The sequence below is a fragment of the Hemicordylus capensis genome, chromosome 4, assembly GCF_027244095.1.
Source record: "Hemicordylus capensis ecotype Gifberg chromosome 4, rHemCap1.1.pri, whole genome shotgun sequence".
Classification (NCBI taxonomy): Eukaryota; Metazoa; Chordata; class Lepidosauria; order Squamata; family Cordylidae; genus Hemicordylus; species Hemicordylus capensis.
This window is the reverse complement of record NC_069660.1, coordinates 133,604,656-133,748,834: the sequence shown is the minus strand read 5'-3', so window position 1 is coordinate 133,748,834 and position 144,179 is coordinate 133,604,656. Positions and strand designations below refer to the sequence as shown.

The 144,179-nt window shown below is 42.7% G+C and overlaps 3 protein-coding genes and 1 long non-coding RNA gene across 15 annotated transcripts; 1 reads left to right on the top strand and 3 right to left on the bottom strand.

Annotated features, from left to right (window-relative positions):
• Positions 1 to 40,351: 40,351 nt before the first annotated feature.
• Positions 40,352 to 53,604, bottom strand: LOC128352942 (pancreatic alpha-amylase). Its single transcript, XM_053313531.1, has 10 exons — positions 53,404 to 53,604; positions 49,892 to 50,038; positions 47,896 to 48,093; positions 46,146 to 46,376; positions 44,496 to 44,629; positions 44,261 to 44,383; positions 44,055 to 44,154; positions 41,582 to 41,703; positions 41,282 to 41,407; positions 40,352 to 40,689 (listed from the first exon to the last, which is right to left on the bottom strand). The coding sequence occupies exons 1-10, from the start codon at positions 53,569 to 53,571 to the stop codon at positions 40,500 to 40,502; spliced, it is 1,539 nt and encodes a 512-aa protein (XP_053169506.1). The 5' UTR covers positions 53,572 to 53,604; the 3' UTR covers positions 40,352 to 40,499.
• Positions 53,605 to 60,833: 7,229 nt separating this feature from the next.
• LOC128323268 (pancreatic alpha-amylase-like) lies at positions 60,834 to 96,513 on the bottom strand. 9 transcript variants are annotated; one of them, XM_053246002.1, is made up of 13 exons: positions 96,199 to 96,510; positions 93,250 to 93,625; positions 89,073 to 89,216; positions 87,732 to 87,953; positions 84,903 to 85,049; positions 82,986 to 83,183; positions 78,479 to 78,709; positions 74,989 to 75,122; positions 74,562 to 74,684; positions 70,798 to 70,897; positions 66,620 to 66,741; positions 66,339 to 66,464; positions 60,834 to 61,151 (listed from the first exon to the last, which is right to left on the bottom strand). In XM_053246002.1, exons 4-13 carry the CDS (start codon positions 87,903 to 87,905, stop codon positions 60,962 to 60,964), a joined length of 1,545 nt encoding a protein of 514 aa, XP_053101977.1. In that variant the 5' UTR covers positions 87,906 to 87,953; positions 89,073 to 89,216; positions 93,250 to 93,625; positions 96,199 to 96,510; the 3' UTR covers positions 60,834 to 60,961. The 9 variants fall into 9 exon arrangements, with proteins under 9 accessions (XP_053101977.1, XP_053101978.1, XP_053101972.1 ...); XM_053246003.1 differs by having other exon boundaries at positions 96,358 to 96,510; XM_053245997.1 differs by lacking the exons at positions 89,073 to 89,216; positions 93,250 to 93,625 and adding an exon at positions 89,257 to 89,363 and having other exon boundaries at positions 96,199 to 96,513.
• On the top strand, positions 85,502 to 88,142 carry LOC128323271 (uncharacterized). Its single transcript, XR_008306186.1, has 2 exons — positions 85,502 to 85,638; positions 87,718 to 88,142. It is a non-coding gene; the product is annotated as an uncharacterized LOC128323271 (long non-coding RNA).
• A 2,974-nt stretch (positions 96,514 to 99,487) lies between the features above and the next one.
• On the bottom strand, positions 99,488 to 121,017 carry RNPC3 (RNA binding region (RNP1, RRM) containing 3). 4 transcript variants are annotated; one of them, XR_008306184.1, is made up of 16 exons: positions 120,814 to 121,017; positions 118,952 to 118,999; positions 118,184 to 118,302; positions 117,158 to 117,241; positions 116,030 to 116,141; positions 114,235 to 114,303; positions 111,929 to 112,077; positions 110,475 to 110,600; positions 109,626 to 109,762; positions 108,329 to 108,493; positions 108,049 to 108,143; positions 107,906 to 107,964; positions 106,038 to 106,170; positions 104,350 to 104,424; positions 101,863 to 101,915; positions 99,488 to 100,484 (listed from the first exon to the last, which is right to left on the bottom strand). XR_008306184.1 is itself a non-coding variant. In XM_053246006.1 (15 exons), the coding sequence occupies exons 1-14, from the start codon at positions 120,973 to 120,975 to the stop codon at positions 104,365 to 104,367; spliced, it is 1,518 nt and encodes a 505-aa protein (XP_053101981.1). In that variant the 5' UTR covers positions 120,976 to 121,017; the 3' UTR covers positions 99,488 to 100,484; positions 104,350 to 104,364. The 4 variants fall into 4 exon arrangements, 2 of the variants coding, with proteins under 2 accessions (XP_053101981.1, XP_053101982.1); XR_008306185.1 differs by having other exon boundaries at positions 99,488 to 99,713; XM_053246006.1 differs by lacking the exon at positions 101,863 to 101,915.
• Between the last annotated feature and the right edge of the window lie 23,162 nt (positions 121,018 to 144,179).

Sequence of the window (144,179 nt, the reverse complement as noted above, 5' to 3'; positions counted from 1 at the left end):
TCAAATTCTATCACATGGTAGTTTAGTGCATTGACTGCAAGTTCTTTACAGACCATAAGCCGGTCTATAAACTGGATGTTACAGCAAAAATGTATTACACAGCATGGACCAGTTACAGAGTACTAATCTAAGAGTCTAATAATCACTCAAGGCACAAAGGACCAGGCTCAAACTATCATACTTGGGACACATTCTCTCTCAGTTGATAACTATGAATATTCATATCATGCACTGACTTCATATAATCCTTTTAAAATTACATTTTACTTTAGGATGTCCCCACATTCTGTGGAAGTCCGTTCTTTCATGCAATGCATGGGGAGGGGGGGAGCCTTTTGTTTTAAACTAATTTAAATCAATGCTAATTTCATTGGCAGTTTGTCTGACAGTTTTAGAATTATGGGCACGATTCAGTTCATGTTACACAGTCAGTGGAAGACTTTCTTATCAATGGTCAGTCAGTGGTCAGTCTTTCTTATGTATCTTCCATTTTAATCAATGGGCCTTAAATTGCTTAAACTGAACTAGATTGCACCCTGCATAAATATAGTACTTTCCTTCTGCTCATCACCTTGGACTTTTACACACAGCAGCCTTTACCGTGAGTTTATTGGGAGGCTTTACTGCAAACTTGAAGTTGTCCCAAAAACTGACGCAAATAGTGGGGTTTTTTTTTACCCCAGATATAAATCAGGCTACACTCCAACATGCAGTGAAAAACCCGAGTTGTGTGTGAGCTGTTTCCTGATAACTCGCAGGGACTTTGGGGTAAAGCCGGCCGATATGTGAACACACACTCCTCCATTCCAGAGGAGATAAAAGCCCAGTGTGAAAAACGTCCTTGCAAGACTGTACCTCAAAGGGCTATTTAAAAAGCTGCCTATGGCATATAACTTTTCAGATATAAGTTCCTCCTTGAAACATAAGATTATCCATGGCTGATCAAATATTGATAAATATTGATTATCCATGGCTGATCAAAGTGTTGATTTACTTTATATATTTTGCCTGGCTCCTATGGCTTCTAGGTAGCAAAAATCAAACAGCTTTTGGAGTCCCATAGAAATAGAAGGTGCCATGAATATAGATTTAGAATCCTAACAGAAAGTTAGGACAGCTATAGACATGAGCCACAGCCCAGCACAGAGTTTGATGTACCTTATTGGGTTTAAGTATGCCTAAAGCTACACAGCCTTAGTCTATAGAAACACACATGCTTTCCTCAAGTCCTCCTCAATGACATTCTTTTTGTCACACACTCCATTTTTTTCACATCAAAAGCTGCAGACAGATCTGAGACTGCTTGGAGAACTGAGAAGTACACCTATGGGGCTGAGAAGGACTGTGAAAATAATACGACATTTTTTTAAAAAGAAGCAGAAGAAAGATGCATATATGACACATGTGCTGCAATCTATGGTCAGGAAAATAAATGAAATGATAAATTCAGAGCAAAGATACAGGAACTGTAAGAAAGGGAGCAGCCCTCTTTTCTAAAAAACACATTAACATGCACTGAGAGTTTCAAGCAAATCCATAATCTTTGGCACATTTTACATTTTACATTTACATTACATTTGGCACATTTCTACATTTTAAAATTCTGTGTTAAATGGGTTCCTTTGTTGAATTTTTTTATTTTGTGTTATATTATTCATTGAATTTGAATTTATTTATTGAATTTATATACCGCCTAGTACAAAAATATCTAGGCGGTGTACAAATATATGGCTTTCCACTTGTGCCCAATACTTTAGATTGTAGAGTTAACCAATAAGGATTAGGCTTATTTATGCATGGGTGTAGCAAGCATCTGCCAAATTATATCTGGTTATTTTAATTCTCTCCCCCCGCACACAACAAAGATGACCATCTGCTCTGTCATCAGTATGGCACTTGCTCTAAAAGCTAAATCAAAAGATCACCTGCCTAACACATTGTTCTCACTTAACGCAAACAAAACATTGATTTCATCCATCTGCTGCTATGAGTGCTGACCTAAAAAGAGAAATATTCAGAGGGTCACAGCAAACAGAGATAAAATGGGGTAGAGGTGTGTGTTTGCATTTTAAATGTTTTGCCTGCATTCCAAATTAGAAGGTAGAAAAATATTCTTCCTAAATCTTTCACTCCACTCAATGAACAATAATGCATTCATCTAAAATGGAAAGCTATGTTAATAAGAATACAGTAGATGAACATAAAAGAAGGGCTAAGACTGACATACACAAAAGAACAAGGTTCAAAGCACTGTGAACATGCTTTGGGTACATTTTCATGGACATGTGCCTATATAAAACCGCCCTGAGCCATTTCGGAAGGGCAGTATATAAATCAAATAAATAAATAAATATAGCATAGCAGCAGCAAATCAAAAGCAACTGTGCTACAAAACCATGACTGACTACTCCATTGCTGCTATCTATCGTTCAATTTTTATACCACCTTTCATAATGTATCTCAAGGCGGTTTACAAAAGTTAAAATACAATAAAATTCCATAAAAGTTACATTTTTAAAACTGTAACATCAACATTAAAAACCATAAACACACCAAGAATCAATTAAAAATATAAACAGAAGTAAGAAATCTGAGAAACCTAGCAGCCTCTAAGAGAGCATTCCAGAGACTGGGGGCAACAACAGAGAAGGCCCTGTCCTATGTGCATAACAATTTAGCCTCTCTCAGCATTGGCACATGGAGCAAAGTCCCCTCTGATGATCTTGTTGGGTGGGCAGAAACTCTTGGAAGCAAGCGGTCCCTCAGGTATCCAGGGCACAAACTGTTAAGGGCTTAAAGGTAATAACCAGCACCTTGAATTGGATCCAGAAACAAATTGGCAACCAGTGCAGCTCTTTCAGAATAGGTATAATATGCTCTGAGTGAGCAGTTCCAGAGAGAGCCCTGGCGGCTGAATTCATCACCAACTGAAGTTTCCAAATATTCTTCAAGGGCAGCCCCACATAGAGTGCATTGCAGTAATCCAGCCGTAACGTGACTAAGGCATGGGTAACCGTGATAGACATGTTCTTGGGGAATGGAGTACTCCACAGCTACTTTCCTGATATGGGAGGAAGTTGTTGCTACCATGTGTTTGCCCTGAATCTGGGCCACAGCCCAAATATTGCCCTTAGTCCTGAACAGAACAGAACAGAACAGAACAGAACAGAACAGAACAAGCCCTTTTCAAGGCAAATGGCCCAGAAGTTCACTTCACTGCTACATCAACCTAGTAAAATCAACAGGCTAGATGCTCAGGAAAGAATTTGACTCTTCTCAGATTGCTAGGGCTTGCCTGTAAATCCTGGGAAATTGAATTAAAACACCTGGCAGGTTCAGACAACCGCTGGCACGACAGTAAGAAGGTACTGTAACATCTTGGCAAAATGGGCCACGAGAACACATGTTCTCACCAGTTGTGATGTCTGAACCTGCCCAAGTCTGTACCTGAGATTCTCCACTTGACATTATCCTGAGTTTCTCTGCCCAACATCCAGATCTTGGAAGTCAGGAGAATATTAAATGTAGAATCTTGGGAACCAGACTTGAGTGGGTTCATTGAACTGCGATGGCTGGCTGTGAACAAGCACTCTCACATACCAAACTTTTACTGAGAGGTTTCCTGCTTACCACTGTGACAGCAGTTTTCTGCACCAGCCCAATGTATGGGTATATCCATAATACCCATAATATAGTGCATTCTATCATTTTTAACCTTCAGAGCTATTTCCTCAATAGCTAAAGATTTTTTTAAAAATTATGTCTTTATTTAAAATATTTATACCCCACCTATCCCGTACACTACTGTTTGGGGCAGCTCACAACATTTATAAAATAGTTACAATGTAAAATCAGACAAATAAAATTAATTAAATTAAATTAAACAAGTTAAAAATCCAAGCTAAAACCACAATCAGAATTACAGTTTAAGTTATTTAAATTAAACAATTAAAATAACAAATTAAATTAACAAATAACAAATAATGTAACGAAATTAAATTAACAAATAATAATTAAAAGTTATTTTAAAAGCTAAAAACTAAGAATTATTAAAACTAAAGAGCCCATCAGATTTAAGCAACAAAAGAAATGTTAAAAATATATATTTTTAGTTATTTTTTTAAAAAAACACTGAGGGAGGGAGCATGGCAAAGCTCTTCAGGGAGGGTGTTTCAGAGCCGTGGGGCCACAACCAAAAAGGCCCTGTCTCTAGTCCCCACCAACTGGATCTCTGTTAGTGGTGGAGCCATGAGCAGGGCCTGAGATGATGATCAGAGGGCCATGGTGGGTTCATGGGGGCAAATGCGGTGCAAATGCGGTGCAACAGGTACCCCGGCCCCAAGCCATGTAGAGCATTAAAGGTCAAGGCCAGCACTTTGAATCTAGCTTGGAAGCTAAAAATCCTGCAACAGCTTCTTAGAATGTAATCAATTAACGAAAAACATAAGCATCATCAGTGTAATAAAGCTCCTGAATATTAAGAATCAGAGTCAACACCTTCTACACAGGCCTTTGGGTGTCTTGTGTAGGTTGGTCACCATTCATTGGCAAACATCTTGCTTTTTTATTATCTTGATATGCTGTGGATTGTTAACCAGTTGTTAGTCCACCCCAGGTAATCTCTGTCTCAGTTTTGTCTGTCATTCCTGTTTTGGATCTTTTGTTGCAAGTGCAACCACTGTGCTGGAATTAATACACTGTTAATAAACTTTTAAATTTTATTTCTGAGTTTGTGCTTCATCTCCCATCCAGTGGACAATCAACTAGAACAGGATCCAACCCAACAACCAAGCCTTGGCTGAGCATGACTGAGAGGGGAAACTAATTTTATTAAATAAGTTAATTAACACACAATTCCTCCAATACAAAAATGAACACAGAGCAGCAAATGAGAAATGGGCAGGGACAACCCTCTGCCTAGCAATAGCAATCCTATTTCTAGATTAGACCTCTAGCAGAATTTCGCCATGGTAAAATTGCCTCTTAACTGCATGTAGGAATACAACCTACGTATAATTCAGTTTACAAGATCTCAGCAGAGCTGCTATCAAACTCTGAAAATACCTGTACTTTGAGTGTTTATTTATTAATGAATGCCAGCATAGGTATGATTAATAAGTGTTGTCGTCTATTAGAAACATTTGTACAAGTGAAGCATTCACAAGCTGACCCCATACTGCAGATACTTTTCACTTTAAAAAAAGAGAGAGGACACATTCCCCACTCTAAGAATTTATCAGAATCCTTTGTAATTGCTTCGTTTCAGCTAGAGGAGAATTGTATTTCTATGCTATAGCAATAATATTATTTGCAGGAGGATTATATAAGCCATAAGTCTTTGTCAAAAGCAATTACTAGCATTCCCCCCTCTAACCATCAAAACTTCCGAAGTAAATGGAGGTACTAGGTCCATGCTATTTAATATTACCCTGCTGGGCACAAGCCAAAATTCAGGCATTATGAGGACAATGGCACCACATATGGATGAATGTTCTGCTTCCCTGGCTGTTTTTCCAACAGCCCGAAGAAATAGAGTCATTAATCTTTGTATTTAATTTTACAGGTGTCACCTATATACAAGTTTCTGAGGATTATTTTCATTTGTATTCCTTCACAGGAAGAGGAGATTTATATGGGGAATATTAGACCACCAAGCCAATTATTATTCGAGGTATTGTGTTTCAAATCATTTTACCAAGAATGGAGTTTTCTTCACAAATTGCAATCATATAATTATATGCAATTGGTATATAAAATACATCTACAAGATAAAGTTGCAAAGAGAGAGACTTCTCCCCACCACACACTTATTTCTTCTTAACTGTGTGTGAGCTAGAAGCTTGGATGATGATGATGATGATGATGATGATGATGATACCAATAATATAGCACAAGAGAACTGACACGGAAGGGTAAGTAGTGTTTCATTTTAGTCGCTCCAACAACAAGATGATCTATCATTTTATTTCCTATGAATTTATGTCGGAAGGGAGTTTTGCTCTGGAGAGTTAATTATATTAGGGATTTTCCCTCTTAAGAGAAGTGGAAAATGCTAGCTGAGGATGGAAATAAGAATATACGTTTACAGCAATAATAGCTATATAGAATGCTAATACAGAATTTATGGTAGTGCGAGAAATCTAAATGAGGTTTATTGGGTCCACTTCCAGTTCTCTTTCTACTGCAATGTTGGCTGCAGGTTTTTGGAAGCCCTCAGGCAAGGCACCATCCCTTCAAGACCCCTTAAAATGTGGGCTTCCCACACAAACCACAACCACCCCTGTGCCCAGCAAGCATGCCCTTGCTGGCCTTCACTCACCTGCCATGCCATGGGAGCGGGTCAGGGGTGGCCCTTTCCTTAGGCAACATGAGATAGTCACCTCAGCAGCAAATGAGCCCCTGGTGGCGCAGTGGTAAAACTGCTGCCCTGTAACCAGAAGGTTACAAGTTCAATCCTGACCAGGGGCTCAAGGTTGACTCAGCCTTCCATCCTTCCGAGGTCGGTAAAATGAGTACCCAGAATGTTGGGGGCAATATGCTAAATCATTGTAAACCGCTTAGAGAGCTCCGGCTATAGAGCGGTATATAAATGTAAGTGCTATTGCTATTGCTATTGCTATTATTGGGCACCAGCTGGGCAGTAAGATCTCCCCTCCTGCTGCCAATCAGAGCAGCTCTTCAGGATCAATCTGACCTTAAGAGCTTTGCAAGAAATATACGAACATAGGAAGCTGCCTTATACTGAGTCAGAGCATTGGTCCATCCAGCTCAGGATTGTCTACACTGACTGGCAGCAACTTCTCCATGGCTCCAGGCAGAAGTCTTTCCCAGCCCTCCTGGACATGCTGCCAAGGACTGAACCTGGGACCTTCCACATGCAAAGCAAATGCCCTGTCCCATCTCCTTTCCATCCCCTGCATCACTTTCAAAGTTCTCAAAGCTCGGTTTTGAAAGGGAGCTGACCCCCACCCAGGCATTTTTCACACAGTAGGCTTTACCACAAGTTTACTGTGCGGCATTACTGCAAGTTTGAAGTTGCCTTCCCAAAATCTCAATGCAAAATGTGGATTTTTTTTTTAAACCCTGGATAGTATATGTGCTGCCAAAGTGAGCACCTGGATATAAATTGGGCTACACTTTAACGTGACATGAAAAACCCGAATCGTGTGTGAAGTACTCCCCGATAGGTTGCAGGGACTTGGGGTAAATCTAGCAGATATGTGAACACCCCCCCTCCATTCCCTGAGGAGATGTGAGCTAAAAGCCATGTGTCAAAAATGCCCAGGCAATTGTAAGGCAGAATTTGGCACCCTAGCTCAGGAGCTGCCATCCCTTGGGCCATCCTTGAAGAGGATGGGAGAGTGAGCCAGCATATGTGGATAGCAGCGGTTACTACTGTTCCTCCACCCTCACTGCTGATATTCATTCATTTATTTATTTTTATTGTTGTGTGATGTGTGAGCACTGCAAGATATTCCCCTCAGGGGATGAAGCCGCTCTGGGAAGAGCAGAAGGTTCCAAGTTCCCTCCCTGGCTTCTCCAAGATAGGGCTGAGAGAGATTCCTGCCTGCAACCTTGGAGAAGCCGCTGCCAGTCTGTGAAGACAATACTGAGCTAGATAGACCAATGGTCTGACTCAGAATATGGCAGTTTCCTATGTTCCTATGAGAGGTTGGGGATGCCTTAAAAAAAAAAAAAAAAAGCAGGCAGCTTCCAGACTTTTGGCACAGCACTGCATCATCAGTAGAAGCTCCTTCTGTGAGTGGAAGGAGTGTTTTGCTCAGGCAAGAATCGCTTGCATAAGTGCAATTCCTCTGTTCATGGATGAAGTTTTATTTGATAGCTGTCCAGTATTAGTATATCCATAACTGTACTAGGACCGGGAAGACCCAGGTTCAAATCCCCATTCAGCCATGAAGCTCACTGGGTGACTCTGGGCCAGCCACTTATCTCTCAGCCTAACCTACCTCACAGGGTTGTTGTAAAGATGAACATAACCATTTATACTGCTCTGGGCTCCTTGGAGGAAGAGTGGGAAATAAAAGTAAATAAATAAAAATAAAAATAAATAAAAGCTCAGATTTGAGTGCTCTCCCCTTTCTCCAGAAGTCTGATCTGGGGGGTGGGAGGGACTTGCATCTTTACTCTGATGCACATAAATGAAAATGCATGCACGTGGACATAAAATATTAGAGCATTTATTCCCTTTCAGCAGCCCAAGGGTGCTGATGTCCACTGATGTAGGGCATGCATCCTTTCATCTAATTGCTACCAAAGCCAAGTTCACACAAACACCAAAGCAAAAAGCCATTATTCCTGGGAAATAATAGCTAGTTTAATCCATCATTACATTCACTCTCCTGTCTCCTACAAGGCTGAGATAATTTTTTTTGTACAGTATACACATTTGTACAAATAATAGGTGATAAAGTGGCTGAAGATTAATGAAGTGTATATAGCAATTGCAAATTTAACTTGGATGCTATGGAGGTGGAAAAATCCTCATTTTTAAAGGTGTGTTTCCCACTAGACTATCAAAGGAAGGTTACAGAGGTACAATGTTTGCAGGGTGACAAAATAAGGCACTTAAGAGATTAGAAGAAATGATAAGCTTGTAATAACAGTACAACCTGGATAGCCCAAGCAGTCCCTTCCAGATAAAATAGCATGATAAACAAAATATAGGCACATGGAGTCCAGCTCCTAAAAGAAAAACAAAAGTGACAATGAGAGCTTGGCCATGAACATGAACAGAAAGTGGGTTGCGGCCAGTCACAAGTCATAAGGAACAGAACAGTTCATGTTGGGATTCTGTTCCAAAGAAGAATGTATCAAAAGCAAAAGTGTTCTTGTACCTAATGAGATATAAATACAAATCCCCTAAGAACAAGCATGATGTCAGCATAAAGCATAGGCGGTCGAGCTCAGGTACCTGCAGGATTAGGGCCAGTTTTGCCACTGAGCTTCTGTATCCTTTGAGCCAAGGCGCCAAAGAAGCTATCCAATGACCAGTTCCATGAGGTACTAGCTGGGGTCAAACCCAAGTAACTAGTTAAAGAGAGCATTGTGCAGAGCAGAAGTGGGCAGACTTAGAGCCACTGAGAGCTATTTATTTATTTTTTTAAAAAAAATAGTCAGAACCTTGGGAATTACCAGCACAAAATAGCCACTTGGGCAGGTGGAGCCAGTGACAAAATGGCAGCTTGGGAGTCAGTCACAAAATGGTAGTGTGTACACAAATTTACATCAACAGAACAAGGGACGGGACCCAAACCACTGAATTCCAGGATAATTTTGCCACAGGACAGGAGGGAGTATGGCAAAGTCCCATGAGTGGGGACTCAGCAAACCAACCATATTTGCAGCATTGGCTGGAAAGGAACAGTCCAAACTCCTGGAGAGCCAATTCAGATGAACCCAGGAGTTACCAGTAGCTCCTGAACTATCTAATGCCCACTCCTGGACGCTTTCCAGATTATACCCTGCAATGGGGTCACAGTGTATCTCTGAAGTGTGCTTCCACACTTCCTGTGTTGTGACATCGCAGTCCCTACACTGACAGCAGAGTGCCATTCATCTTTCCAGTGCCTTGTTTCGAATTTAATCGCTGCAATATAGTGCTATAACATTGTATATCCGGCGTTAAAAAGTTGCTGTTTTTTCCAGGTTGTAAGTTTTCGCAAGACTGCTCCCCCTGCTGGGCGTTTTGCTATTTATGTTTTGAATGCGATTTGCCTGAACGGAAGCATTTTGCCGCTGTTGAGAGGCTAATCTGGAAAGCACCCTGATGTCAGGAAACTGACACAAGGAAGGACCAATCAGGATGGAGACAGCATACAAGTAGTAGTGAGCCAGCCAGGCAAAGGCCTGAACTAGGCTGTTTGCAAGACACCTAGGCCTGCTCTGGAATCATTTATAGCCAGGGCAGGCAGAGTCAATGGGGATGAAGTCAGACTAGAACCTAAAGAAAACAGTACTGCTGTTTATTCCTTCCACGCTAAGCCTGGAGTGACTTATCACAAGGGGCATGAGTAGGTAGACCATCAGTGTCTACTTCAAGTCCTAGTTGTGCTGGGCATGCACAAGCCACTTAGCCATTCTCCTATGCATGAACAATGGAATGAATGCAGTAGTAGTTCCCATTCTTTTCAATGGGGCTTGCACAGGAGGGCTTCCCAGTAGTTTGTGCCCTAAAGCTATAGCAACCCATGCAGTCTACCCTTTTCTAAAGCAGCGCATGCCACAGGTGTGTTTGCACGGAATCAGAGGCACAGAGTGAGGGGAAATGGCAGTTTACAGGGCCAGACTTACTTGCCTTCAGAACAAAATTGTATCATGCCCTACATCATGTGCCAGAACATGCTCTCAGCCCATCTCTGGGATACATTATCCACTGTGTCTGGGAATAATCCCTCAAACGGGAGTACCATAGTACAAAAGGCAGCAGCACAAGTGCCAAAAATGAGATTAAAATAGGTCCAAAATCTCCCCCGTCTTTCCATCTCAACCTTAAGCAGCAGAGTGAAGCCAAAGCACATACAGAGCTTCCCACCATCTCTCTGAAAATGCTCTTTGAATCTGTTCTGGGCTAGATGGTGCAATATTTGTTCCAGACGGTTGAAATGACACAACAAGGGACTCTTGCGATAGTGACAACAGAGTGACAGACAGCATGACAAAGCAATTAGGTAGATGGTACCCGAGAATAAGTACGTACCATTATTGACAAATAGCCGACATGAGAAGGCCCAGTAAATGATACATGATAAGATAGAGCTTAAAGAACAGAAGAGAGAAGCAATTCCTTCTGGTTCACTTGACGGAAGGAGAAAGCTGCAGATCCCCAGGTAACAAATGCGAGCGGCAGCAATAAGAAAGAGAACTGACTGAAGGCTGCTGTGTGCAGCTCAGCAAAGCTAATGCAGTGTTTTATGAGGTCAGAGACAACAACGCTACAAATTTAGCTGGACTGTGCAAATTGAATCCAGATTCAGGACCTGTGAAATTTCACAGCATCCTTTAATGATTGTTCCGGGGAGCTATTGAGGAGGACTACATGATCTAGTTCAGGCCGGTGCAATTTGCCAGCCACCAAACTTAACAGAGCCCACAAGCTGTGTTTTGTGGCTCATGGGGGCTCTATACACTTCCAATTTTTGCTGCCTTTGGAACTGCAGAAACAAGGGTCAGCTGTTTCCTGGTAGGGAACAGGATCATTAGTTGTATAGGCCTGCCTTTATGTTTTCCTACCATTGCTAAAAGGACATGAAAGGCACTGTCCCAAATGGATACTCCAATGATATTTTACAGGTTTTTCTGCAGTGCAGCAGGGGCTTCCTAATGGCATACTGCACAATGTTATGTGCACCTTATAAGCAGTGTCACCTCTAGGGTGTGTGCATATACGTGTGCTCAGACTTTTTTTTTTAATGTCATAGGAATATAGGAACATAGGAAACTGCCATATACTGAGTCAGACCATTGGTCTATCTAGCTCAGCACTGTCTTCACAGACTGGCAGCAGCTTCTCCAAGGCTGCAGGCATGAATCTCTCTCAGCCCTATCTTGGAAACAAGGTGGCGCTTATACCATCCAGTACTACCACTTAATGCGGCTAAGCCATGGCTCCCAGAGGACCAGCAAGAGTGCCCTAAAATCACCTGCAAACAGAAAGCTAGTGAGCTAGGTAAAACATTCAGGGAAACCCACTCACATTTCTTAAAAGAGTGTGTGGTAGCCAAAAGAGTGTGGCAGGGAGTAAGCAAGTTGTTAGAGTGGCCTGATTTGGAAAAACAGACTTGGGAAGAACTAACCTCGGGTTTGAGCGATAGAACCTCCTTTTGAGGTCCCAGAAAGAAACCTTCAAGGAAACGGGACGGAACGGGTGCCCTCATACTAGGGAATTGGAATGTTCCCCTTCTCGTAATCAGGTTAGTAAACCTGTATGTCATTTATGCAATGCTCCTGCATAGGAATAGGGAGGGAAGAAACGACCAAGAGGTTCACGCAGATGAGACAGTAAATCTCTTCTGGAAAAGTTTGTATGGTTATGTGCAAAAAGACAAGAGTATCTCTTCTAAACAGCAATGGGACAAATTGTGGAAATGGACGTCGGATGTAACCCCCCCCCCATTAACTGATGTGCCTTGAAATCCCCCACCCCCGAGTTACAGTACTACCTGCATATACTTCATAACCTTGTGGGTTTCCAAATCCTTGTGTGTAAATCTTTGTAGATATATCATGTACAAACAACCACTTTGTATATAATTGTGCTTTGGCAACGTACTGTATGCTTTGGTAGTTTGTTGGTTCAATTAAAAAATCTTGTCCTATTAAAAAATAAATAAATCTTGTCCTATCTTGGAAAAGCCAGGGAGGGAACGTGAAACCTTCTGCTCTTCCCAGAGCGGCTCCATCCCCTGAGGGGAATATCTTGCAGTGCTCACACATCAAGTCTCCCATTCAGAAGCAACCAGGGCAGACCCTGCTTGCTACCACAAGACCAGCTCTCCTCTCCATAGAACAGCTCTCCTCTCCATGAATGTCCATTCAGTTAAGTTTAGATCTCGCTCAGGTTGAATCAAGAAGGCCCCACTCTGAATGCACATGCACTCACACTGCCTTGATACTCCTGCCCAGAACAAAACTCACTCCACACACAGATGCTTACAAGTAACATTCACACAGTTACACACAGGAGCGGTGTTTTATAGCTACTTCCTCCATACACACACAAAAATCTTATTTAGGTTTAACTGAAAGTTTATTCAGCAACAACTCCATGTTCTCCTTCCCTTTCCCCTCTCTCTTTCTCTCTGACTCCTCCCCCACACTCTCTACAGCAACCCCACTGGGACAAATGCACAAACAACAACATTTAAAAGATTACTGAAAGAATATAACAATCGGCTCATCCTAACAAATCAGGAAGGGCACTAAACGTGGCACAGCTGCCTCTCCTTCCCAGAACTCTGTTTGCTCCTATCTCTCCCATCCCATAGTACCCCAGAGTTAATGAGAACTGCACTGCCTGCAGACTGGACATTTGACAGGTGCAGCTGCGTGGGCTGGTCAATGCTTAATTCAGATCAGCCATGGATGATGATCTGTGTTGCTGCATCAGGGCATGAGAGCAATAAAGCCTAAGGTTTTAGATTGTGAGTCCTTTTGGTAGAGGAACCATATTATTATTATTATTTTGTTTACACAGTCAGACAGGTGTTATTGACTGGTTTGTTTTATCCAGATATCGAGTCCTTCCCAAGGACCTGGGATGCCAGAATTTTATCATCAATATTGTTGGTTATTATAGATATCGTCGCAAAATATAGGCTGTTCCCAGTAAAGCTGCTTTTTGTAATTGGCTGATGGTGATCTCTGTGGCCCCTATGGTGTTGAGGTGCTCTTCAAGGTCTTTTGGAACTGCACCCAGGGCGCCAATTACCACTGGGATTATTTTGGTCTTTTTCTGCCACAGCCTTTTAATTTCAACTTGTAGATCTTTGTATTTGGTGATTTTTTCTATTTCTTTTTCTTCTATTCTGCTATCCCCTGGTATTGCTATGTCGATTATTTTGACTTGTTTTTCTTTCTTCTCGACTACAGTTATATCTGGTGTATTGTGTGGCAGATGTTTGTCTGTTTGTAGTCGGAAGTCCCATAATATTTTTACATCTTCATTCTCTTCAACTTTTTCAATTTTATGGTCCCACCAATTTTTGGCTACAGGTAGCTTGTATTTTTTGCAGATGTTCCAGTGTATCATCCCTGCTACCTTGTCATGCCTTTGTTTGTAGTCAGTCTGTGTGATCTTTTTACAACAGCTGATTAGGTGGTCCACTGTTTCATCTGCTTCTTTACAAAGGCGGCACTTGCTGTTTGTGGTTGATTTTTTGACTTTTGCTCTTATTGCATTTGTTCTTAGTGCCTGTTCTTGTGCAGCCAGTATTAAACCCTCTGTTTCTTTCTTCAAGTTGCCATTCTTAAGCCATTGCCAGATCTTGGTGATGTCTGATTTTCCACTTATATTGTGCAAATATTGACCATGCAGTGGCTTATTTTTCCATTTTTCTGCTCGGTTCTTGACTTGTTCTTTCTTGTAGGCCTGCTTTGTTTCATTGGTGTTGAATAGTTTCTCATTATTGACCATTTGAAGTGCATCTTCTTCACTGTCCTTCAAGGCCTCTTCTCTCCTCCTCTACTGTTTGATGGACTTGCAGCATTCCTCTTCCACCTGAGCTGCGAGGGAGGTATAACCTATCGACATCACTGCGGGGCTGCAGAGCATGATTGATGGTCATGATTTTCCTGGTCTTACGATCTAGCATCTCCAGCTCTGCCTGAGTCCAGTCTATTATTCCTGCAGTGTATCTGATGATGATGATGATGATGATGATGATTACAGTCAGACAGCTGTTATTGACTGGTTTGTTTTATCCAGACATCGAGTCCTTCCCAAGGACCTGGAATGGCTGAATTTTATTATCAATATCATTGTTATTATTATAGATATCATCGCAGAATATAGGCTGTTCCCAGTAAAGCTGCTTTTTGTAATTGGCTGATGGTGATAATGATGATGATGATGATGATCTGCTCTGAGAACTTGGAAGCAGCTCTTGAGAAGACAAGGTTAAGACCAGGGATAGGGATGTGCTGTAGAGGCGTGCACAAAACCAGTTGGCCTGAACTGGACCTGAACTGGACTTGACCAGCTTGGTTTTGCACCCCCTCAAACCCCCCAGTTCAATTTGAGGGGTTCACAATTTGTTTTTGTTTTTAAATTTCATTAACTTACCCCCTCCGGGGGGCACTACCATAGCCACAGGTGTTCTCCAGATGCTCCCCCTCCCCTTGTCAGCCTCCATTACAGCTCCAAATTGCCCAGTTCAGGCAGTCTTTGGCCCATTCTGGGCCTGTCCTTTGTTGCGGTGGCCATTTTGGAGACCGCTGCGCATGCCCAATAGGCCTCTGAATGGCCAGGTCATGATGGGTCATGATGGGTCACGATGGCCTCTGTGTGACTGGGTCAGATGAAGCCCCGCTGGCAAGCACAGAGGTTTCTCTAAGGGCCTCTGTGCGAGCACCAAGGCAGGGAACAGGGATGAAGCTTGATACCCAAACTATCATCTGGGAGGGTGGCAGGGTGGTTGGAGGAGCCGCCATTGCCACCTCCCTAATCTCCACTGCCACACAGTCACTCCCACTGCCAGAGGAGCTTCTTTTTAAATATAAAAATTACGCATTTTGCCCGCTGGCGGGGCAGTTGGAGGAGCCCCTGCAGCTGCCTCCAAAGTGTCCGCTGTGCTGCATCAGCCTCCCAGCTGCCCCCACTGCTGATGGGGCTTCATTTAAAAGGTAAAGCTTAAGCGTTTGCCCACCACCACCACTTTAAAGTTAAAGAAGAAAAGCCTTTTGAGGCGAGGAGATCCTCAGTGCTTGTAAAGGGGAATCCTAGACGGATTCCCCTTTACAAGTATACCCCCCACCCCAGCTTTTGACAAAAGGCTCTTGAGTAAACCTAGCAGCCATGGGATAAGGGGACAGGTTTGTGTGTGGATTGGTAACTGGTTCAAGGACAGGAAATAGAGGGTAGGAATAAATGGACAGTTTTAAATTGAGGGAAGTAAGAAGTGGGGTCCCCCAGGAATCTGTTCTGGGGCCAGTGATTTTTATCTTATTATTATTTTATTATTATTTTATTATTTATTCGATTTCTATACCGCCCTTCCAAAAATGGCTCAGAGCAGTTTACACAGAGAAATGATAAATAAATAAGATGGAACCCTGTCCCCAAAGGGCTCACAAACTAAAAAGAAACATAAGATAAACACCAGCAACAGTCACTGGAGGTACTGTGCTGGGGATGGATAGGGCCAGTTACTCTCCCCCTGCTAAATAAAAAGAATCACCACATTAAAAGGTGCCTCTTTGCCAAGTTAGCAGGGGTTAATCTTGTTCATAAATGATCTAGAAGTTGAGGTGAGCAATGAAGTGGTCAAATTTGAAGATGACATTAAACTATTTATGGCAGTAAAATCCAAAACAGATTGCAAAGGGCTCCAAAAGGAGTTTTCCAAACTGAGTGAGTGGGCAACAACATGGCAAATGCAGTTTAATGTAAGGATAAAGTGATGCACATTGGGTCAAAAAAAACACCAGTTTTACATATACGCTGATGAGGTGTGAGCTGTCAGTAAGTGACCAGGAGAGAGATCTTGGGGTCATGGTGGACCGCTCACTGAAAGTGTCAACTCAGTGTGTGGCAACTGAGAAAACAGCAAATTCCATGCTAGGGATCATTAGGAATGGAATTGAAAATAAAAATGTTAATATTATAATGCCCTTATACAAATCTATGGTGCATCCACATTTGGAGTACTGTATAGAGTTCTGGTAACCGTATCTTAAGAAGGACATTGTAGAACTGGAAAAGGTACAAAGGAGGGCAACCAAGATGATCAGGGGGCTGGAACAACTTGCTTATGAGGCAAGCAGGGGTGTAGCTATAATTGAGTGAATGGGTTCTTTGAACCCGGGCCCCCAAGTTCCTGAGGGCCCCCCAGCTCTACCCCTCCCTATTTTCTTCATTATCTCCCTCACTTTGAGGGGCTGCCAGAGAGGGGGGTGAATGCGGGCCCTAGCTATACCCCTGGAGGCAAGGCTACAGCATCTGGGACTTTTTCGTTTGGAAAAAAGGTGACTACGGAGGGACTTGATAGCGCCGTATAAAATAACGTTTGAAGTAGAGCAAGTGGAGAGAGAAATTTTTCTCCCTCTCTCACAAAACTGGAACCAAGGATCATCCATGAAACTGAAGCACAGGCAAATTTAGGATCAACTACTTTTTCACACAGCACATAATTAATCTATGGAATTCTCTGCCATGGGATGTAGTGATGGACACTAGCTTGGATGGCTTTAAAGGGGGCTTGGACAAATTCATGGAGGATAGGTCTATCAATGACTACTAGTCTGGTGGCTATAGGCCACCTCCAGCCTCAGAGGCAAGATGCCTCTAAATACCAGTTGCAGGGGAGCAACAGCAAGAGAGAGAGCATGACCTCACCACTTGTCTGTGGGCTTCCCAGAGGTATATGATGGGCCATTGTGTGAAACAGGATGCTGGACTAGATAGGCCTTTGGCCTGATCCAGCAGGGCTGTTCTTATGTTCTTATATTAACTTTTGCTGAAAAGTGGTATATACAACAACCCTCAAATAAAGTAAAATTTCATAGCCAAAATATATATTGAATTTCCAGGAAGCCATATCAAATTTCCCTGGTATGTGGGGGGCAGGGGGGCAGCACTGAACTTCTTTAAGATGCTAGAAGCTCCACCTAAAATGAAATGTGATATTTCTGAAGCAAAACACCTGAGAAATGGAAAGTGAAGCCCAACAAATTTCAACATGACTAGTGAAATTTCTCAGAAAGTTGTCGAAGAATCCTTGTACTCTTCCTAAAGGAATAAAAGCTAATAAAGTTCCCCACAGTCTGGGAAGTGGGAACACGACACAATATTTTGTGGGTATGCAGGAGGTGCAAAGGTACCAAAGAGTGACGTGTCCACATCTGTTATATCAAAAGGCTGACCCCAAGGCAGGTAACCTGAGGCACTCCAACTGTTGTTGAACTACAACTCCCATCATCCCCAGCCATATTAAATTGTGGCCGGGGATGATGGGAATTATAATTCAGCAACAGCTGGAGTGCTTCAGTTTGCCTGCTCCCTAGGTTAATTTATTATTCTTAAACTCTTTAATAAATAAGAGGGTTTTTTTTTTAATTTCACAGTTTATAATAAATGAAGAAAAGCAAGATGTTTCTCGTATGAGGCTTTGAATTCCAGCTTGAGGGAAATAACCACACAATTACCTTGCTTTGCAACATTGTAGAGGCTTATTAATCTGGTCTGTTTAATGATTCTTCTGTCTTGCGTTGTTTGTAATGCATTATAGCTCCTGAAATTCAATGTATAAATTAGAGTACAATCTAAGCAGCTTGAAACCCCACCAATGAATTCACTGTAGGTAGCATTCTCTGAACAGTATTGTTCCTTAAGCTCAAGCAGCATTTATCCAAATGTCAAGCATCTCTTCATATTGAATTTAGCTTGCTAGTGTCAAGATTTTGTGCTAGTTTAAAATTGGAGAGTCCTGCCCCGAGCTACTCAAGGCTGTGATAACCTTTTCCTAAACACGATAAATGTAGGGAAATTAGCATGATTAATATGCTATGGAAAATTACCGTAGCTTGGAAATAGTTTCCAATGATATGGTCTGCTTATTTTAAATGAAATAAAACAAAGAGCCTCAACGGAAGTCACATGCTAAGGTAAATAACTATCCACTAAGTGTGCTTCTATACTGCCTGTGTTTTGACACTGCAGTCCCTGTGCTGTCAGCGAGATGTTGCTCACATCCCTGGATGGGGCTTTTAGCTCGCCTCTCCACCAGGATGGAGGATTTGTATTTGCGCACATCGGCCAGATTCACGCCGAAGTCTGTGCAAGATATTGTAGATTACTTCACACACGATTTGGGTTTTCTGTTGCACAGTAGAGCCTAGCCCAATTTATGGGCTGGGTCGTCCACTTTTTGTGCCAATTTTTTTTGGGGGGGGGGCGGCAAATTCAAACTCGCAGGAAAGCCTCACAGTAAACTTGCATAAAGCCTGCTGTCTAGGAAAGCTCCAGGTGTGAAAAAGTAGTTTTTACTGGGGCAGAGAAATCAAGATTTCACCCTAGCTAAAAACAACACAAAGCCAACACAGAATAAACAAAAACAAGAAAAGCATTGAGTAGTAGAATATCATGCCAACTCTACAAGATGACTAGCAGCTGAACTGTGTGAACTGACTTCACTGAAAAGTCTTTGCATTTAAAAGTGCTAGCTAAAGTGTTTGATCTGTGGTGGCTCATACCCCACCCCACACACAGAGCTGGTTCAGTCAATAGCCAGCCAACAAATGGTCAGGGATACACAAAGAGGATGTCTGCCCTGAAGTCACAGGAGGATGTCCCAACACGTTCTTGGGGCATCCCTGATCTTATCATGTATGCTGGCCAGCAACAGTCTGAACCGGTGTAACCAACGGAGGCTGCAGTCATTGATGGAAATGCATTGTGAACCAGCCTATAATTAGTTTTGGATATAAGGCAAATATGAGAAATTCTTCCGCTGACCTGCATCATTCTCTGATCTGCTAAGAAGGCCCTCTTCAAGGTGCTCTCTGTTCCCCTGCTTTCTGTCTTCAGAAGTGAGACAGCGGGGAACTGGAAGCAACTTTTTCCGTAGTGGTGCTCTGTCTATGGCAGGCCTGCTCAACCTAGGCCCTATCCAGCTGTTTTTGGACTACAAATCCCATAATCCCCAGCCACAGTAGTCAATAACTAGGGATTATGAGAGTTGTAGGCCAACATTTGCAGGGGGGCCGAAGTTGAGCAGCCCTGGTCTATGGAAGACTGTACCCAGCCAGGCCAATTCCTTAGGCACCACTTTTCAACAGCAGGTACTTTTTATTCTGCAAGGCTTTTAGTGGGTAATTGATGGTTCTGCTGCTTTTATCTAATTTTGGCCTTTTAAAAGAAAAGCTGTTTTACACCTTTGGTGGTTGCTGCTGCTGCTGTTTTATTGTAAGGCACGTCTGACATGTTTAATAGAAAAGCAGGATAAACTTATTTTAGTTAAATACAAGGCGAACCTCTCAGGAGAAAATCTTCCTCATGCTTTCAGTAATGACCATTGTACAAGTATTGAATCCTGAAGCTTTTTTTACTAAAATGTTAAAAATGACACTATAAAATCTGCATTGCCATCGATGTTGCCAGGATTTCATAAAAGCAACATCCAGCTACTGTACAACCAGCAGTTCCAGAAACAATAACATTTGCTAAGTGTGTTCTCTTTGTTTTGTTTATTTGTAGCCCTGTATTCTGTGCTTAAAGTGAATGTTCAGTCCTAGATTCCTATTCAGTCGGCAAAAGGCGACTCTATTTTCTACCTTGGCTCAATTAAAATACCGTATTACAGCATTTATTTGGGAAACAAAGCATGCAGTTTTATTTACAGCACAATTAAACACTGATACAATTACCAAAGTGGGGAAAGAGACCTTATCATTGATACTAAATTATTCCTAATAGACTTTGTTAGTCAGTAAATTGTTGCTAAGTGGGTCTAACACTTCATTCCAATTGCTATGATGTGTGGATGTTCTCAATCCACACATCATAGCAATTGCACATCCCCCCCACCGCCCCACCGCCAAGAAAACAACCTTTGGAAGAGAAAATGACTGAATTCTAACTGAGCAACTTCCAAAAATACTCCCAATCAGAACACTTCCATTAAAAACTACCTCTTTAGTACTAGGCCTGGAAAGATCAGGATTTTGTGGGTGACATTCAGAACAACAGAGTGAGGACACAATGGGGGCTCTGTCCTTGCAGAAGTTTAGTGCTACCTTATTCTTCTCTTGCTTCCTTAAGTTGGGGACACTTATGTTACAGAAGTGGAGTATTTCCTATTACACAGAACATGGCCTTCAGTGTAGGATCCAGTTTATTTTGGAAATCTGCTGCAAATATGCGGCACCTTCTTTTATGAGAGGCAGCTGAAAGTTGTTCCCATAAATACCAATGAATCTGTTTGAGATAATAACAAAAAGGAAACAGAAATACATAGCCCCAGCCCGTGTTCCCTCTAACAGGGATTCCCAGATGTTATTGACTACAACTCCCATAACCCCCAATGAAAGGCTACTGCAGCTGGGGATGCTGGGAGTTGTAGTGAACAACATCTGGGAATACTTGTTAGAGGGAACACTGGCCCCAGCTCTCTGGCCAGCAGATCGGGCCCCAGTCATGCACATCAGAAGGTCTTGGAGAATGATGTGCATTTCAGCAAGGAGAAGCAAAGGAGAGAGCTGACCATCACAGATAAGCTTCTGTTCTTGGCAGCCATATGGGACAGCATTAAAGATGCTCTGAAGAATGGAAGATACTGTGTGTGGCTGAAACAATAGTGGAAATCATGGAGGACATAAAGGAACATCCAGACCTCAGAACCCCATTAACATTGGCAATGGATGCAATCACCAAATGGAGTCCGCGCTGAATTGTAGTTTTTGTGTGTGTGTTCTAGTGCTGTTGTTGTTGGATTGCTTCAGTTTTAGTGGCTTTTTGTTGTAGTTATGAACTTGTGATTGGTTTGTTTTTGTTGTGTACTAGTTTCTGGTTGAGTTTTGTAGATGCTTTGGTATGTTGTGGTTTTTCTTGTTAGATTTGGCCTAGTTTGGGGGAAGGATGTCTACGAGGGTGTAGGATAGGTATAGGAGCAGGATATTCAGGTGGAGGAGTAATGCTGGTTGTGGGGGGGGGCAAGGACAGCAAAAGGGGCCTACTCTCCAAGTCACACATCCCCCTAGAGGTCATTGTGTGCAGGCTCACTTTTCTGGTGGCACCTGCTACCGCATTGCAGCCACCTATGGTGGCTGAGGTGATGGTAGTAGGGGGGAGCCCAGCCAGGGAAGAAGGACTTCTTCTACACTTGGTGCAGGCAGAGGAGGTGGTGACAGCTGCTAGCCCAGCCAGATCCCCTCCTCTTCCCCATTGATCCTCCCTCTCAGTATGACCCCATCCCCCACAGAGTCTGAGAGTGAGGAGGAACTGGGCAGCAGGCTGTCATTCCTGTTGCCTGAGGGCCTTCACAGCCACGGTCAGTGGAGGGCAATGGGGGTGCAGGTGGTAGCCAACCAGCAGGCCTGTAGTGCTGCCAGCAACCAAATGGTCCAAGACTGCTGGCAGCACTGTGTGGGAGCACTTTGAGCACTGCCAAGGTGAGCCTACACATGCTGTCTGCATCCATTGAGTACAAATTCACAGGGGAAAGGATGCCAAGCATCTGGAGACATTGGCGATGTGGAGGCACATCAAGTGGCTTCATCCGGGCGTCCTCAATCCTGCAGTCGGTGAGAGGCTGCTTTCTGCCCTCTCGACTAGCAGTGGCAAGTGACATGCTCCTGCTCTCAAGCAGGGCATGTTACCTGTCACACAGTGGGTATGTCCGGTGGGCAAGTGGTCTGGTCTCCTAGAGGCATGTCTAGTAACCTGGATCATTGGAGAGATGATGGCTCTGGATGACCAGCCATTTCAGATGGTGGAGAATGCCAGCTTCCACCCCTGCTAACTTGTCAAAGAGGCACCTCTTAAAACAACAACAACAATGCAGCTGGCGGTTCCACCATTCATTCCACCCTGTGATTCAAACGGGGTGCCTTCTCACCTTGCCAGGAGCATGCAAGGCGCTGACCGCTCCCTGAAGTGGTGTTGAGCAGAGTGTTCTGCAGTACCTGCAGGAACAGGTGGTGACGAACCCTGCAACAGATCTCGTCCAGTTTGGGGCAATGCGTTGCCAAGTCTTGGCAGCAGTTGCTGCATGGTTCCTCTCCTGCCTCCTGACCAGTGTCCAGAGCAAGAGGGTGTTCTCCTTGGCTGGAGATGTGGTGACATTCCATTGCTCGCTTTTGGATGCTGGCTTGGTGCAGCAACTGGTCTTCCTGAAGGTCAGCCTCCCCCTGCTGGGCTACCCCGCACTGGATGTGGAGGGTGAGTGACCCATGGCCATCCCCACCCACTGCAACACCAGCTCATCCTGGCCAAACTGGATGTGTCATTGTCTGCCTGTTAGTGCTGCTGACACACATACAGACACACATGCACACCACTGGCTTATGATGATGGACTGGTGCCCCAGGGCTAGCACCCATTGGAAGCCATTGTGGAGCATAGGTGGGTTTTTTTAATTGCTGGCTGGTTTGTTTTGGCACCGCCAGGCTTGTGATGATGGACTGGCACAAGGCCAGCTCCCATCAGAGGCCGTGGTGCAGCACAGGTTTTTTCATGGGCTTTTTTTGTCTACTGGCTGGCTTGTGTTGGCACTGCCAGGCTTATGATGATGGACTGGCGCAGGGACAGCTCCCATAGGAGACTGTGGTACAGCATAGGTGGGGTTTATTTTTGGCTTCCTGTCTGGCTTTCAATTGTGTTGGTTACTTTTTGTTGGTTGTTTTCTTGTTGTTAGCTCTCCTGCAGCACAGCCAAACAAACATGCATGCACACATGCGCACCCACTCACACATATGCATTGGCCCCAAAATGAGTCTAGACTGGTTTCCTCCTGGCATGTGTCAACCTGCAGGCTGTCAGCCAGAGCCCAGCCCTACCTGAAGGCCAACTTCTTGCATAAACAAAATGAAGACAGAAGACTTCTTGTGTGGTGTTCTTTTCTCCGTGTCAGTATGTGCACACACACCATTCAATTCGGTTTGCTTTTGCTGGATCTTACTCAGATGGATAAAGGCAGAAGAACTTGGTTGCCTTGCCAGGCTTGCCTGCCCTTCCTTTCTGAGTCTTGAGGTTCGGTCTGGTGTGGCAAAATCTCTGTCTGCTGTTGATTTTCAGCGTGAGATTTGCCCCATGTGTCTGTCCTTTCAGCAGCACAGTGCACTGTGGACTGTGGTCTGGTGGTCTGACTCTTGTGATTCTGCATGTACACTCAGAGTCAGGGGCACCTGGTGGGCCACTGTGTGAAACAGGAAGCTCAACTAGATTGGCCTTGGGGCTGACCCAGGAGAGCTGTTCTAATGTTCTTCTTGTTGGGAATTCTCTCTGGTAAGTGATACCCTTCTATTACAGCAGAGTGCACAGAGGCAAAACACAACAGAGTCTGCCCAGGCATGCATGTTTGCTGAGAGCAAAAGAAACTTGGAGCCAGTTCATAGTTTCAAATCAATATGAGGAGTCTTTATTGGAGAACTCCATTCTAGATAGCAAAGTAGAGAGATAGTATCTCTAATCTAGCTAGCTAGCTATATGCAGAGAGATGCTGTCTGCATCTCTGTGAACACATGATGCAGAGAGAGGCAAGTGTGTGTGACAGGGAGAAGAGAAGGGAGGGAGGCAGGCAGGCAGGCAGGCAGTCCCTGAGAGTAGCAATCTACATATCAAAGGGATAGTGTCAGAGCAGTAGAGAGTTGGAATAACCAATGTCTTGACCCCTCTAGCCCTCTAACTCACTAGTCTGTCCCCCTCTGTCATTGAGGCATGAGGCAGCGCAGAGTCCTTCACTTCCAATACCCCCTCTCAATGTCTCATGACTCAGTCTATAAGATTCATTTCCCCCCTCAATTTTTCAAAGCAGGGTCTTGGTAGTGGCTTAGTGAATAGATCTGCAAACATTTCATTTGTTGGATAGTAGATCAGCTTGATTAGTCCATCCTTTTGCAGATTTGTCACTACATGGTACTTCATGTCGATATGCTTGGTATGCCTATTTACATCTTCTTGTTTGGAGAGTTAAATGCAGCTTTGGTTGTCTTCATACAATGGTATGGGCTGTGGTACATCTATACCTAGATCTTTCAGTAGTTGACACAGCCTTTGTATCTTGTGACAGCCCTGTGCAGCTGATACATACTCTGCTTCAGTGGTTGATGATGCTTTTATGTCTTGCTTGGTGCTTGACCAGCTTATGGCTCCATCTCCATAGAAAATTATGTGACCGCTGATGGATTTCCTTTCTGTTAGGTCTCTACCCCAGTCTGCATCTACATATGCATCTAGTTTGGGTTCACTGCTAGCTGGTAGCTTAGTGTGCAGTACCCTTTAGGTACTTAACAAGTCTCAATCGCATTCCAATCCTTGACTGTTGGTGATGCAATCTTTCTACAAAGTAAGCTAACTGCTGTATTTATATGTGGCCTAGTGAGTGTACTAATGTATAGAAGTTTACCCAATGCTTCACATTATCTATGGTTGTCAGATAGTGGCTCAGTTTGATCTTCTTGCTTTATGTAGTTCACTTCCATTGGAGTTGGGGTAGGATGCGCATCTTCCAGTCTCAGCAGGTTTATCAGTTCTTTAATTTTCTGTTCTTGATTGATGAAGAAACTTCCATCTTTCTCGCTTTGTACTTGAATGCCCAAGTAGTGTGCGATGTTGTCGAGTCACTTGACTTCCACATTCCTGTTCAGATGATGCATTATTTCCTTGCTGTCATCTGAATTCTCATAGGCAAGAATCAAATCATCAACCAAAGCCAAAATGTAAGTCCATTTGCCATCTCTGCATTTGGTATACAGGCAGGGATCAGCTTCACTTCTTTTTAAGTTTGCTTGAAGTAACATATCATTCAGTTTTGTGTTCCACACTCTGGCAGCCTGTTTCTAACCATAAATGCTCTTTTGCAGTTTGCATACAAAGTCGCCCTTGCCGTTCTCTAAGAAACCCGGTGGCTGTTGCATGTAAATGTCCTCTTCCAGTTCGCTAGCAGCAATACTTAACAGAATTCTTACTGTGGGGTGTTTGACTACTGGTGCAAATGTTTCATCGTAGACTTCTCCATATTTTTGTGAATATCCTTTCGCTACTAATCTGGCTTTGTAGCACTTAACCTCACTGTCAGCATCACATTTGAGTTTGATAACCCATTTGTTGCCTATAGCTTTCCTCCCTTGTGGTAGCTCAGTAAAAGTCCTGGTTTTGTTTTTCTGTAGAGCCTCAAGCTCTTCAACTGCAGCTTGTTTCCACTTCTGGGCTTCTGGTTGTGGTAGCTGGGATATTTCCTCCCATGATGAGTGTTCTGGTTGTTCTATCTTTCTTGTGAGGTAAGACAGTCTCGGAGCTGGAACACCTCTGGTTGAGCGCGTTGAGTGCCTCACCTCACCCTCTGTGGTCTCTTCCACTATCTCAGGTGCATCTGGTGGAGCACTGGGGATCTCTGTGTCAAGTGGGGTTGGATCTGGATCTGCTGTCCCCTCCTCCTTAATTCTGCTGACATCAGGAAGCATAATCTAGTTGTCAGGGTGTTTGGTCTGGTTGTTTGCTTCGGTGTAGGCCCCCTCTGAAGATGCAGCTTTTTCATTCTCATCAAAATACACCAATCTGCTGATGGTTATCTTGTTGGTGTCAGGATACAGAATTTTGTAGCCTTTGGATTGCGCGGAGTAACCTACAAAAATTCCATCACCTCAAATTGGCCTAGTTCTTCAGCCTCCAAGTCTAAGAAGCTCAGCTGCAGAGTGGATGTCCAGGGAAGGAGGCCATCAGAATGAGGAAGAGAGGGATGCTCCCTTAGGGTCTCTCTATGCTGCTAACAATCAAATCATCCACTACGTGGAGACCCCCAACCCCCAGAGGAGTATCCTCTGTGTGAGAGGTTATGGGAGCATCATCCAAGGAAGGGGTCCCTTCTAAGGGAGCATCCCTCTCTTCCTCATTCTGATGGCCTCCTTCCCTGACTATCATTCTCCATGACAGCAGAGGAGCTGTCAGTCTAGGAGTGGGATCCCTCTGTCACATCTCCGAGGGTCTCATCCCCATACCTCTCTTCCTCCCTGAGTTTCTCCAGGTCAGCCACCTTGGCTTTGAGGAACAAACCTGCTTCCTGAGAGCCAGGAGCTCTTTGCACTGAGTGCACACCCATGACTTCTACCCCTCAGCCAGGTTGTCATACATGCAACACTCCATGCAATACAGTGGGAAGCACCCCTTTCCCTACTGGCATTCTATTTTCAGAACTAGTTTTATTGTCTGTTTTGAATATATGGAGCTTGTTTACTGGAAAGCAAGATCTTCGCTGCAGTTGTCAGCTAATTCAAGGTTTTAAGCTCCTCCATCCAAGAAAATTAAGAAAATCCCACCGTGCTGGGGAAATGTATATGAAAGAACCAGAAGCGCTAGCCCAATAAAACGTCTCTTCCCATCTGGCATCATCTTCCCTGCTGGCCAGTTGAAATTCTATATGAGAAAGAATTATACAATTGGTATCATCCTCATGGTTCTTTGTTACATGCTTTCTTGGAATGGATACAGGAATAAGCCATGGGTGGTGGTGGGGAGTACCTTCAGTACCATTGTGGATGCATCACAATGGCCTTGAAATTTACAAACCCCACTTGGAAATTCTGCTAATATTAAGTTAATTAAATTCTTTAGTTCTTCTTAAGATGTTACATCTGATCAGGAACCTCAACATTTGATTTGAATTTCACTTTAGATACAATTAACTGCCAAGTCTATGAATCAGAGTGAGCTGGCTTAAAAAGGACAAATTTGGGTAAAAATCCACCATCATAGCCTTTCTTCTTTACATGCACACCAGTCTTTCTTTATGGAGCTATTAAGCCTTTAAAGGTTTTTTTAAAGTGTTCTGCAAACCCACCATATAGATATCATTGCCAGTAATAGATATACATACACCATCTGGGTGGCATAAATCAAGACATTATTTCACACCTACACTTTAAATTAATTATCATTTCATTGATCTTCCTTCTGTTCCAGTCCACTTGTCCCAAATGCCTCCATATGTTGTATGGCACAAAACAAACCAAGCTTGAACAACATCTTGATATCTACAGGATACTGACTCATTTGAGTTATGGTGTCAATGAAATTTGCCCCCTCTTCTAAATGCACCAGTTCTTCACATAAAGTAGCCTGGTTTAAGAATAATTACCTTCAAGTGTTCCAAATTTTGCTTTCTTCCTTTTCGAGTTCCTTCCAACCCTCACCTTTCCAGAATTTTGGGTGTACGGCTGTTGCCAACATGACTATATATAATATGGCTGCTGTGCATGTCCAGCAGTAAAAAAAACCATGGCATCTATGCTATCCTGCTGTTTCCATCATGTCCAGCATCTGCCACTTGTTAAGAAGTAGAGGTGTATAAGAATATGGATAGAGTGTCCATAAGACTGAGGACTGGAGGACACCAGTAGGAGTAGCCAAGGCTCACCAGCAATTTCATTGGCAGTCCTGGGGCAAAAGCATATGTTACGTTTAGCACAGGGATGCCACCCAAAATGTCTTCCCTGTGGTGAGTGATACCCAACCATAACATAGCATTACCTGGATCCTAACCACCACACTGTAGTTCTTCATGTCCTCAGGAATATACAAATTGTACAGAAAGAATGAGGACTTGCAGCATGAACACAGAGATCCATGCAAGAAGAGGTCTCTATGCTATACTATAGTGGAGAAATTGTTCTCTATGGGAAGAAGCATATCCAGCAACATATTCATGGCTAATATAATATGTGGTGTGCGCGTACCAATGGAACTGTGCTTGGAAGGTCTTGATTCTTTCTAATTGTAATTCAATTGGATCTATTTTAAAAATTAGGCACTGAAAGAATACTTGATTTTGGGATAGGGTTTCTACAGGTGAAACTCGAAAAATTAGAATATCGTGCAAAAGTTCATTAATTTCAGTAATGCAAATTAAAAGGTGAAACTGATATATGAGATAGACGCATTACATGCAAAGCGAGATAAGTCAAGCCTTAATTTGTTATAATTGTGATGATCATGGCGTACAGCTCATGAGAACCCCAAATCCACAATCCCAGAAAATTAGAATATTGTGAAAAGGTTCAACAGTCTAGGCTCCAGGTGTCCCACTCCAATCAGCTAATCAATCCATAACACCTGCAAAGGGTTCCTGAGCCTTTAAATGGTCTCTCAGTCTGGTTCATTAGGAATCACAATCATGGGAAAGACTGCTGACTTGACAGTTGTGCAGAAAACCACCATTGACACCCTCCACAAGGGGGGAAAGCCTCAAAAGGTAATTGCAAAAGAAGTTGGATGTTCCCAAAGTGCTGTATCAAAGCACATTAATAGAAAGTTATGTGGAAGGGAAAAGTGTGGAAGAAAAAGGTGCACAAGCAGCAGGGATGACCGCAGCCTGGAGAGGATTGTCAGGAAAAGGCCATTCAAAAGTGTTGGGGACTTTCACAAGGAGTGGACTGAGGCTGGAGTTAGTGCATCAAGAGCCACCACACACAGACGGATCCTGGACATGGGCTTCAAATGTCATATTCCTCTTGTCAAGCCGCTCCTGAACAACAAACAACGTCAGAAGCGTCTTACCTGGGCTCAAGAAAAAAAGAACTGGTCTGTTGCTCAGTGGTCCAAAGTCCTCTTTTCTGATGAGAGCAACTTTTGCATCTCATTTGGAAACCAAGGACCCAGAGGCTGGAGGAAGAATGGAGAGGCACACAATGCAAGATGCTTGAAGTCCAGTGTGAAGTTTCCACAGTCTGTGTTGATTTGGGGAGCCATGTCATCTGCTGGTGTTGGTCCACTGTGCTTCATTAAGTCCAGGGTCAATGCAGCCATCTATCAGGAGATTTTGGAGCACTTCATGCTTCCTTCCGCAGACGAGCTGTATGGGGATGCTGACTTCATTTTCCAGCAGGACTTGGCACCTGCCCACACTGCCAAAAGTACCAAAACCTGGTTCAATGACCATGGGATTACTGTGCTTGATTGGCCAGCAAACTCACCTGACCTGAACCCCATAGAGAATCTATGGGGCATTGCCAAGAGAAGGATGAGAGACATGAGACCAAACAATGCAGAAGAGCTGAAGGCCGCTATTGAAGCATCCTGGTCTTCCATAACACCTCAGCAGTGCCACAGGCTGATAGCATCCATGCCACGCCGCATTGAGGCAGTAATTGCTGCAAAAGGGGCCCAAACCAAGTACTGAATACATAAGCATGCTTATACTTTTCAGAGGTCTGATATTGTTCTATTTACAATCCTTGTTTTATTGGTTTCATGTAATATTCTAATTTTCTGGGATTGTGGATTTGGGGTTCTCATGAGCTGTACGCCATGATCATCACAATTATAACAAATTAAGGCTTGACTTATCTCGCTTTGCATGTAATGCGTCTATCTCATATATCAGTTTCACCTTTTAATTTGCATTACTGAAATTAATGAACTTTTGCACGATATTCTAATTTTTCGAGTTTCACCTGTATATTCCATCTCTTCCTTTAAAAGCTCTAAGGGAGGCAGGAGTTTCACAGATGAAGCATCCTCCATGACAATGTTACAGGCCAGTGTGATGTAGTAGTTAGAGTGTTGGACTAGGAACAGGGAGACCTGAGTTCAAATCCCCATTCAGCCATGAAACTCACTGGGTGACTCTGGGCCAGTCACGTATCTCTCAGGCTAAGCTACCTCACAGGGTTGCTGTGAGGTTAAACATAACCATATATACATAACCATAACATAAACATAACCATATATACTACTCTGGGCTCCTTGGAGGAAGAGCGGGATATAAGTGTGTGGGGCGCGGGGGAATGAAGAAAAGGCATTCAACATCTGAAGATCCAGGAGAAAGCCAAAAGCTCAAACAGTGAAGGTATTTGAGTAAAACTGTTAATTGCCACCCACAATTGAGCCAATTGTGTGTCATGTCCCCATATTTTCCCCTGATTTTTCAATAAAGATCTGTTGAGGACTGTTTTGTTTTCCCTGCTGTTTCTTAATTTAGAAGCTCAAACCCAAAGAGAATGTATAACTGCAAACACTTTTTCTCTCTCTTGTCATTATCGTGCTTCTCCTGGTGGTAGATGGAGAGGAAAGAAAATACAGAACAGATGGAGAAGGAAGAGAAAGTGGCCATTTACTAGTATCAGATCAAGAGCTGAACTGAAAACAGAATTTCCACTGAAAGGAGCAGCTTTCCTCTACTCCTCCCTCTTCCCCAGAAAAGTGCAGTAAAACAAATGCCTGATGGTGACATCATAGCACTCTGTGACTTTTCTCACCCTCCGCACCACCACAACTTCACTATCTGCCATCTGCAAGGACACGGGGATATTTTCTTTTACTGCCCATTTGGAGGGAGGGGAAGCAAGTTATGTAGGGCTGCTGCTTTAAGCAACACCCACATGTTTTCTGTAAGGTCTCATCTTGACTGAAGTAGAATGGAAACCACTTGGCTCTGTGGTCACCAGGAGTCGACACTGACTCGATGGCACAACCAACCAACAGAATGGATAAGTAAAAGTACTGGGCCAGGGGAGCAAATGGAACAATGTTATGGGACACGTCCCTTTTTTTAGTAGGATTTGTTGTTTGCTCTCAAAGGACTAAAAGAAGTTAAAAGTGAACTTGAGAAAAGTCATCTTGTGCAGTCTTTGTGTGAGCCCTCATTTTCGCTGAGGACAGCACCTTTTGTTTTGCATTCCGACTTGGCCTTCACCCGTGCCCTCCCAGTCAAAACAATTTAGATCATTGGCACTTGACTTTTTGTTTTGAATTGGGAAGACAGTGAGAGTGAAATCCTTTAACTGAGGCCTGCATCAGTGTGCTGGGGACAAAACCACCTTGGGATTGTTTTAATGAAAGGCGGTATATAAATTTAACAATCAATCAATCAATCAATAAAAGGAAAACACCTTCAGCTGATAGCAAAGCAGTTTGGAGAAATCTAGGAAGTCAACTTTGCAAGCTTTTTCTAACAAGCCCTCCGAGAGAGAGGGAGAAAAAGATTTTTATTCTGATGCTTGCTTTTCAGAAACCTTTGTCTTTTCTTGCTATTATAGCTATATTTTGAAACTTAAAACCTCTAATGAAGTTTTGTACCTTGACATCATGTCAATTCTTGAGTTTTGCAACTTTTCTTTAAGCAATGTGCCTTGGCCCAATGCCAACATTTGTTCTAAAATGTTGTTTACTGACAAATGCCTGTGTCCTGGTGCAGCGAGAAAATAACTTGCTTAGGGAGTAAGAGGCTGCTAGTTCGAATCCCTGCTAGTATGTTTTCCAGACTATGGGAGACACCTATATCAGGCAGCAGCAATATAGGAAGTGCTGAAAGGCATCATCATCTCATTCTGTGCGGGAGATGGCAATGGTAAACCCCTCATGTATTCTACCAAAGAAAACCACATGGCTCTGTGGTCACCTGGAGTTGACATTGACTCAATGGCACAACTTTACCTTTAACTGATAAATAAAGAGACATTAGAGGTGAGACAAATCGCTTTTGTTTTTACTTGTCTGAACAATTCTAAGATTAGCCTATCCTAATACCACAGGTGCCACATTAAGTTGTGCAGAAGGTTGTGGTTCGAATCCCTGCTAGTACTATATCGGGCAGCAGTGATATAGGCAGATGCTGAAAGGCATCATCTCATACTGCGTGGGAGGAGGCAATGGTAAGCCCCTCCTGTACTCTACCAAAGAAAACCACAGGGCTCTGTGGGCGCCAAGAGTCGAATCAACTTGATGGCATACTTCACTTAATACCACAGACATTCATTTTGCTTGAAAGGAAAAGCCTAAGTTGAGAGTATATGTATATGTTCTCAGCATATGTTCTCAGCGTATACATTCATAAGTATATATGTTCTCAGCAGGTACATATATCTCCTAATCAAAAGCATTTTTTCTGTGACAACTAGGAAAAATATTAGGCCAGGAAATGAGAGAAAACAAAGAAGTTGGAATGAAATAAGTGAGCACTCCACAAACCTGGTTTTAAAATTGTGAGTAGCTGCAGCGCGGCTATTCACGAGTAGACCCCTGGCGGGAGACCGAGTAGACCCAGCTCAGGGGTCTTCCCAGTATGCCCTGCGTGCTCGCACAGGGCATACTGGATCTTCCGGGGGCTGCACGGCCCCCAAACTCCCCAGCCCCCACCGGAGCCGGCAGTCATGTGGGCGGCCAATCCAGCTGCCCTGGGCTCCTGCCCTGCTTGTCTGTGGGGAGAGTAGGCTTAGCCCGTTCTCCCCACTTACCTTTCCAAACCGAGGCTCACTGATCGTGAAACCCGGCTCATCCTGTTTTGATCCAGGAAATTTTCCAGATACAAAGAGGCTCTTCTCACGATTAGTGAGAAAAGCCATGAGGGGGTTAATAGGGAGAGTGGGCTTAGCCCATTATTCCCGCAGACAAGCAGGGCGGCAGCCCACATGACTGCCGGCTCCGTTATGGAGCTAGTGGGGGCTGGGGGGATCGGGGACCATGTGGCCCCCGGAAACTCCGGCATGCCCTGCTTTTGAGCCTCCCGGTCGGGGTCTACTTGTGAGTTGCCACAGTGCGGAGCCGCACCACAGCAACACATGAGTTTAAAAAACGGGTTTGCGGAGTGCTCGCTCCGCAAATCTGGTTTAAGGGCAGGGGTACTTAAGCGCAGCCAAGTCCGGTGGGTCATACGATGGGAGAAAATTGGGCTAGCCCAATTTTCTCCAATTGTGTGAATAGCCTCACAGTCCATTAGTATCAAACTGTGTTTCAACATCTTCAGTTCTTACTATGAGCACAGACAGATGGAAGTCCCAAGCCAGCATTTAACTCTGAGCGTTCAACAGTGCTGTGGGGCCTTCGGTTTCTGAAAAGAGTTAGAAAAATAATTTCATTCGCATAGCGAAGGCATATTACAAACCTGCATCACTATAGCTACAGTCTGTACAGCATGTTCTTTGTACTTGTGCCTACCTGAAGTATTATGTACTTCATCCCTTTCTGGGCCACACACACATTCTCTTTTCCCAGAATGTATATTCAAGGACAGAAAAAACAAACAGAATGCATCGATTCCCCATCTGTCCATTTCCTAATCAAAGGACTTTGAAGGACTTTTTCCGCACAGTAAGTGAGAGTGAGAGATCCCATTAGCTGCTTTTCCCTCAGTATCAGAACTCTAGTGTGTCTTTCACAGCTGCACAATAGGCAGAAATTCTTCAGGTAATGTTTTACTGCCATACAGATACAGCTGATGGGAAGAACTGCATCTGTGTTCTTTGTGCTGAATCATTCACAAGAGTGGCATTCATGTGGATCCTCACCATAAAGTGGCATTAAAAAAAAACCCTCACAAGGCAAGGTGATTTCAAATTCCATTGCAAATTTCAATGGAGGGAGCTAGAGGGAGGGGAGTGTGTACATGTCAAGGTTTTCAGAAAGGCTTAAAGGCCCAGTCGTAAATATAATCAAGATTAAACTGCAAAACAAACAAACAAACAAACACCATTCTGCTGTGTCTTAAGAGCATTTCTTGTGGTTACTTTTTAATATCTCTGCAGCAGGGAAATGACTTGACTGGCAAGCCAGAGATTGCTGGTTCGAATCACCACTGATGTGTTTCCCAGACTATGGGAAACACCTATATTTGGCAGCAGCAATATAGGAAGATGCTGAAAAGCATCGTGGTGCAGTGGTTAGAGTGCTGGACTAGGACCGGCTAGACCTGAGTTCAAATCCCCATTCAGCCATGAAACTAGCTGGGTGACTCTGGGTCAGTCACTCTCTCTCAGCCTAACCTACTTCACAGGGTTGTTGTGAGGAGAAACCTAAGTATGTAGTACACCGCTCTGGGCTCCTTGGAGGAAGAGCGGGATACAAAATGTAAATAAATAAAATGGTCTCCTACTGCACGGAATGAGGCAATGGTAAACCTTTCCTGTATTCTACCAAAGACAACTACATGGCTCTGTGGTTGCCAGGAGCTGACAATGACTAGTCGGCACTCTTTACCTTTACCTTTAAATAATAACTGTAGCATTTTTCGAACAAAGGGATTGGTGCCTTTGGTGTGTACACCTAATATACAGGACCATTTAATTGCCTATAAAAATAATTACTCACACATCCCACGTGTGTGTGTGTGTGTGTGTGTGTGTGTGTGTGTTTTCCTTTAGAACAGCAATCACAGGAGCAGCAATGAAAACTACATTTTCCTTCCTCAAATTTGAACTGAGGGGAGGCTCAATTTGGATTTGGACTGTGGTAAGAGCAAAGGGTTCCCTCGTTTTCCTCGCCATGGAACCAGTCTGGATTCCCTCCCACCTGCCTCAGTTGCTAACTTTAAAGGAAAAGTTAAGCTAGAGACACAAGTTTTGGATCGTATAGAAATCTGGTAAATAAAATAATAAAAAATAAAATAAAATAAATAAAAATAAAATAAAAATTGTTAATGTATCAGTTGGTCCTGAATTGGCAGGAATATGGGTGATTCTGAGGAAAAATATATAATCTGAGACAAGGAAGGGTGGAGCTTATAGTCTTCAATACATAGATAAGACTAAGAGAAGAGACTGAAGAGAAATCCTCTTGACAGAAGAAAATCAAAACTACTAACTTGGCAAAGGAGGCCGCTCGCCACTCTTCCGCGGCGTGGCCAATTTGTCCCAGCCCCCTATCCAAGGAGCACGTGGGACTGGGAGCTGCTGCTGATTGGCTCCCAGGCACTTCCGGTGCAAACCGGAAGTGCCGAGCCTGCAACACGCCTGCGCGGGCTCAGTCTGCCTCTCGCATTCAGAGAGGTCAGACGTGCCGGGACGAGCTCCGGCTAGGTCATGATAACATGTGGCCTGGCCTAGAGGAGCGTCCGGCGAGGGGGGCAAGCGGAGAGTTGGGTCGAGGCCCGCTCGCAGCTGTTTTGACTCGCGCCTTGGGCATGGCAAGCGAGGCCCGGCCGGCGCCGGGCGCCATCTTGCTGGTTCACGTGGCCCGGATCAGCAGCTGCGGGGCAACCGGAGAGTCGGGCCCAAGGCCCTCCCGCGGTGGTCCTTTCTCGCACCCTCGGGCACGGCGAGTGAGCGAGGCTCGGCCCGGCCGGCTCCGGGCTCCATTTTGTGGGGTCACACGGCCCGGAGCGGCGGCTGTGGCGGGGCGCCCTGGCGGTCGCAGTGGTATCACCTGCCCTGCCCGCCCCTCTCTACCGGCGGCACCTCCGCCGGGTCAGCTGCGAGGGTGGAGAGTCGGGCCTTCAACGCCCACCCGCCTCGCCTGCTCTTCTTTCTCTTGCTGCCTGGGGGCTGTAGCTTGGCCCAGCAGGGCTGAAGGGAGGTCGGGCTTGGACGCCCACCTGCGTCGCCCCCCCCACATTCGGCCGAGTTCACCCGCCTTGCCAGCCCTTCTCTCTCCTGCCTTGGGGGGCTGTAGCTTCGGCCTAGTAGGGCCGGGCAGAGATTCAGGCTCGGATGCCCGCCTGCCATCCCGCGATCGGCGCCTCCTTATTGGGCGGACTCTTCGGGGAGCAGCAAGCCAGGGTGGCCTGGCTCAGGTTTGGGGGATGCAGCGCGGGGGGTTGGGCAGGCCGGGCATAAGGCCTGGGGGAGCACACCTCACGGATGTCTTATAGCTTCTTGGGGGTGGTGCGCGGAGCGCTAGGGTCCAACTTCACACACACACACCTTTTTTCCCGGGACGCTAGGGTCCAACTTCACACACACACACACACACACACACACACACACACACACACCCCTTCACACAATATGGGTCCCAAGAAGTAGGCGCCTGTGGGGAAGGGAAAAAGACGTGCGGCAATGCACAAGGGGCCCCCAGCTCGACCAGACTCCTCTTCTGAGGATGAGCGGGACATGGAGCTGGGGGCTAACAAGGCCCTAATTGCCCGGCTGGAACCCATAGCGGGCGAGCGGGAGGCATTGCGGAGGGATGGTGGGGGCCCATCTAGGGTTGGCGCATCCGGGGAGCGCGGCCCCTCCCCGCCCGCATGCCCACGCAAAATGACTAGGGCCGCAAAGCAGACTAAATTGATGTAGGGTTTCACCGATTGTTTAGAGGCTCTCAAGGCAGCCACGGCATCCATGGTGGCTCTGGCTAGCAGCAAGACTCCGGAGGGACCCAGCGGGGCAGCGCAGCAGCCGTGGGATCTGCAGCGGGAGACGCCTCCGACTAACAGGCGGGACAAGGTGGTGAGTCCCTGCAGGGGGTCTGGCCTTGGGGTTTGCCGTGGAGCCCGCCAGGTGGGCCTTTCAGGTGGTTCCCCGGGCCGATGAATTGGGCCTCCCCACATGCAACGTGTAATCAAGTGTGGCAAGGGGGAGCAGGGCAGCCTGGAGCATGTGGAGTACACAGTTACAATCTGTGGTGTGGAGCCAGCGTGGTGTAGTGGTTAGAGTGCTTGACTAGGACCGTGAAGACCCAAGTTCAAATCCCCATTCAGCCATGATACTAGCTGGGTGACTCTGGGCCAGTCACTTCTCTCTCAGCCTAACCTACTTCACAGGGTTGTTGTGAAAGAGAAACTAAAGTATGTAGTATACCGCTCTGGGCTCCTTGGAGGAAGAGCAGGAAATAAATGAAAAAAATATATAAAAGTAAATAACAATTAATGGCGAGACACTTGGACAGGTTAGCATTAGAAGAGGTATTTTCCAAGGTGACTCACTATCCCCTCCGTTGTTTGTAATCACCATGACTTCACTTTCACAAATAATAAACAAAACAGGCCTCGGATATAAAACATCTGAAACATCTAGTAAAATAAACCATCTGCTCTATATAGATGATCTGAAGTTGTATGCAAAGTCCCAGTCAGAAATCGAATCTCTGCTAAACACTGTCCCTATATTCAGTAGCAATATAGCAATGGAGTTTGGACTAGACAAGTGTGCTGCATTAGTAATGAACAGAGGGAAAATAAGAAAAACAGAAGGAATAGAACTGCCCAATGGAAGCAAGATCAAGAACCTGGAAGAGAAAGAACCTTACAAATACTTGGGCATTCTCCAGGCTGATAATATCACACATGCTGAAGTTAAAAGAAAAATTGGAAGTTAATACATCAGGAGAGTTGGAAAACTCCTAAAGTCCAAGCTCAATGGCGGGAACACCATACAGGCCATAAACACCTGGGCTATACCTATTATCAGATACACTGCAGGGATAATTGACTGGACCCAGGCAGAGCTAGAGATTCTAGATCGTAAGACCAGGAGAATCATGACTATCAATCATGCTCTGCATGCGGCAAGTCCATCAAACAGTCGAGGAGGAGAAAAGAGGCCTTGAAATATATCAAGGACAGTGAAGAAGATGCACTTCAAATGGTCAGGAACGAGAAACTATTCAACACCAATGAAACAAAGCAGGCCTACAAGAAAGAACAAGTCAAGAACCGAGCAGAAAAATTGAAAAATAAGCCACTGCATAGTCAATATTTGCACAATATAAGTGGAAAATCAAACAACACCAAGACCTGGCAATGGCTTAAGAATGGCAACTTGAAGATTGAAACAGAGGGTCTAATACTGGCTGCACAAGAACAAGCTCTAAGAACAAATGCAATAATAGCAAAATTCAAAAAGTCAACAATAAACAGAAAGTGCCACCTTTGTAAAGAAGCAGATTAAACATTGGACCACCTAATCAGCTGTTGTAAAAAGATTGCACAGACAGACTACAAACAAAGGCATGACAAGGTAGCAGGGATGATACACTGGAACATCTGCAAAACAAAAACAAAACAAACAAACAAAAACAACAAGCTACCTGTAGCCAAAAATTGGTGGGACCATAAATTTGAAAAAGTGGTAGAAAATGAAGATGTAAAAATATTATGGGACTTCTGACTACAAACAGACAAACATCTGCCACACAATACACCAGATATAACTGTAGTCAAGAAGAAAGAAAAACAAGTCAAAATAATTGACATAGAAATACCAGGGGATTGCAGAATAGAAGAAAAAGAAATAGAAAAAAATCACCAAATACAAAGATCTACAAATTGAAATTAAAAGGCTGTGGCAGAAGAAGACCAAAATAATCCCAATAGTAATTGGCGCCCCAGGTGCAATTCCAACAGATCTTGAAGAGCACCTCAACACCATAGGGGCCACAAAAATCACCATCAGCCAATTACAAAAGCAGCTTTACTGGGAACAGCCTATATTCTGCAACGATATCTATAACAACAAGAAGAACAATATTGATAACAAAATTCTGACATCCCAGGTCCTTGGGAAGGACTCAATGTCTGGATAAAACAATCCAGTCAATAACACCTGCCTGACAGTGTAAACAAGACATACTACTGCTAATAAAATGTAATTGTGGGTGGGACAGCTAAAATAAGATTAGGATGGTTCAGGGAGCCTTTGTAAAATAAATGGGTCTTGAAAGCCTGTGAAAGGCACAGAGATGGAAGCAGGAGCAGGCAAAGGAATGGTATGAGATGAGGCCGAGTGAACTGGAGTGAGCTGGAAAAGGACACATGGAAGTAGACAGGGTGAGCCCTATACCTTATGAATGTCACATGGAGGTTGTCTGTTACAACGTTCACATAGTGACTTCTCTATTTGGTGGCTATATTATGTAGCACATTACATGGAGGCATTCTACACCACCACTGTACACCCCCATAGCTGGCAGCAGCTGCTGACCACTTGGAAATCTTTAACATGACTTTCTGCTGGGCCAAGGTAGGAGAGAACCTACCTTCCCCCCAGACGATCCAGCGGCGATCGTAGCCATGTGGCTCATGCACCCACAAGACTGGTGTTGCTGCAAGCCACATGGCATTCTGGAGGCCAGTGTGGTGAGTGCATGGGGATTGGGACCATCATTAATATTAATATTAATATTAATATTAATAATTAATATTAATATTATTAATAATAATAAATCAGCCTTGCTGGCTCAAAAAGCGAAACTCAGGCCTGTGTCTGGGGTGGCTGGTCTGCAAGAAACTGAAGTGTGAACTATGCTTTTGTGAGCCAAAGTAATTGAATGGAATTGTTTTTGCTGGAGTCAAGGCCTGATGAGAAGGGAAATTTACCCTGCCCTGCCTTGGAGTTGTTTATGCATTGTGCTATGCTGATGCCAATCATGAGAAGTAGCTTGAAACTTGCTATGTTAATCATATTTAGAAGGTCTTAGAAAACCACATTTTAGATATCAGTACATGTATGTATTGGAGTACATACTTTCACACAGTAATTGCTGGATTGCATTTATATGATATCTCTTGATAACATTTCTTACATGCTATTTCCTAATAACAATTCTTTGCATGCTATCTCTAAATAACATTTCTTGGCGCCAACCAAGCCTGGAGAAGTGACCACAGGCCGGTCAAAGCTGGGCATAAACAGGAATGTTTCTCCTGGGTTAAGTAAACAATGGGCCCGGACCCCTACCACAGGCTCCAGACCAGATATCGGTAAATGGAACCAGAAAGGGAAACAGGGGAATTGTTTATAATAGGCTGGAGACACTCAAGAAATGATGTAGCTGTCTTGGATGGGAAATATGACAAACAAGTTTGAGGAAAAGTTATAAAAGTACAACCACCACCCCCCGCTCCCACACCAGATATCTCACAATGCACCACACGATGAATGTGGTGCATTGGGCGATTCCCCTATGAATCAAGCACTCTAGTCACGCGGCTCTGTGTACGCTCAGGCTGCACACATTCACACAACCAGTTACCTGGGTAATAGGGTGCATTCGTGCCCTTTAACCCAGGTTAAAGCCCAGGGTAAGTTCCCAGTCTATCTGGCAAGGCAGCACCGGGTTTGGCCTCGATCCCAGCACTTCACACGAGCAGCCCTACCTGGGTAGGGCTGCTCATGTGAACAACCTCTTTATGTGACTGGCATGATCCACATGCTAATCATTCTACACATTCTGTCTATCGCTAGGAGTAGTAGCCACGTAGAGGCTGTTTTACCTGGCCTAGGAAATAAAGGCAAAAAACAAAACTAAACTAAAAAAAACTGGTGAAAAAATATTGTTTTAATAATGGAACAAATAACATATCTCAGCATTGCAAATTTTATTCTTTTGAAGGATTCTCAATTATGTGCCACTCAGAACTGACTTAGATAGGTCAGGAGATCAGGAGACATTTCTTTATCTTGAATTACAATTTAGCATCAACATGGATTGCAACAAATGGGTCTTCTGCATGGTTGCTAATCTGAAAATTAGCATTGCCGTTATTGTAGACTTGGATTGTAATTCCAGTGCAGGAACTGCCCTGCTTGTCCCCAGAGATGACATCACAGTAAGTGCCTTCAGGAAGGCCAGTGTACAAGGTCTGAGACAAATTCCTGTAAAAAAGAGATTTGAAAGGAATTAAAACAGAAATAGCTCTATCACAGAGCTTTCAAGTCATTAAGTCTAGGACTGCTATTCTGCTCTGATCTTCCCATTACTAAGCTAATGTTTCAGTTCCTGGAGCTTTCCCAGACAGCAGGCTTTACAGAAGGTTTTCTGCAAGGCCTTACAGTGAATTCAAAATTGCCCTCAAAACCCAAAGCAAAAAGTGGATTTTTAAACTCTGGACATAAATTGAGCTACATTCTAACACGGGATGAAAAACCAGAATTGTGTGTGAAGTGCTCCCTGACAGCTCGCAGGGACTTCTCGGTAAAATTTGGCCGATATGTGAATACACACCTCCATTCTGGAGGAGATGAGAACTAAAAGTCTGGTGTGAGAAACTTCCTGAAAGCATTTGGATCTGCAGTGACCATCCTGGTTTTTCTAGGCATGGACCTAATGATGTTCAAATACTTGGTGCTGGTTTGGAAGCCTCTGCAATGCTATGTAAGGCTGGTTTAACCATTATGCTAGGTACTCTAGAATTAGATTGAGATCTCTGCTGTAGTTTAATCATCTGCAAGTTCTTTGCCTCCTTACCAGTCATCATTATTAAAGACAATGAATCCTTTGTTGCCACGGCCAAATGCCACTTGATTGCTATTATTGTCCCACCAATTGGCGAAAGGCTGACCATCCACGACATTGCGGAAAATAGCCATGTTCCTTTGGAGACAACAATTGAATAGTAATTGAAACATTTTCTTATAAAGAGTAAAACATACTGACCAAAATTCAATGTTGCGTTAAGCACAATCAAGATCACTGAAAGCAGTGGTCTTCAGCATTTTTATCTCCATGTTGGATTGGGGCTACTTCAGAAATGGCAATGTTTCCAACCTTATTTGGCGCCACCGATGTTCACAGACCCAGTCATTGCCACAGGTAGTGTCTGCATTTATTGTAACAGATTTTGTTGATCCATCACTATTGCTTGGAGGTCCCATCCAGTCGTTAACATCCTAGTTGTTAAACATGAATTGGTAAAATACAGAAGTTAGATTTGGGGGCGGGGGAATAACAAAGCTATAAACAATGTCTGCTTTTTGAAATTTATATACCAGTCAGTCTAAGTACATCTTACTAAATTGCTGTAAGGTGTTCAGACTAAGGCCTGGTCTTCTGGCGGAAAGAACTTGGGTTTTGATGACAGAGTCCTGAAATGGTAGAACGGACTGTACCACCTCAGACTACAGGTCTATGAGAGAATCACATTTTTAATGCTCCCCTAAAAGTCCTTGCAAGTAGAAGACTAGCACAGCAACTTACTTACTTACTTGTTTACTTACTTACTTTCACTTCAGATGTGTGTAGCCCCCACCTGCAGGTCTGAAGTTGCATAGTCCACTCTACACTTAAGGATTTGTTTTCTCATTCTGCTGCACATGCAGAACAGGCAGATGATTTCATTTATCTCTAAGATGAAGCAGCTCCATAACACAGGCTCCAACCAGGGGCGGAGCTATCATTGGGCGAAAGGGTTCAAAGAACCCAGGCCGTGCCCAATCAGGGGCCACGCTTTGCAGCCCCAACACACACACCCCCACCCTTGTCTGACGTCAGATGTGAGGGTGCTAGTTTAGCTCCTGAGCGGGGGCTGCACGGCCCCTTCGGGAGCTAAACTAAGGCTGGCACTGCGTTTGCAGGGCCAGCCAGGAGCAGCTCTTCCCTGCTAAGGTAGGGAAGAGCTGCTTCTGGTTGTGCTGCGAACGCAGCGCCTGCCTAAGTAGCTCCTGAATGGGCTGCACGGCTCCTTCGGGAGTTAAACTCCAACTCCCGAATGGAGCCTCAAAGCTTCCAAGTTAGCCTTGGAATAAGACATTGGTTGTTACATGTGTATCCCTGTTTTCATCTGCAAAATGTTGGTGAGTATAGGCTTGGCTCATCTGCAGTGATAATATAGAATGATATGTTCCGCATGCACTTTATTAGCTGCTTTGCATTTGTGGTATGCTTGTAGTTAGACTTGTATGCCAGGCCTCCCAAGTTGCTTGGCCATGCCCCTTACATATTCACAGGCATGTTCTAGTGAAATGCTGGAGGGTATGTCCGTAACTGTAACTCCAGCAACAAGTTAATGATAGCTATGAACTGCAGGAGCGGAGCTGGTGCTCATATTACATATTTAATTCAAGTTACATGAACAATTTTAGGTTTGAGGCCTTAAATACAGACACATCATTTAGGGAGGACAGGGGCTACCTACATCTTGCTCAACTTCAGACAGCATATTAATATTTTATTTATTTAAGATATTTCTATACCTCCCAACCCTTGTGTCTCTGGGCAGTTTACAATTAAAATCATTTAAAACATTTAAAACCCAATATTAAAAACATTAAAACTATAAATCTGATTAAAAGCCTGGGTGAATAAATGTGTCTTCAGTGCCTTTTTAAAAGTTGCCAGAGATGGGGAGGCTCTTATTTTAACAGGGAGTGTATTCCAAAGTCCAGGGGCAGCAATGGAGAAGGCCCATTCCCAAGTAGCCGCTAGATGAGTTGGTGGCAGCCGCAGGCGAACCTCTCCAGATGATCTTAACAGGCGGTGGGGCTCATGTCGAAAATGTTCTCTTAAATACCCAGGGCCTAAACTGTTTAGGGCTTCATAGGTAATAACCAGCACCTTGTATTTTGCCCAGAAACGTATTGGCAGCCAATGTAGTTCCTTCCTTCAACACAGGAGTAATATGGTCTCTCCTAGATGACCCAGAGACCTACCTGGCTGCCCGCATTCTGAACCATCTTCAGTTTCCAGACTATGTACAAAGGCAGCCCACATAGAGAGCATTGGGGTAATCTAGCCTAGAGGTTACCAGCAGATGTAGCACCGTTTTGAGGTCGTTCATCTCAAGAAACGGACACAGCTGGCATATCAGCCAGAGCTGATAAAAAGCACTTCTGGCCACCGCCTCAACATGGGACACCAGGGAGAGGTTCGGATCCAGAAGCACCCCCAGACTGCGTACCTGTTCCTTCCTATTCTTCAGCATATGCTATACCTATTATTCAGGATATGCTATATATAACCACGTAGCATACAACCACAAAAATGTTGTTAAAATACAGAGGAGGATTGGGTTGTGTTTGTGTGTGTGTGTGTGTGTGTTTTGCTATTTACTCATTAATACAGCCAAGAGCAGGCCACTGAATCTTAATACGACTCTTGCACTTCCCCTTTACCTCATTATTGAAACCTAAAATGGCACCCTGTCTAAAAATTGTAAACCTCCTTGAGCTTGTGAAGAAGTGGGATACAAGTCTTCTAAACTAAAATAATAGGTAACATTTGCTATCAGACATTAGAAACTGACCTTTCCATTCTCAAAATTCCTTGACCAGCGATAACTTGACATTATACGTGTGAATCCATAAGGATGAGCAAGCATGAAGCCAACTCCCATTTTATAGAGCCTGAACATATATTGTAAAAAGAGAGGACCAGAAACCAAGAGTTATACCTTGTTCCATTAGAAAGGGAATAAGACAAGCAAGTCAAGCCTTCAGAAATGTTCCTCACCTGGCATCCCAGAAAGTCAAAATGGAAGCTCCTCCAGCACCATGCCCCCTTTGGTTGTCATGATTATCAACAAAGACGAGGGCTTTGTCAGAAGACATAAAACCCCAGCCTTCTCCCCAGTTCCTAAACAAAATGAAGAAAAGGTCAAATTAGTTGAAAATGCATTCCAAGCTGTGCTGTAATCTAAGGTTTAGAGGATTTTCTTTTTCTTCTAAAGAATATGAAATAAGATTACTTTAAATATGCCATCTTTTCTCCGCTCCATTTGCGGATGACTGTTCCTAGCTTTGCGCCATATTTGAATTCCGTTACCCGGCCGTTCCCAAAGTATTCACTGGCTGAAATTGCCTCTCCGCCCAGATCAATCACCTAATGGAAATAAGAAATGGTATAGCAAGCTCTGGATAGAAAAACAGAGGTTTACAAAGAACATCTCTGAAATCAGTTCTAGACAGGGAAAGTCAATTTTTTAAAAATTGCTTCAGTTCACATATTCAGTTGTGAGCTATCAAGTGGTGAGAAATGAAGGGATGTGCATACATGTATGAATCAGTCCTGTGCCAGGATCAAAGAACAAATGAGTGTTCCTTTGCCTCCCGCCGCCACCACCTCAAAAGTTTGCAGACAAGTAAAACAACCTAGAATGATACCAGTATGTGCACATCTATGCCACTGCAAGTTTGCTACCCTGAAAAGCCTGGAAAAACATTCCTTCATTTGAGGCTCTGTTATGTGGTAGCAATAGCAACTAAGCCCAACCAAAAACTGTAACCTTACATGTTCACTAAATAAAACTATACATATGCTCAATGCCAGCATTTTGGGGCTCCTAAAGCAAAATATTTTAATGGATTCCCATGACCTGGAAGAGATGGCAGCAAAAAAAAGAAAACATTGGGACAAAATAAATACTTTATTCAAAGATTTGGTATTTCAAGCCAAAGCTCTACATCAAGGGATTCTATAAATCAATCAATAAAGAATGAATCCATCAAGATATACAATGCCACAAAGTAAATATCAAAAACCATTTTTAAAGAACAAAAGCGAACTTAGCTAACTTCAACAAATCCAAATCCAAAGGAAAAATAACAATATGAAAAAAAGAAAGAAAAGGAACCAAGACTGAAAGTGTATCCAAATCATGCTATCTTTGAATAAAATATTTATAAAGTATATATTTTGCCTCACTAGAAGTGATGGGACATGCAAACCAAGAATTCTCTGATAATAATTTGGTTCTCTGACCTTCTTGGGTGTTCCATGTAAAGTGAGAATGGTATTAGGAACACAGGAACATAGGCAGCTGCCATATACTAAGTCAGACCATTGGTTCATCTAGCTCAGTTTTGTCTACCCAGACTGGCAGCGGCTTCTCCAAAGTTGCAGGAAGGAGTCTCTCTCAGCCCTATCTTGGAGATGCCAGGGAGGGAACTTGGAACCTAGATGCTCTTCCCAGAGCGGCTCCATCCCCTGAGGGGAAGATCTTACAGTGCTCACACTTCTAGTCTCCCTTTCATATGCAACCAGAGTGGACCCTGCTTAGCAAAGGGGACAATTCATGCTTACTACCACAAGGCTAGCTCTCCTCCTTAAGCTTCCATCTACTGAGTCAGACTATTGGTCCATCTAGCTCAGTATTGTCTACTCTGACCTGCAGTGGCTCTCCGTGGCTTTAGGTAGGATTTTTTTCTCAGCCCTACCTGCAGATGCCAGGGATTGAACCTGGGACCCTATGTGCGAGGAGATGCTCAACCACCGAGCTACAGCCCCTTTGCTAGTCTTGAGCCTTCAGCAAATGTACAGCTTTGCTGCTCACTGGAGCCGGCCTTGGGTGTGTTTAGTGCTGCTTACTCTCAACAAGACATTAAGATGGACTGATTACCTCTTGATAGATGAATGGCCTTGTGCCTGAAGCAAACCATGAAGTACTCAGATTGTGTAGCTGGTCTAGAATTGCTTTCATGTCCCCAGGCCACATATGCTTAGATGCATCCATTCGAAATCCTGCGACTCCAATGTCAATCAGATGGTTCATATACTCTGCAACTTTGGAGCGCACATAGTCCTTCCCAAGTGCAAGATCAAGGAGACTAACGAGGCGACAGTCACGAACCTGATTGAAAAGTTCATTGAGAAAGGTCAGATCCCCCAAACACAGACCCAACTCAGAGATGGAATACATGATGCGGTCAATGCAGAAGGTCCTCTGTTCCACCCCCAGTATCTCCTCTGAAAAGAAATCTGGTAGAAGGGTTGGCAAAGACCCTAAGCCAAAACTACCACTTTGGAGTCTAACACATACTTTTTTTCTGACTTAAAAATGAGAGGCACATTTCACTCTTACACTCTGGGTATTTACTTTTTGAACGAGTCGGAATAAGAACTACCTGCCCACAGAGAATCCCACCCCATGTGTGTCTGCATGGCTCACTGTTCTGAGATGCCACCTCTGAGTGATGTCGGATGCAGAAAAAGAGCAGAATTACCCACCCTCAGTGGAGGCTGATTGGAATAAAGTAAGGCCAGAGCAGGAATTCATGCAGAGATGCAACAGGCAGCTGCAAGTAGGTAGTGCCTCTTCAGGATTTCAGACAGGGGTTTTCCCCAGTCCTACCTGCAGATGCCAGAGATCCTCACTGTTGGTCTGACTAGTGACTATGAAACTTGGGGGTAGAGTAGGTCACTGGGATGCTACACAGAAGACTAACATTTATATTCCTCGGCAATCCTATCCAGAATCATATCAAAAAGCAGTCTTGATACACATACACAACAGCACCTGGACATATTAATTAATTTACATGTTGATTTCCTCCAGAAAAAGCTAGTGTGCTATAGAAAGGTGTAGTGCTGGTTAGCACATGTTGCTTCAGTTTCAGGCCTAGATTAAGGCCGCCTTTGGACACAGCTTTGAAAACCTTGGGTAGATTTTTCAATCTACCCAAATTGAAACCTTGGGTAGACGAACCTGTGATTAATCTGTGAGCCCAGGAATCATCCCACACATGATCATTGAGCTGCAGTCTTGCAACCTCTGGCCAGGAAGAGGGACTCCTCCCTCTTCCTGATCTGCTAATAATAAAACTCATACTCTCTACCTTCCCATCTCCACTAAACCCTTCCAGGCTCCCAAGGAGTCCGGGCTGCTCCATGTGTCCAAGTGGTCTCAGGTGGGCAGAGTAGAGAAACATCGAAGAGAGAGCATAGTCCATATTCAAACAGCTCACTCAGCTATCCCAAGAATGTTGCACTGGAGGTGCTAGAAACCCAGTTTAAATGTGATGTTTATTTATTATTCTATTTCTATACCACTTTTCATTAAAATAATCCCAAAGTGGTTTAGAATATAATTAAAACAATGCACAATTAAAATACAAATTAAAAGTACAAATATAAAATATAAAAATAATATATCTCTATTTAAAATTTTATAAACCCATTTAAAACAGTAACACACAAAACACAAAGAAGCAGCAGTAAAAAATGCACTTTCATGTACCCATGTTAACAAGTACCCATGTTAAGCATGGGCACTTTCTTTAACACACCTGATGTCACATTTCAACTAGCATCAAATAAAGGGAGGGAGGGAGGAAGAAGACGGAGGGTCAAGATGAATTCAAAAGCTTTACCTGGTTTGCATCATTGTAATTTTGAATCTCTCCATTTTGAGTTTGGCATTTTCCATCGTTGAAATCCCAGCTGGAGAATGGGACAGCAGGAAAATCTTCAGTCCCTGCATTAAAATAGCTTCCACAAGTAGAATGGGTTCCAGATCCACCACCAGATCCACACATGTGGTTGACTACAGCATCCACATAAATATATACCTGAGCAGGAAAGGTAATACATACTGTAGAAGAATATGATTTTTTAAATTTTTTTATTTTATTGTTAAATTTATATACCACCTTTCATTAAAACAATCCCAAGGCAAAATTTAAAAACAAGGTTATAAAAATGACACAGTTAAAATATTAAGCTAAAAATATAAGACAAATCTGCTTTAAAATTTAGAACACAAGTATAAAAACAATACAAAGTACAAAGTACAAAGAGCAGCAGCAGCAATCATATAAAAGCCTGGGTAAAGAGCCAAGATTTAACATGCTTTCTAAAAGCTGTGATGGAGACTGAGGAGCAAATAACCACCAGGAGTGCATTCCAGAGTCTGGGGGCAGCAACAGAGAAGGCCCTGTCCTGCATGCACGACAACCAAGTCTCCCTCATTGTCGGCACCTGGAACAGAGACCCCTCAGATGACTTCATCAAGACGGCAGCAACCTTTTGGAGCAGGCGGTCCCTCAGATATCCAGGGTCCAAACAATTAAAGGCTTTAAAGGTCAAAACCAGCACTTTGAATTGGATCTGGAAACAAACTGATAGCCAGTGCAGCTCTTTCAAAATGGCTGTGATGTGCTCCCATCGGGAGCACATCACAAGAATGGTTATCTTGAGTTCCCATTCTTGTTGTTTGGCTTTAATAAGGACAGTATAGGCACTGCATTATGCCACTTCTAGTTGGGCAACAGATACTATTCTTTACCCACTGAAACGAGGAGTGCATCTACTGTACGATATGTTTTATGAACCAGGAGATCCCCAGAGCAAATATTACTTCATCCATAAACTCAGAAGCTGGCCTCAGCAAGTCTCAGGCTTACAGAAATCTGCAATATGGAAATAATCATACAGGGCTTCTGTAAGGATTGCAGAGGTAATATATGTGCCTTATACACACGCTATGTTGAGGCTAAATATTTTTCTCATCGTCACTGGCTCCCTGCCTATTCTCTTTCAGCCATAATTCGTGGTGCTAGAGCTATCATATAAAACCTTAAATGAAAGTCATGAAAGGTCTAGCACCATGCATTATGGCTGAAAGAGAACAGGTAGGGATGCCTGAAATATTGCCTCCTCCCTTGAGTCCAGTTATGAGCTCGAAGATCCAACAAGGGTGCCTCTTAAGGATGGGAGGAAAGATTGTTTTTTCTTACTCCCTCATTATGCAACTCCGACTGCAGACAGCCCAAACCTGAATATCTTCTGGAAGACTCATCAAACGTATCTGTTTGGGATGGCATCTGAGGCTCAGAAAAGTGCAGGAATATAAGTGATTTAAAATTGTATCCCATTTTTGATGATGTTTGCTTAGTTAGCCACCCCAAATATTTGGGAAAGAGAAGGCTACAAATTAAATTGCATGAAATTAAAAAGAAAACAAACCACTTTGTGTTAGAGATGGTTAGAGATCGCCTGCACCTTCAGAGTCTGGGGCAACCTAAATGGATTTGTTTGCCTTTTCTTGCTGCCTTGAGCACCCGCTCCCGCAGCTGCTCATTTCCATTTTCCAAACCAGGGATTCTCAGTGTTGGGTCCCCAGATGTTATTGGAGTTCAACTCCCATAATCCCCATCCAAAGGCAACTGGGGCTGGGGATTATGGGAGTTGAAGTCCAATAACATCTGAGGACTCAACGTTGAGAATCTCTAACAATTTAAGCAAAGGGTAGAGGCTGATTAGTGTTCCAGAGATTAATTTGAGATTAATTAGTCATATAGTCTCACTACTTAGGACCCAGAAGCTGCTGCAAGGTTTGCGCATAGGCAGAATTCACAAATCACTTACTCCAACATTGTTGCATCTGGTCACCATGTCTTTAAATTCATTCTCATTTCCAGATCGTGAACATAGCTTGTAGCTGATGGGCTGGTATCTTTCCCACCATGGTCTCCAAGGATTTGTAAGAACAATGTTTTCGTTTGGAGGGGATATCTGTGAACAAAGTGATATAAAATACCACTGAATCAGTTTCAACAGTTTAGCAAAGAGTGGCTGGTGCTTCTTTTTGTGTACCATGGCCTGCAGTTGACATAGAAAGATAGATTCTGCCCAAGCAATACAAAGATAATGATGGGCAAGCTCGCCTCAGTTCAATTTGGAAAGCATTTGTTTCTTCTGAGCTTGCAAAATCCTTAAAAAATAAATAAATGGTTGGAGTCCTTCCTGCCAGCCCTCCCCTCAAACCAAACTTACTTTTCTGAATGTGTGAGGAGAGCAGCTTGAAGCCAAGAGAAGCTTTGCGGGCCTCTGCCTAACTGGAAACAACACTCCTAAGCATAGCTAGACACATCTTTTTCTGCTGAGGTTTATGGGATTTGTAGTGATCTGCGCCCACCGATTTAAGTAAATTCAGTCTGGAGGTGGGGAACATGATCAGTCTTCTGAACTCCAGCAGGAAATGATGCTCTTGGCCATGCTCAGTTATTTCCAGATAAGCAGAGGTTTATAAGCCTCCTCTGGCTTCTCCAGCAAGCTCTTCCTGCTGCTAGGTCTCCAACCTCTTTAGAAGGGTAAACTTATTTGAAAAGGTGGCAAAACTAGCAAGGATAGCAGCACGTGCTAATGGGAACCAGGCCTCGACTAGAAGGGATGTGGGCCCAGTTCATAATGGGATGTGGTTTTCCAAACTAGGGAATTTCATATTCAGAAGCCTTCCTATTTCAAATTCTCCCCCATTCTATACAAAATCAGTATGAAGTGAGTTGCTGCCTGTGTGAGATTATTCTATCACAGCATAATAAAAGTAGGCTTACTGGGCTCAACTGAGAAGGCTTCTTGAGAATTGTTTCTGCTGAATCCCAGTATAATGGTGTGTTTGTATCTATATATTTATTTCCCGTGGCTAATCCCATTTGTGGCAGCTCTCATGAGAGTTCATGAGCAGCTATCCAGATAGCCACGAAGAAGAAAATGGCGGCTGACTGGAGAAGGCGGCTGCCTGGAGCAAGCGCATAGGCTGGTGGGAGGAAGCAGTGGGTCAGCCACTGGGAGGAGGCAGTGGGCTAGCCGGTCGCCGGGAGCAAGTGCAGCGGCTGTCAGGAGGAAGAGGCGAGCCAGTCAGCTGCCGAGAGAAAGAGCCAGGCCATCCAGCAAGAAGAGGCGGCCACCGGTGGGGGGTGCCAGGCCAGCCGGCCGGCGGACTGGAAAAGATGGTGGCCCAGTGGGCCGAGGTGGCTGGAGGGAGGGCTGCTAGCTAGTTGGCTGGCCGGCTGGCCGGCCAGGAAAATAAGCACCAGGGGCAGGCAGGTGGCAGGGGAGAGAAAATAGCTGCGGCAAACTAGAGGCACAGATGCTCTGCACCCGGCCCAGCTAGTACCCATTAGTGAGCCTCAGGTATAATTGTTGGACAGACTAATATTTTCAGGATACTCGCTGAGAGCAATGAATTGCTTATGGAGCAAGCATATTTGCAGTAATGCACTATAGTGTTCTTGTATAAGTGTCCCCAGGAAAACAAATGAGGTGTGTTGCACTTGCACAACTGTTGTGCAAGTGCAAGCATGCTTGAAGTAGCCAACACTAGTTACAAGTTTCAGACTTGGTGCAATTAACTAGAGCAACGTGCTTCCACAAATGGTTTGTTGTTAACACAGGAGTATAACATAGGAAGTTGCCTTATACCGAGTCAGAGCCGTGGTCCACGTAGCACACTATTGTCTACACTGACTGGCAGCTACTTCTCCAAGGTTTCAAGCAAGAGGCTGTCCCAACCCTACCTGGAGATGCTAGGCATTGATCCTGGGATCTTCTGCATGCAAAGCAGATGCTCTACCAATGAGTTACGGCCCCATCCCATCCAGAGCAATATCCACTATTCTGCATATTGGCCACTATTCTTTAGCTTGTGTCAATGCAAATAAGTTCCTTGATTTAATCAAGTTGGAAAGACAGCCATAATCCGGGCACTGAACACATTGCTATATCATCTACAGTAATCTACAGATATCAGCGTTCCTTCATCACACTTAAATGAAATATAGAAGGAACATGTATGGGTGCAAACAGGAGTGCTTACAAACTGTAACATACTAGGGTGTGCACTGCACAGTAAGCTGGTCATCGACATTGTCCTGCTAAATGATGTGGAACATAACATAAGAACATCCCTGTTGGATTAGGCCCAAGACCTATCTTGTCTAGTATCCTGTTTCACACAGTGGCCCACCAAATTCCTCAGAGGCTTCTGGCAAAATCTTACGGTTTTTCTAGGTTTCTGAACAGGCAGAGAAATATGGTAAGGTTTTCCTCACCACTTGGGGGAGTCAAGATAGATGACTACCTTGTTTGATGCAAATTACCTGTTGCAAGTTAACCTTTTGGAAATGGTCATCTGAATGCCCCCCTGAATGTAGCATGTTACAGAACTGTTTTCATTACTCATCATTCTCACTGACATTAGGATAGTAATTGTTAATATTGCTTATGCACAAGGGAGTCAGGAAAGAGCCAGCATGGTGTGGTGGTTAGAGTGCTGGACTAGGACCGGGGAGACTTGAGTTCAAATCCCCATTCAGCCATGAAACTAGCTGGGTGACTCTGGGCCAGTCACTTCTCTCTCAGCCTAACCTACTTCACAGGGTTGTTGTGAAAGAGGAACTCAAGTATGTAGTGCACCGCTCTGGGCTCCTTGGAGGAAGAGCGGGATATAAATGTAATAATAATAATAATAATAACCTGAACCCTACAGCAAAATGATTTTGTTTTCAATCTGATGTGCCAGAAGATTTATTATATTGATGTAGTGGTTGCTTAAGGGCTAAATTATTTAACCAAATTAGTGTGTTCAGAATGTGGGTTGAGTAAATATGTGCAAATCAAGTATAATTATTACAGTTTGCAACTGCACACACATTTATTGGGCCACCATTCAACCAGCTTTCAGCAGGTCTTCAGATGGTTGGTGATTGTGAGTTGTACTGCAAATCTGTGCACACAAGCAATCACACAACTATAAGAATAAATGCCATTGTTGGCCTGGATCTACTTAATCCCCATTCTCTACATGGCAAATTGGTTATGTGAATTGGTCCTACATTCGAAACAAGTCAGTGAAAAGTTTCAGCAGTCATTTTGATTTCAGATTTCAATAGCCCTACTTGTTTGTGAATTAATCCACAAAATAATCACTTCTCTCCGACCTTTACTTTAGCCTGTCTTCACTGACTGGTCCAAGTCCATCTCTGTAAGAATCTGCTGCTTCCCATTTGCAATTGTTCCTTATATTGAACTGAATGCACAGAATAAATTGTGCCAAGTATGTAGTCAGTTTCCAGCATACCAGCACAAACATTACGTACCTGAACTCCTCCATATCCATTTGGTGCTAAATAACGTTCACATTCAAGGGCAATGTCAGCCCAACGCCATTCAAAGAGGTGGACGATAGATGTCCTTCCAGGTTTTGTATTTGGGTTGTATTGTGCCCAACAAAACTGAAAGGCTACTACAAGAAGAAAAATCCTCATCTTGTCTTAGTGAATGGTCATAGAGCCTGCGTTTTGCTGTTCCCACTATTTATATTCCTGCTCCAGGCCAAAGTACAAACATCAGTCATGAGCCTATCCAAAACTGGCTATATTTAGCAAATTTCTTTTAATCAAAGGTCATTCCGTGTGGTGGTTTTAAGCAAATATAACAGATGGAGATACAGACCAAATTCTCTCACTAACAATTTTAAATGTTTGAACAGGAGACCGTGGGATTTTTCCTATCTGTGCTATCAGCAGTATGGATTAGATATTTTAGAGGTCTGTTTTAAGTTCTTGTGTACATGGATATTTAGGGACTAAATTCATGGCCTCATATGCTTTGTGTTGTGTACATGCATATGCTTCAAAAGATGAGGCAGCTTTATACGTATTTGGTAAAAATATTTATACATTGCCTTCCCATTGACAGAAGGCAGAATACAACTAACACCACAGGCTAAAATACATAAAAATATTTTTTTTAAAGAAACCATCACATTAATGCAATAAACAAAAGAATAAAAACAGAGAATAAAATAAGCAGTATCCAAGGAAACTGGTCAAAAGATCAAGTTAACATATGTGTGGGGTGCATATTAACTGAAACCTCTAATCTTTCACAAATCTTTCCCACACTTTCCCAATATTTCCCAAATCTTCCTCCAGCCCCTTCTGTTCCCATAATGCATTTCCACAAACAGGATCCACAATGTTCAGATAGATAGATAAACTTTATTGCGGTCTTTGACCAGTACAGAAGCATGAAGAAAAAACACAGTGTCAGACACGTACAGTATAACAGCATAGCTTTACAAATATACAGTGGCATGATAACTTATTCCACTACATTGGTCATTAGCTGTTGTCATATATTCATTGCTATTAAACAAAATTTAGCCACGTTATGGAAAATGTGGGCTTGATGATCTGATAAAAGAAATAAAATGTATGCGTCATCTCCTTTGCCTGGTAGATCTTTAATCAAGGGTAAAATTAGCGAGTCACGCGAATCCCTGTAAAAGTTACAATATAATAAAACATGACTCACATCTTCTATGGCTTGTGTACTACAGGGGCAGTAGTGTTGAGAGTAGGGAGTCCCACCATATCTGCCATATAGCACTGCTGAAGGCAACACATCAAAGCGGGCCAACGCAAATGCTCTGCGATATTTGGAAACTATTAGGGCTTGTCAGTAAACAGCTGGCTTCATGATAAAGGCATGTCTCCATAATTTTAGTCATTTTGGGGCCTTGCTTAACTCCTGTTGCCATTCCATATCCAATATTCTTTGCTTTACAGCCTTTTTTGCTTGTTCGTGGCCCATGGATTGCAGCACTTCAGGGGGAAAGCCACAAGAGGCGAGCTTTTCTTTAGCAGCTGACTTCTACTGTGTCTGAAAACTGACTTCAAGCATCAGTGGGGCCAGGCCCATTGGTTAGAATCCCACCTTCAACCAGTAGTTAATGGTAGTAATCCACACTCAGGTTTCCACTCGTATGACTCCCAATTCCAGTTAATGCTGTACTGGAGACGCATTTTTGGGCCTGCATAATTGATCTTAGAAACTTAGATTGTATTGTCTCTATCTGGGTAAGGTTGGAGTAAGGGCCCAACTGAGCACCATATAGCAGCTGTGCCGCTACTTTTGCCTCAAATAGTTTCAAAGCTGCTGGGACATATTGCCCTCCCTTGGTATAATAGTAAGACATGATGGCTGAGGCACTCCTCTGTGATACTTGTGAAACATAATCTAGGTGTGCATCTCTTCAGCCTGAAGAGTGAAAAGCTGTTCCTAGATAGTTGAAACAGTGGACCTGGGCTATTTTGTTACCATTGATGTACCAGCCGTTGTCTTTAACTCTCCTGGCAAAGGTCATTACTTTCATCTTTTGGTAGTTTATCAACAGCTTTTCCTCCTCACAGAATTGTGTTCTTTTTTGCCCTGTCTCAGACCGTGAAAGAATAACTATGTCATCGGCATATAGAAGAAGTGAGACATGCCTATGTGCTAGTTTAGGCGGGTGGAACTCTTTTTTATCAAGGCATTGAACTACTGAGTTTATATAGTAGTTAAATAGTAATGGGGAAAGTACACACCCTTGTTCAACTCCTCGCCTTGTAGGGATTGTCAGTTAATTGTCCCTGAATACCACATCTAACTCTCAGTTTAGTGTTACTATGCAGCCTATATATCAGCAATAGGAGTCGTTTATCGATATTGGTTAACAAGAATTTCTTCCATAGCTTCTCTCTAGGGATGGAATCGAAAGCAGACATTAAGTCTACAAAGGCAGCATGGAGTGGGATTTTAAAGCCATATGCATATTTCTCCACTACATGTTGGAGAATCATTGCTTGATCTATTGTAGATCTTCCTGGTCTGAATCCTGTTTGTTCTTCAGCTAGAATATTATTGTCTTCTATCCAATCATAAAACTTCGCAGACAGATGTTTTGTGTAAAGCTTGCTGACCACATTCAGAAGACTCACTGGACAGTGACTGGCAGAATCTTACCTTTGTCCTTTTTTATAGATTGGAAGGATAATTGCCATACCTCAGTCTTCCAGGATATGGGTGGATTATCAATATATGTAAAACCTGCTAGTACTGGTGCCCACCAGTCAATATTAGATTGGAATGCCTCAGCAGGGATAAAATCATGGCCTTGTTTCTTTTCAACTGCCCAATTAATTGTTTCACCTCCCCAATAGATACTGGTGACCAGTTTGATAGTGTCTGCATAGATGGCTCTGCCTCTAAGGATATATGATCTGTTAGATCACTTTGTTGCACATATAGTGAGCGGACATGAGCTTCCCATACAGCCGCAGATATATGGCATTCCAATTTACTGCCTGATCAATGAGTCACACTATGCCAAAATGTACAAGAATTTCTAGATTTTACAGCCTCTATCAGTTGCTGCCAGCTTTCTTTAGTTGCCTTCCTTGGTGGGGGGGGGAGCTAAAAGTAGCTGTTTATAGTGTCGTTTTTTTAACAAAGGGGCTTGTGCATTTGTAGCACCTGCAGTTTCTTTATAGTGTCTGTAGGAACTGATGAGGTCTTTTTTGACCTGTATACACTCCTGGTCAAACCAGGATTTCAACCTTGGACCCCCTAATTGCCTAGTCCTCACTTCTTTCTTTACCAGGAGCCCCTACAATTCATTAGTGAATACTATCAACATGCTTTTTAAAGTTGTGCCAGTTACTCTTACATCTGGCTTTTAGCTGCTGTGGGTGTAGGTAAACATTAATAAGCAGCATATTGCTAATACTTAGGTGAATAACAATAGCCATTTGATCACACACTGAGAGTCAGTCATCCAGGTTTCTTGCAGCAGCACTATATCATATGTAATTAAGATATTCATGAAGCTGGGGTCATATCTCTTATTGCCCCAATCCAGCAATATTCCAGGAAATAAGCTATAGGGGGCGCCAGGTCGTAGACAGAGTGTCAATCCAATGGAAGGGAGGGGGTCTGCACAGCACGGTTCCAGCAATGAGATATCAGCATCCCTGTCAGGAGGGCAATTAAGGACCACTGACACTTTGCTATCTGAATTGATACAGGCAATCTGTAGACTGATGACCTCTTGGAGTTGGAATGTCTTTGGGACCTGTAGGGAACATAAGGTGGTTGGGCTTTCCGAGCTCTGAGTCAGCCCAGAGGTTGTTGCCAGAGTAACCAAGGGCTCCTAACTTGGCGAAGCTGATGGGTTATTTGAAGTAGGGGGTGAGTCAATGACAGTCAGCAGATGACAGTCAGCAGAAATTGTTTCCTGGAGGTCTGGTCGAGTCACATCCACCACTCATCCCTGGTCTGGCGGAGGTTTCAGATGGAGTGGATCATGTTGGGCAACATCATCATTTGTATTGTGGGGCTTCTTTGAATGGTAGTCCATATCATTTTGCCAGGCTAAGGCCACCTGCTTGATTTCTTCTGCCATCATCCTCAGTGCATTGGGGTTCACATCAGCATCAATATCATAGTCCTCCACACTGTTAATAGTCAGATCCAGCTGAATCAGTGCCTCTTCTCAAGCCTCTGATCCCTCTATCACCTCAGCTCGGGTTCTGCTTAAAGTGAGCAACTTCCTGATGCAGGGGAGTTTGTAGAAGCATGTATGATATTAAATGCCTCTTCTTGGGGCAGTTGTTCAAACAAGGGGCATTGTAGTATTAATTTGGCTACGTCCCTTTCTTGTTGAGGATGCACAGGCAGAGGATCTGCCATATTTTTTAAGGCTAATAGAGAGTCTTTCAGGTCCTTGATGCTATCAGTGATTTTCTGTTGTTCAGCCACTTGCAGGTCAATCAATGAGTTAACTTCCATGTTTCTCTCTCTGGACTTTTCCTTTTGGTCTCTTTAGCTCTTCCTGGTATTAGTGGCTGAGGTGGACCATCATAAAAAACCCGAGTGACTTGAATCTCAACAGTCCTAAGGAGTGTCCTTAGTTTAATAAGCATGAGAGGAATCGTAGCTTGAGAGAAGGTCAGAAGGATCCTCTTCATGCCGAGTTTCCCAGGAAGATATTGTATGTTATTGAGATCCAGGGAGCGCACTTGGCATCGAAGCAATCGAGATAGGGAATGAATTATTGAATAAAAATCATTCCATCTCCCTCAGTTTCTCCAGTTCTGGTATATTTGCAATACCACTTGTTTTGGCTGTAATACTCTCTGGTAGTTGTTCATACAGCTACTCCCTTCCTTATAGTTAGAATTTTGAGCACCCTTTGGTTTCTGGCCATTTGATGCAAGATTGATACAGCCTACTTAATTCAGTTTGTTCCCCCCACTCCCTGTAATAGCATATAAGTTTCTGCAAATTTAAGATTGTCTGCTTTTGAAGCAACAGTCGTGATTTTTGCAAAGACAAGCTCCACTGTTTTTTGAATTCGGAAGCTTTGCTGAACAAGGGGATCAAAGCATTCCAGCTGGGGGAAAACGTCTGAGCTATTTGTCTTTCATGTGATTTCATTCCCTGGTAAATCTTCTGCTATCAGACACACATGGTCATTAGTTTCCAATAAATCAGTGGTTTGTAATGTTACCCCCCACCCCAATCTAGGGCTGTAAAGGGATTCCTTGTAGGGAAGGAGCTTATCAGTCTCTCTGTTTCTTGCAAGGTTAGTAGTTCATCAATTTTATGCTGTTTTGAGGCTTTCCCTTTTTCTCAGTTTTGTCTTCTGGGCCGTTTATGAGCCATTTCCCCTAGCTTATCTCTCGTTCCTATCCATCCGCCTCAGTAAATCATCCAGCAAGAGGATAGCGGGGAGAAAGGAGAAATGTGGCAGTCCAGGCAGCGTAAAAAATTCCAGAGAGTCAAATATCCAGTGGCCAGGAGGTCCAGATCAGTTCATGCTAGTTTAAAAAATCTTTTCAATACAATTAGACCATTAGAGGATGAAAAAAAAAAAAATCCAGAAGAGCTCTCTAACAAGGCTGTTACTCCTTCGCCATGTTCAACATAATATATTCTTAAATGTGGAAATACCCAAGGTTCCAGGAGGAAGTCATTTTTACTAGACACCTTTAACACCATAATGGTAATACTTTTCCTCATGCCATGCAGGTTTCTCTGGTTGCTGGTTGAACCAAAGTGTCTTCCTTCTAGTGGGGAGACAGACGGGGAGGAGAGCTGGTCTTGTGGTAGCATGCATGAATTGTCCCCTTTACTTAGCAAAGTCCATCCTGGTTTGCATTTGAATAGGAGACAACATTAGCAAAATACAAAGTGCTGGTTATTCCATTTAAAGCCCTGAACAGCTTAGGTCTGAGTTATCTGAGAGAGTGCCTTCTTCTGTATGATCCCCACTGCACATTAAGGACATCTGAGGAGGTCCATCTCCAGTTACCACCGATTTGTCTGGTGGCAACTCAGAGGCAGGCCTTCTCTGTAGCTGCTCCTGGGTTATGGGATGCACTCCCGGCAGAAATCAGTAATTTGAGTTCATTACTGTCTTTCAGGAGAGCCCTTAAAACCTATCTGTTTGGCCTGGCCTTCCAGGGTTTTTAAACTATTGTAAACTGTTTTAAATGTTTGCCCTGGTTTTCTAGGGCTTTTAACTGTTTGAATGTTTAATTGGTTTTATGCTGTTTTCATAGTTTTGATTTTAATTGTTAACTGGTTTTAATTGGATTTATTCGGTTGTAAACTGCCCTGAGCCATTTTGGAAGGACGGTATATGAACTGATTGAATAAAGAAATAAAATAAAGAGCACTGTAGGAGTGGCTGGTGCGGGCGTTGCCGGGGGTGGTGGTGAGAGGCACCTTTAAACACAAATTAATAGGTGCTTACCTCCACTCCGGCTGCAAACTTCTCTGAGCAGCAGTGCGCTGCCCGGCACTCCATGCAGTGGCGGATTGGCTTCACCATTTACTTGGCCACTGGTGGGGGGTGAGCTCTGCAAAAGCTACTGCACCGGCCGCTCCTGGAGCACTGCAAGATGTTAGGGGATGGGGCCGTTCTAGGAAGAGCACCCACATGCTTGCATGCAGAAGGTCCCAGATCCCCTCCCTGGCAACTCCAAGATAGGGCTCAGAGAGATTTCAGCCTGCAACTTTGAAGAAGCCGCTGCCAGTCTGTGTAGATAATACTGAGCCAGATGGACCAATGGCCTGACTTGAGATATGGCAGCTTCCTATGTTCTTAAGTACCTGGGGAGGGGAGGTAGGCTGCCATAATGTATGCTAACAGTCTGGAGGTAACTATTAAGAGAGCTCTCTCTCTCTCTCTCTCATGTGGCCAACCATGCCACTGCAGAGGGCTAAGGAACATGGTACTGGACCTCCAAAGGTAAAGGGAGTGATCCGACAGCCTCATATTTGAGGCAGCAGGGCTTCAAATAATCTCCAGGCCACTTAGCCCTGAACGTCAGCACTAACACTCTCAATTGGGCCCAGAAACTAATGCATATAGTAAAGTATGGAATATACATGTGCCACTAGATGGATTTATAGGAAAGGACAGGGCTATCAATAGCTATGAGCTAAGACTACTAGCTAAAATGGAGCACCATGTGAAGAGATAGTATGCTTCTGAATATCAGTTGCTGGGGGACAAACAGCGGAGGAAAAATCATTGTCTTCACACCCTGCTCGTGAAGTTTCTACAACTGCCTGGCCATGTTGTAAATGGAACAGGATGCTGGGCTTAAATTGGCCCTTAGTGTGATCCAGCAGGGTTCTTATGTTCTTACAAAGACACATGAATTAGGGATTGGTGGTTATTAATAAAATAAACGAATGAGTTTTACCATAAGTGGCATTTATTTGGGGGCAGATAATTTATAAGGTAGCTTTTGATTCAGCTTTATAATACACAGAGAATAAGACCAAAAAACAAACACCAGTGTGCTAAGCATCCAGCACGGATTACAATCTGGCTTCAATGTGAATCGCAAGGAATGGATCTTCAGCTTGGTGATTGATCTGAAAATGAGCAGTGCCATTAGCAGCAATGTGGATTTGAATTCCAGTGCAGACGTTGCCCTCCTTCCTTCCAGAAATAATGTCACAGTAAATGCCAGCAGGAAGACCCGTTTGTAGGATGACTGACAAATTCCTGTACAAAAACAACAGTGTTTCTCTTTATTTATGACATTTCATGTAATGGGTTTGCATGGTGACGCTTGGGTTGCCAATCTACACCCGGGCACAAATCTAGATTGTTTGCTTCCCTAGATGAATTTAGATTAGGGCACAGAGCACATGACAACTGATTTGTCATGTGTTCATGCAAGTTAATGTTTGTATTAGCTAGACTTTGCATTTGAAGTGGTGGAACTATCTCCTACAGTAGTGAAAATGGTTTTAGGAAATTATTAGAGGGCCATGTGTTCATTCAAGAAGGGCTTCTAAGGGCAAAGAGAAATCAGCAGCAGTGCTGGGATGCCACAATCCCATGGAACTCCTGCTTGAAGTACCCAGCAGCTATGCTTTCATGACACTGTGATGCAAGTGTGCTCTTCTAGAGTCTATGCTGATACTCTGGATGGAGCCACTCGGAACCGTGGCTAAGAGACTAGAAATGCTGTATATGTGCCTTTCCCTTTCCCCTTCCCAAAGTAAACTCTACTTCCCGCCTTAACAGCAGTTAATCTATTTATCTGCATCTAGAGCTGGCCTGCACAACATATGGCCCATGGGCAAGATGCAGACCATGGGGACATTTCTATTGGCTGCTGCTGTGGGACTGGGTGCAATGGCACGTGCACTGCTGCTGCACACCACCAGCGCTTACCTTGCTCCCAAGGCCCTCTGTTGCTGTTGGGGCTGGGAGCTTGCCCTAGCAAGTGAGTGGTGGTGGGGTGGGGGGAGGGCGACAAGAGCAGTGGCGAGGTGATGTGCTGCTGTGGGACTGTGGGCAAGCGTACTGGTGCCGCCCCCACTTCCAAGCCCCTTTGCTGCTGTCAGTGTGGGAAGCTCCAGGGAATGAGGGCGCACATGCACAGTGATGAAAACACAGAAAACACTCATTTCCAACAGGCTCTTGGCCCCAAAAGCAATAGAGGGGTTTGGGAGATAGGGGAATGGTGGCTGCGGCAGATGGTGAAGAAGCAGCGTGCCCACCCCCGGTCCCACAGTAGTACGCTGCCTTGCCACTGCACCGGCCACTCTTTCCCCTTCCTGTGCCTGCCACTCTTTTGCCAGGGCCAGCTCTCAGCCCTGAGAGCAGCAGAGGGGCTCGGGAGCAAGGGTGAGCAGTGGCAGGGAGGTGGCTGGTGGCATGCAATGGTGGTGCCCACGCCCTTACCCCCAAGTCCCATAACCCTGCACCACCTTGCTACCATCCCTGCGGTTCTTTCCCCAGCCAGTTCACCAAGGCCAACTTACAGCCCTGCTGGGAGAGCCCTACAACTTGTGGGGCAAGGGGTGGGGGCTGCTGGGAGTGGGGGGCAAACACAGGCCCATCCTCCCCTAGCTATAAAAAAAGTAAGTTAAGTTTTTTTTAATAAAAACAATATTTAAATAATTTAGAATAATTCTATTTATTTAAAACTTGGGGGGGCGGCGTGTTAACATTGATCTTGATGCCAAGTCACGATTGGTTTCGGCCCACTGGAGCATTTGAGTTGTGTACCCCTGGCACAGAGGTTAATCATAGCACAGAGTAATTCGGTGCACTACTTAATCACAATTTTTAAGCAGGGCTTGGAACTGGTTAACAATTCTAGTTAAGTGTGCAGTTATCACTTAACTGGGTTAAATGAAGCTTTTGATCTGGCTCACTGTATGTGTGTTAAGGCTCACTCTGCAAAAAACCGGAGAAATAGTTCACTTCCAACTAGTTCAATTTGAAAACAGCCAGTGCTTTATTTCAACTCCTTTGTATTTATTAACAACGAAGCTTCTAATATCTGGTCTGAATGTGCTCCGGTGCCTTTAAGTATGATGCTAAGAGGAGAAAAACTGTAAGTGCACCTTCTTCTATCATAGTGCTACAGTAACTGGAGAAGCCACATCTACTGAACTTTTCCCTGCAGCTCCAAATTCAGCAATTTAATTTTAAGAGAGCGTCTTCTTCGCTATGAGCCCCACCGGCCGCTGAGATCACTTGAGGAGGTCCGTCTCCAGTTGCCACCAACTCGTTTGGTGGCTACACAGAGACGGGCCTTCTCGGCTGCTGCCCCGAGATTGTGGAATGCGCTCCCTGCCGAGATACGATCCTCCCCATCTCTGGCAATTTTCAGAAAACACCTGAAAACACATCTCTTCAACCAAGCTTTCTCAGCCTTTTAAAACTTGTTTTTATATTGTTTTGATTATTTAATTGTTGTTTTATGATGTTTTTAATTGTTAGTCATTGTTTTATGCTTTATAATTTTTGTTTAATTATTAATTGATTTTAATGGTGTTTTAATGTAAACCACCCTGAGCCTTTTGGAAGGGCGGTATAAAAGTTTTAATAATAAATAAATAATAAATATAACACAGTAGTCTTTTTTGGACTCTGCTCTGGTGAGCAGGGGCGGGGAAGGAGATAAATCACATTTTAAATGTTCCCTACATTAAAAGAACCTCCATGCATTTTTATTTTTTTTTAAACTAGATTTTAAAAAAAATCAAGGTGAGGGGATAGACACTTTTCCTGATGTGCTTGTTTTCTAATGGAAGAGATCTTTCTAATGTGGAGAAGCATTCAAAAGTGTCATTCTTCATCTGTGTCTGGAGTGGCATAGTCCAGGAAAGACCCCACCATCTTATCTGGATAAATGTGTAGCTTGGCTTTCTACCATTCACGGTACAGATCGCCTGAATTTACCAAATATATATATATATATCCCAAAGACTGCACAGGCATTTATGAGTTGACCAGAACCCATCTCTACTTAGTAGCACAGGCATGTGTGGACATTGTAATGGCTTTCTGAAGAAAGGCACAAAAAAAGGGGGGTGGAGAGGGGGGAAGGGCACATATGTTTATGCCAGGAAACATAACCTATCAGAGACAGCCAATTCCTTGAACCTCCTCAATGTTTCCCATAGTGGGGAAAACTGCAATGGGTCGATTTTATCTCTCCATCTTGCAGTGATGAGAGAAGTTGTACCTGCCAAACGTCTCCAGCTATAGCCAGTACCACAGGAGCATTGTTTAAAGACCAGATATTGGTAAACTGGAAAGCCAATTTATGCTTTACATCAGGGGTGTCAAACTCAATCACATAAGGGGCCGAAATCTAAAACACAGGCTAAGTCACGGGCCGAATTTTTTTATTAAGATACTTAGTCTTAGTAGTAGAAGTAAAGATCCTTCATCACCCTGAGACACCATATCACACGCCATCCTTGTGCATTAATCATGTTCTGAAAACAACAACAAGCTCCATACCTGTGTAGTTGCTACTGGCAGCAGGTGCAGGATTGGGACTCTGGCACGGTCGTGCCTAGTGCTGGGTCTCGGCAGGGAAGGGGTGTGCAGAAGCAAGGATATGAAGAAGCAACTTAGCTCACTGTTTGGGACTGGGTCCATCTGCCTGTGGAGCAGTCAGGCACTTGTGTGAAGCGTCCTGCTCCAGCCTAGCTTTCTAGGACTGGGTCCTTCTGCCTACAAATACCCATACTGAGGCAGCGTGGTCAGGCGTTTGGATGCGTCACCGTCACCGCGGGCCACATAAAACGGCCAGGTGGGCTGGATTCGGCCCGCGGGCCTTGTGTTTGACATGTGTGCTTTACATGGAAGAGAAACTTGACACTTGCTGACTGTGTGTCTCCTAATGAGCACTGCAATGTAGGAGTGTGCACAGAACCATCTGGCCTGGTTCGGTTCGAGGCCGCACCGGCCTTGAACGGAACTGGGCCAGTTTGGTCTGGCCCCCATCGAACCCATTCCCCCGGTCCAGTCTGACAGGTCTGCGAATTTTTTTTAAAAAAATGTAAATGAAAAATAACTACCTGTAGCCCCTTTGGAGGGCTTGCTGTAGCCGCAGGGTGTGTGTGCGTGTGTGTCCCCGCAAGGGTTCCCTCTTCCCCCGCCGAACTCCCTCATCTCCGCCGCAGTCAGATAAATGTAGTCTTTTTGGCCCTTTCAAACGCAGAGGGCATTTGCGCATGTGTGGCGGCCAAAAGACTACATTTACCCGGCTGCAGCGGTGATGAGGGAGGCCGGCAGGGGGAGAGGTAACCCTCGCGGACCTCCCCCCCACTGCTGCTACAGCAAGCCCCCCGACGGGGCTACAGGTAGTTATTTTTCATTTAAATTTTTTTTTTAAAAAAAATTGCAGACCTGTTGGACCGGACCGGCGGTTCGGTTCTGGTCCAGATGGAACTGGGCGGGGGTGTGTGTGTTTCAGTTTGATCACGAACCCATGAACCCCCGGACCGAACCATCGGACCGGTTCTGCACATCCCTACTGCAATGTTTGGAGGGGGAGAGCAAATCTGTAAGCACACAGAGATATATGGTGGGCACGTATCAAGGAGCCATGAATGGCTGTGGCCTTCCCATTTCAATTCCACTATACATTTACAATCTCATATTCACATTATGAATGATCACCAAAAGACATTCCGGAGCCAAACTGATCTGCTGTTTGAAATGTGAATCAGCGCCAAACATACCATATTTACCTTAATCCAAGACTAGGTTTCCCCCAAGTTATTTGATGTTATCAATTGGGGGAGGGGGGGTCTCTTAAATTAGGGGTATTCAAATGGACCATTTGGTGATTTGCGGGGTGGGGGATGGGTGATTTACCAGTGGTGGCAGCAGCTACCTGGTGGTTACTGACCACTCATGATGCAGTGTTGTACCTGAGCTTCTGGGGAAAACAATGGTAGTTGCTGACTGAAGCACTGCTGTCACAACAAAACAGGACACAGTGAAGAAATGCAAAATAATTACATTTCCCAGAAGGTATTGCGGTGCCTGAGGTGAAGTGCTAAATGCTGCCTTTTCCCCTTTCAAAACTAACCCATGCAAGCTTTGAAAGTGGTGTGGGTCAGGGAGAAGGGAAGCTTGCCAGCAGCCTTCTGAGAGGTTCTCCTTGCAGAGCTCACAAGGGTTGGACTGATCCTGAAGAGCCGCTCCAATGGTGGTGGCAGGAGGGCACCTTGCTGCCCTGCTGGTGAACCAGTATTCTGCCGCCTAAAGCAACTGCCTCACCTCATCTCATGAAAGGGCTGCCCATGCCACCCCCACTCCGCTTGCCTCCCTCCTCCATTTGGGCTGAAAGGTCTCATGAGTTTCTGCTCAGCACTAAAATAAACTATTATGTCATTTCTAAGCCCCTTCACCCTTGCAAAAATGTACCTGTCATCATTATTAAAAACAACAAATCCTTTTCCTTCACGTCCAAATGCCACTTGGTTGTTGTTGTTGTCCCACCACCTTGTAATAGGCTGGCCATACGCAACATTTCGGAATGCCACCATATTCCTGGAAACAAAACAAGTGGGTCAGGCATGAGAGAAAACATATCTGCCTTCAATAGTAGTAGTCTGAATCCTAAATGTCTGGAGAAGCACACTTGCTTTCAAAAAGAGCTCTATCCGTGTCAGAGTATTAAGTGTACCAGTATTTCCCATTCTTACCTTATTTGATGCCACCGATGTTCACAGACCCAGCCATTGCCACAGCTGCCATCTGAGTTAATCGTAACAGTTTTAATTGATCCATCGCTATTGCTTGGTGGCCCAACCCAGTCATTAAGGTCCTTGTTATGAGAAATAAAATTAAAGAGATTAGACTATAAGAAGTGTGTCTATAATCTGGAGAAATGTGTCTATAATCTGAAATTTGCATCCCAACAAAGACAAACTGGCCTATACAATTGTTGCAGGAAAATTATGACAGAATTTTAAGATCCAAAGAAACTATGAAGGTAATGAGTGTTGTCGAGTCGATGTCGACTCCTGGCGCCCACAGAGCCCTGTGGTTTTCTTTGGTAGAATACAGGAGGGGTTTACTATTGCCTCCTCCCACGCAGTATGAGGTGATGCCTTTCAGCATCTTCCTATATTGCTGCTGCCCAATATAGGTGTTTCCCATAGTCTGGAAAACATACCAGCAGGGATTCGAACTGGCAACCTCTGGCTTGCTAGTCAAGTCATTTCCCCTCTGCACCATTAGGTGGCCAAAGAAACTATGCATATTTGAATTTTGAAAACAAAATGTGAAATACTTGCAAGAAGCGCATGCTGAGAATGTGAGCATCTTTGGAGCTTAAATAGGAAAAGGAGGGCCAGAGTAGGAAAGGGTCCTGTGTGGAACAACAGGGTGTGGGTCAGAGGGGCTTAAAATAATGAAATCATCAGGATGGTCAAGAGCCGCACATGTGGGCTGCCTTCATGGTGCCAAGCAATCCTGGTAGCAGAGAGCAGAATGCAGGCATGGTCTCTTAGATAGATAGTTAAGCTAAAGGGAGGCAGACTGCAGAGATCCGCTAGGGGAGAGAACTGACTTTTAGGGACACCGATCCTCTGGCATGCTTCCTCTGTGTGTAATGTCTCTCCCCCAAAGGATTGTTTTAAGCTGGAATGGGTGACCATGGAGGAATTGCCCGAGTCCAATTTTTGCTTGCATGTGAAATACTTATGGGTCCCCACTTCTTGCTTTTGGTTATTAAGCTATTATTACTATCCATGGCCAATCAAGGTGATGTATAAGGAGATCAAAAGCATGAACATTAGCACACTCCATTAAACAGATACAAATAAAAGCAAATCTGAGGAAACATACATGCAGCAGTAGCCATGGGGAAATAACCACTTCTTCAAAAGCTATAATTAACATCCCTGGACAACTAAAGAAATGTAGGAACATAGGAATATAGGGAGCTGCCATATACTGAGTCAGACCATTGGTCCATCTAGCTCAGTATTGTCTACACAAACTGGCAGCGGCTTCTCCAAGGTTGCAGGCAGGAATCTCTCCCAGCCCTATCTTGGAGATGCCAGGGAGGGAACATGGAATCTTCTGCTCTTCCCAGAGCGGCTCCATCCCCTAAGGGGAATATCTTACAGTGTGCACACATCAAGTCTCTGTTTCATATGCAAGTAGGGCAGACCCTGCTTAGCTAAGGGAACAAGTCGTGCTTGCTACCATAAGACCAGCTCTCCTCCCTTTCTACAGCACACCTAAAAAAAACTCTAAGAAATGATGGGACTACCTGCCTATATAAATACTGGGACTAAAAAACCCCCAAAAAACTCCTAACTGGTTTGATTGTTGTGATTCAGCCCCAAATATACAAATACAACAAATATCTATATACCGCTTTTCAACAAAGGTTCCGAAAGTGGTTTACATAGATATAAATAAATAAATAAATTTGTTCCTTGTCCTCAAAGGGCTCAAAATCTTAAAATATCTATACATCTGATACATTTCATACATGGACAACACACTAAATATTGATTGCAAGAATACTTAGCCTTCTTCATATGTTAGGAGTCAGCATGGTGTAATGGTTAGAGTGCTGGACTAGGACCGCGGAGACATGAGTTCAAATCCCCATTCACCCATGAGACTTGCTGGGTGACTCTGGGCCAGTCACTTCTCTCTCAGCCTAACCTACTTCACACGTTTGTTGTGAGGGGAAACTCAACTATGTACACTACTCTGAGGTCCTTGGATGAAGAGTGGAATATAAATATATAAATACATACGCACATACATACATACATAAATTTATCCCCACATTCACTAAAAACAGAGAAAGGGAAACAAGTGCACCAGCTAGCCACGCCCCTTACAATAACATGCTTCTTAGCTATCCGTTCAGTGCTTGCCTGCAGTGGCAAACACTGAACTTGGGATGTACATGAAACACAATTCAGAATGCAAATCACGCCACATCCCTTTAAAACAGGGTGACACCACATTCAATTTAATATGGAGGAGATCAGGTCCATATCTGCTCCTCCAGCACTTGCCGCCACTTCCTTAAGCACGGTGCTCCTTTCAGGTATCAGTGTGCGCCAGTGGTGCTCTTCCCCAGCTGCCCCACGTGATGCTGGCATGCATATGGCCTCCATGCATGTGAGCTCATGTGTGTGCTGGCATCATGCAGGGGCAGCTGGGGGAAGGTGCTGCTGACACACATGGAGAGCTGGCGGGGGAGAGCTGCAATTAAGGAAATGGCGGCGAGCACTGGAGGAGCAGGTACGAATCTGCTTTCCTCCATTTTAAAGGGGATGTTTAATCCTCCGGTTTTAAAGGGATGTGGTGCGATTCGGATTCCAAATTGCACTTTGTGCACATCCCCTACACATGGGAAATGTTTCTCCCTGTGTTCTAGAACCCAGGCCACCCAGAGATCTAAGTCAAGGGAAGAAACTTTCCTTATGTTCAGGGTTTGCCTCCGCAGACAAGTGCTAAACACAAAGATGTTCTGGGTGTGGTTAGATAGCATGTTGTCATGGAGAACATGGCTAGTCTGTGTGCTCCCATTTCCCTCTTCCCAAAATAACTGAACACAGGGAAAACGTATGCAGAGGCTTTGGCCATTGTGGCTGGGGATGATGGGTGTTGTGGTCCAACAACATCTGGCGACTAGAAAGATGTGCCTGATCTAGCCTTCCACACAAGATTTGATGGGAAATCTTTGGTCTAGCTAGGAGATACTCTGAAATTCAACATTATTTGCATTTTCCTCTTCTTACAATACCATTGAAAAGGATACCTTTACTGAAGTTTAATAATACATAAACTTCCCTAACTAATTTTTATTAATCTCTTAAGAATTATATATAATTATATAATCTATATATATAATTCTCCTGGGTGTGCCCAGGAGAAATGCGTCCCGGCAGCCCAGCTGATTGGCTGGGCTGCAGGGGGCGCCTGATTGGCTGGCAGCACACCCAGGAGAATTCGCTTGCTGGGTGGCTGCGGAGGCGTAGATGCTCTGCGCACAGCCCAGATAGTTAGTAATATTTCCTATACATGTTTAGCAATAATCAATACAGCAGATTAGTAAGCATTTTTTAGAACGGATTAGCACTATCAATAAGAGATAATTACTCTTTAACCATCAAATTGTTAAACGGATTAAAATATCCTAAATCAATTCAAAAACTGTGAAACCCCACACCTCTTTCCTTACAAGACTCTCCTTCCTAGACAACATTAAAGGACTTCAAAATCACCACACTGGCATTTCCTTCATTGTAACACTGAAGGTTTTAGCCTAGCAGCCAGGTTTAGATACTTCTCCCTGAACCAAGTAAGTTTGCACTGGAAATCTCCCCTTCTTTATATCCATTATCAGGCCCCGCCCTAACCACATCTAAAGTCCATTCTCATGAGGCTCCTGTAGAGTCACATGACCACTACTTTAAGTCAGCTACCCATTTTACTTGCTCATTATTATAGTTCCGTTGCTAAGAGTCGACACTGACTTGAGGGCACTTTATCAAGTTCTCTTGTTACTATAACTTTTGGTTTCATCGTTGGTCAATGACTGTAAATAAAATCTGAATCAATCCATGCTGGGCCATGGAACAAGCCTTGAACTCATTCATGCTGCAGCCGCTCTGTGAGGGCGAGAGCTTCTTCCCTCCTTGTAGCCCTGTACAACATCTGAGCCAGTGTGAGTAACATGAACCATTCGTTTCAATGGCACATAAGCCCAAATAACTTTATCTGGATTGAGGCCAGTATGTTTCATAATATTTCAGTCTGTTTTGAAAGTGCTGGAATTATCCCTTATCCTTAAGAGGGAATCAACAAATAACCAGGTATTTGTTATGCAGTAGCAAAAAATTACCTTTCCATGCTGGATATTTCTTGGCCACCAGTAGCTTGACATTATTCGTGTAAATCCATAGGGATGAGCAAGCATAAAGCCAACTGCCATCTTATAGAGCCTGTAAAAGACATTTGTTACCAAATTTGTGTTAGAATAGAGAAAATAAGCAGGCACAAGAAACCATGCTAGTTAGGGCTATATTCTAGGGAGTACTGGTGACAAATAGGGTTGTGCAAAGCAGGCAGGATTTGATGCAAAACCCACCTTGGTGCTTCAGTGGGGCCCTGATTCAACTTGGCCCCATTCAAAGCAGTCACTTCAGTTTAGAGCCAAGGCTTTGGTGTCTTCTCTTCCATCTTCTCCCCTGTATTTACCTTAACAGGCTGGAGGAGAGGCAAGGCATTCGTGGCAGCAAGGGACCAGCAGCTGTGACTTATGGTTGCTTTTTCAATAGTCCAGCAAGAAAGCTTTATTTTTATTTTTAACCCTCTACAGTCATGGAAAAGGTGTAGGATTTCTTGGAAAATGTAGTCTTTTAAAAGGCTTACTGTCAAGAGAGTCTAACCTCTTGTTGAGCCTAGGAAGGTCAGGACAGGGGAGGGGACAGGAGATGAGGGAAGCTTCAGAGGCCAACCAGATATTACTGGATTGTAATTTGGCCCTGAGTTGACTCAAACCAGACAGCAGTTAAGTTTGGGACAATTTGAGACGTGAGAATTGGATTTGTTTTCTTTCTTTTTCCTTCCAAAGAGTGGTAGGACAGCAAAAGTAATGGCTAACAGGAACGTATGGGTAAGGGAAAGTGCCTCGGGTCCATGTAAGAGAAGTGTATTATGTGTATCTTCACACAAAAAATGAAGACTTAAAAACACTTGGAAAAAACAGTGAGGGTTCTGAACCAGATGCACAAATCTGTTCCAGACGCCAAACACTATACTTACATACTTATACTTTATTACAGTCATAGACAATAACAAAGCAGTGATACTATCATCAAATTATCTACATCAACAGAAAAATCAATAACAGCAGTATAAAACTAAAATAACAATACATACATAGTACTTCTAAATCCCCATGACCAATTTGGTCAAAATCCTGGAGGAGATAAAACAATGTGGCGAGCCCTTGTAATTAAGAAACAAATTTTGCAACTTGATATGTGACATTAGAGTCATTATCAACTAAAAGATACTTAACGTAAAATTAATCTGGGTGGCCTGGAAAGTTTTTAAATAAAGGCTGAATCAACCTTAGACAAGAATCAGAATAAAACATGCATCATAAAAGAATATGAGCAACTAACGTAAGCTAATAGAGAAGATGTTTAGGATTCTCTGAGAGGTCGACATATGTTTGAAGTTCGACTAAGATCGTGCTGGAATTCCATGCCCCAAACCCATTGTTTAATAATATCTTTTGCCTTTTCCAATCCTAAAGTAGTAGATGCTCCAGCAAAAGGCCATATGAGAGCAATTTACTAGGGGTGTGCATGAATCAGATTCTACAATTCAATTCTAGCTTGAATCGAATCACAGAATCATCTAATTGATTCATTGAAAACAGCCAGCTTGGCCGGCTGTCTCAACGAATCACCTCTGAATCACCCAAATCGATTCAAGTGATTCAAACACCTACCTAAATTGTAGGGATGTGCAATTTGATTCGCCCTTGAATCAATTTGGGTCAAATTGGGGAAAATTCGCTGATTTGATCTTGAATCGAATCACCCTCAAAATAGTGGGCCCATTTGGGGATCAAAGAGAATCATCTCCGTCCCAAATTTATTTGGGTTGAATTGGAGATGATTCTCTTTGATCCCAAAATAGGCCCACTATTTTGAGGGTGATTCGATTCAAGATCGAATCAGGGAATTTTCCCCAATTTGCCCCAAATTGATTCAAGGTCGAAACGAATTGCACATCCCTACAATTTACTTTTAATATTAGGGAAATCAGCCCAATAGGAGCTAGATTTAACATTAGCCATGCTGTTGAAATTGCTAGCCAAACTTTGGCTTCAATTCCAAGTAGCCTGGCCTCTAATCTCAAGGCCGCGTTAGGAACACATCTATGGGTCAGAAAGAGAGATCTTAAAAAGTCAGATGTCTAAAGCCTGGTACCACTGCCACCACCGATTCGGCATGAAAGGGTAATTTGATGACCTTTGCCTGCAAATCTGTTGAAATAAACAGGCCCAGCCCCCACCTTGGGCCTGCCACCACTCACACTAGGCAGCACATTACTTAAACATGAAATCTGCTCTTTGCCTGCTCCAACAATTGCGGTTTGTTCTAGTGTTTCCAATAAATAATGCAATATTTTGTAAACTGCAGGTGTTTTTAAGGTTTTGAAGACAAGTTTTAAGGCAAGTTTGCACATCTCGGAAGACTGATTGTATTGATAACTTTTGTCACTTTCTCCAAATTGTTAGTGTTACAGCCTGTGCCCGACCAGGGTTTATGTAAGTCCTCAGTTAAGGTGCCCATTACTGTTTTCAACCCTTCCAGCTTATCATCTAATTGGTGTGATTTTTCAAAAAGAGCTAGCAATGTGGCTGTTGTAAGAAAAGTTTGCTTTGAAAGAATCCCCCAAATGCCTCTGTTGCGTGGTTCCTCGCGAATCTGAGGCAGCTCTTTAGTCACTTCCGAGGTTGGAGAAGGAATTGTTGTTGTTGTTTGTCTTGTATTGCCATTAGGATTAACAGATTCTTGTTCCAACACAGAATATTTATTGCTGGTATGAAATGTAACTGTAATATTCTCAAGGTCCTTACCTATTTAAAACTGGTCTAGTCTTACCCGTTTCCAAGCCTGGACACCTATCTGCTCTGGCAATGTACGCAGCCATTTCCTAGAACCCATCTTTTCTTTGTTGATAAATTTATTATTATTTATTTTATTTATTGCATTTATATCCTGCCCTTCCTCCAAGTTGCTCATGGTTATTTTTATCCTCACAACAACCACGTGAGGTAGATTAGACTGAGAGATACATGACTGGCCCAGAGTTACCCAATGAGTTTTATGGTTGATTGGGGATTCAAACTTGGTTTTTCCTGGTCTACACTCTAACCACTATGCTATGCTGGGTCTAGGTTTCTATTGCCAGAACAGTTCCAAGGTATTTGCAGAAATAAAATATCTCGATAGCAATTAAAACTGACACTTCAGACACCACAGAAAAAAGGAAAACAATTATCAAGCTACAGAGCTCAGCAAATGGGCTGTTATTTTATCATCATCTTGGCTCCCCCTCCCCCAAATGCTGTACAAAATTTCACTTCTGCTGGAGAGGAGAAGCGCAACCAGTCCTGAGCACAATTCTCAAAAAGTGATATTAAACAGACACAAAAGCAGATGCTAAGGAAAATGTGACTATATCTCCAATTCTATCTAGCTAACTTTTGTGTATCTTGAGTACAGCATGGGCCAATGCATGAGTAAAGCCTTGCCTTTTGTCTTCACTCATTCCTTTGTGTCTTTGAAATTCTGAGATCAACTGATGCCCCTCCAGCTTTCTGACTTAATCTCCCTCATATTCCTATTATTGGCACCTAAAAGGTATATTGTAGGATTATATGGTTCTGCTGCTTAGCCTTTTTTAAAATCCCAGCCTTGGTCCAAGAATGAGGGCTGCCAGATAAGCAATCTGTATGCTTTTACTAAATTAGTCTTGGTGAGACAAACATATTTTCTTGACTCAGGGAAGTCTATTCTGACATCTGTGGAAATTCAAGCCTAAGAAAAATGACAGTCTAGTCTGATCTATATGGTTCCTTACCTGCGGTTCCAGAATGTGAGAATGGAGGTCCCACCAGCACCATGTCCCCTCTGGTTGTCATGGTTATCTACAAAGACAATGGCTTTGTCAGAAGGCATCAAACTCCCATTTTCTCCCCAGCTCCTAAAAAGTGAACAGATTATTAAGTATTTTTTTACACCGTATTTCAACAAAAGTGCTATTTTAGCAATTATATTAAAAGGCGGGGCACAATTCTCTAGAGTCCAGCCCTTCTGCTGAGAAGTGCAGGGGTACAAGCTCCCTGTCTCAACCCTATGCCTGTTCAGAGCATGGGGTATGTTTTGTATGTGAGTGTGGGTTCTTTGTGCATCTGCAGCATCCAAGTTCCATTTGCATGGATAGAGGCATCTGGACATAGCGCCTTCACATGTGGGCCCTTAGGCTAGGATTTATGAATGTCAGTTACTTTAGATTTGCCATCTTTTCTCCATTCCATTTGCGGAGTACAGTCCCAAGTTGTGCACCATATTTAAATTCGGTCACTCGACCATTTCCATAGTATTCAGGGCTTTGAATTGGTTCGCCACCCAAGTCGATTACCTGGAAAAAGCCAAGGGAAGGTAGAGGAAAGATAATGATACTGATTTCAATTTGTTGCAAAACTAGATTATAGTAAGAGAATTTGAGCAAATGCCAGAGCACTGAATTAGAACATAAATATATTGTAACTATTTCATCATATATAGTTCTATAAAATTCAACCTATCTCTAAGACGACTAAAGAAATTTTTTCAACTTATTATGGCCAGTGTTTCAGTAAATGCTTCCCTCTGAGACAGGACCAGATGATAAACATCTAGGATTTTATCTGGAAAGTGTTGGGTTAGAATCCTATTTTTGTCATTAATTAATTAATTATGTGGGCATTATGTGAGATCTCTCTTAGCCTCAGTTCCCTAACATGGGAACAATATTTATCCTATCTGGTTTCTCAGCAGCACAAATACAATAAAGATTATAAAACAATTTGCAAACTGCAATGGATATAACATTGTTAAGTAGTAGCAGACAGGGCCTAGAACAGGCACCCCCAAACTGTGGCCCTCCAGATGTTGCTGAACTACAACTTCCAGCATACCCAGCCACAAAAAATTGTTTCTAGGGATGCTGGGAGTTGTAGTTCAGCAACATCTGGAGGGCCGCAATTTGGGGATGCCTGGCCTAGAATGTTAAGCCATGGCAAACAAGACATTAACTAGACCCATAGCATGCTATTGGTGTTATTAATTCTTATTTCTTGATTATTGCTGCTGATCAGGGGTTAATTGGAGCCATGACTTGCCAATAGCCCAGAATCTGCTTTCAAAGCCAGGGCCCACCTCAGGAACATGTGAGATAATATTAATGAATTCCATGCTTTCCCATCATCCCAGAATAACCATGGCTTTCCCACATATCTGGGATTAGGGCAGCTTCCAGGTCAAATGAGCTTCTCTGGCACCTCACACTTTTAAAAGGGAAATATGAACAATTATAATAAAGAGGGATACAATCCAGCTAACATTAAATATGGATGAGAGTTAACATTCCCACTGAAATTTTAGGACCTTAAAAATGATTGTCTTGGGATGAACTGTATCTTATGATCTCAGTATTTACACTATCTCCAGTTGTGTAAAGTATATCAGTACTTCAAGTCATGTATACGGTGCTTTGGGTATGACCTGAAGAAAGAAAGTAAGAGTTGTATTGCTGAATCACATTTTAAAACTCCTATTTCAGCATTCTCTTTCCAGCCACAGCCAGCCAGATGCCCCTGGGTACTCACAGGCAAGGCAGGAAGGTGATGTTCTGCCGGACATCCAAACAAATATGTGCATTGTTCCACATACAACAGAAGAGCCTTTCCCACCGACCCCCCTCCTTTTGCAGTCTTCTGAGCATTCCAAAAATATGTCCCTGAGTACTGCGGGACCCTCAGGTACATATTTTCTGGAGGCACAGAAGACTGCAGCAGGAAGGAGCAAAATAACCCCACTCCTGCTGCACCTGCAAAATGTTACTTGGTGCATACAAAGTTAGTATGAATGTCAACCCTTCTTTTTGCCTCCAGCATCTGCTATTCAGAGGTATAGTGTCTCTCTACTTAGATTCCATTTAGCCATCATGCACAACAGTCCCTCCTGTATAACACTTCTGAGTCATTCAAACCAAGTACTTTGTTTTCTAATTCTGGACCTTATATACTAGCACAGGGTTGCACAACTTTGGCCTTTCAATTGATGTTGGACTACAACTCCCAACATTCCCAGCCATATTGGTCAATATTCAGGGATGATGAGTTTTAGTCCAGCAACAGCTGGAAGTTCGAAGCACTAGCACTAAGAGAAAGTTGAAATTATTTTTTTAATTGAATGAATTTGAAAGACTCAAAGACCATGCGTAGCTCGAATCCCTAACCCATTTACGTACTATGAAGTAAGCAAGCAAAGGTTAAAATCAAAGTTTATTTTGGTTTGGGTACTAAAAACTCAGGACTTTAAAATGTTCAGTTTGAATAGTCAAATCTAGCTTTTTCTAAATTACTTGGATTTTGGTATTTCAGTAATTAAGAGCTTTACACACTGGAATCTGGGAAATGTGTGCTTTATGGTACAAACATCTGTAAGTTTTTCAAAGTTCATGTTTCTATTTCAGCTCAAAACACAACTAGAATTTCAAGTTTCGTATTTCAAAGTTTAAAATTTAGAATTTCAGTTCTGTTTCACACTTTGCTGGGAAATTTATACTGCATACAAATGGACATAGCAAGCTGCCTTAAACAGAGTCAGACCACTGGTCCATCTAGCTCAGTATTGTCTACACTGCCTGGCAGTTGCTCTCCAAGGTCCCAGACAGGACCTGGGACCTTCTGTATGCACAGCAGATGCTTCACCACTGAGTGATAGTCCCATAACCAAGAAGAGTATCTTTATTTCAGTTCAATTTACTTCTGACCCCTACTGTCTCAATACCAAATGTTATGACTATCTCATTCATAGCCACTTCTTCCACTATCAATTCCAGGGCTTTATTTTTTGTATTATTTTGTTTTCTTAAAAAACAGTGTATCTGCACCACTGCACATGTGCATCCCTATACATCCCAATAAAGTGTCCAAGCTGGGGGCGAACTGTGTGTGGATTGTGCTAATTACTGAGATTGCTGGATTAATAAATAGTATTTTTCTTATGATTTATTTTATTTGTATCTTTATATGTCCTACTTTTCTGCACATTGCCCTCAAAGCGACAATTTTTTAAAAAAGCATAAAATACAAAACATTTACGAGGCAACTCACACAGAACAAAATGGCAGCACAAAAAGTAAAACAAGAGACCAAAAAGCCTGACAAAATAACCAAGTGTTTACCAGCGGTCTAAAATAGGAGTGATAGGGCAGTTTGAAATTATTCTTGTGAGAGAGAATTGCAGAGCCTGGGCACAGCAACGGCGAAGGCCTCATCTGACGTGCTCATCAACTGCGCCTTCAGTGGCATCAGCATGTGGATAAAAACCTCTCCAGAATATCTTAACAGGCAGGAAGCATTATACAGCAAGCAGGTGGCACTTAAGGTATTGAAAGGTCTAGCTTCTGCTAAATGTATGCATTTATTTCTGGGATTTGCACCCTGCTTCTCTGAGTGACACTCTCAAAAGGTGTGAGTTAATGATTTGGAAGAGGGACACTGCAAGAAGTTGCCTTATGCCAGCTCAGTCCATTGATCCATCTAGCTCAGTACTGGCAGTGGCTCATTAGGAGGGGGTCTTTCCCAGCCCTACCTAGAGATGTCAGAGATTAAACATACAGAACAGTTGTTTCGCCACTGCATACAAAGCAGATGTTTTATCACTGAGCTACAGCCCCATCTCCTCCTATCCAGACCAGTGGCAAGAAGGTTTGTACACAACACTTACCTCCTGATAGATGAAAGGCCGTGATCCTTCAGTGAACCATCGTGTATTCAGATTATTCACTTTGCTTAAAATGACATTTATGTCCTTGGGCCATATGTGCTTAGAAGCATCAATTCGGAACCCTGCAACACCAATCTCCACTAGGTGGTTCATGTATTCAGCTATTTTTGAACGCACATCATCTCTACTTTGTGCAAGGTCAACAAGGCCACCCAGGCGACAGTTACGGACCTGTACAGATGGGAAGAATGGTTAACAATTCAGTTGCCAAAGGTAAACAACCAACCCTCAAAGCAATTGTGACAGCTTTCCCCCAACCCTACAAAACCATTTGAGTTCTGTTAAAAAATACATTTGAAATATAATTTTAAAATCAACCGAACACTCAACAAATAAGATATTGAGAAGAATAACTGAATATATTTACTGATACATGTTTACAACACAGTTCAGGTTAGGACTGTGTTACAGGCACTGCCAAAAGTGCATTCCCCTGGACACAGTTGACACAATGAATGGGTTGGACCTGTGTTTTGAGTACAGTGTAAACAATGGAGTCAGAAAAGTTGCCTAGGAAGTCAGGAGGGAAACCATGACATCCTAAATGTGAAGAGCCAGACAAGGCTCCCAGAATTCCCTAAAAAGTCCTGGCTTTCTGAAAGGTCTCTCTTCTTGGCCCTTCTGAGACACAGAGACAGGTCTCCCATTGGTTTTTCCCCCTGCTTCATTGCCTCCCCATCCTGGGAACTGAAGGTATCAGGCTTATGTGTCCATATTTGTGATGATCATTGGCTAATAGAGAGAATGTTAGATCTTGTCTATCATCAGCAATATCAACTGCTCACTTCTCCCTGTACTGTATCAAAACCACCTGATTTGCCTTAAAGTGCACGTGCTAATTTGGTGCCATTTGCCATCATCTTGACCACTGAATAGGAAAGACATTAGATGCTCCTTCAACATCACAGGTGAAGATGTGACACAATATTGTTGGAAGGACCCTTGAAAGACTTGGGTGGGTAAAATTTGCTACCTTTCCTCCCAGGAGAAGGTAATCTTGGGCTGGGTAACTTGGGAAAAAGTCTTGATTTTAGTTTTTTTAGATGAGATGTAATGAATCCCAGTTGGCCTTAGAAGTTGGCCTTTGGGTAATCTTGTATTTGATCCAGTTCTCAGAGATTTATTTCTAAAATCTTATTTTATTTTTATTTTATGCTTCCTGTAAGATTTTGTTTTTATTTTATGCTTCCTATAAGAAGTCCCCACCACCACCGCCAAAAAGAGCAAAAACAAACCACACCTGTGGAGCATTTTGTCACCCATACCTTTACTCAGAGCTTCATCCATACTTAACCTCAATATTTGTTAGTTACATGTACCTTCATACTGCCCTTTTGGGATACAAGATCTTGGGGTTATATCCTAAAATTGCTCACCTTGCTGCTCATTTCAGCACACCTTTTGGCCACTTGCCTTCATCATCTGTATGCTGCACAGGTATGCTAGGGAGTCATGGGTTCCTTCCTCCACTTCCAAGGAGTGTTTTATAATTTCTCCCACCCTTTGTTTTTGGGTGAGCACGAAAGTGTGTCTGTGTGTTCAGTTATAAAAGCAGATTAAGGCCTATTTTTTACTGGACTAAGGGGGAGGAAGCAGCTAGTTCATTTTAGAATTAGGAAAAGTCATAGTAAGTGGTTTAAGGGTAAGAGAAATATTGGTTAGACTCTCAAAGTTTCTTGCCTCATTTGCCTAGCACCGTTAACTAGTTACCAAGAGTTCTCACTCCTGGTCAATTTGCACACACTCTTAAAGTTTCACTAAGATGCTAGCATCATTCTGAATACTTTATTTACATGATCTTGCCACGGGAACAGGTAAACTTACAGGGCAGGCAGGGAGACAGAACGATGATCCCCCCCCCCTAAATAAAGCCATTTCTCTCGAACCTTTCCTACTATATTTACCTGAATGTGCTTGGCTTTCTGTGTCAAATTTGTCTGGGTGGCTGCTCTGAAAACATGTATAGGATTAATTCACTTTGTGTGCCTGGATTTCATCAGACAGGGCAGTGCTGATTCCCCCTTGCCTTCTCTGGTTTGTTTCCTTTGAGCTTTATTGTACATTCTGTCTTTATGTCTGTGTTTCTACACAGATCCACATTTGCCTCCCTTCTAGGAGATCTTGTTCCTTCATTTGTCCAGTCTTTGGAGTTTTTCTCCAAAGTCATGTTTGTGCATTCAGCTTCAGTTAGATAGCATTCTGTTTGTTAAACTCCTTCTTCCCCTGCCTTCTCTTTCTCCCTTCCTTAGGTTTATGGGAGAGAATTTATATTTAAGGAATCTTTTATCATTTCATTTGAATAATCACACTCCAGATACAGTTACAAGCTGGAAGTTGGCTGACATCCTTTCTTCTTTCACAAATACAGCCACCTTCCTTTCTGAGATAGGTTTGAGTCGGCCTCAATTCTGGAAGCTCAGACTGGAGTGACCTATCTTAGGAATCTGAATTGTCTCTCAGATTAGGTTTAGTCTGTGCTCAGTTACCTTTTGCATGTGTTTTAAATACCCTGTTTTGGTTCTAAAGCTCTCCTCTGCATCAGTTAGTGCTTCATTTGGTTAACCCCTCTCTACCCTGGTTTCCTATTTCCCCCTTCTTTAGGTCTAAGGTATTATACTCCTAATCCATATATAGTACACATTAAAGCATTTAAGCAGATAAAAGCATAATCTCTAACACTGGTTAATGCCAGAACATGCATTTCCATTTTGTCTGTTTTATGACATCCTGCGTGTTTAGATGATCTTAGCCTCACTTTATATTCAAGAAAATTATTAATCAGATTTTAAATCTGTGGCCATCAATTTCTGGGGATAGCTTGTTTTATAACCATAGGCTTAAAGTTCCCAAGTAAAGTGGGAAGGGGTTGCCAATGGCTCCCCTTGACAGCACCATCATGCATAAAAAAGAGTCATGCCAATCAAATATCAGGTATCACTTCATCGCCTTTAAACAACGGTCAAAAATGGGAACAACGGGTTTTTTTTAACACAGTCAAAAATGGGAACAACGGGGTTTTTTTAACACAGTCAATTCAAATATTCAAAGATGAGTCATAAGGCTGAATAGTCAAATGAATGTGAACTGGATAATTTCAAATGTCTTCAGGATCATGCTGTGATAGTACATCTGTCTGCAAGTAAAATACATGCAGCCATGTGGGGGGAAAGATCATACCACCTGTCCTGGCTCAGGCAAAAAAGATTATGTGTGCCTAGGTATGATACTGAAAACTCACCCACTATTCTGGCTGAAGGCTTATACACAGAAAACAGCAGCAACATAGAGGTTCCTTTAAATCACTCTTTGGAGAAAGGCTCCATAGGAATGTTGTTCTTCTACAGTAACCTATATAGAGCAATGCCACATAGAGCAATGCATTTTATCCACACCACATGTCCGCCCACTTCTCCAAAGTTGTGATGGTCTGCAGAAAATCCTCAAGATATGTGGTCAGCCACTGTACAACAAAAGTTAGTTGTGTGGGTCCAAAAATGAAATCTGCCCCTTTATTTTTATGGAGATTTCCACCATCCCTCATATTGGTGTTTTTTCACATGCAGTGGCTTGATCCAGAGAATTTTAAGCAGTGTGCTGCTCACAAAAGGGGGCTTTTCCCTTTTGGGGCCTCCATCCTGCAGCCCTTAGTAGCACCCTTGCCATTCTCCTCATACAAGTACTGATTGAGATCCCACCCAATATGTGCTGCAGAGAGTGTTCTGTCTGTGTGGATTACTGAGGAAACACCAGTGAAAGATTTTAAAGACAACTTTACTTGGCAAACAAAGGCACTCAGGGGACAGCACTGAACTTGCTGATTCAAACACAAAGGAACAGGAACAAACAGGAACAGGAAGGAGAATAGAAACTCCTAGCTAGAGTCCAACCAATACAGAGGGAACTATAGTGCCCCCTCTGGCTTTATAGTAGATTATATACAAACTATAGTGACCTAGACTGCAGTTTTTGCATATCACAACAATCACCTACAAAAGTGGACATGTGAGTTTTGTGAAGCAGCTCACAATCACTGTTGCACATCATGTGTTTATTATTGCAGTTGTGCATCATTCCCCATTCAAAAATACAGGCCAGCATTGCACACGCAATTGGCTGAATTGTACTTCACATTCTTATTTATTTATTTATTTATTAAATTTATATACCACCTAGTATAAAAATCTGAAGGCGCTGTACAGAATTAAAACATACAAATATAAAACATCAAAATTCATAAGTAGATAAAAACACATTTAAAATTTAAAAGTTTTAAAAATATTGCACCATTAACCTGTTTTCCCCTCCAGATCCAGTCATAAAATTCCCAAACCTGCTGTCTCTTTGGGATACTTATTTGCAACCACAAACCTGTAACTTTTGCTTCAGAAGTGGAAGATCATAGCAACCCTGATAGCAAACATATGCAGCAATTACACTTAAAATTTACCTGAATGGGATCACTGTAATTTTCAATATCCCCACTGAGTGTTTTACATATCCTGTCATTGAAATCAAAGCTAGAGTATGGGACAGCAGGAAAATCTCGGCTCGCTGCATTGAAATAGCTCCCACAAGTCCCGTGATAGCCAGAGCCAGCTCCAGAGCCACACATATGGTTAACTACAGCATCCACATAAATATGTACCTGGTGAAGACATAAGGAGGGGAGTTAGAAGTCAGGAGCACAAAAAGTGTTCATGCATCACTTTTCTTTTCAAAATTACCAAGAGCAGATCCTATAACCTTACAAATAAAATACACATTTAAAAGAATCACATTTCATGTATGGGACAACCCAGTCCTCTCCCACATCTTCTGTCTTCCCATGTGTGCTCCTTCACATGTGGAATTATTCAACCAATGACTGCCGCACTCCCCTACCAGCACCCTCCCGCCACCCACACATGGAAAACTATGCACCCAGGACAAATGAGAATGCATGCAGGGACAGAATGAACAATCCTCTATGTTTTCCTATTAAACTGCATTTACTGTTAGTTTAAAAGGGACCGTCCTGTTGAAGAAAGCTACGTACTGGTGCAGCGGGGAGGTAACTTGCCTAAGGAGCAAGAGGTCACTGGTTCAAATCCTCGCTGGTAGGTTTCCCAGACTATGGGAAAAACCTATATCGGGCAGCAGTGATATAGGAAGATGCTGAAAGGCATCATCTCATACTACGCGGGAGATGGCAATGGTAAACCCCTCCTGTATTCTACCAAAAAAACCTACATGGCTCTGTGGTTGCCTGGATTCGACACTGACTCGATGGCACAACTTTCTCTTTTCTTATTATTATTACTATTATTATTATTACCTTTTACCTGTTGAAGAGTACTTAGGGCCAGAAGTAGTTCTAGTACTGCAACCTAGGGTCCAATTCATGCACTGCCACATCGGTATAGGAGCTACTCCCCACACGCGCACCACCACCACCAATTTGGGTTGTCCCCCCACGCAGCCAATTTGGGTTGCCAACATTCCAGTAATGTGTGTATGAAGGAGGCACAGAAAGTGATGCGCTTCCTTCTTGTGGCTGGAGTTCTCTTGTTAGGTTGTCAGGCAATGTTCGTATGGGAAGGAATTGATCCATTTCTTTTGCTGATGCAGTTTGTCCATCCACATGCTAGTGGATCTGGCATGGGATAGGACCACAGGGAAGCAGCTCCACCACTGTGATCTTGTATGAACTAGGCATTTGTTTCCTTCAGTGGAGGGTTTTCCGCAGAGAGATGATTACTCTCCCCTGGCCAAAAAAAGAGTTCCAGAATGGCGATACTAAGTTATTGCAGGACTGGCTTAAGACTCTGATCCAGAAAGCTAATAAAGCTTCCTTTATTGTCTAAAGGGGGGGGGGAGAACTGAATTAAAAATGGAGACAATACACAATACAAGGTTCTGATTAAACCAGGAGAAGGCAAGGACTAGATTCTGTGGCAGATGCTCAGTGGTTGTTCGGTTGACAAGTCAGTGTTGAAGGGTTTCTGAACAAAGAAAGCTCTCTAGTTAGAGGGTCACACTTGTTTGGAATATAGGCTCCTCAAAGCTTTTCACTTGGGCCAGCCTAGATTGCTGTCTGGATTCTAGAACTAAAAAAAAAAATCACATTCCACTATTTAGTTTTAATGAAGAAGTTTAGAAACCCAGAATATTATACTGCATAGTACAGACTCTGATTGAGACAATCTTGGCATGAGATAAGGAATCATTTGCTGCAGAAAACTTGTTGAACCAGCTATCTCATGAGAAAGTTAAACAAAAAGATTATTTTCCAATTAATAGGCAACAGGTAGTTTACTTTGATCTGAGATCTATTGTTCCATCCCAAGCTATTGTCAGAAAAGACACTAAAACAGAAATTACTTACTCCAACGTTATTGCATCTGGTAACCATGTCCCTAAATTCATTTTCATTTCCAGAACGTGAACATAACTTGTAACTGATTGGCTGATATCTCTCCCACCATGGCCTCCAGGGATTCAGAACAACAAGGTTTTCATTTGGGGGAGAAACCTACATATTCAGAGAGAGAGAGAGAGAGAGAGAGAGAATGGAATACATTATCACTGCTTACCCTTTAGTAAAATGTAGGATAATGAACCTGGTATTGGGGTGAGATAGACCCAAAGTGAGGTCACAGTTCAAACATAAAGAACAAGATTTTACATGTGTAATTGCATTATTATGCATAACAATTATTAGGGATATGCAGAACTTTTGGCAGTGAAATATTTTTATTCGAAACAGGCCGTTTTGAGTGTTTCAAGCTTGAAACAGAACACTCTCTAAATAAAGGGCCTGTTTCGAGCTCCGAGTAGAAGAACCCCATTTCAATTTAAATGTTTGAGTGCCTTTTTGGAGACTTGTTTTTCTCTTGCTGATTGGTTTTCCGGCAATGGCTTCCGATTGGCTTGCAATTTCCTTATTTCTTGGTTGGCTTGTTATACAAATCAAGTGTTGTCATGAGCAACTGTGCCCCCATTAGCCAGGGGGAGGGAGGAGGAACACAAACGGAGCAAATTTCAAAATGTATTCAAAGGGACTGGGAGGCAGAGAGAGCCCTTATGTCTCTCTTGAAGAAGATACATCAGGGAGGAGAAAGGTAGGTTTGATTTTCTGGTTTTCTTTTCTCAGCACTGAGTATAATATGCTGTGCTAAACCACAGGGCTCTGTGGTCACCAGGAGTCGACACTGACTTGATGGCACACTTTACTTTATTGCTACTATAACTATCTGGTTTTGCTGGATCTTAGATTGACGAAGGCAGAACTTGGGTGCCTGTCTTGAGTTGTGGTTTGTTGTGGTTTGTTTTGTGAGATAGTGTTGTGGCAAGAAATGGAAAGTGGCAGCTCTGTGTGTGTGTGTGTGGTATTTTTTGGTGATTGCTGTGATGGTCTCCATGTCTGGCCTTGAGACTAACTTGTGCTTCATTCACTCCTCTGCAATCTGCAGTGCAAGGTGTACTCAGTCAAAATGTGGTTGAAGTTGCTCTAAGTGAGCTTATGGCTATGCTTGCTGCTCTGGCAGCTGTTGCAATGCTAGGAAGTAACATAAGGAGTCATAATTGTTTGTGAGAGAGTAACTTGTGCCAATTATGTAACTGCAGCACAAGCACTGTGGCTGGCAGTGGATATTGGGTCAGTGATGCTTTTTTTGGCCATTTTTGGACTGCGTTTGAAATGTGTGTTCACATTTCACAATGGGAGGAACAGATTCCCTTTTACTGTGTGCTTCTGCACTGTTTTTCAAGGCAAGATTACAAAATACATTGCAAATTGCAATGCAAAACTTGTGTGCATGCACTCTGTGAATGCAGCTTGTACTGACCATAGGGAACAAATTCAAAAAACAAATTTTAATTAAAAAAAAACAAATTTTAATATAAAAGTTTTAAAAGGAATGTCCTTTTCCCTCCATATGCTGGTAGAATACTGGTCCAAGAAAGTACTTTAGTTTCAGAAGATTTTTTCCCCCCAATTCTGGCTTAAAATCAGCCAGAGTTCACCAAGTTTAGCCATTTTCTTTTTCAAAAATTCACCAAGAATCAAGTGATTGACCCATAGCTTTGGGGGGGGAAATTATACTAAGACCTTACAATGTGGACTTCATGTGTGCCAGATTGGAGGGCAAAGGGGGAATGCTGTTACCCCTTTTCATGAAAATTCCTCCACAAGGGGGTGGAATGATGGTCCAAGGAGGGTCTTCAGTTTCAGAGGTTTTTGTAAAGGTCTGGCTTGAAATAAGCCAGATTTCATCATTTTTAGCCATTTTTAAAACAAAAAATCCACCAAAAATCAGGGGACTGGCCAATTCTATTCAAATTCACAACAGGGAGCCTTGGCTCCCTTCCACACGTGTGGCATATTTCAAGGCACTTGGACCAACAGGTGATTTTTTGTGATTTCTTTTTTCAATTTCCCTGTTCACCTCTATGGGGGGAAATCCTATTGCATTTTGCTAATTCCCAAGTATTTCTGAAATCAATTTTGATATTTCAGAATTAATTCCAACTTTACTGATCTGATTTATTTTTAAAAAAATTGGATTCGGATTTTACGATTTTTTCCTAACATGGGCAATCTTGTATAAAATGCAATTTTCCGAATCCGAATTTGCACAAACCTACCAGATTTCTTAATGTGTGTAATGTGAACAAGACACAGAATCTAACCTTTCCTGACATACCAGTTTCATTATCTTCACCCACTGCATACGCAGTCCAACTAATAGGTTTTAATTGACTCTAAAGGATGGCTGAGGTCAGAACCTTATTTTTCTCATTTCTATTAATGTATAACCTAGACCATCTCCAAAATGAACTGTATTCTGGTAAACAGAGAGCAGTTTATACACTCGTCTAACCAGGAATAGTTGCTCTACAGTAGAGGAGAAGGCACATGGTGTATGTGCCTTGTGTATGGTGTATATAAGCCTTGTGTGGGTCCTCTACGACTAGATCTATGTGTACAGAGGCTGGGTTTGCATGATCCTTCCACTCTGTAAAGTGAGTGTGTGTGTACGGAGTCGGGGGGGGTGGGGGGTCACAATAATCAAGTCTACATGCTGCTGTGTTTATATGTTAAACATCCTGCTCACACAATGCCTTATATGTATAGTAGAAAGAAGGGCTTGCATGTATGCAAAAGTTTCCCAGTTAGTCTTTTTGTAATTTCTGAACAGGAGACAGTACTAACCTGAACACCTTCAAATCCATTCGAGGCTAAATAACGCTCACATTCAAGAGCAACATCAGTCCAGTGCCATTCAAAGAGATGGACAATAGATGTCTTTACAGGCTTCGGATTTGACTTGTACTGGGTCCAGCAAAGTCCAAAGACTGCTAAGAGAAGAAGCAACAGGCTCTTCATGTTGTCTTTGTCCCTTGGTGCCTTTCTTCTCAACAATCTTTTACATTCCTGTGGGAGAACAAAGCACTTTTTATCAATTTCATACCTCAAATGCCATCTTACTCCCAGGATATTGTTTGAAAGCAAAGCAATCACAGGGAAGATGTACCACAGCCTGAACTTAAAAAATCAACAAGCTAGAAGAATCCACTTTTGTTTGTTTTCATGTGGTCAATAAATGCGGTAAGTTCAGAGGTCTATAGTGAGTCTGTTTGCACTCCCAAATAAAGTTGGTAATGACCCCTAGTAACTGAACAAAGTGGCATCCTTAAAGTAGGGACTCTAAATTCTACAGACACCTCATGTAGCCCACTTGCTCTCTGCTTGGGGCATAGATTTCTAGAAGTCTGATAGGTCCAGCCTTGAAATAGGGTAGCTTATTGGCACATTCTAACTCTTTAAATGGATGTATTTGCTTTCATGGGTCATCCTGAGGTCTATGTAGTGCAGCATTCAATTTCCAACAATAAAGAAACTCTATTCACATGCTATGTTGAGTGCAGGTACAATCTGTGTACAGTGTACACATTACAGAACTGCTCACAAGTAGAGCAGTACACTTCCTTTCTGTACCTTGTATTTGATGGGGACTGTAATTTAAAAGGTTCACTTTTAAAATGAATGCACATTCAACCACTCACAAGAAAAAGTACATGTACAGATTGTACAATGTAATGTCTGAATAGGGCTCCAGTGATCTCACTATCTCTCACATATTACACTAGTCCTCTGTCATTTTAGATAATCCCCCATCTATAAAGCTACAAACTATCCTATCTCCTGAGCAGGGGCTGTCTATTTAAACTATAGCTTTTTGCATCTTAGAGAAGAATCATACCTGAATTCCAACAAGCCAGATTATAATTCTGCCATTTCCTATGTATTTTAAGCCCTATTCATTACATTCCATGAGTGTACAATTTGTACGTATGTATGTACATGTATGTGTGTAGGTTATTCACACATTATGTACAATGCACTTAGTAATAATCTTCTTATTAATCTACCAATTGAGTGCAATTGAGGGGGCTGTTCACTTTTGAAATGAATACATGCACATGTATACGGACACTTGTACGCACATACAACATAATGTCTGAAGACGGCTTTAGTGTGATATATACTTACACAACTTCTGCAGAGCAGTCAGAAGACACATCTCCCTGACTTCTCTGGTGGGAGACATTTCCATGACAGGCTGCAAAACATCTAATAATCCATATTGCTCACAAATCTCTGTCCTTTAAACTGTATTTTTCTTTTCCTGAAACACTTTAGAAGATCATGAGAGTGTAAGAGTGGGTTTAAATACCTCAGAGAAAAGGACTTGTGTTCTCTTCACCAAACGCAGCTGGGTCACTCCTCGAAATGCACCTGAGATCACTTGTACGCCAGCATTCATAGTAGGCTGCTAGGGACCTGATTTGGCAACACTGACTTTTAACGAGTGGAACTGTACATAGAGGATTTTTCTAAGCTGTCATAGGCTACAAGTCTACTATGCTTACTTATTCAAACAGCAACAAAACCCAGTGTGCCTTGAACACCACTGATTCACCCCCCCTTAAACTGATGAAAGACAGGCACAAAGAAATAAAGATGCAAAGTTGCCAGAAAATTTGAAGCCACTGAAAAAACCCTGTTGTGTGTGTGTGTGTGTTTTGAGGCTTTTTTTAAAGCAAAATTTGAAGAAAATTTGAAATACACACACTATTTTTGTATCATATGTGAACTTATTATTTTAAAGACAAAAATAAACTATATACACATTAGTTTGCACATAAGATTTTCCTTTTATGAAATAAAACTAAAAACACATATTATTAATACCTTCCATAAGTGTATGAAACAATCATTACAATTGTATCCCGTGCTGCAGAACAACCTAAAAGCTGCTACTAACTACTTGAGGTATCTGAACAGCTTTCTCCTGAAGCTTTGCTACCCACAACGCTTTGCAACATCTGGGCCCTTTGATTTTCTTTTAACTCTTTGCACTTGAGCTGGCAGGGCAAGAGGCTGCTTGTTTCCCTGTAGGAAGGTCACATTTTTTGAAGGTGAGAAAATATGTCCAAGATGAATAGGGGTCAAATCAGGAGGATGGTAGATCCCGCTACTCTCCAGATCAGAGAGGAAGACAGGCCAAAGGAGGCACCAATTCACAGGAAAAGAATGGCCCTAAAAAAGGGCCTAGATCTGTGTGCACCTCTAGTAAAGATGAGTCCTGTGAGGCAGAGCCTGAAATACATCTGAGATACGAGAGTTATATATAACTCTATATTGGGATTGTATTTATTTAAAATATTTCTACCCTGCCCCTCCAGTACACTACTGCTTGGAACGGCTCATAACAATAAAACAGATACAATGTAAAATAAAACTAATACAATTAACCAAATTAAGTAAACAAGCTAAACTAAAACCACAATCAGAATTAAATTTCAAATTAAAAGTTATTTTAAAAGCTAAAAATTGAGAATTCTATAAAGAACCTACCAAAGGTGGAGCATTAAAAAGCCTCTTTACAAAGATGTGTTTTTAGTTGTTGTTTTTTTAAAAAACACCAAGGGAGGGAGCATCATTTAATCTAAAGGTTTTCATTGTTTTACTTGAAACATCTTTATATTAGACAGTCACTAGGTAGCACTATGAAAGAGCAATGGGTAGGAAGCAATAGCAATATTTTAAAACCGTGCCTTGTAAAATATTGCATGCATCATTCTAAACGAGACAGAGGGAAATCTGTTAGAGTGCCCCTCCCCCCAGTTTTTCCAAAATTTCCATCTCTGGCCTTGGGCAGAGAGACTCTTTTTTCCTTTCCTTAACTTTTTTTTTTTTGCGGGGGGCGGGGGTTATTCCCCAGGCCTTCACATCTCTAGGAAGGAAGAAATAATCCCTTTTGGATTAGTGACTGGAAAATGTCCTGCCTGACCTACCTTTAATTCCTGTAGAAGGAAGAAAGTTTCATTCCACAAGAGATAACTGGGGCTGGACCCTTTACCCATTTACTTCATTACCCTGAAATCAATGAATGGAATGGGCTAGGCAGAGCTTACAGGCGAAACTCGGAAAATTAGAATATCGTGCAAAAGTCCATTAATTTCAGTAATGCAAATTAAAAGGTGAAACTGATATATGAGACAGACACATTACATGCAAAGCAAGATAAGTCAAGCCTTAATTTGTTATAATTGTGATGATCATGGCGTACAGCTCATGAAAACCCTAAATCCACAATCTCAGAAAATTAGAATATTACATGGAACCAAGAAGACAAGGATTGAAGAATAGAACAATATTGGACCTCTGAAAAGTATAAGCATGCATATGTATTCAGTACTTGGTTTGGGCCCCTTTTGCAGCAATTACTGCCTCAATGCGGCGTGGCATGGATGCTATCAGCCTGTGGCACTGATGAGGTATTATGGAAGACCAGGATGCTTCATTAGCGGCCTTCAGCAATTCTGCATTGTTTGGTCTCATGTCTCTCATCCTTCTCTTGGCAATGCCCCATAGATTCTCTATGGGGTCAGGTCAGGCGAGTTTGCTGGCCAGTCAAGCACAGTACACTGTATACTTTTCAGAGGTCCGATATTGTTCTATTCTTCAATCCTTGTCTTCTTGGTTCCATGTAATATTCTAATTTTCTGAGATTGGAGATTTGGGGTTTTCATGAGCTGTACGCCATGATTATCACAATTATAACAAATTAAGGTTTGACTTATCTCGCTTTGCATGTAATGCGTCTATCTCATATATCAGTTTCACCTTTTAATTTGCATTACTGAAATTAATGGACTTTTGCACGATATTCTAATTTTCCGAGTTTCACCTGTAGAAGCCCTCAGCTATAGTTTCAATCAGCTTGGTTAAAGAACTATGTTTCAGGGAAAGTCCGTACTTGGAGCCTGTTTACAAATGCGTGTTTATCACTCATCGGCCAATATGATGCACAAGGCAACACCAGTGATTCAACACCAGCATATCAAGACACCACGTGACATCCACAACAAGCAGGCAGGCAAGTCACCATGTAATCTATATATGGGTCATAAACTCATCTCTCTCTCAAATTGCCCACTACTAGGAGACGCCAACCCTAAGGGTGTCCTCTGTGCGAGAGGATAGGCGCATCACCCAAGGAAGGGGTCCTTTCTGAGCATTTCCATCTTCCTTAGACTGATGTCCTTCTTCCCTGAGACCTTCATTCTTCATGACATTAGCAGAGATACCAACCTGGGAGTGGAATGCTTCTATCACATCCCTGGGGATCTCACCCACATACCTCTCTGCCTGCCTGAGCTTCTCCAGGTCATCCACCTTGGCTTCGAGGGAACAAACAAGTTCCCTCGGAGCCGGAAGCTCTTTGCTCCAAGCACACACTCATGACTTCTGTCCCTCAGGCAGATACCTGCAACACTCTGTGCAATACACTGGGAAGCACACCCTCCCCAGCTGGCTTTCTACCTTCATAATTGGTTTTATTGGCTATATATAATATGTAAAGCTAGGTCTTTGCTGCAGAGCTAGGCCTTTCCTGCAGTTGCCAGCTACCAGGTCAATCTTGTTGATTTCCATAGCAAAGAGACATGTTTTAAAGTGGTAATTCTCTTATATTTAGCAGGGGAAGAGCAATGCCATATCCATCCCCAGCACAGCATCCCTCCAGTGGCTGTTGCTGGGATCTGCCTTATGATTCTTTTTAGATTGTGAGCCCTTTGGGAACAGGAGACCATCTTATTTATGTATTATTTATTTTTCTATGTAAACCGCTTTGAGAACTTTGGTTGAAGAGTGATATATTAATATCTGTAGTAGCAGTAGTAGTAAGTAAAGGTTTTAAGTTGTGTCTTCCAAGAAAATTTAAAAAGTGGGGTAGTACCTTCTGCTCATGCTGTGTGTCTCCTTTGTGATAAAGAGGGTCTTCCTGTGTGCTGCCCCGCACACTTCCCTGCTAAACTCCACGCCAAACTCCAAAATCTGTTTACAAACTCCTGTTAGCAAAGCTCCTCTGCTCTGAGCCTTGCACATGCTTATAGATGCACATGCTTAGTTCTCCTCCTGTAAGATTTTATTTTGTATTGAATAGGTGTATGGGTAGGTTAGCCATATTGATTATAAGATGGATGCTTGACATGGGTCTGTTTGCTTGACACAAGTTTGGGCCTTGGTCTCAGCATGAACCCCCCCGAGTGAGTGCTGATTTCCCCTATTTCAACAAATTTTCCATGCTGTCAAGAGCTTTTGTCTAAAATTAGTGAAGATCAGCCTGTCGGCTTGGACACACTTCTTCATTTATCGATACCTCAGATCGAAAGTAGCCAGGGCTCGGTGTTCCATTTGGAGGGGGGTCGCTGGGCCCACAACTTGTTCCTCTTTCACATCTCCCCTGGCCAATGATATTAAATGTCAAATGGACAGGTTAGCCATAGGTCACAAATGGTCAGGATCCCTTTCTCTGTCCAATCACCGTCGGTGCGTGGGCGGATGGGGTAGGGGTACTTAGGACCCTGATCTGGAGCAGGAGGAGGTTGCTGGGACCAGTGGATGCTGAAGCCGAAGAGAATAGAGGAAGATTGCCCAACTTGACACACCCGAAACTTCGCAAAAGGGGAACATCAGTTTCTCTCTTGGTAAGCTCAGGGGATAAGCCACAAGGAGCGAGCGGAAGTTCTGGTAATCTATAGGGTGTCAGTTAGATATTATTTTAGTTGCTGTGAGGGAGAGGAAATCACTGTATGTATATACTGCAATTCATCTAAATATTGGTAAGAAAAATAAATCTGCTTTGATTAAATATAACCTCTCCATTTTTCCTCGTGTCTTCTTGGGTCTTGGAATTCTTGACAGCCAGTACCATCAAAAGAACCCATTAATCAGTGTGAGGATTTTTGAAGCCCTCATTTATTCCTGGTTGCAGGATTTTGGGGTGACAAATATTACACTCCCCAGTCCTGTGACCAACCCCAATCCTCTCTATATTTTCCATTGTTCCATTTTTCATGTTTTTCTGATACAGGAACATAGGAAGCTGCCATATACTGAATCAGACCGTAGTTCTATCTAGCTCAATATTGTCTAAACAGACTGGCAGTGGCTTCTCCAAGGTTGCAGCCAGGAGTCTCTCTCAGTCCCATATTGGAGATGTCAGGGAGGGAACTTGGAACCTTCTGCTCTTCCCAGAGCAGCTCCATCCCCTAAGGGGAATATCTTCCAATGCTCACACATCAAGTCTCCTATTCATATGCAACCAGGGTGGACCCTGCTTAGCTAAGGGGACAAGTAATGCTTGCTGCCACAAGACCAGCTCTCCCATATGTCTTACCATGTCTCCTTATTGCTACACTTGCCGCCCCATCACTCTCCTCCTATAGAATATAAGCCCATGTAGACAGTATAGAGATTCAAACATATTATATATAGATATCCATTTGATTAGCCAGGTAATTAAAGTGAAGGTTAACAACTAGCACCCAGACACATCTTTCACTTTAAGTGTTCTGTGTTATGTGGGGATGCCTATAGGTTCATACTATTGAAGCGTCACACTCCAATCACCATTAGAGAGTCAGTCTACCTGAGTCTACAATTGTATTGAAAGCAGTTGTAGTTCTCTTAGGGGAAAGTGTTAAACTCTAGGAAATGGATATTCTGACCTGCCAGTTAAAATGCGGGTCTCATGGTTATGTGGGAATGTCCACTTATCCTTTGTGTTCAATCTCCCTCAATAAATTTTTGTTAAATGGATTTTGCAGTATCTGTAATTATCTCGAACAACCCTGCCAGCTGCATATCTTGGAGGAGGAAAAAACCCTTTTAACAGCGGAGTCAACTTGCTTTCAGATAATCAACCAATTGTCTGCAATTGTTCAATTCTTCCTGCAGGCTATACATGACCATTCTTTGATCAACAGATATCAAGGGCATGATTCACGGATAAGTCCTCCAGTGCAGCATCAAAGAAATAAATGGAGGATGCACATGAGCACAGTGGTTATGATTAGAACTCTTAACTGATTAAAGCTTTTGAGGTGTGTGTCACCTAAACCAAGCAGAGCCTCCATGCTAAAACACAAAAGGCACATTTCTCTCCCCACTTCTCTAGAGGAGCCCCCATTTTATAACTGCTTTCCTTGTAAACACAAAGTATCTCATGTAGGTTTAACGAAGAACCATAATAAGAAACAACCCATTTTTCTTTTTCTCCCTTTTCCTCTCAATTTTAAAATCAACCCCAAAACACACACACACACTTTCTCTACAGGATCCCCAGTGGGACAAACTTTTAAATAAAGAAACAAATTATTTGATAGGATACAACACCCTCCTCGCTGCAATGGCCAAGCTATATACTCTGCTGCAGAATTTTGATTGCCTTAGGGCCCAAATATCTATCACTTTATAGAGGGAGCATTCTTGAGGCTTTAAAAGGGTGGTAAGGCTGCTTTTAAAGAAACCCTCCTTGGACCCAAGGATTGCCAGAACTATTGGCTGGTCATCAATATCCTCTTCCTGAGTTGCATGGCAACTATACTGAGCAGCATCCTGCCACTTAGCTGTGTGCATGGCACACTGACCGCTGCTACCCTGCAGTGCAGCCCTATCAGAAGTGTTTGTATACACACAGTGGTGCGGGCAGTGTTCAAGCCACCAATATCCCCTTGCTCAGTATGCCAGTTTTTACTGTTTTTACACAGTTTTAAACAGTTGTAAACAGTTTTTATTGTTATAATTTTGTTTTTTTTGTCAGCCATCCCCTCCCCCCTCTCTCTCCACACACACACACACACACTCTCTCTCTCTCTCTATAGATATATATATATAATATAATATAATAAAATAGTAAACAGAATGACATGTGGCCCAGACACTGCTTAGTTCTAGCAGTGCAACATTTGATCAGAATTTGGAATGCATGCCAGCATTCTGGAAACATTTGCTTTCAGGCTTACTGGGAAATGAGAAGCAGCAAGGATGTTTGCTTTGAAGTTACACATTCTCAGAGTGGATGTATAATCTGACAGTTTCCTAATCAACCACCACTAACATTGCTGGTGCAATACTTGATTGAAGAACTGGGGGCTCATCCTGTCTAAGCCACATGACCACATGTTTTTAGGGTTGTGACCACAACCTTAGTTATTTGGAAGTCGTCCCTCCTAAAATCAGCGAGGCTTGGTTTACCAGCATTATTAGAACCGGTTCTGATTTTATGGAATTAAACTGTTTTCTTAATTTGGAAAGGTATTCTTACCTTTGCAATACATTTTTGCTTCAATTGCTACACTTTGAAGCCTCCACTTCTGAGTAGGAAAACATTTGCTGTTTTATTTAATGTACAATCAACCGCGAAATGCAGTCTCCTGTTTTAGCCTCTGCGGGAAGGATAGCTGACTGTGAATGAAATACATACGTGCTTTGTTGCTTAATACGCTGCATGGCCCCTTCTGAAGTTCTCCTGACGAATCCCACCTCTACCAAAGTGCTGCTGCAACGCACTGTGTCGGTCTGCTTGCAATCGACCAATCACGAAACCATAATAGATGACGTCTTATCTGCAACGGAGCTCTAGGGCTAACAATTCCTTCCTCTCTTGCATCTGTGCCTTCCTTCAAGCCTCTCTGCCTAAACATTTGGCTACTGCCCTCTAGTGCTTTTGCTTGGGATAGCACCCTCCCAACTTTACAACAATAAACGAGTCTTTAATTGGGCTGCAAGTCGGTTCTACTTATTAACTATTTTGATCAGCTAACTCTGTAATCAGGCAGATTAAACAAAATTTAATTATTTGCAGAGTGTTTTAGTACGAGTGAGATGGAGGGATGCCTCTTCTGTAGTGGTGATGATGCCAGTTCTAACTTGTGTATATAATCTAACAATATATCAAGTGTGCATTTTCCTCCAGACCTATTCTGTTCATGTGCAAACTTATGCAAATTTAATAAACTATTTAATTAATCAATTAACAGCTTCAATGCTGACCCAGTCACATAAGTTAATACCTGATGGTCATGCAAATGTGAATCAGGCCTTGTCCTTAAAGTTGTGCCATGGAGTCAGTGTCAACTCCTGGTGCCACAGAGCCCTGTGGTTTTCTTTGGTGGAATACAGGAAGGGTTTACCATTGCCATCTCCCGCACAGTATGAGATAATGCCTTTCAGTATCTTATATCGCTGCTGCCTGATATAGGTGTTTCCCATAGTCTGGGAAACATACCAGAGGGGATTCAGACCACTATTAAACATTTTGGCCAAGTTTGCCCTCACTTCCTTTTGTCCAGCACCTAGCACACACCTGTTATAAAAGGATTGCATAGATGCAGTAATGTGTGCTTCCATCCACTCTTCTATACAGTCAGCATACACTTCCCACTCAAGAGATTATTTTTCATAGAGGTGATCCACAGCAACACCTTGGAACAACATAGGAATACAGGAAGCTGCTTTATATCAAGTCAGGCCATTGGTCTATCTAGCTCAGCATTGTCTACACTGACAACAGCTCTCCAAGGTTTCGGGAAGGAGGATTCCCTCCCAGGGTGTGAACGTACTACATACTTAGGTTTCTCCTCACAACAATGCTGTGAAGCAGGTTAGGCTGAGAGAAGTGCAGTTTGGGTATCACTGGGCTAAAAGCATAGCTAGTGAGCAGATTTAGCTTTGGTGACGAGAAGAATGACTACTCACTTTTGCAGTCAATAGCTCACCTTTAAAGTGCTTGATTGTCCGTGCAGTCCTTAATGTTCAGAATCCTGGAGAATACTGCACAAGACTTTGCTTCATCTTTAGTCTCACTTTATAAGTGTAGGAACTCTTAACAGACATAATATGAACAGGGCCTGCCACAAGGAAGTTTCTAGAAAAGGGACTGCAGGAAACACCAAATAACATCATGAAGTCCAAAACTCCAGTGAGCTTTGGGGCAGAGAAGAGATTTCAAAGCTTGATATTTTTGCTCAGCCATGGTGCTCACTGGATAACCACAGACCAGTCATACAATCTCAGCCTAACCTATCTCCCAGGGCTACTGAAAAGATAAGATGGACCAACGAAGTGATCCACCCTGGTAGGAAGAGCAGGGTAAAAAGGTAAAATGGACACTTGATGAGACCTTTCCATCTGGCTCCTTGCAACACTTCCACCACATAGCACCACTTGCTCCAAAAAACGTGCTTCCTATGCTGCTTTTGGTTAGGCCCCAGATTAGTTTCCAGCTAAGGCTGGGGCCTAGTTCACACAGGTTAGTAAAGGGGCAAGCATGCTAGGAAAAGAGACAAAGGTACTCCCCAGCAGTTAGCATTAACATTTTGATTAATACAGGAACAGGATGCATGATTTTGTACTTATTTCTATACATTTCAGTGCTTGAGGTCTGCTTCATTCCCTTGCTTTCATACCATGGAAGATTTATTGCAATTCTATTTAAATTACAACTATCTATATATTTAATTCTCCTGGGTGTGCCTTTCGAACTTGCGTCCCGGCAGCCCAGCTGATTGGCTGGGCTGCAGGGGCGCCTGATTGGGTAAGGCGCACCCAGGAGAACAGCGGTCGCGGCCATGGCCACTGGCGGGCCGGCCTGGCAGCGACGGGGAGGACAGGCCGAGGAGCGAGGAGGCGGCAGCGTAGCGGGCCCGATACTGGGGTGGGGGTTGGCAGGCCCGACAGATGGCGGCGGTGGCGGCTCTCGACGGCCCCCGCTGGCGGCGGCTCTCGGTGGCAGCGGCTCTCAGCCTGGCGGTGGGCCCGCCCATGGCGGCATGCTGCTGGAGACTGGGGTGGGGGGAGAGAGGCGGCGGGTCTGACCCGGCCGCAGAGGCGAGGCGGCGGCGGGCCGAGCCGCGGTACTCGGCCCGGCCAGAGACTAGGGCGGTGAGGAGAGAGGTAGCCAGCCCCAAAGAGTACACAGATGCTCTGTGCAGGGGTCAGCTTGTATACTTTATTACTCTTACATCCTTCAATTGGGACTATTTACACCAACCTTCCATTTCTACTTTATAAGCAGGGGATACTACAATGCAGCAGAACATGCATATGATGTATACAAACCAAGTTTTGCATGTGTGAGTGGCAGATATATGCAATTACAATGGCATATTTTGATTTATACATTACCTAGAAGCTGTATACTTTCTAGCATATCCGTTGAATAGATTTTGTTGAATAGATTCTGTTTCTGTTGAATAGCTTTTTAGTTAGTTGGCATTTTTATGGATATTTTAATCTGTTTTTAATATTTTAACTGTTAAATTCTTGGTTTGTTTTATGCTGTAAACCATGTAGAGACTTCGGTAATGAGCAGTATACAAATGTATTAAATAAATAAAAATTTAAAAATCTATGGCAAAATGAAAATCACCACATGGCCACCAAGAAAACAGCTGCAAAGAGAAGTTTTCAACTTACTTGCACATTTAGGTGTCTACTGAAACACATTCATATGCATGTGGCATAATGGGATAATATCCATGTAAGCTGGTAATACATGTTATTTAGCGATTGCATCATATTTTAAGGGAAGACAAATGGTTCATGAGAAAGTAGACAATGCAAAAGTGAGAATAATTTATTCGACATTTAACTGAAATACATTTTCCCATATGTGTTGTGACCACTTGGAAGGCCTTCATTGTTTAAAAGCAAGTATGTACCCCAATGTTAAGAGTTGTGCTGAGTTTTGAATACATATGCAATGCTATTATGTATCATTCGGCTGACCATACATCTTCTTCCTGGAGCTTGAACACACTTGAAAGACAAGGAACGAACCTGGAATGATTTAGAAGTGCATTAAAAACAGAGCAATACATTTCAACTGGAAAGCTGAAAGGTTTGGATAATAAAAGCTAGAGAAGTGTATCTGGAACTGCTGGATATCACGGTAATGAGTACAAAGCAGAGTACTAGTCTAAGAAGAAAATTAAGACAAGGTAAAATAGGCTAACAAGGTGTTAATAATTTAGTTTGCACCATCTATATAATATTACTGCAATTGCTATTCCCTATTCAATGCGGAGAAAATTACAATCAGCAACTCAACTGTAGGTTTCTATCCATGACAAGAGACAGAAAGCATTACAGAAGTACATTGCCTTAGTGTCAATATTTCTTCCCCCCACCCTCTGAACACCATGAAGTTGGAAGACTCTGTGTGTATGTTGTAATGCACTTTAAATATATACTTAAGACCAGCTTTATATACTCTTCAGTCACTATAAAATATTTAAAACTCTACCAACGTAAGCAGAGCAGTTTATACTAACTGAAGATCTGGTGGCTGAAACTGTTTAATAAAAATGGATAATTTATTTTTCCCCCAACACATTTTGGGGTATCTTTGCATGTAATAAATAGGCTTGGCTTACCACATTGGAGGAGGGTCAAATTGTGATGGTTTACTTTCTAATGCAATGCTAGAAAAGGTGTTTGGAGATAACTGGTTCTTTTTTTTCAGAAAAAAATACACAAAAAAAGGATACAACAAGAAAGGATACACTTTGCATGACACAGTATTACTGCAGTATTTACGCAGGAATGTTTCTAAAGAAGAACAGCAGAATGTGGTTTAGTTCTTCCATTCCCTGTTACAGTTTTCATTGTTTAAACTGCCTATTTTTAAGAGTGGTCATTAAAAAAATCTTACTACAAATAAACTAATGTGTGCAACAGCAACAAAATATTAAATATTGTTTATTTAATGCCAGAGTATGCTGCAGAATTTGGCTTTTTTACCATTTTCAAAAGCAAAGCACTTTTTTCTCCAGTTCAGTCTTCCACGATAGCTGTCTCTGGGGAAACTACCAAACACCATCATATTTGTGGTGGAATATGTTCTATCCCTGACTTTGTGACCTCTCTCTCTATATATATATCTATTCAATATCTATTCAATATATCTATTCAAAATAAAGTAGGTTAGGCTCACTGAACCACCCACATAAGCAGTCACCTGCCCCTTTGCTATCCTTTAACATAAACATGGAAACAGAAAATGGAAAAGGGATCCATTTTCATAGCACACATCTTTCTGGAGACTGTAATATATTCTTCCCCGTGGATTTGGGACAATGACTGCTAGCTAAGCCGTAGACAGGGGTCCAAAATGATATTCACTAGTTTGCCAGTGACGTCTGCATTTTTTGTTCTGGCAAGATATTCCACCCCTCTCCAAGCTGAGAGACAAATTCTGGGAGGGGGAAGAAATGCACCCTACCTAGCTCAAAGGTATGGAAGAGAGCAGAGGCTTGCCCTCTTAACTTGGTGCTCAGAGTCAGTGTGAAGTAACAGTCAAAGCCCCATCTTTCACCAGGGGAGGGGGCAGAATTGGTAGAACACACAAATTGTCCACCAAGGTCATCGGAACCTAGCCACAAGACCGCTCAGCTTGTTCAGGGTGAAAACAACATTATCTTCCTTAAAGGCATGGGGTTAAGGTCATTCATACGACCGTGCAACGCTGGTCAGGAGCAGGAAACCCAGGGTAGAGAGGCTTGTGTGAAGTCTCAGGACTCACTCCTACCCAGCTGCTCTGAAGCAGGGCTACCCCATCCTTTACTTTGGTTTTAACAAAGGTAAAACAAACAAACAACCCCTTCCTACCTGTGTAGCATGGGATACACAGTTTGGGTTGCTGTAACAGAAAGCAAAGAGGCACCTTTTTAGAAGTGGTGGTTCTCTTTATTGAGCAGGGGGAGAGCAACTGGCCCTATCCAGCCCCAGCACAGCATCCCTCCAGTGCCTGTTGCTGGTGTCTATATTATGTTTCTTTTTTATATTGTTAGCTCTTTGGGGACAGGGACCCATCTTTATTTATTTATTTTTATTTCTCTATGTAAACCACTTTGAGAACCTTTGTTGAAAAGTGGTATGTAAATATTCGTAGCAGTAATAGCAGTAAATTGTTTAACAAGTTTCACACCTGAACATGATCAATCGCCTGTGCCGATCCAGTTTTTCACCTACTGGAATCACCTATGCAGTTTCACAGGCAGACATATAAACATTTTTGTTACCAGAAAGCACTGATGAAGCCACTCAAAACAAGGGCAATACAAGGATATTCCTTTGCAATGTACATAGTAAAACTCGAGTGGAAAACTCTCTACTGCACCACTGCAAACAGGTTTTTAAAAAGCTAGTATATCCATTGAACTTATTAAAGCCATGTTCATGGAAAAAAGATTATTCAGCCACAATATCTGGTTGGTTAGAAATGATCCAAGCTAGCTTTTTAAACATGAACTATATTAAACCTGGCTTTTTATAGTATCCAACAGGAATCACACTTGCAAATATCTAGTAAGGAGATTGAATATGCCATGAATATTCCCTTTCAGTGACTGCAAATATTTGTAATATTCATTGCAATGTTTTTGCTATTGCCCAAGAACGATTCTTCTAAAGTGACAAAGCATTCAAAACACTCTTTTCATCACAACTGAAAGTCTTCATGTTTAAGACGTTAACCAATCACAATGGCAGGTATCTGTACAAGCTTGCTAAAACCTCTGTTTTAGGCAAGATTCTGGCAGGGTTATGTACTGTGGAATCTCTTTTAATGCTTGCAGCAGTGGTGTAGCAAGGATCCGTGGCCTGTGTTCTTATGAGCAGCCCTCCCCCACCACGGTGGCACACTCCCTACCCCACTGAAGTGGCCTTGCCCGCTCGGCAGAGGCAGGAGGCTCCTACTGCCTGTGTCCCATGATCCAGCCGGCTCTGACCCCAAGGCAACTGGGAATGAAGCGCACAGATGCACCCAATGATACATGATGCGCCTAATTTCTAGCCGCCTCGGAGTCAGAACCCTGAGCAGTTGGGAAGCGGTGGCATAGCACACCACTGAAGATTGCCAGTGTGGCGTGCTACAGGGAAGAAAGCTGATGGAAGTGCGGCAGGCAGGCAGCAAGAACATGGCGGAGCATCACTGCAGCAGGAGTGATCAGCCAGTTCATTGGGAGAGGAGGGGAGGCAAGCCGGGTGACCCTGGAGGCAGGGCAGCATGTGTTCTTGGGACGCATCCACCCAATTATAGCTGCACCCCTAAATTCACGATTATTTTTAACTATAATCATTACAGCTTGTGTCCACTGCTTTAAGCCTGGAAAGTGGCACACGGTTTTTATAATTAATAAGAAACTTACAAGAGATACTCTTATTCACATCACTCCGAAACAAGTAAAACACACTCTTAAAAAACAGATTGTTATGCTATGAGTTTCAAAATGAGATATGGGGAGGAGAGGAAAAGAGTGAGCTGCAAGCTTGCTCCTTGTCCTTCCTTTAATATCCTCAAAAGAGAGGAACTAATATTGAAGATTTGGTAATATATAAAAAGAAAATCAAGTTTAAGCAATACATCAAACAGCCAACTGGAAAATTGTTAACTAGCTGGAACACACTTGTACCATTTTTAATTTTATTAGTTCAAATAAAGATGATGACAAATGAAATGTCACTATGGAAGGAGACAAGTTGATTCACATATTATTTAAAGTATTTATATACTACTGTTCAATATCCTATGACTCGAAGGCGTGATGCCATCTACTTTCTAAAAGCTAGTTGGAAGATCTGACACATAATCAGCTTTCTGCATGAATTGCTGATGTGCACCTGCATGGCCATCTCTAACACAATCAGGGTGCACATCTGCCTCCAAAGCTGTCAGTTGTTTTTCACGGGCAATTGCAATGCAACCTCATCTACTCCAGGGCCAGAAAACACAACTCAAAGAGAGCAGTGGACTAGGAGTAAGTGTGACTCATTCCTAATCTGACATGCTAATAAGTGGAAACATGCAAGAGGAGAATTGTGGAAGTTTCTCAATATAAAATATAAAAAGCTTTTGCTGTGCTGGTCTGAGAGACATTTAAAGTCTCTTACTGCACCAGCAGCTGTTGGTGTTAAGATCTGCCCGAGCCCCCATCGAAGTGGTAAACACCTGTGTATGTGTACCTCTTCAGACCACAGGTGAGAACTCATTACAAAATGCTCCCCAACAACAACAGAAGTTTCTTACACAAAACAAGAATGTCAGCAAGAAGGGCATGGTAGAGCCCTTCTTTCCAACATCTAGCCTTCCATGTACAGGGAATGGTTTATGGAGGGACATTCAACCATGTGAGCTCTCATCTGAAATGGTTCAGTCAAAATACAGGTTTATTCCCTCAGTGAGAATCAGCATTAGTGTGCGTGTTTTTAATGCAGATAAAATGGGCTCTTAATGAGAAAGAAGCCCGATTTTCACCTTCTGTTGTGTATATGCAATAGATGACTTTCTATCTGCATCCTGCATTTTAGGGGATTTGTACCTTTTAAAATGACTGCATTTACAGTCATTCACAAAAAATAATATACATATGTATCTGTATGCATGTGATATCTAAACAGGGTTAGAGTATCTTACCTTCAAGTGTTTTCCTCATCGTTTTCTCTTCTCTTCTTTGGAATCCTGCTTGGGTCTTGCTGATCGAGCAAATTGCTAGGATTATGTTAAAGAATGCAAATCTAACAGTAATTGGCAATTGTTTGCATGACTATTATTTATTTATTATTATTTCTTGTTTACACAGTCAGACAGGTGTTACTGACTGGTTTGTTTTATCCAGACATCGAGTCCTTCCCAAGGACCTGGGATGCCAGAATTTTATTGTCAGTTGTTATAGAGAGTCGCAGAATATAGGCTGTTCCCAGTAAAGCTGCTTTTTGTAATTGGCTGATGGTGATTTCTGTGGCCCCTATTATTATTATTATTATTACTACTACTACTACTACTACTGCATAATTCAGGAACATTAAAATTTGCATGTGGAAAAGTTTACAGAAAAACGTTAGCTATATTTTTTTGATATATATTTATTCAAAACAAAATTGATAAATTGTAGAACCAACTGTTCTTTATGTAAGGATGGAACAGTGTTCCCTCTAACAGGGATTCCCAGATGTTGCTGAGTACAACTCCAATAATTCCCAGCCAAAGGTCATGGTAGCTCAGAATGCTGGGAGTTGTAGTCAACAACATCTGGGAATCTCTGTTAGAGGGAACACTGGGATGGAATTGCTTTTTGTTCACTCCACGGTTTTTGTCGGAAGGGTTTTTTGTAAATGCAAAGACATATGGTGACTAAATATCCTATTAAATTCTGTAATGCATAGTATCAAGATAAACAGAAGTGACTGCTCTCTCAACTGCTAAGTACACAAGTAATACTAAAAACCTTATTAAATTGTGTTTTAACAAAATATAAACAAATAAGTGAGTGTGGCATAGTAGTTAGAATATCAGACTAAGACCAAGACTAAGGTTCAAATCCACAGTCAGCCAGGATGCTTGATGAGCAAGCTTTCTCTAGCCACACTCTCTGGAACTATCCTACTTCATACGGCTGTTGAAGAAAAAATGGGGAAAATAATCATGTATGCTGCCCAGGGTTTGTGGAATCAATGAATGAAATTACTTACAGTGCAATCTTATGCTTACTGTGTTCAGACGGACTTATTCCTAGGAAAGCACAGGAACACATCCTTAGATTGTGATAAATGCCCAAAAGCAGTTTCAACAACAGCCTGGGTAATTGGGTAACTGTGTGTAAAATCTGTTTACCTACCTTGGAATGTCAAATTGTCATGTTTTACCATTCATACAATGCAAAATATAGAGCATCAATTTTTCTTTTCTTGGCTATTGAAATATACAAGCGCTATCTCAATATTAATGTGGTATATGTTATTTAAAGTGAACCTTTAAAATTGATCCTTGTGTCAGAACTTGCTGCCTCAGAGGGAAGACTCGTTTTCCAATGCTCTGAAGTTAGAGTTAGGGTTAGCAATGACTTTCAGGTTAAGACAGTTCCAATTCCTTGCTTTAAAACAAGGGATTTCCGATCCACAAATCAAGGTAATATAAATCTGAAAGAAGTCTGTAACCACTTTCAGATAGCAATGTTTGAATTGCTGATAAAACTCAGGGAGACAATAAATATTAGTGCTACTTCTGTCTAATCACACTCTGGCCATGTATAAGATTTCCAGAATCTTCCTTTAATCTAACCATTCCTGAACTGAAACAAAGACTAAAGCTGTGGGAAAGGATACAACCACCATAGGCCTGTCGAACAAAACATATCCATTTGCTTCTTTCAAAGCTTTTGCAGCTGCTTTTTCATTAGGAAGTCCAACAAATGCTTGTCCTTTCATGCGGCCTTCTTTCATTAAGCGTATATCAAACCTAGGGACAGAAATGCTCCAGTTCTTTGTTTGTCCATCATGTACCATAACAGAGTGCAAATGATATGTCAATTCTCTCAGATCATATACAGGTAACCAACAGAACTTTTATAAGAAGCACCACTCAATCTAGTATTATGTAGAAGAGTTCTACTTCAGGGTAGTATATAAACAACCTTTTGTTTTTTAAGCAGTCAGCATGCAGACTGCTTGCCTTGTCAGGTTCCTGCAAGGCTCAAAACACAGTAAGGATCTATATATTTATCTCTATATTTAATTCTCTTAGGCGGCATGCATGCCCAGGATTTGGCGGCAGAATTCTCGCGACACGTTGTGAGAGTTCCGTAGCCAAAGGGTGAGAGTTGCAGGCAAGAAAAAATGGCAGCGGGCAGTAGCGGCAGACCGCAAAATGGCCGGAGGAGGCGGGCTTGGCTGGCCGCCGGGAGACGGCAGGACAGCCTGGCTAGGTCAGGCAGTCCCGGGTAAGGACAAGGAGGTGGTGGCAGCCCAGAGTGGGAGGCAGCGGCAGCAGGACGGCCAGAGGAGGCGCCAGCAAGAGGGGTGAGTGGGAAACGGGCAGCGGCGCAAAGCCCCGGCTGCCATTGGAGACAGGAGTGGGAGGCAAACGGGTGGTGGGACTTCGCCGCCCGGGAGGAGGTTCCCTGTTCGCCACCCGCTGAGGTAAGATGCACAGTGTGGGGGAGGGGGAGGAGAGGAATGGAAGGGGAGGGAGGGCAAGAGAGAGAGGGGAGCAGGAGGGAGGGCAAGAGAGTGTGGAGTGGGAGTGGGGCAAGAGAGAGGAGAGCAGGAGGGCAAGAAAGTGTGGGGCAGGAGAGAAGGGGAGGGAGGGCAAGAGTGTGGGGCAGGAGGAGGGGAGGGGGCAGGAGGGAGGGCAAGAGAAAGTGGGGCAAGAGGGAGGGGGAGGGAGGGCAAGAGAAAGTGGGGCAAGAGGGAGGGGGAAACAGCCGGCCCCAAAGAGCGCATAGATGGTCTGTGCAGGTAGGCTAGTGAGATTTGATGTTCTTTGGAAGGGAAACTGGAAGCAGGTATCTTTTAGGCTTTCAAAATGTCTGCCTCCCACTACACACCATGCTTAATTTCCCAGGCTATGGAACCCACAGAAGAAAATTGCAGTTGTTGATACACTGGCTTCTTCAATTTACCTCACAGGTTGTCTTCCAAGCTGCAAAGGCTCCTGTTTGCAACATCCTTTGCTTTCTTATCCTGTAGATGTTTTTCATTCCTTCTCCTATCAACTGCACTGCTGCTCTATATGCTGTCTCCGTGTCTCTTCTTGCTGTCTCCATGTCTGTCCCTTTTATTCCTAGTCCTCATTTGAGTCTTTTCCAACTCATTCTCCCTTCATACCCTGTGCCTCCTTTTATCTGTATAATGTCATAAATCAGTCCTACATTAACATATCCCCCACCTCTGTTGCTTTCCCCATGCGGCTGCTTTTCAACCCAAGCATTCTCTTATCCTCTCTGCCTTTCAGACATCTATTCTGTGTGAAGGGTACAGAGAACAACAGAACACTTGGGTTGAAAAACAACAGTGTGAAGAAAGAAGTATGTTAATGCAGAAATGACTCATGGCAATATGGAGATAAAAGAATCTATTCTGAACTATATCCTTAAATAGAGGGGAACAAACCACCTTGTGGAAAACAGGAGGAGTTCACTTTGCTTACCTAGTCAAGAGTACAGTAGTCAAAGAGTTACCTAACCCTTACTTACATTATACGTTCAGTTTCTGATGAAAAGTCAACATATCTTCCAAAAATAAACTTCAAGTCCTGGGATTAAAACAAAAGCATGTCAGGGAAAGTTAGCAACCTTTGACAAAGGAACCAAACACATTCTAATGAATTATTACTGACCTTTTCCTGAACTTGTTTAGACAAATTCTTCACATAAATCCTGCAATTTGGATCACCAGGCTCATAATTTTTGAAGACAGAAAGTATTTCCATTTCTTGAAGAAAAAGAAACTACACTTGGTGATCTGTATTTTAGAACACTTGCTTATTTAAACTCTTAAAAGAATAAATGGATTAATCTCAAACACCAAACAAAACTACAAAATCAATACGTGCAATCAAGATTGCAAGAAACTAGCATTTACAATGTATAAAAGTGCTTGACCAATAATAAAATCACCTTTTTTAGACACTCTGCCTTTTTCTAGATCTCTTTTAGAAATAAACTCTGAAGGTATTTCATCGTCGTCATCGTCTTCCATCTCCTCTTTATGATTGGAACTGGGAGCAGGGAAGATTTTTCCAAATCCTGCATTAGATATTCCATCTACTACTGTGCAGATGTCTAATTTAAAAAAAATCCAAAGCATTTACTCAGGATGTGATTTGGAGGCACAAGAGTTCCCAGCTGAGATATTTGCCATATTCCAATGCATTTATGTGGTGCTTTAGAGTATTCAAGACACTTAATAAACACTATCTTGAAATAACCTTACAATACTATTGTAGGTAAATATTATTTTCTCCATATCACAGAAAGAGTGGCTTCCTAAAGTTACCTAGTGAGGTCTAGACAAAGCTGAGACTCAAACCAGGGACTACCTGATCTGTAGCTCAGTTTCACAGGTCCCATTCAGACATAATGCCAAACTGCAGGCAGAACTACCTGAAGCTAAGTGCTGAAAGTTGATAATCACCCCACACACAATCCAATAAGTGAGACTTCATTACCTCCACCCACTGCCTAGAGTCATCTCTCCCTCTTCCTAGTTCTGCCAGGCTCAATCCCAGCATTTGTGCTGCTGTTTAAAAATTAACCCTTTCCTTTCCTTCCAACCATCACATGGCTCCCCATCCAACGCTTATATTGCTTCCTCCTTGTATGAAGCTGGAAACAGTGTAAATTTTGCTGGTGATAAGCAATATATATGTACTAAAAATAAAGACTGAAATGGTTGGATGAGAAAAAGAATGTCTTCTGCTGTTTCCATCTCTATGTGCAAGATAACCCTACAAGGGTGTTTTTGGATGAGGTGCCAAAGGAAGAAAGAAGAAGCACAGTTCAGGCAGCAAAAGAAAGGGTGAGGTAACAAATTGCTAGGCAGCAAAAGGTGGAATTTCCGCTCTGTAAAATAGCTAGCAAGAGATGCAGACTACCTAGAGCCGACACATTTCTGAACTGCTATGAGCCTCAGGTTATAGCAGGCACCAAATTCGAGCAACACGATGGGGCCAGGAGACCCTGAGTTTCAACAACCTAACCAACTTGAAACTAGGTTCAAATCAAGGTTTTGAGGCACTAACAAAACCATGGTTGGAAAGAAATCCCACATTCGGATTGTCAGAAATGCCGATCTTGGGTACGTTTAACTGTGATTTGGTGTTATGTCCAAATTGGACATTAGTCACTATATCACACCAGCATCCAGCTATAACACTAACTTGTAAGTTGGGCGTAAGTGGATTTTGTTACATACCATTATCTTGCTCTTTCTCCGGGGTTTTCTGAAGAATGGCTGGTGCTTCTGCAGAAATGTGAAATTCAATTTTTTTGAGGCCTACAGTCTGTGGCTGCTCAAAAACATCTGAAGGCGACAGTGCTGGATGCAAATTACTGTTTAAATACAACATTAAGCTAATTTAAGATTTGTCTTACAGAAACATTTCCCCAAATAAACATTTAGTTTTGAAAGAGAATTACACTTCTGTAATGCATTTTTAATCAAACTGGCTTTTAAGGATCTTTTGTGTAATAGAATGGTAGTTGATCTAAAAGCTGTGGCTTAACCTTCTGAATAAATCTGACTTAAATAATAATTAACAGTTCTTTTTTGCAGTGGATTTGTGTGCTTGACCCACTTTGAGCAATATAATTTGAGAGCTACAAACTCTTAAATTAAATTCTAGTGCAAACATTTCAATTCCCAAAACTCAACTTTTCAAATGTTTGAGACGTTATTAACTATGCATGATTAAAGCATACTTAATCATTCACACTTAATTTGTTTGTAGCACAGTTTGAATGATTTGGAGTATAATTTGCATACTCTGAAGTACCACTGCTGATCAATGTGACAAGTTGTATATATGATTGCATATTTATACAAATTGAGCAAAATGCTAAGATTTCAAATAAAAAGGACAAAAACTCAATTATAGTAAACTATTCTAAGGTTATGAAAATATGTAATTTATTGTCATAATATTCGATATTTCTGGTAACTTGATTTCAGACATTATACTGATCATTCATTCAATCAATCAAGACATTGCAAAGTAAGGCAGCAATTATTTGGGGAAACTGTATTAAACACTCATGTCAATACCTCTGAGGAGCAGGTAGGGCGACATTTAATAAATCTTTTATCTTCCTCCTTTTTCTTGCATGGCGTTGCTTTGTTGGTATCTGTCGTTTGGGTTGAAGGGTTGCTAATTCCATCAGCTTTGTAAATCTAAATATTAGCACATGAAAATATACAGAATTACAATTGTCTATCCTTACTGTTTCTGAATGGAAAATATTGTCTAAAAAAAATTAAGAAAATTTGTCCTAAATATCCCACAGGTTGTTTTTTTAAAGGGGGATCTATCTGGTAGATGCCGTAAACTAAACTAACATGGTATTGATATCCCTGAAACTTTTCCTCCTTTTCTTCTACTAAGGCTTCAGGGAGGGATAATTTAATTGCTGAAGCATATTGCCCTAAGGAGATTCTGGAAAACTGAGAGAAGCAGCTGCTTCCTTTGGCTTTATTTTTTACATATGATAATAAAATTCAATTAAATATGCTGCCACCTTACCATCAAAAGAGCTATCACCACAGTGTCTGTGGGCTTGGAAATGAAAGTATATAACAGCGATTCAGAGAAAAAAGTAACCCCAAATTAAGGAAGGGACATATCTTTCCCAACGCATTCTCTGCTTTGGTTACACCCATCAATTCCATGCCTTGCAGAGCCTCAGTAACAGGAAAGGGGATTTTTTTCAGAAGCTATTCATTGGAGAATGGATGCTATCATTTGCCCTCATCTGATCTCAGAGGCGGCATCTTTTTGGTGGCACAATGAGTCATCGATGGAAGTGTCTTCTGCAAATGGAAGGAGAGCTGTACTCACACAAGGGGTTTTGCTACAAATGGGTCCCTACATGAGCACAACTCTTCCACTTGAAAAGGAGCTTCTGCTGGTGGTGGTATGCCATTGCACCAAAGGTTTGGATGCCACTTACATGTTTCAAAACTACAGGAACCAAATGCATCAGAGCTTAAAATGAGTTTCAAAAGGTATGAGGAAAGGAGGGCTGTTATTACCATACTACTACTATTATGTAGATATCGTACTGTTGAGAATTATTTTGCAACAGCACAAGTCAAAATGAGATTTTGCCCTTGGATGCATCTTATTATGCTAATGCACCATTCGTCAAAACAGATATTAAGGAGTTTTTAAAATAAATCAGGATTTGACAAAACTCAGTAAGTTTAGGTATCTGAATATTCCACGGGGCTTTCTGTACTCCCATGCTTTCCAAAAGCAGCAAATATATATATTTGCAAGATAAGAACTAATCCTTCATTGTAGCAGAGGGAGAACTTTACAACACAATCTTAATAGCACCCCATGAATTTCAATGAAACTTACTTTCAAGGCTGCATAATATTGCACACATCTACCTACAGTTTTAGCTAGAGTGTCCAGTCTCAAAGCTTTACTATTTGTGGGCCAAAAAGGAACCACACTGAAGTCCTACAGGTGTGGCTTGCTGCAAAATATAGCCAACCTCTCTCTCTCTTCTTCATCACCACTTTCATATTCTGATTCATCTTTACTTGAATCCTGACTATCTTCTTCTTCAGGCAAAGGAGGCTCTTCAGGAGGAAAAGGTGGAATAGGAGGTGGTGGCAAAGGCGCAGGTATATACTCTTCATACTGAAGGAGCAAAAAGAAAATACATCTTTGCTATTTTAAAAAGAGTTGTATGTTTGATAGTTCAAATGCAGAAAACCAAACAAAACTAAGTTGTTCTAGTAAGAACTAATCAGCCTACTGCCCTTTCACTGTCTCTACAACTGGACTAAATCTGGTTCAAATAGAGGGCCACAAGTTAGATCTCCTACACCTCAAATGTTCATCTATCCACCATCTTGGATCGAGATGGATGACATCATTACAAATGACACCACTGAGGTGTCCCTGTGTGCCACTAACTACAACTGTACCAAATTTGGTTCAAATCAGACAGGCCTCAAAGGTTCACATGCCCACCATTTGGATCATCACAAACTACACCATTGGAGCATCCCTATGTGTCCACACAGCTGTAGCAAATTTGGTTCAAATCGGTTAGACTGTCCACAAGTTAGTGCACCTGTGCCTCAAAGGTTTATGTGTCCGCCATCTTGAATTGGGTTAGATGACATTATCACAATCTACACTATTGAGTTGTCCATATGTGTCCCTACAGCTGTAGCAAATTTGGTTCAAATTGGTTAAGCAGTTCACAAGTTAGCCCACTTACGCCTCCAAAGTTTATGCATCCACCATCTTGAATCGGTGTGGATGACATCATCACAAACTATGCCACTGAGGTGTCCCTGTGTGTCATTCACTGCAACTGTACCCAATTTAGTTCAAATGGGTTAGGCAGCCCACAAATTAGCCGGCTTGTGCCTCAGACATTCACGCGACCAGCATCTTAGATTGGGGTGGATGACATCATCACAAACTACGCCGCTGAGGTGTCCCTATGTGTCCCTATAGTTGCAGTAATTTTGGTTCAAGTCTTGAAAATAGTGCACTTCGCCTCAAAGGTTTACGCATCCGCCATCTTGAATCGGTTACATCATCACAAACTATGCTGTTGAGGTGTCCCTACAACTGTACCCGATTTGGTTCATATTGGTCCAGGCGTTGCAAAGTTGATGGGGGCGGGGGGGGGGGGGAACACACACGGACACACACACATACACATACAGAAAGCCACGTGATCTCATAAGCCTACTGGAAAGTAGGCTAAAAAGTAATAAAATCAAGGTGCTGTATTTCTAACCACTCGTGTGGCAGTGCTCTATGCCTAGGAGATATTTCTGTGAATGTAAAGAGCTGTGCTCTTGGAAGAGGACTTTCAATTTCCTGAAGAGGCTCCTGACACAGAGCACCAGTGTGTAACGGATTAGAATATAACCCAGAAACGTCCCTCCCCCCAATAAAACTATACAATATCCAGTGACCAAGTGTTTTGCATAACAAGTTACTGCTAGGCATTTCTTAACACATTCCATCTTGTGTGTGGAGATATGGAAAGGTTTATTCCAAGGCAGAAGCATCCTCAATATTTTTTAAAAGTGCAATACTCTTGACACATATGCAGGAGATGGGGATCACTCATAAAAAAAGGAGTAGGGGTAAGGGAAGAATAAGAAAGCAAACTTTTCCAAATATCTACAGTATATACTGTTTGTCTCACTACTGAATGAACAGAAGATGGCATCACCATGTGAAATGCACATTTAGCCGCTGAGTGGGAATGGTAAGAGAAGTACTATATTTTGGCAGAACGTGAGTACAGTGTTTCTGGCTACTTCTGCTATAACTCATTTACTTTTGGCTTATTCAGAGAAGTTGTAAATACATAAGTGAACATTTGAACTTGTCTTAATGCTGTCAGGAAACTCATGTTATTTTCCAAAACAACCTCTTTCTGGAAGTATAGGCCCCCACAATGAGCCAGGAAGTCCATGAACAGAGGGCAGGATCCACCACCACAGAGTATTCTGTTTCTCTAACAGGAGCTACCTCTAACCCACAAGCTCACGGGAAACATTTTGTAACTTACCATGGCCATCTCCTTACCATGGGTTTACCATGGCCATCTCCTGCGCAATATGAGATGATGCCTTTCAGCATCTTTCTATATCGCTGCTACCCAATATAGGTGGGCAACACACCAGCGGGGATTCGAACTGGCAACCTCCGGCTTGCTAGTCAAGTCATTTCCCCACTGTGCCATTAGGTGAGGAGGGTATCTTTAAAAGCAAAATTGTCTATGCAGTTTACCAGAACACTGAAGTACTGAACATTTCATACCATGGGAGGCCGAGCTGTTATTGGTCCAAAGGGAGAAGGAAGATTCATTTTGTTCATGAGATGCAAAACCTGAAATATAATAGCAACTCAGTTTTTATATAGCATTTCACTTAAATGCTCAAAGTGTTTCATACAATTGTCAGTAATCCTCACAACTGCCCCATAAGGGGAGCGGCAATATATTATTATTATCTCATTATTACCACACCTTCCCTGTGAAATTATTTTTTTGCCACATTACACCACATTTAACATATACCCCAAATCATGTTACAGATTTTTTTCTGGAATGCTTTCACACTTGTGGAAACAAGTAGGGAATTCTTTATTAGAAGAACTAATTATGGAATCTCAAGAAAAAAATTCTACAAGTGAAATAAGTCATGAAAACCTGGCAAACACGAATTTGTAAATATATGAAATGTATGAATATGCAGTTGTTTTTCCTAGTACTAAGGGTATTGGGATAAAATGACCTAGAAGGAAATTGATAATGATTATCAATTGATAATTGATTATCAGAATGCCCAAGACTGTGATGCACAGTAGGGCAAAATCTTTTTCCAAGTATGAAAAACAATACTCATAAGAGTCTGAGGATATAGAAAACTTGTTTATATGCTTGCAATTCTCTGCCACAAGACATGCTGACAGCCAACTGCCTGGATGGCTTTAAGAGGGATTTATATAAATTCATGGAGGACAGGTCTATCAATGGCTACTAGGTCTGAGGGCTATATGCCACCTCCAGACTCAGAGGCAAGATGCCTCTAAATACCAGTTGCAGGGGAGTAGCTGTAGAAGAGAGGGAATGCCCTCAGTTCTTGCCTGTGGGATTTCAGAGCCATCTGGTGGGCAACTGTGTGAAGCAGGATGCTGGATTAGATGGGCCTTAGGCCTGATCCAGCAGGGCTTTTCTCATGTTCTTAAGCTTCTCTAAGCACTAGAAGTCTGCTATTTAAGAAGAAAAGTGGGATTGTGAACAAACCACAAATAAGGTTAAATTATTTCCCAATTAAGTTAACAATAGCTTTCACAACTGAGAATATTTTCTCCATGCTCACAAAGGCAAATATATTTTAAAAGATTCTAATTACCAGAAGTGAGATAATAACCACTGCTGAAAGCTCACAAAAGTCCCTTTGCAGTCTATCACTCTATATTCATAGCAGCCACTACAATATATAAGATTTAGCCAATGCAACATTTAGTTAATTGCTACATTAATCAAAACCCATAATCCAAAACCATTAATCAAAACCCCAGTTGCTCAATTGATTGGCCAGTAAATTTTAAAACATTTAATCAGGTTTAACACAAATATCGATACAGATTGCAAATGGCAAGTACCATCTTAAGAGGCATTCACTCCTATGTGAGAGGATCTCTTTAATAGGGCAACAATTTCAGTAGTGTCCTCTTCTATAACCTAACTTATGCTACATCTTAATATTGACTGATCAATTCCTAAATAATTAGTTGTGAACAGGTCCAACTGGGCTCAGAGAGATTACTCAAAGCAAATAAACAAAGATGGATATGAAAATGCTCAACAGTTCTTAAACATATTTATATAGCTTTCAGCAGAAAAGAAAGTCTTTTTATCAATAAAAATTATATAGATTCCCTTTTACCAAATGTTCCCAGTGTTAATTTAGTAGGTACAAAAAGCAAAGCACAACTTCTAAATTAAATATTATTTTACTATATAAAAGTAGTAATATGACTACATAATGCAAACATGGACAGAGTGCATTCCTTGAAATTGAGTGGGAGAGGGATTTTACACACTCACCTGCACATAAAACTTAGGTACACTTGCCAGGGCATTTGCTATGTTGGCCAAGATTGCACTTGAAGGTGGTGGATATAGGTATTTGAGGCAAGAATTTATTGGAAAAGTTAACCTGTGGAGGAAACAAATCAAGGAGTTTACGTTTTAATGACAAAAAACAAAGCAAACACACATTGTTTTGTAAAGTACAAAAATCAAGTACATGGGAAACAGACTTACATAAGCTTTTAAAAACTCATCCTGCCAAATTAATAGCCAGGATCACCATGGCCAGTATTAAAAGAACTAAGCAACTAGTTCCACTAGCCCTAGGAATATTTTGCTTGCCTTTCTTGAACTGCAGTTTTCCACACCATATGGCAAACCACTTTTGAAAATCAAGGAGAATTTCAAGCGCAATTTGAAATACTGCATACTGTACAAAGAAACACAGTCAAGTTTCATGGGGTGCACATCTTACATACACTTTTAATATCTTTTCTGATCCTAGCCCATGTGATGACAGTTACAAACAGGGAACACTCTGAAGAGTACTTTTAAACTCAACCTATTGTGTTAGTTTCAGAGGTATATATTAAAGCCTCCAGTCCTAACATCTCTGCAGACAGAGGCTTGTAGTTTCTGAGAAAGCTGAGACAAACTAAGCAGAGTTTAAGGCAGCAAGGCAACTTTTTCAGCAGACAGGACTTTTGCTGTTCACCAGGTGCAAGAACTAATGCAAGAACAGAGTTCAAATGTTAGACTGCAACCTTCAGCACACTTTCCTGGGAGTAAGGCCACTGAACACAATGGGCAGAATCAAGACTAAATTGCTAACGACTAAATCCCCTTGAATTGTGTTGGATTCCACCCAAAGGAACTTCCTTCTGAGAAATATGCATAGGATTGTGTTGTTAGTCAATGGCAGACAAAACATCCTTTGCATATACTAGCAAACATATATTAATAAAACGAGCAGAACTTTGGATGCAATTATGGAGCACAGGGGATGAGCCATTCTTAAAGTTATATTAATCAACAGCAAATGTTACTGGTTTCTGCTTTATTTGCTTAAAAATATGCATAGGTACATTAAGACTAGGATCCAACATAACACATTAATAGGTACATCAGAACCTGAGAACTAACCCATGTTTAGGTGCAATTCCACTTTCAATTTTGAAACACGTTAACTCTTTCCTTTCCTTCTCTTCTTTTACTGGTTCTTCAAAACTAAAGAAAAACAGAATATATGGACAATCTACTATATTAAGAAATCATATGGCATACCAAATTAATTTGGTTGTATTGACAAAGGGCAATTTAAAAAATATAGCATTGACCAGGTAAATAAAAAAATTTCTATTGTTAGTGTGACTGGCTTTTTCAGCATATTATAATGATCAAACTGGTCTCTAGGACAATCTGAAGGGACCATATATCACAGATTTTAAAAGAACTGTACTGGCTGCCAATATGGTTCTGAGTGAAAAACAAAGTGCTGGTTATTACCTATAAAGGGCTCAATGGCTTGGACCCAGGGTACTAAAGAGAGAGCCTTCTTTGTCATAAACCCTGCCACCTACTAAGATTATCTGGGGAAGTCCAGTTATGGTTGCCACCAGCTCATTTGGTAGCGACTCAGGACCGGGCCTTCTCTGTGGCTGCCCTGGGGCTTTGGAATATGCTCCCTGTAAAAACAAGAGCATTCCCATCTCTAATTGCTTTTAAAAAGACCCTCAAGACACACCAGTTTTCTAAGGGTTTTAACTGAAATTAATTTTAAACTGTTTGTTTTTATCTTGTGAAATTGTTTTGACTATTTTTATTCTGTGAAATTGTTTTACCGGTAATTGTTTATGCTGTATTGTTTATATTTGTTATGTTTTAAATTGTGTACACAGCCTAGAGATACACACATCAGGTAATATATACATATGATAAATAAATCCTGAAAATTCTATTCTTCATAAAATAAATACAGTTTGTGCTATCAATATGAAATTTGACACAGAGAATCAACCTTGAAATAGGGAACATCTGACCAAACTTCTATTTGTATATCCACAGCAGAGTTTATTGGCTAATCTTTTGTATGGAAACATTCTCTTGTGGGAGTGGTGGTGGTGGTGGGGAGACGACGCTAAATTTCAAAATAAAACAATATCCACATACCTTTTGTCTTTTTCAGATAGAGAAGACTGGCTAAGTGCACGAGCACTATCTTGGTCCTTTGCATATTCAACTACTAGAGTGTGGCCTAGAAGATTCAGCTGATGCAGTCTTGCTAAAGCCTTTAATTGAGCACAAAACTCAGCTAAATGAAGTAAACATTTAAATGCATTTCAAATCAAACTGACATATATTATTTTATCCCTCCCTCTTTCAATTAACTTTGCCTAGAACTGACCTCCCAGGAATAAGGCTTCTAGAGGAACATTTTACTTTTAGGCTTCTAGAGGAACAGCTTTTTTTTACTTTTACTTTAAGGCTTCTAGAGGAACAGCTTTACTTTTAATTTACCTCTATTAATGACTAAGGCCCACAACAAAAAGGTTTTAATACCTACCCAATTTAATTAAGATTTTTCCAGTTCAAGAACAACTGGAACGTAGCCTGAATACTGCTTCAGAAATAATCCAGATTAGTGGTATAGAATTTATACCATATTTTATACAGCAGCATTAATGTGAAATGCTTTGTAGAGTAATAAACCAGAAACCTTTTTGAATTGAAAAGTGGTATATAAACTATAATAATGCAGAAATGCATAATGCAACAATGGTGGTCACTGTAGACCATACTACATTTTAAAATTCTTATGATTTATATTCCATATTGCATTATCCATCTCTTCTCTAAAGAAAATATTACACACATCAAAACAATCATGAAGGAACATAGCAAAAAAAAAAAAAAATCAGCAATGACCCCAATACGTACCTGAGCAGCTGTATTTTCATTGGGAAAAGTAGCAAAAGCTGTGTGTTTCTGAAAAGATAAGGAACAGCATAGATGTATCTATTTAAGAACATAATAGAATGCAAGATATCAATTGCATTGCAGCTCTTTTGAGCAGCAGTGAAAGCTCAACAATACAAACAGTACCATCTCAAATAATGGCAAAAAAAAGAGACTTCTCCATGTCAGAAAGGAACATAGTGAAAGTTGGAGAGCTGAGAGGGAAGTCTTGTATTCTGATGCATGAACTGGCCTGTGGGAGCAATCTCATTCTCTAGGTGTGCACTGGTGTTCCCTCTCATTACCCCAGCACAATACATCTTAACCCAACATATAAATGATTTCGTTTGTGAGACAATAATTATAACTGAAGACCAAAAAGTTACAATTCTTTCAATACATGCTTTGAATGTTCTCTGAGCCTAGAAAAGAGTGGAGACAACCCATTCTAGATAGAGTAGCACTCCCTCTGAAAGAACAGATGTACAACTTTAGGGTCCTGGACCCAGCATTCCTCCTGCATGCCCAGGTGACTGCAGTGGCCCGGGATACCATTGCACAACTTCACCTGGTGCACCACCCACACCCCTTCCTTGAAAAGGCAGATCTGGTCACTGTTACTCATGCTGCATTCATGTTGTACCTCGATTACTGCAACACGATCTACATGAGGCTGCCTTTGAAGAGTATTCAGCAATTGCAGTGCAAAATGCAGCAGTCAGATTGCTATCTGGGGTTGCCTGATCATACCACCCCTATATTGAAACAACTGCACTGGATTCTAATTTGTTTGTGGTTTTAATTCAAGGTGCTGGTTGTGACCTTTAAAACCCTTTATAGGTCTGGGTCCTAGATATATGAAGGACTACCAATTTGTCACCTTAAGTGGTGCAGTAGAGAAATGCTTGAATAACAAGCAGAAGGTTGCTGGTTCGAATCCCCACTGGTACGATATTGGACAGCAGTGATATAGGAAGATGCTGAAAGGCATCATCTCATACTGCGCAGGAAGAGGCAATGGCAAACTCCTCCTGTATTCTACCAAAGACAACCACAGGGCTCTGTGGGCACCAGGCTGTCAATAGACTTGACAGCACACCTTACTTACCTACTCCCAAGTGAATCAACCTGCCTAACAAAGTCATGCTGTAGCGGGTGGGTGGGTGCTCTGCCCATAGGACATGGGCTTCTAAGTCATTACTCCTAGAAAATGGAACTCTTCCTAAGGAAGTTTGCAAAATTTCATTCTGCCTGGCCATCCAAATGTGCCTTCTTTAAATAGTTCTTTATGTATAATGGTGATGTGGACCCTTTCCACAGTTCACTACTGTGACATTTTGTTGTGTTTTAATGCTGGACTGTTTACTTCTTTTAAAATGTGTTTTATTATATTATTGTGTTTTTATATTGTATGCCACCTTGAGACCATTTGACAAAAACCTTTTAACTACTACACAGCAGGTAGAAATAGAAAAGGGGTAGCTTTGCCCCACAGTAGAGACTTATTGAGTCACTGCCTGCCAGGCTTTCAAAAGTACAGGACTTCTGGCCCCAAACTAAAGTAGTAGCTCTATGCACATCCTTTTTGTATGGCAGAAAAATCCCAAAATTATGTTGATTGATTTGGGTAAAGCTTAAGATCATGATTTTTTTTTTTAAACATACAGCTATCCTTTGCACCGTTTTTCAGATCAGCTCAGAGTCTTTCCTTTAATGTGACGAATCTGTGACACTAAAAATCATGCAATGCCAATTTTGCTTCCAAGGAAATCGGTACATGCTTCACACAAGTGCTTCTTTACAGCCGTTTCAGCCCTTAAGGAACGTCCCCGCTTCCTGCCTACCAGCCTCCCGTAGTCAGAGAGGACCCGCACGGATGAGGCCCCGAAGTGCTTCAGCAAATCCTCCTTCTCCGAGGCTGTCAACACGGCAGGCAGGTGCCGCACCAACAGCGTCCGGCTACTCCTTCCTCGCCGCAAACGCTCCTCAGAACTGGGCGCCGCCATGTTGTCGGTACCGTAAAAGACTCCCAAGGAAGGCAATACACCGCGCATGCGCCAGACTCTCTGACGAACTCTCTCAAAAGCGTCGAAGATGACTGTATCGCGAGAATTGAAGTATCTTTCTCAAAGTTAGGAGGACCACCGAGATCATACTGTCGTGATGTGAAAATGAGTAATGCAGTTTTTTCTCTGCTTCACAACGCCTTCAGTACTAAACTGAAATTCCACTGTTTTTTCCATCTTACATACTTATGCCCATAGACATCATAAAGTTTTGTGTGTTTGTGTGTTTTTAGTGTTATTCAAGTGTTAGCGACTTGCATGCATAGAAGACATTTTCTGTAGAGGGGCGGAGATATCTTGGAAGCGAGTCCCTTTGTCCATAGACAAACATGGTAAATGGCTGCTTTCTGCTCAGTACCAGAAATTCGGAGTCTTGTGCTACTCTAGCATTTTTTCTTTCTTAGGTTTATGGGTTGGGCGGAGCAAAACACAGAAAAGGCCAGTGGGTGGAGGGTTAGGATGCGTTCAATTACTGGCGGGAGCTCACCTGAGCATTTTCAAATGCGTTTTCCGCTCCGAAGCGTCAATTGTTAATTTTATGCTGACAGAACTTTAATTCCGCCTCTCTACAGCAATACACTGACTATCAAGGAGAACGATTTCTTTTCAATGAGTCAACAGAGAGCTTTAAAATTAACAATGTGTCTTGTCCTTATGTTTTTTAGAGAGGCAATAATAGATTTTCACTCATTCAAAAACCTTCAATTTAAGATAAGAGTTAAGACGCTTTCTTCCTCCTGTTCTAAAAAACATGGAAATTGCAAGTTAAGGTGCCCATCTTAACTTCCACACCGTGTACGCTGTAAAGATTTGATACAGCCTCATATCTTGTGCTAGCTTTAGAAATGAGGGGTCATGCATGCATCCTCACTTTGCCTTGGTCTTTCAGCTGGATATTAGGTTGAGGCAGACTGTACCCAGATAGAAAAATCAATAGGTACAGCCAGGCCAGGCGTGGCTCGTGAACTCTCTTCGGGGGTGGCGGCGGGCAGCTTCTTTAAGGTAAACGGAGCTGGTGCTCTGTGCCGCCCAGCAGCCCCCGCGGCAGGGAATTGCCTCCACCACTCACCTGGCCGCTGGCAGGGGCTCGCCTCCACGGGAGCCAGGTGAGTGGCGGAGGCGATTCCCTGCCGCAGGAGCTGCTGGGCGGCACGGAGCACTGGCTCCATTTACCTTAAAGAAGCCGCCCACCACCACTCCGGAGGAGAGTTCACGAGCCGCGCCTGGGTACAGCATTCTCAGTCATCTGCTAGAGGTGTAACTGATGAATTTCTGCCTGATGCATCTCTACAAGGCACAGTGCTTCCCAAAATGCCACTTATTGATCTGTAGTCCTCAAATAACTTGCAATAGATTCAGTAGATAGTTTCACTCCAGGGCGCTTTCCAGATAAGACCCTGCAATGGGGTCAAGTCGGATCTTGGAAGTGTCCTTCCACACTTCCTGTGCTGTGACACCACAGTCCCTATGCGGACAGCAGGGTGCCGTTCACATTTCCAATGCCTTGTTTTGAATTTAATCGCTGTGATATAGAGCTAGGACATTGTATATCTGGTGTAAAGAAGTTGCTGTTTTTTCCGGTTGTTAGTTTCTGCGAGATTGCTCCCCCTGCTGTTTACTTTTCAAATGCGATTTGCCTGGACAGAGGCATTTTGCTGCTGTTGAGCAGCTAGTCTGGAAAGTGCCTTAGAAAGCTGTTTAGGCTGACACCTCAGCCAAAACTGGAATTGCAGATAGCTGAATCAAATCTTTGATTCCCCTAAGCATTTAGAAGGTTCTTTTTTGCAGATACCATGGGCAGCCAGGAAAACAAACAAATGGATCATAGAACAAATCAATCCAGAATGTTCACTCAAGGCACAAATGACCAGGCTCAAACAATCATACTTCGGACACATTATGTGAAAACCCAGCTCCCTTGAGAAGTCCAAAATGCTGGGAAAAGTTGAAGGAGAGAGGAGAAGAAGACAACCAGCAACAAGGTGGATCGACTCTATGTGATTGCTAAGAGTCGACACCGACTTGATGGTAATCAATCAATCAATCAATCAATCAATCAATCAAAAGTGATCCATTAATAGCATGTATGTAAGCAGAAAACATCACATAGCCATTATTTATTTTGATCTGTAGAACTCAGTGACTCTTGATACAACAAAGATATTTTGATTACGTTCAGAACAAAGCAAATTGAGATGGCATCTCTGACCAAAAATAGAAAGACAGAAGAAAACACTGAGCAAAAAGGACAGCAGCTAAGCCACATAAGGTGAAAGTTTAATTCACAAACATGCTCCTCTCCACCCCTCAAATACTTCTTCTTGCTCTTTGGGGAGGAAATGCATCAGCATTTCTAAGGCAACTAGGCACTGCTCTTCATCTTCTTTTCTAAATGGGTATTGAGCAAAATGCAGTTAAACAAAGTTGACAAACTCATGGCGTAGCTATAATGGAGCAGATGTGTTCAAAGAACCCGGACCCCCAAGCTCCTGAGGCCCCCCCCAGCTCCACCCCTCCCTATTTTCTTCATTATCTTTTTCACTCTGAGGGGCCACCGGGGAGGGGGGTGAACACGGGCCTCGTCTCCCCTAGCTACGCCCCTGGTCAGGAAGAGTTCCAGCTTGGCAGTCTTTCCTGCTTCCTCCATATTGAAGGCCAGGAAAGTCCTTGCACTGCAATCAGCCTGAAGGTGGAAGAAGGGGGGGTGGGGGCAAGAGAGAGAGAAAAAGGTCTTGGAAGAATAATGATATTATTATTATTATTATTATTATTACATTTATATCCCGCTCTTCCTCCAAGGAGCCCAGAGCGGTGTACTACATACTTGAGTTTCTCTTTCACAACAACCCTGTGAAGTAGGTTAGGCTGAGAGAGAAGTGACTGGCCCAGAGTCACCCAGCTAGTTTCATGGCTGAATGGGGATTTGAACTCGGGTCTCCCCAGTCCTAGTCCAGCACTCTAACCACTAAACCACGCTGGAAACTGTTACATGTCTTGAATTTGTGCCTGGACATTTAGTACAGTATATAGCATTTGGGAGAAGAACTGTGCCTTGCAGATATCTGTTCATGTTTTCAGGCACAACCTCAACCCCACTCCAGGGCATCCCAGCACCTTGATCAGGAAATTTGGGCCAAAGGGTGGATCTTCGAATTCCACTATCCTTGCACACATATACCCAACTTGACCTCCCCATGGCAGCTATTCATGTTTTCAGGCACAAACCTGACCGCCCCCCACCCCCACCCCCGGCACCTCAGTCCATGGATGTCAAGGTTGCACAGGGCAAGGAGAGTTAAATAGAAACTTTCTTGGTTGCAAAAATGGAAATTCTTAAGGTCCAAAAGTGTACTCACAGTGAAGATAATTTTCATGTTTGTGAATTCCAGAGAAGACGTGCATAACCATTTACCACACCTGAATTTTTTTTTTTAAAGAAATTCCATACCTGAAATTCAAAACAGAACATAAGAACAACCCTGCTGGTTCAGGCCCTAGGCCTCTCTAGTCCAGCATCCTGTTTTACACAGTGGCCCACCAGATGCCTCTGAGAAGCCCACAGGCAAGAGGTGAGGGCATGCCCTCTTTCCTGCTGTTCTTCCCTGCAACTGGTACTTAGAGGCATCTTGCCACCAGATGACAGCCTATAGCCACCAGACCAGTAGCCATTGATAGACCTGTCTTCCATGAATTTGTCTAAGCCCCTTTTAAAGCCAAGCAAGCTAGTAGCCATCACCAATTAGAGAGAACATGGACATGAAACAACGGTTTAGAATTCAAATGTCATTAACTAAAATTCATTTACTTAATTTATTTCCTACCCTGAACATTGGAAGGGCAGCCAATACAATACCAATTATTGAAACACTTCAAAAATTAACAATTAAGATAACATTTAAAAATATAGGAAAACATGATTAAATCACAATCCAAAATTAATTTTCTTGGATAATTTTAAAATTCAAAACAAAGATTTTGTAAGTTTTATTTTGGCTCTTTGAGTTAAGGATTCCACCTCTACCCACACACACACACACACCCTTTTTGCCCTGCAAACTCACATTTGTTTCATTGGTTGACATGATTCACAGTGCAAATGAAGCTGGAAGACATCGGCACCATTGCTGCCAGGGTCATGGAAGCAGTGGCTCCACTGTCCCAGCTGCCAGATGTGCAAGCAGCGTCCCCATGTTTTCTCCCATTGTTGTGAATGGGAGAAACTGCGGGAACCCTGCTTGTGTGACTGACAGTCAGGACAGTAGAGCCACTGCTTTCGTGTCCATCCATGGCAGCACCGTTGCCAATGTCTTCCGGTTCCATTTGCACTATGCATATCAGCCATTATATCTACATTTGTAGCAACAATACCATTCTCGTAGCATTAAAAGGTCTTTGATTGGATCTGAATTTGAGTTCAGTTTAAATTGGATGAGCTTGTAATACAAAATCCTGTTTTAGCAGTAAAATTGTTTCTTATTCATCATCACAATATTGCAGGGAATTCAGTTGCTGTTCCTGATTACATACTGTATTGAGAACAACAGTTACTTTCTAAGGATACTGATTCAGTCTGTGACTGACTTTTGATGTGAAACCATGTCTTCCACAGTCTAGATTCACTTTGCACCATATTTGAGAGGAATTAAACAATTTCACTCACATAATAGGTGTTTTAATTTTTTACCCTAACAAAATCTGGAGTCTGGATCAGAGTTCCCACTAATTTTTTTCATCTGTGTGAGGAATGAGTTTTGTTCTTCGTGGCAGTTTCAAGGCAGTGTGTGTCCATGTGCATTCAGAATGGGGCCTTCCTGATTCAGCCTGAGCAGGATCTAAAATTAACTGAGCAGACATTTAAAAACCTGTGAGTGTGCATACATGCGCACACCTTAGAGAGCTCATTGGTCTGGATATAGAAAACTATATTCAGGAGTATCTAGCCTAAACTAATAAAATATATCTTTTAGAGACTAACTTGCTGAAGCTAGGAAACCAGAACTTAATGCCATAGGATGCAAAAATTTGCCTTCATAATGTGCCATAATATGTGCTAACCAACCATTCTAAAATAACATTGTTGAGTCAAAAACTCCGACTGATCTAACATGTGCTTTATTGCAGTACTCTGTAAATGAAACACCATCACTGTCAGGAAAGTTGTTCATTTTACTGTTATTCAGTTGACCTCTGCATTTTCTCTTAATCCCTCTGGCCCAATGACGTTATTGAAACATTAGCTTAGGAAGCGCAATTATTCCCCAGCTCTGTGTTCCTCCAGGAGAGTGTGCCTGCCACATCATCTTTATGTAAAGAGCTGCCCACTCCTTCCTGTACATCTGGCCAGAGACTCCTTGCTATTTTCTCTGCAGCTGGGTGATAGGAGGGAATGGTTTCTGAGTAGCTGTATTGTGCCTGCATAATAATGGTGTGGTGTGGAGATAAAAGGAAGTACATTACAAGGTAGAAGATTTACTCTCTCATTTCTTTCTTCACACATGTCCTACAGCAAGCTGGTCTGGCTCTTAGTTCTGTTTCCAGTTAAATGTGTCGAGGCCAATATGCTTGCAAACTTGTTATTATTTTATTATTATTTTATTATTTTTTATTTTACATTTATATCCCGCTCTTCCTCCAAGGATCCCAGAGCGGTGTACTACATACTTTAGTTTCTCCTCACCACAACCCTGTGAAGTAGGTTAGGCTGAGAGAGAAGTGACTGGCCCAGAGTCACTCAGCTAGTATCATGGCTGAATAGGGATTTGAACTTGGGTCTCCCCAGTCCTAGTCCAGCATTCTAACCACTACACGATGAAAGTCCATTCCTTGCTGTTTCTAGCCCATTAGGTTGGTATGGTGAAGCACATAATTTCACACAAATGCAGTGCAATTTGGAAGTTTTTTTACCAATGGCACACCTGGCATTTCCCAACTTTGTGGTTTGCAGTAGAGAAAATGAAGTAGCCATACATGAGAGACTAATAGAGAGACTAGTGTTATGAGCCACTGTACTGGTAAAAATAGGTTGATGGCTGAGTCCAATATCTATGGCATTATACTGGTGCCTTAATGTAGAGGGATGAATAGCTGGTCTTGGGGTAGAAAGCCAGTCTTGCAATAGTGAGCATGAACTGTCCCCTTTTCTAAGCCAGGATTGTCTTGGTTTGCTTTTGTATGGCTGATTACATGTGAATGCTTAGGCGATGGGGCTCATCCCCTAAGCATTCACATGTAGACAGCCATACAAAAGCAAACCAAGACAATCCCGGCTTAGAAAAGGGGACAGTTCATGCTCACTATTGCAAGACTGGCTTTCTACCCCAAGACCAGCTATTCATCCCTCTACATTAAGGCAGTGGTAGAGCATCTGCCGTGCAGAAAGTCTCAGGCTCACTCCCTGGCATCTCCTGGTAGGGCTGGGAGAGACTCCTGCCTGAAACCTTGGAGAGTTGCTGCCAGTCAGTGCAGTCAGTCAGTGCTAATAGTCTAATGGTCTGACTATAAGGAAGCTTCTTGTGTTCCTACACAGAAAATTGTACGTTACTATCAATAGTTACAGTGAATGATATTCTCCACAGGGCTATGAAACAGAAGTTGCCCTGTGGAGATGCAAACAGACTGGAGTTTCACTGTGCTCTAGGGATGTGCAAACAGATTCGACACTGAACGTTTGGGATCGAACCAAACTATCCCCTGTTCGGTCCGACCCCGGACTGAACACCCTGCAACTGTTCAGGGAGTTCACAGACTGAAAGAAAGAAAGAAAGAAAGAAAGAAAGAAAGAAAGAAAGAAAGAAAGAAAGAAAGAAAGAAAGAAAGAAAGAGAATTTTTGTTTTGCTTACCACCTTCAGGAGAGTTGTTGGAAGTGGCGGGGGGTGGGTCTTCAGAGGTTCCCCCTCCCCCTGCTGGCCTCTCTTCAAGCCCATACCGGCCGTTCAGCTGGCTCTTTGGCCCGTTCAGGCCTTCCCCCTCCTGTGCTGCTGCCATTTTGAAGGCCAATTGCGCAGGTGTGACTGCCTCCAAAATGGCCACTGCTCCAGAGAGGGAAGGCTCAAATGGGCTGAAGAGCCAGCCAAACAGCTGGTATGGGCATGAAGGGAGACTGGCGGGGGGAGAGGGCACCCCGCCACCTCCAACAACTCCCCCGAAGGGAGTTAAAGAAAAATGTCCGTGAACCCCCCCGAACCGGCCCATTCCGATTTGGGTCTGGTCCAGACTTGAACCGAACTGAACCAGCCAGTTCTGTGCACACCCCTACTGTGCTTCAGGCTTTCTTCACAGCCCCAATGGTGGTGGGGGAGGCATGATTTTCGCTGATACCTCTAGGTGAAGTTTTTACTTCTAGGAATCTGTTCCTGGTGGCTCTGCAGCTACTGAGTAGGGGATGAGTAGAAGACCCTCAAGATCCCTTCCAACTATAATGTTTTATGATCTATGTTTGCATAACTGTACACCACTTAGATTCAGGTTCAGTGTGAGCAGGTTAGATGCAGGCTCAGTGGTTTGAAAATTGAGAGCCATCCGCACATCTCACCCTCCTTCCTTGCCTTTCTAGAGTAACTGTTCCCCTCCCTTTCCTTGTTAGTTGTAGTCATGATTTAATTACATGATGTCACACATGTTTAGGGTTGCCATATTCAAACTTCCCAAATCCAGGTGGCCTAATTTGCATGTTATGAAAATTATGCAGCAACTACGTAATTGCATTTAATTATTTATTTATTTGGACAGATTTGTATACTTTCTCCTCCTTCTCTGCTCTCCCATGTGATCTGATCCAGAGTAAAATCCGGGCAATTCAGACAGCACATTTGAAATCCATGTAAATATGGGTGGAATTTAGCCCGGTGGAGCCAAAATCCGGACGCTACCCTAAATTCCAGGGGACATGGCAATCCTACATATGTTGCTTATTTGCCTCCCTCCAGACTCCGTTACCGTGAAGGATGGCAGTAAATCTGTTGCCTTCTACCTAGTTTTACACAGAAGTATTTTTGCTTATGCCTGCTGGCTCTATTATGTCAGCCACCTAGCACGTGGGGAGAGTGTGGGAGAGTAACAGGAACATTTGAATGAGTTTATTCAAGTTTAAGGGGTGAGGATACAGAAAAAGTGATTTCATATATATTTATTACAAGAGCCCAAAACATAGTGGCTTACTTACTGAGCAAGGGCACTGGCAGCTTGAGTCTTGAACCTGTGGCCTTGTGCACATGTAAGCACTGCCAATGGGGCTGCACTGCAGGGCAGCAGCGTTCTGTCATAAGGCCTCTGTGCATGCAGTTACACAATGCAGCACCCATTATTTCCAATTAGCATTGCCCCAGTCTCGGCTTGACACCTTTTGGCCTCCTCAATGGGGGATGAGAGTTCTAATGCCACACATAACCTCCTCTGCCTGCCCCATGACAGCTTCCCTCATCTCCCGGGAATCAGAGCAGTCAACTCATGGTTTTTTTCCCTCTTTGGCGTCCGAGGCTGACACCCCCCCACTGCTGCATCCTTCAAAGGCAGCATCGGGGTTCCACAAAGCAGATGATTGCACAAGCAGTGCTTCGGCAGATTTCCCAAACTGAAATCTCAAATAGCTGCTGGCAGCATCAGCACTTATGCTGATGCTGTGACTTCTGGGTCAAAGTCTTACAAGACCTGTCTGAAATCCATGATCCCTGTTTACTCCACAGAAGGTGGCAGTCTCTTTCCAACCCCAGTTGTTTCTCCTTGGGGGATCTGGTCATAGTTGCAACCTCGGGTAAGCTGGGACTCCTTGAGAGAGAAATTCTTACAATGGTGATCTGTTTAAGATGTATCCCTCCTTTGTACAATACTCTATACATGGTGTCTATTCTGCTGAACAATAATCTTAACAAGTGTTCTGATGTCTGCTAACAGATGAATGATTTTCTGTTGGATTGGTCTTGGAATCGGAAGCTTGCTGCTGACACTTCAACCACAAAGTTTTGAAGACTAAATCTACTCAACCCTTTCATCTCTTATTTTCTGTAAGCATTCATAAGGAACATATTGTAGCAAGTAGGATCATTCACAAGTATTTCCTGTATAGTCAATTTCTTTCCAGAGATGCTGACGTGACTTCTGGGGATAATTTTGTATGTCATGACCACCTGGGATGCAGCTGTCAGACTGTAATTCTTCCAAGCAAGAGTGATATATTTTTATGTTGGTAAAATGCTGAGTAAACCTCAGGGCTAGACTAGGAAATTTTAATGGTCAAATATAACTGTTGACAGTGATATTTGTTCCAGTCTAAAGAACCATTAAGTGACAAATGGCAGGCTCCCTGCAAATGTGGGGGAGAAGCCCTATGTACCCACCATAAATACATATTAAACTCATAATTCATTGCCAATTACTTGTGCTTTTTGCAAGTCCTGTTAATTCTTTCTGGAGAGAAATAACTAGAATTTATGCATAGCAATTATGCCTTCAGCAACTCCATTTATACTTCAGTATGTGCTTAAAGAGTTCATACAGAAATCTGCCACCAAGAATGCTACTCTGCTGCACTATTACTGCTATGCAGCACATGGTGCACATTAAGAAGCTGACAATGCCTACAGTGTTGGTGTGCTGATGCAGGCAGAAGAGATGTGGCCTGCGCGGGGTAGCACATGCAGCAGCATGTCTGGAGCAGCATGGTAGGCATGGCGTCCAGCCTCACATCCTTTCCCAGGACCCCACAAACCTTCTTACGCCTCTGGCCACCATGATCTGTAGCAGCTATGTGTGCGGCTCCCATGTGTCCATATTCCACAGGGAGGCTTGAATTCTTGCAAATGGCACCTCCATGCAAGAAGTACCTGCTTATGAACTTGGCAATAGACCCTGCTTGCATGGGGGTCACCAGGGACACACTTAGGTAATTGGGGTGCCCAGGCTGCCCCCACCATGAATCCCCCTGAAAACTACTTGGGGGGGGGCTGCTGCAACCACCTCACACCCACCCTGCCGTGCCTAACCTCGGATTGGTTTTGGGGGTTTTGACATAATTTAAGCCGCCATGTGTGTGACCAAGGGATGGCAGCCGGAGTTTGGGCTGGGGGGTGGGCTGAGCAGGCCTTGCCTCCCCCCATGGGAGGAACTCTGGAGCAAACTCTGGGCCTGTCCGTTCGGCCCAGCAGCTCTTGATAACTGCGAGGCGCTCCAGCGCGCCTGTGCAGTTGAAATAGATTGTCCCAAGCCCATGACATCACCTGGAGGACTGGGGCGGGAGTGAAGCCTACAAGGCGCACCCCCTGGCCCACCCCCAGCCACCACCCCTCGGCCACACACATGGCGGCTTAATTTATGCAAAAAACCCAGAGAATGGGTTTGGCTGCAGGAGGCCTCCCTGGCCAATTGGTCAGGGGCCTTAAGGTCTGGGGGTAAGAGTGCCTCTGGGGGCCACCATACATTCAGATTGACCTTGGATGTGCAGGTATTAGATGTTAAGTACATACAACTAAAATATGGAAATCTGCGCGAACCTTTCATCTTGCCATATTTTAAAAAATATGGCTGTTATTGCTTTTGTGTTCCCTCCCCAACCAATTGTCAGCTAATTTAGAACACCAGTGGAAAACATTAAAAGTGTTGAATACATTAGACTAATCATGCTAATGAGAGCAAGAATGTAACTTTCTTATTTAAAAGATTTTGTGTTGGATATACAGTTCTCTTTATTGCCGTGTAGGACTTAATTGAATAAACAAGCAAAACAAATTACATTTAACAAGCTGTGAAATGGATGAGAGCCATATGGTTATACAGTGTTGCTTTGTAGCATTTATACTGTGCAGAACCATTTGAATCTGTGGTATAAAACCCAGGAAGTTGCAGCAGAAAACCACATAACTCTAGAGACCATAATAAAAGCTTTGGAGAAGACAGCTGAATTTAAGTTTATGCCAAATAACTAACTCAGGTCACATAGAACAACCATCTTTAAGTCTCTTCCTTTTCTCCCCAGTCTCCATACATCATCTAGGAATGATTACAGAACAGCTATTGAAGTTCACTGAGCATTCAAAAGAAAGAAGTTTTCATTCAAATAGATCCAGTAATGAGTTTAAGCAGTCTTGTACATAACCACTTGTCTGGTTACCTATGGTGAGTACAGAACTCTGGGTAACAGAGACTCTTTCTTTCTTCCTTCCTTCCTTCCTTCCTTCCTTCCTTTCTTTCTTTCTTTCTTTCTTTCTTTCTTTCTTTCTTTCTTTCTTTCTAACAATCTTAGTATGGAAAAATTTCTAGGAGAGGCTGAGTTAAATGTTAAAATGCGTAGTAAATAATGTAACCATTTTCTTTTGTGTGTGTGTGTAAGTTCAGCTACAACCATTATGTAACAGTGGCAGCACTGGGAGATTTTTGGCATGAGGAAGGCTGGCAGGGGGAAAACTTTGGAGAAGCCCCACCCTGCAGCCTCGGAGAAGCCCCCCGGAGGGGGTAAGTACTAAAAACAAACAAACCCGGGGGGGGGGGTTTTGATGGCGGGCAAAACCAAACTGCCCCAGTCCTGTTCGGGTCCAGTTTAGACTCGAACCAAAACAGATCAGCCAGTTTTGTGCATACCCATATGGTTTAGCAGCTTTCAGTACCATCAACCATGGCATCTTTCTGGATCATCTGGAAGAGTTTGGAGTAGGAAGCACTGCTTTGCAGTGGTTTGGTTCCTCCCTCTCAGGCAGATTCCAGATGGTGTTGCTTGGAGACTTTGGGGAGCTGTTTATGGAGTCCCACAGGGATGCTCCCCTGCTAACTGAGGTACCTATTTAAAGTTATGATTCTCTTTATTTAGCAGGGGAAGAGCAACTGGCCCTATCCATCCCCAGCACAGCATCCCTTCAGTGGCTGTTGCCACTGAAACATAATATTGAAATCTTACATTTCTTTTTTAGATTGTTCCCCTTTGGGGACAGGGAGTCTGTTTGTTTGTTTGTTTGTTTGTTTGTTTGTTTATACCTATGTAAACCGCTTTAGGAAATTTAGTTGAAAAACAGTATACAAATATTCCTCATAATCTATCTCCAATACTATTCTATCTCCATTTACATGAGACTGCTGGGGAAAATCATCAAGTGATTTGGTGCACAGTGTGTTATCAGTATGCTGATGATACCAAAAGCTATTTCTCCATGACAGCTTCATCAGCAAATGGCATAGTTTCCCTAAATGCCTGACTACAAGTGGTAATGGATTGTATGAAGGATAATAAATTGAAACTGAATCCAAATGAGACATAGGTGCTCATTGTGAGGGGTGCAACTCAGGGCTTGAAAAAGATCTGCCTGTTCTGGATGGGGTTACACTCCCCCAAAGGATCAGGGGCACAGTCTGGGGATACTTCTGGATCTAACCCTCTCTCTGGTACCTCAAATGGAAGCAATGACCAGGAGTACTTTTATTATCAGCTGTGGCTAATGCATCAGCTGCATCCATTTTTGGAAGAGAAGGACCTTAAAAAGGTGGTGCACAGGGTAACTTTCAGACTTGACTACTGCAATGCACTCTACGTAGGGCTGCCTTTGTATGTAGTCTGAAAACTCCAGTTGGTGCAAAATTTGGCAACAAAGTTGGTCTTTGTGACAACTCAGAAAGATCACATCATTCCTGTTTTAAAAGCGTTGCATTGACTCCTGATATATTTCGGGGTAAAATATGAAGTGCTAGGGATTACCAATAAAACCCTAAATGGTCTAGGTCATAGTACTTCATGCTTAAGTTCTTAAGACAATGAGGAGATTCTCATGATCCACTAAAAGCGGACTAAGGGAGCCTAGCCCGCTTTTAGTGGATAGTGTGCTGCCATTGGAGCCGCACGGCTCCCGGCAGCAAACTCCACTATTTTCCCCTCCCATTAGCCGAGGTTAGCAGAGTGAGTGCTCCACTAACCGTTGTTTAAAAAAATAGTGAGTTTCCGCAGCACAGTTCTGCGCCGCAGGAACTCATTAAGAAACCCCCGGCAGGGAGGCTCGAGGGTCTCTCCAGTATGCCCTGTGCACTCACGCAAGGCATGCAGGAGCTTCCAGGGGCCGTGTGGCCCCTGAACTCCCCAGCCCCCTCTGGCTCCGTAACAGAGGCGGCAGTTGTGTGGGCGGCTGGTTTGGCCACCCACAGCTGATTGACGGGTCATCTGCGAGGAGAGCAGGCTAAGCCCGCTCTCCTCACAAACCCCATCTCGGTGGTTCCCACTGATCGTGGGAACTACCTCAATGTCGTCTTCTGCATGATCCCCACTGCTTATTTAGGTAAACTGTGTAAGTCCGCCTGCAATTGCCACCAACTCATCTGATGGCATCTTGAGCTTGGGCCTTCTCTGTAGCTGCCCCAGAGCTTTGGAATATGCTCCCTGGGGGTAAGGGGGCGGGGAGTGGTTTAATATATCTTGTGGGCTTTAGAGAGGTTTTAAAAACACACCTGTTTAACCAGGCCTATAGTGGATGTTTTTAGTTTTTAAATTGTTTTTTAATTGTAACCATTTATTTTTGTAAACTGAAGTGGGATTTTATAATTTGGTAGTATTAAAATGTATTAAAAATTAACTTTTAATTTTGATTTCTTTTTGCAAGATTGTCACATTCTTCAAACCACTTACATCTTGTAAGTTAGAAGTGTGCACAAACCAAAAGTCATGGTTCGGATCGAATTCGGATTGAATTTGAGCTGAACCGCATGCTGCCAAACCAGTTTGGTTGACCAACCAGCCAGTCTGGTCTGTTTGACTGAACCAGTTTGGCAGTTCAGGCAGCTAATACTTGTAAAGGGGAATCTGGTGAGGAATCCTGGGTCATGACCTGGCTATGCAGGGGCCCATTACGCATGTGTGGCGGCCTGCAAAATGGCCACTGCGATGGGGGAAAGCCCCGGAAAGGGCCTAAGAATACCTGAACTGGGCAACTTTTGGCACAAGGAAGTCTGGCAGGGGAGTGGAGGGGGAACTTCCACGGACACACATACACACCACGCGACCTTGGAGAAGCCCCCTGGAGGGGGTAAGTACTAAAAAAATGTGTGTGTTTTTAAACATGACTCACAAACAGCCGGGTATGCGAGTGTTTCAGTCCAGGGTTGGACCGAACAGGGGGTGGTTTGGTTCGACCCCGAACTGTCAAGTCGAACCGGATTGACATCAAACACATTTGACACTGAACCTGTTTGTGCATCCCTACTAAACCACACTTAGGATAATCAGAACCATACTTTATCTGCCAGTTCCTAGATGAAGATCATCCACTAGGCTAACCATGGCAGCCTCAACCCCATAAGCTAGGGATGTGCATAGTACCAGGCGGGGATGGCTCAATGGCGGGGGGGGGGTACTCACTCAATGGCAGGAGTGCCAGAAGTAGCTAGCATGCATGTACTCACGCTCATGCATGTCAGGTGGGTAGGCAGGACGTGCGCACATGTGTGCCCAGTGGGCGCATGCACTCCAGCCACTTCCAGCCAAGGAACAAACAGGGCGGCAGGGAAGTATGCTGCCGCCCCGTAGAAAGTTAAAAATACCAAGAGCCAGCAGCGGGGAAGCAGAGGGAGGGGTAAATACACCCTCCCCCATCCTTAAAGTGAGTCCCTTCCTTGCCTTCGAATTTTGAACCCCCCAGTCCATAAAATGGCCTCCAAACAGGTTTGTGCACATCCCTACCATAGTCTGGCCGAAAACCTATTTGAAATGGGTCTAGATAATCTGTTTCCTTCAAGATGCCTAGAGCTGAGAGACCACCACCCTCTCAATCACCCAACCCAACCCAACCCAACCCAACCCAACCCAACCATGGGAGGTTAAAGTCTGGCCTATAGTTATTCATCTCTGAGGGGTTTAATGCAGGCTTTTAAAGAAGTGTTATTATAATTGCCTCATTTAAATATTGTTTGTGTTAAATAAACACAATTCATATTAACAAGGATAATTTTTTGTTTCCTTCATTCTTAATATATCTTCATCTAAATTATATCAGATTTGCTTTTACTCCTTATTTTTAACACCCATTCATTTCCTTGTGTGCAAGGCACAGATAATAACATTTAAATTTCCATTTACCTTCAAGGAATGATAATTCCATAGCTCGGTGGAGAGGTGATCATTAACTTAATTCTGATCCTACAATTCTTGAAATTTACTAAATTGTATTGCAAGTAATAGCTTGACAACTTGACAAGTTGTAATTACTTTCATCTCAAGACAGACAGTAGTCATGAAACACAGATGGACCTTTCTTATAAGGTTTCAAGCTTTCAGGTGTGTTTGTAAACATAATATTGCTTCAACTCATATTAGCTTATATAGTGCTACATCAAATAATTCCCACTGGGAACAAGTTGTACTTTGTCTTTGTATATTCAAATATATCTCTGCCCTTTTGCCATTTTCCCAGTAGAGGTCACTCTTAACAGGCAAATGAAAAATACTTTTCATAAATCCAAAATCAAGATTCTTAACTATGTTTCTGTGATATCTGCCTCTCACTAATGACCCAATTTCAAAGTTTGATTCACCATAAAATATGTGGTTGAACTTGTATGCAACTGAAAGTGCAGTCCTTTGCTTGTTTACTCAGAAACAATTCCTATTGTGTTTTGTGAGTCTTATCCTTAGGCAAGTGTAGGACTGCAGCCTGAGGAGGGAAAAGTGAAAGCTGATATACAGAAACTCCCCACAGAATTCTCTGACAGTGTAAATGCCTCCAGACTAGAAGTCACTTGGCATACCTGTGGTGGACCAACCATGTCTTACCATGACAAGGTCAAGGGACTGTCACTGTATAGCAATGGGTCAGTTATATAGTATGGCAGTGTGGCTCATAATGCTAAGGATGTCAACAGTGATTTGAGCATAATGAGGTTAGGCTTTCCTTCTGTGGTCTGAGAGTATCTCAGTACATTACTGCTGATTTTCAGAAGCATTGTAATTCTTCTTATTTATGTATGTATTTGGATATATTCATTTAAGACTATGAACATGATCCAGTCCACCATGGGTAGAATGCACATGGACAGAGAATTTCTATATGTTCAACAGAGCCCAGCTTTGTCCCCTCCCCTTGCTTATATGGGTGTGCACATAGGCAGCATGACAGATCATTAGAAGGCTTGGAAGTCAGCAGATGCCATCTAGCCTTCCTCACCTTGATACAAATTACTTATGTTTTGGAGCATGAAGAACTTGCAATGAGCATTTGATCTGGATGGGGATATAAGAGGTACATATAGACCTCCCACTCTCCCTAACATCCCATTGTTTTGTCTGTGCACATAGTCATGCACAGGTGGCACCTGATAGATAGGAGGGGAAATACCAGGCAGAAGTCTCTCGGGAAGGAGTTCCATTATCAGGCTGCAACCAGGGGCACGCGGAGGAGGCCTCCAATACTGTCTCAGCTGCTGGGAAGGTTCATGTAGGTCAAGGTCCTTCAGGTACCTTGGTCCTAGTCTGTTTAGGGCTTTACTAACACTTTGCAATGTGCCTAAAAACAAACTCAAAGCCAAGATTTCATTATAGGTTAATGTATTACAGTGGTTCCTAATTAACCTGACTGCAATAGTTGGAACTAACTGCAGTTCCCAAAGACTTTTCCAAGACAGCTCCAGCTAAAATACATCACAGGGATTGTGTGTACATGTTAATAAAGCATGGGTAACTGTGATGAGATTATTTTTGCCCCTGCAGGAGGGAATGTAGCCGGCATAGCCATCAAAGTTGGGAAAAGGTCCTCCAAGCTATGGATGCAACTCATATATGTCTAGGAACACTCCCAAACTGCAAACCTGATCAGTAAGGAGGACTACAACCCTGGCCAATGCAGTTAAATACCACCTCCATGGTCAGTTAAACCATCCACCAATAGTACATCTGTGTCATCTGAATTTAACTTATCTGTCCAATTAGTGACTCGAGGGAACTGTTCAGCTTCCATTTTATCACATTGATTGATTGATTGATTGATTAAGTGCCATCAAGTTGGTGTGGACTCTTAGTGACCACATAGATAGATTCTCTCCAGGATGATCTGTCTTCAGCCTGGCCTTTAAGGTCTCTCAGTGGTGCATTCATTGCTGTCATAATCGAGTCCATCCACCTTGGACTTAGCCAAAGACCACCACTCTCTCAGCTAGCTGTTTAAGAGCCCAGAGGAGCAAGAGATGGCTCTCCAAGCACCTGTCAACATCCCCAGGCTGTAACAACTGAACCTGATCTAAGAACCATGCAGTATTGGCCGGTGCGGGAAATCCCAGAGGGGTCTTGAGCCCCGCTGCCCCCCACAAAGTTTACGTCCCTGCTATGATGTAATAAGAAGGGGCATATGTGCTAAAGGGGCATTCTGTGTTTGGACTGTATTCAGTCCATATGAAGGTGAGGTCTCAGGATCCAGAAGAGATCCTCTGGATGGCACTGAGCAGACATGATGGTGGCAGAGAAGCATGAGAAACTAAATAATTGATTAGGAATGCTATAAAAGATCCATCTACCACGCTATATCCAAATTATTCTGAAATGAAACACAGTCCATGGAAGTTCATAATATTTCATTCATCTGACCATTTTGGAGTCTTTCTGCACTTGCAAACAATGAGTGTGGTGCTTAGTCACATAAATAATTTATTTATTATTTATTTATTATTTATTATTTAAAAATTTATGCCGCCCTTCCAAAAGGCTCAGGGTGGTTTACATTAAAGCACCATTAAAATCAATTAACAATTGAAACAGAAACGATAAAACATCATAAAACAATAATTTTATGTATGTATGTATGTATTTAATTTTATTTTTTATTGTTGAATTTTTATACCGCCTTTCATTAAAAACAACCCCAAGGCAGTTTACAAAAGTTAAAAAAATACAATAAAAATGACAATTAAAATATTAAGCTAAAAAATATAAAACAAATCTAATTTAAAAACTATAAAATACAAGCATAAAACTATAAATGAGTAAAAACACATAGAAGCAGCAGTAGAAACAGTCATGTAAAAGCCTGGGTAAAAAGCCAAGATTTAAGAAGCTTTCTAAAAACTGTGATGGAGTCTGAGGAGTGAATGGCCACTGGGAGAGCATTCCAAAGTCTGGGGGCAGCAACAGAGAAGGCCCTGTCCTGAGTGCACGACAGACGAGCCTCCTTCATTGTAGGCACCCGGAGCAGAGGCCCCTCAGATGACCTTGTCAAGCAGGCAGCAACCCTTGGGAGCAGGCGGACCCTCAGATACTCCGGGCCCAAACCGTTAAGGGCTTTAAAGGTCAAAACCAGCACCTTGAATTGGACCCGGAAATGAACTGGCAGCCAGTGCAGCTCTTTCGGGATGGGTGTGATGTGCTCCCACCAGGCAGCTCCGGATAAAATCGTAGCTGCCACGTTTTGCACTAGCTGCAGTTTCTGGATATTCTTCAAGGGCAGCCCCACATAGAGCGCGTAACAGTAATCCAGACGTAACGTGACTAAGGCATGGGTAATCGTGGCCAGATCTGCCTTCTTGAGAAAGGGACACAGCTTTTAACACTTAAAACATCATAAAACAACAATTAAATAGCCAGAACAATTTAAAAACAAGTTTTAAAAAGCCGAGAAAGCTTGGTTGTAGAGATGTGTTTTCAGAAGTTTTTTTAAAATTGCCAGAGATGGGGAGGATTGTATCTCAGCAGGGAGTGCATTCCACAATCTTGGGGCAGCAACCAAGAAGGCCCGTCTCTGTGTAGCAACCAAATAATTTGTAGGGAGCTGGAGATGGACCTCCTCAAATGACCTCAATGGGCGGTGGGGCTCATAGCGAAGAAGGCTCTCTCTTAAATACCCATGGCCTAAGCTGTTTAGGGCTTTGTAAGTTATAACTAGCACTTTGTATTTTGCCCGGAAACCTAATGGCAGCCAGTGTAGCTCCATCAACAGAGGAATAATGTGGTCTCTCTGAGATGACCCAGAGACCTACCTGGCTGCCACATTCTGAACCAACAGAAGTTTTTGGACTATGTACAAAGGCAGCGTTACGTAGAGAGCATTACAGAAGTCCAGTCTGGAGGTTACCAACAAATGTACAACTTTTCTGAGGTCATTGATCTCGAGAAACAGGCATAGCTGGTGTATCAGCCGAAGCTGATAGAAAGCACCCCTGGCCACCACCTCAACCTGAGAAACCAGGGAGAGATGTGAATCCAGAAGTACTCCCAGACTGCAAATCTGTTCCTTTTGGAGAAGTGTGACCCCGTCTAGAACAGGTAGATCAAAATCGTCTCTGGAGTTCTGACCCCGCACAATAAATACCTCTATCTTATCTGGATTCAGCTTAAGTTTATTCTCCCTCATCCAGTCCATTATTGCTTCCAGGCAGGAATTTAGTGAGGATATGCCAATTCCTGAAGAAGCTGACATGGAGAAGTAGATCTGGGTGTCATCAGCATACTGATAACACCCAGCTCCCAATCCAAATGTGATTAATGTAAAATGAATGAATGAATGAATGAATGAATGAATGAATAATATATGAGAAAATAGATGAATGTGAAGGAAATGGGATGAGGGAGGATGGGAGAGATAGCAGTGACTGCTGTTTGAAGATAACATAAAGAGCTCATCTTTTCTAGTTTTGAAGGTCCCTTTTGAAGGGGAAGGGACCTCCCTACCATTAACTTTAGTAAACTATTTGAAAACTGAAGGCAATCTGTCATTTTGTGTAAATTCTCTTCTGCTTCTATAAACACAGCCGTAATCAATTAAAGACCTACTTGTGAAGGAGCTATTGTCTGCAGTTCCATTCAGACATTGCTGAGTTGTCTTTTAGACTGCCTGTGGGGAAACACTGGTAAGGTGATGGGAAAGTTCAAAGTGGCAAACTTTTCAATGTGGATTCTGTTATTGAGCCTCTCTGTCTCTCCCTCCACCCCCAACCTGTGCCCAATACTTCATAGAGTACTGTATCCAGGGTGTAAAGTGGATTGAGATTGGCTCTGATTGATAATTCTTTTAGCCTGTTTTGCTTCAGGCAGGAGGTGTTAAAATTATTTAAAGTTATTCCTCCTCAGACTGGTTTAACCATACTGCTTTATGCATGGCGGTAAATCAATTTATTGTGCCCAAAAGGTGTCGAATAGACTACAATGAATCTTATTTTATGAATTCCACGTATTAAAAAAACATTATAACATTTAGCATCCCAGTGCATTAATTCTTCACTCTCAAAAAATGAAACCTCAGTATGTGTGTAGCAAAAAAAAAAAAAAAAAATCAAAACCAAGAACCTTGTTTATAATATTTTGTGCATTGTAGATTTTCTTCTGCACAATGGATGTTAAAGACCCAGTCAAACCAAACCAGAACAAAAAACAAACAAACCCTCTTTCACGCAGTTGTGCAAGACTGTTGCACGAATTCCAAAATTGTGCAAAAATTGTCCAAAGTTGTGTAATGGTACAGCCATTGCAAATAATGGCCATATCACAAAACTTTATCTGTGATCACTAAACTATCACAAAACTGTATTTGTGCAATTCTACACTGGCTGAACCAGAATGAACTGGAATTTTTTTAACTTGTTAGACATTTTGTGTTTCTCTAGACTTTTTAAGGACTTGGGAAGCAGAAAATAGGACAAATCATTTGTTTGTTTGTTTTTGTTTTTTAAATTCATTTTATATATTGCCCTTCCTAAAGTGGCTCAGGGCAGTTGACATTAAAATAAAAAACACATAATAAAAAAATTAAAATTAAAAAACATTTAAACCAGATTAAAATTAAAACTTGATATCATTAAAAGGCAGGCTCTCCTGAAGGCCTCCAAGGAAGACAATCCTCTCATATCCATGGGGAGCGCGGTCCACAACCTAGGGACAACAACTGCGAATGCCTGATCTCAGGTCACCACCAGATGAACTGGAGGCACCCAAAGATAGTCCCCTCCTGATGATTTTAATGAGCGGTGAGGATCTTGTAGAGAAAGACACTCTCTTAGGTAATAACTAGCACTTTGTACTTTGCCCAGAAACATATCGGCTGCCAGTGCAACTGTTGAAGAAGAGGCATAATGTGTTCTCTCCAAGATATCCCAGAGACCAAAATGGGTCCTGCATTTTGAACTAACTGAAGTTTCCAAACTATGTACAAACTACATACAAAGACAGCCCTACACAGAGCACATTGCAGTAGTCCAACCTGGAGGTTATCAGCTGGTGTACCAGTGTTTTCAGCTCATTCTCCTCAAGTGTACCACCTGGTGTACTACTGTTTTCAGCTCATTCTCCTAAAGGAACAGGTGGAGTTCTCAAATCAATTGCAGCTGGTAAAAAGTGCTCCTAGCCACAGCCTCAGCCTGAGGCAACAGGGTGAAACCCAGGTCCAAGAGCACTCCCAAGCTACGAACCTGTTTTTTTCTGGGGGAGTGTAACCTCATCCAGAACAAGAAGATTACAAACCTCAACAATAAGCACCTCTAACATGCTTGGATTCAGCTTCAGTTTATTATCCCTCATCTAGCCCCTTACTGCCTGTAGGCAGGCATTTAAGTGGCTAAGGGGTAATCCAGAACATAGGAAACTGCCATATACTGAGTCAGACCATTGGTCTATCTAGCTCAGTATTGTCTTCACAGACTGGCAGTGACTTCTTCAAGGTTGCAGACAGGAATCTCTCTCAGCCCTATCTTGGAGAAGCCAGGGAGGGAACTTGAAACCTTCTGCTCTTCCCAGAGCGGCTTCATCCCCTGAGGGGAATATCTTACAGTGCTCACACATCAAGTCTCCCATTCATATGCAACCAGGGCAGACCCTGCTTAGCTATGGGGACAAGTCATGCTTGCTACCACAAGACCAGCTCTCCTCTGGATACCATGGTTGACGTAACCACCCAAAGACTTAGGTTTTGGGTGGTATACAATAGGGACGTGCAAACAGGCTTGACGTCAGAGAGGTTTGATGTCAAGCCAGTTTGCTTCGGCAGTCCAGGGTCAAATCTAATCACCCCCTATTCGGTCCAACCCCGGAACGAACACCCCCCGACTGATTGGGGGTTTGCGGACTTTTTTCTTTTTTAAAAACTAAAAACATTCTTTTTAATGTCACGTACCTCCTCCGGGGGGTTGTTGGAGGTGGTGGAGGGGGTGTCCGTGGATGTTCCCCCTCCACCCCATGCAGCCCGAACCGGCCCATTCCACCGGCTCGAAGCAGCCCGTTCAGCCCCTGAGAGGCCTGGGTCAATTGATTCTCAGAGGCCAATTGCGCAGGTGCGGCGGCCTCCAAAATGGCCACTGAGCCAAGGGTGAAGGCCAAAATGGGCCGGTTCAGGCTGCATTGAGGCCAGCGTGGGGGAACCTCTATGGACACCCCCCGCTGCCTCCAACAACTTCCCTGGAGGGGGTCAGTGACATTTTTTTTTAAAAAAAATAGTTTTTTAAAAAGTCTGTGAACTCCCCTCTGGACCGGACCAGACTGGACCAGACCGGGGGCGGGGAGGTTGAGGGAGTGCCAGACTGAACTGGCTTGATCAGGTTCGGGTCCAGTCCAGACTTGAACCGAGCTGGGCCAACCAGTTCCATGCACATCCCTAGTTACAAATATGTCAAATAAATAAATAGATCGGAAGCCACTGAGAGATCCAAAAGAACCAGCAGAGTCACACTCCCTCTGTCAACTCCATTGCAAAGGTCATCTATCAGGCTGACCAAGGCCGTCTCAACCCCATTGCCCGCCATAAAGCCAGTTTGAAATGGGTCTAGATAATCAGTTTCCTCCAGAACCACTTTGAGCTGGTCAGCCACCACCCTCTCAATCATCTTACCCCCTTACATGGGAGGTGGGAGGCTGGCCTATAATTGTCCATCACGAGGGGATTCGGAGTGGATTTCTTAAGAAGGGGTCTAAACACTGCTTCCTTTGAACAAGGTGGCATCCGGCAGGGATCCTCAATGTTGGGCCCCCAGATGTTATTGGACTTCAACTCCCATAATCCCCAACCAAAGGTCACTGGGGTTTGGGATTATGGGAGTTGAAGTCCACTAACATCTGGGGGCCCAACATTGAGGATCCCTGCTTTAAGGTGTAAGGGTGCAATCCACTTTAATAAAACAGTAAACATTAAAATATTACACTTTGAGGCTATTCACACAAGTGTGCAAAACCAGGCTAAGGGAAGCGAGCCTGGTTTTGCATGCGAGTATGAACCCACCT

Coding starts and splice junctions, on each gene's coding strand:
- LOC128352942 (XM_053313531.1), bottom strand. CDS start 53,571: ATGAGGATTTTTCTTCTTGTAGTAGCCTTTCAGTTTTGTTGGGCACAA. Junction 50,039..53,403: donor ATGGATATGGAGGAGTTCAG/GTACGTAATGTT, acceptor CTTTGTTCACAG/ATATCCCCTCCAAACGAAAA. Junction 44,630..46,145: donor GGCCATTCATCTATCAAGAG/GTAATCAGTCCA, acceptor TATTTCCATTAG/GTGATTGATCTGGGCGGAGA.
- LOC128323268 (XM_053245997.1), bottom strand. CDS start 89,346: ATGAATGCTGGCGTACAAGTGATCTCAGGTGCATTTCGAGGAGTGACC. Junction 87,954..89,256: donor CACAAGTCCTTTTCTCTGAG/GTATTTAAACCC, acceptor GTTCTCCCACAG/GAATGTAAAAGATTGTTGAG. Junction 61,152..66,338: donor GTTTTTAATAATGATGACAG/GTACATTTTTGC, acceptor GTTTTTGTACAG/GAATTTGTCAGTCATCCTAC.
- RNPC3 (XM_053246006.1), bottom strand. CDS start 120,975: ATGGCGGCGCCCAGTTCTGAGGAGCGTTTGCGGCGAGGAAGGAGTAGC. Junction 117,242..118,183: donor CTATCTGAAAAAGACAAAAG/GTATGTGGATAT, acceptor GTTTTTCTTTAG/TTTTGAAGAACCAGTAAAAG. Junction 116,142..117,157: donor GGAATTGCACCTAAACATGG/GTTAGTTCTCAG, acceptor TTTCCTCCACAG/GTTAACTTTTCCAATAAATT.